This window comes from Crotalus tigris, unplaced genomic scaffold (genome assembly GCF_016545835.1).
Source record: "Crotalus tigris isolate CLP2741 ecotype Arizona unplaced genomic scaffold, ASM1654583v1 scf7180000017973.899353, whole genome shotgun sequence".
Taxonomy (NCBI): domain Eukaryota; kingdom Metazoa; phylum Chordata; class Lepidosauria; order Squamata; family Viperidae; genus Crotalus; species Crotalus tigris.
In genome coordinates this window covers 205,541-349,719 of record NW_024096753.1, presented here as the reverse complement: position 1 = coordinate 349,719, position 144,179 = coordinate 205,541, and the positions used below count along the sequence as shown (strand labels likewise).

Here is a 144,179-nt window from a genome sequence, read left to right as displayed (position 1 = left end):
TAATACATCATATGAATGGGTAATTAGCATATTTTTGTTCTGGCTTCTTTCCTTTGTGGGAAAGAATACCTTTCAAAAGCAATTTTTAGGCTGTGGGCTCCAAAATTGACAATGCATGGAGGCATCTCCTATTTCTTTTATAATCAAAATCAACTGTCAGAATTTAGAAATGTAAATAGCATCACCACACTACTTTTACTTGTCCCCTTGAGGGCACAGTAACAGAAATATATGCTGACTAACTGAATGCCTGATTGGAAAATTTCACTCTACACCCGTACAGCTTTGAAACTTTTTGGAACTGTAATAATGATAAGTGTAGTGTTCAGTGTTTCCACTGTAGCTGTAATGGAAGAAGTTTTTTTTCCCAAAAAAATAAAAGCAAGACCTTCATGCCACTGAATAAACAAAAGATGTTTCCTTGTCTTCATAGCTGAAAACCCCTTTACTACAGAAGCAGGAAGACTGAGCATTCTTCATTTGAGGAAGTATCAGTGCTAATGCCAAGTAAATGACAACTATTTCCTGTTGCAGGAAAAAGTAGCAAGTATGGAGTCTGCAATTTGGAGCTTAATATTTTCCAAGTCTGTTTTTAATGCTGAAATCCAGATATTATGGAAGTCATCAGTGTGGGAATATTTAAGAATCTAGGAAACTAAGTTACACTGAATCCTATTATTGGTCCATTAGATCCAGGGCTTAGATTTAACCAAGGTATGGTTCAAAAATACAGCCAGCAGTTATAGTGTTTTGTAGCAGTCATATATATCAGGGTTGTTCAAACTTGGTTTTGCAGAATCTGAGGGTTCCATGATAACTAAGGGCAAAATCCCCAAAAATGTATTCAGATGCCTCCAAGAGCATCCATAACATTTTTAATAGGAAAAGTAGTTTCCAAGCACTGAACATCAATTTGTTTGGTTAACCTAATTTTCTCAACTTTGGAAACTTAAAGATATATACTTTATCTATATCTATATTTGCCTAAATAAATTATAACAAATGCAAGTTTTATTTTATTGCCAATTTGCTGTCATGACAGCTTTGCCTCTTCATAAGAGCTCCAGGGTTGATGTCTTTTTTAACCTAGATATTTCTGCAGGCTGAAAAAAACACTGAAAGTCCTTAATGTAAATTTGATAGTTCTAAGCAATTGCCCAGAATTTAATGCAAAAGTCTAACCTTAGTCTTAACTGCTTATTTGTTTTTCTTAAACTTTTTTTTGTACATAATTAGTAAAAGCAAAAACATTATTTATTTTTAATCATACTAATCCCAAAATGTTTTACCAAGATAAAATTCACAATAAAAATGCATTTAAACTTCCACAACCCAATTAAATAAGCATAAACATTGCAAAATCCTATAATAAAGTGGACATATCGGTGGCATAAAATGTCAAGCCATTTTTTGTTTGTTTTTATTCAGCAGCATGAAATGTCAATTAACATGACAGTAGATTGGGATGACTGAGAAGATATAAGGAACTGTTTATTGATTAGCCAGACACATCCAAAACATAGGAAATTAATGGAAGTAGAATTCTTTAAATTAATGAAAGGGAAGCTTTGCTTTGCAACTCTTGTAACCATGAGCCAGCCTAGACTGCTTTGCTCTTTCCAACCTCTTTCTCACTATATCATTTAAAAAAATCAATAAAAAATTTTAGTTTTAGTTTTTGTTGCAGTGAAAATATATTTAAAAGATACAATTCTTCTCATTATTTTTCTTTAATCAGTGCAGGAAAGACATTTAAATGGCACAACACATAATTGTTAATATGCAAGGTAAAGATACCCTTTGAGATAAGTTTGATGCTTACTGACTATGTCACTGTAATTTTCTTGGCTAGACTCTAATACAGAAGTGGTTTGTCCTTGCCTTTTCCCCAGGCATTTGGAATTCTATACCCCTAGGATTTCCAAGTTGCCCTCTGTCAAAGAATTAACCAAGTTAAACACCACTGTTTCCTGATCTAGACTGGGTCAACTAGTCTGTCTGTAAGCAAAGGATATAACTCAGTGGTTCTCCACCTGTGGGTCGGGACCCCATTTGGGGTCAAATGACCATTTCACGGAGGTCGCCAAACAACGCAGTCTGCCATTTTTTCCCCCTTTTCCTTAGCTCCCTTTTATTCTATTGGCTTTTGAAAGCCAATAGAATAGACTCTCTTTAATAGAGTCTAATTCTATTGGCTTTCAAAAGCCAATAGGAATTGTCCAGGCTGTCTCTGCCCTGCTGAGCCCACCAAAAGTCCCATTCTGCAAACAGTGCTGCACCAGTTGAATAGTCCTCGACTTACGACTGGTTGAGTAGTCCTTGACTTACGACCGGTTGGGGGGTCACGGCATTAAAAAGGTTGGGAACCACTGATATAACTGAATATAACACTGATAGCACTGTTCCAATATCTAAGGGGTGCCACAAAGAAGCTATGTGGCAACTGATTCTCCAAAGCACCTAAAGACAGAATAAGAAGCAATGGAGGGGAACTAATCAAGGAGAGAAGCAACCTAGAACTAATTAGTGGAACCACTTGCCTCCAGACGTTGTGGGTGCTCCAACACTAAAGGTTTTTAAGAAGAGATTGGACAACCATTTATCTGAAATGATATAGGACTTCTTGCCTGAGCAGAGGGTTGGACTAGAAGAACTCATAGGTCCCTTCCAATTCTATTACTTTGCTAACTATTTGAAATTGTATGTATCAATCTAGTTATTGGTTTCCACATACTTCATGAAGAACCTTTTGGTACAGTAGATTAAATGCCTGGACATCTCATGGAAAAATATGTGTTTGAAATGATCAGCTGGATCAATATTTTTAATTCAAGATAGCAAAATCAATCTGTTAAGAGATCATCTCATTCTTTTTTTTAAGTATTTTGAGTTTCCACACAATCTTTTGTTCACTATAAAAATTATAAAGAAAACAAAAAATTAGCTCTTGGAGGACCACCTGTTCCCTGTTTTCTGTTTCATTGGTATTACATGTAAGTTTACTAGGCTGTATCTGTCTCCAAATGGTAACACTTGGTAAAGAAATCATCCCAGCAAATTCATATAGGTAATTAAATTGTGGAACACCAAATAATGGGACCCTGATGAATCTCCATCGGAAAATTGCAACAAAATCAAGCAAGGATCCCATAATATCATTTTTAAGAAGGAAGGAAGAATTGTTGGTTTGTAGTGCCTCACAACTCATAGAATCAACCTAACAGGATACAGAGGGCTGTTAATAGTAATTCCCTGTGTACAGAATTATGATTAGAGCCATGTAGAAAAATTCTGCTTCCTTCCTTTTGACTCAATTTCATTCAAAAAGATGAAAGGGAATATACTTTTATACTTCATTTCAAAGGGAAAAAGTACTGAGAGAACTTCGCCTGCATGCAATGTGATACTCTTGAACAAATCTTAGTGCAGGTGCTTTGTTTTTCACTGGATCATCTAGTCTACTGCTTCTATGGCTTCCCACACTTCTATTCAGTCTGAAAGAGAGACATCATGAGGGGTCAGGGCTGTCCATTATATCAAAATGACAAAATGCTCACAATGACATCATGACACAAGTCCCACCTTTATGAATCTGAAGTCTGACACACATTCATAGACATGGCATTTATGACATGATATGATGGTGCAAGTCAAATCACTTGTTCTCCAATAAAGATGGGCATGGAAGGAATTCCTCCTAGTGAACTTTTTCAGATGGAGAATTGTTGATCAGGAGGCTTCAGAATCATGTAAATAATTATGCAATTATAAGTATTTAATAGTATTATGTATATAATAGAAAGTAACTCTATCCCTCCACCACCTTCAATAATAAAGAAAGCTTAAAAACACCTCCAATAAAAAATCAAAACATATTCTTAAGCACCCTGAGAAATATTAAAGTAGTGGTGGGGACAAAGAGTAGAGTTTCACTGCAGAAGGCTTTTGATAATGTGCAATCAGATATTAGCTCATAATTAATTATATTAATTAAGATATTATATAATTAATTGTATAATATCTTAATATAATTAATTATATGAGCTGTGGTGGTGCAGTGGTTAGAATGCAGTACTGCAGTTCAGCAGTTCGATTCTCACAGCTCAAGCTTGACTCAGCCTTCCATCCTTCCGAGGTTGGTAAAATGAGGACTCCAGATTGTTGGGGGCAATATGCTGACTCTGTAAACTGCTTAGAGAGGACTGTAAAAGCACTGTGAAGCAATGTATATAAGTTTAAGCAGTGCTTTTTTTCTAAAAAAAAAAAAAAAAAAAGTGCCGGAATTCACACACATCATACAATCCGCCTTGCCTACCCTACAAAGTTCCATCCAAAAAAGGTGCCGGAACTCCGTTCTGGGCATTCTACGAGAAAAAAAGCCCTGAGTTTAAGTGCTATTGCTATAGTTAAATAAATAAATAAATAAATAAATAAATAAATAAATAAATAAATAAATAGTATAATATAATATAATATAGCACAAGACTATTATCAATCTTATTTTCCAATGAAATTTGAATAAGGACCTGAAGCCAATACCTGCCCACTCAAAAGCAATATCAAAAGGAGAAATAAATGTAGGTGGAGTATATTGTCTTCCTGGCCAGGGTATTTTGGCAAACTAAATACAAAGGCATTGTGCATAACAAGACCATAGAGGTCAGGAGGGCCCTGTTTTCCCCTGTGATCAGGAAGACATTATCTGTTACAGAGGCCAGTGCTATCTAATGCTGGCCAAGATCCCAAAAAACTGTCAGACTAATTTTTTGAGATTAAGAGGTCTTGACATCAGGTTTCATTTTCTCAGAAACAGTTGCCTTTGTGTCATTATGGCACACTGCTTTTTCAAATGGAAGGAAATGTCAAAATCAGTTTGTGATATGAAATTAGAAGGGTGGCATTTCCTGAATCTGTTCAAAGGAGAATAAGAACATTCCACTAGGTGAGTTCAGGAAGCTGCTGCTACCATCAGGTCAGATGACCACCTAGCCCAGGGTCATCCCTCTGAGTAAGGAGGACTCACTAGGATCTCAGGAAAAATGTTACATAACATTTGGATCTTTTCCTCGTTCATAACAACCAGGGTACTCTTTTATATATGTTTACATAAAATTGCAATCTATACTGTAATATGAGTGTAAAATCCATTTTCTGAATGACAGATTATTTTTTTGTTGTTTTAACCTAAGTATTGTCAGCTGCTCTAGACAACTCACTTCTTACTCCTAAAGCCAAATTAAGTTCAATCCTGATAAAACTAAGTAGCTATGGATATTTGGACACTCACCTTACATCTAGAGCAGACATGTCAAACACAAGGCCCGGGGGCTAGATGCGGCCTGCAAAGTGGTTTCATGTGGCCCGCGAAGCCATCCTGGAAACAGTAAGGGAACGGCCCCCTCTGCCTTGGCCCTAGCCCAGGCCGGCCGGGAGCCAATGTACAATTTTGTGGTGGCCATCTATGCTGAAATGCATTCAGTCTTAGCTCCACAAGCCCGTCTGGAAACAGCGAGGAACCAGCCCCTGCTGTGTCGGCCTGCCTCCTGGCTGCATGCTGGGGAGGTGTCACCCTTTGTGAGGAATGAAGAAATGCTTCATTGGCTGGAAGTTGCCAGCAAATGGCCCTCACCTACTTCACCTATCCGGCTTGATGGGCTCCGGGGGAGGGGTTTCAGCAGACAGCAGGGTGCTCTCCTCACAGCGCTGAGAGGCTGAACCAGGTGGCGTGAATCCAAAAAGAAGCACCATGATGCCCAGCCTGCCCAATTTTGGCAGGCAGCAGGGTGCTCTCCTCACAGCACCAAGAGGCTAAGCTGGGCGGCGCGAATCCAAAAAGAAGTGGGGCTGGGCTTGGTGCCATGGGTGCTCGAAGGCCAGGCTGGGTGTTTGACCTCTGCTACCTAGAGCTCTGGGCAGCTTGCACCACCATCCAGCCCCCTCTGCATGGCCTGAGAGGATCAGGGAGGCTTCTCCAGTGGACCATGCCTTGACACTTGCTCTGGTCCCATCCCCTTCTGCCAGAGACCCTCAGATCTGTCCCACTCCTGCCCAGGCCCCCACAGGCACCCTTGACGCGAATGATGTAGAGCTGGCCATGCCCACCCAGTAGACCACACCCACTCCATCCACGCCCACCCAGTAGGCCACATCCACCCTGGCCACACCCACCTGCCCCCCCCAAGGGCAACCGGAATGCTGATGCGGCCCTCAATGAAATTGAGTTTGACACCCCCGATCTAGAGACTTTCATCTTTAGTCTTAGATGGAGCTGCACTTCCCCATTCAAGACCAATATGCAATCTGAGGATCATCCTGGACTCACAACTCCTGTTTGAGAAATAGATGGTTATTGTGGCCAGAAGGAACAAGTTCCTAGACTGAGAGACCCTCCAGTTAGTCACTCATGCCCTAGTTCCTTCATGAAGTATTGCTCTACATGTACCTGCCCTTGAAGATCACAGCTGGTCCAGAATGTGGCAGCATGGGCAGTGACACATGTCACAAGATGCCTATGTGTCATGCCTGCTGCACAAGTTGCACTGGCTGCCAGTTTGTTTCCAGGTGCAATTCAAGGTCCTGGTTATTTTTTTATAACAACTACCTATAGCCTCTAATATGATAATTTGCTTATTTTCTAAGAAGACTTCTAAGGCCTTTCATATGTGATTTTAAGTAGCTTACTTGGAAATAAGTATGTAGTTTGAGACTGATGGTATGCTTTGTAGGGTAGAATGCTAGTTATTATTTCACAAGAACTTACTAATAAGTTATATCTTAGGACATGGAACCTCTCTGGGTATTCCACTAATAGCAGAGTACATAACCATGAGTGTTGCTGTTCTCTGTTTTGTATCTGTTCACTGGACTGGGAAGTAGAAAAGTCACCCAGAAGAACAGAGTGGGTAAACTACTCTTACAACACTGCCAAGAAAATTGCCTGGGAACAGTCTCTGGGTATCAAGCTCTTTAATACATAACAGAAACATAAGATTTGCTTACAATTTTTTTGAAAATCCAGGTATTTAGTGCTTTCTGAATGATTCTTACTCACTTGCTTTTGGCGAGACAAGACTTATTTTGCAAAAGCTGCCAGGCCTTCACCTTATGTGTTTCTGATAATTTTATCTTTGATGACACTTTTCACAATTTATATACAGCTGAGCCAGAAAATCTGGTGTTACGTTGGCAGGTTCCCAATCTGCCCAACTTAGGAAATATGCTAAGATTTTTTTTTTTTTTTGTTATAAAAGCAAAAAAACCACCATAATGGTGTATCTTCTAGAACTGGAGATTTAATACTTCTCTTAGCATAGCTCCAGGTAGTCCTCGACTTACGACCACAACTGAGCCCCACATTTCTTTTGCTAAGTGAGACAGTTGTTAAGTGAATTTTGCCCCATTTTATGACCTTTTTTGCTACAGTTGTTAAGCGAATCACTGCATTTGTTAAATTAGTAACATGGTTGTTAAGCGAATCTGGCTTCCCTCACTGATTTTGCTTGTCAGAAAGTCACAAAAGACACTGCAGATGACATAAGTTCAATTGCCAAGCATCTTTAATTTTGATCATGTGACCATCTGGATGTTGCAATGGTTGTAAGTGTGAAAAATGGTCATAAATCACTTATTTTAATGCCGTTGTAACATCAAATAATCACCTAATTCAGGGGTAGGCAACCTCGGCTCTTTTATCACTCATGGACTTCTGGGAGTTGGGAGTCCATGAGTCATAAAAGAGCCGAGGTTGCCTACCCCTGACCTAATTGAACTGTGGTATGTCAAGGATTACCTGTGTTTGACTTAGTAAATCAAGCTGTCCCCTGTCCCTGGGCCTTTTCAAGAATTGTTCTGGTAGTAGAAGCTGCCATAAAGCATGTGACTGTAATAAAAGCAAATGATATTCTCCAATATGGCACACCTTTTCTATAGGTTCCTATCAAATGCCATGATTGAAACATATACATAATTTTTTGAACATATTGAATTTTTAACTTGAAACAGTTTTATCACAATGTTGACCACTTGATCTGTCGCAAGCAGCATAGGAAGCTGTGTTACAGCAAATTCACCTAATGACACATTGCTCTATTTATCTGCTTTCTAGGGCTTCATGCTGAACACTTTCCTTCACAGTGTGGAGCAACCAATGATTTAACCAGAGATTTTCTGTTTGAAAAACATAGACTCAATCATTGAGCTGCAGCCCTATCCTCCACCTTCAAACATAGGCAAGATTCTCTCTCTCAACAGTGTGTCTGTCTTATAGCTTTTCTGGCCTAAAGCACGCACATTGTTTCCAAATCCTGATCAACCTCAGCCAAGACTGACATATGCAGTGTACGTGAGAACCCCACAAGAGCACTTTACAAGCATTTGTCTCCCCCCCACTCAATACCTAGAGGAACACATGATGCAGCATCTACATTTCTTGTATAGTCGCGTGGATCTTAAACAGTAAATTAGATCTTTTCTGTTTTGTTTCTTGATCATGGCAAGGTAAGGCAGAATAACTGAACAGGTAATCCTGTACAGACTTATGGACTTATCACAACAACAACAACAATAATAGTAAAGTTGGCCAGAATTTCCATTGATAAGTAAATCATATCCAATTTTACAACCTTTTTTGTTGCAGTCATTAAGTGAATGACTGCAGTCGTTAAGTGAATCACCTGGTTGTTAAGCAAGTATGGCTTTCCCCATTGACTTTGCTTATTGGAAGCCAATTGGGATGGTTGCAAATGGCAGTCACCTGACCCTGGGATGTGGCGAGGACATGCTGTTGCCAAATGCCCGTATTTTGATCATGTGACCTGGGGGATGCTGCAACAGTTGTAAGAGTGAGGACCAGTCATAAGAAACTTTTTCCAGTGCTGTTATGATTTTGAATGGTCACTAAATGGATGGCTGTAAGTCGAGGACTATCTGTAATTCTTTCTAGATAATTACAGTAAAATAGTGAATCTCCTTTAAAAGTAATATTGTGCCAAAATCTTTCCTACAAATACTAAAAATGTTCTTCCCATATTTTTTTTAAAAAAGTGTCTGTATTTCTCTCTTTTTCTCATGGTATTTTTGATTTTCTGTTGAATCTCACTTAGTGGTATATTTGATTCCTGTTATTGTTTTGACTCCCACCATTGTTTCATGTGGCTTGAGAGTATTCCTCCTTTTTCACTTACACTACTGCTCTGGAGCCTCTTTAAAAAAAAGTTGTGCAAGTAGAATTCATGAAATTTTCTTGAAGAAGCCAGAAAGGCTGCCAGCTGCTGAAGAAATTATTGAATAAGTGACAGGATTCAGAACTGATGCCACGAAGGACATTTTCCCTACATTGTTTGTACTATTTCCTACCGTTTTTCATTTAATTCACTGGGGGAAAAAACAATTTGTTTTTTAAACATCTTTCAAAGAGAAGGAAAAAAAACAGTGAATTTCACACAAGTGCACTGCAAAGTTCTTGCATTATGCAATGGACCCGCAGGATAGTTATACAGTCTTCCGTTTAGTGGTCTGCAGTCTTCTTATAATGGTAAAGAAAATTAGCTATTGTGTCCATTGTCCTCTCCATAAATAAATTCCAAAGCACCATAAAGAAATTTGAAAGAAATGTTCAAGAGTGGAGGTGAAAAAAGAACTTTTGATAAACCGCCATGATTCTGTTTGAATCTTCTATAATGGTTGGTTCCAAATGGGTAAAGATGCTGCAGACCATTTTGTAAACAAACACTTGCAAGCTTCTTTGGGATCAATAAAAATATCCATCTCTTTACTAGATCATAGGAAAGCTGCCTGAAAGAAAATCAAGAAGTACCTGCCCTGTCAATTGGGACAAATTGGTTCCAAATGGGGAGTGGTTTAGTTGTTGGAATTCCCATATGTCCACTTTATACTTCTTAATAAATCTTGCTAATGTCAACTCAATGAGAATCAACCTTTGAAAGTATCACTTTTGGTTTTAAGCAGCACCCAAAGACCCCTCAGCCATTTTTAAATAATTGCACGAAAATGTCTGAATTTCAAGGAAGTTTTTGTAGGAGGGGACCATAATATCTTCCACCAAACTGAATGAGAATTGTGAAAATAAGACAGAATTTTGACATGCCACTGTTTAATATATATATATTACACGAATTATGTGTCAAAGTATATTAATTTCATATGACAAACTAACAACATATGAAACTCTTGTGCAATATCTAAACACAGGTATCTACAGCTCTATAGAGAAAACTCCTAAGAATCCCATACATAAAGAAAACTAACATCAGACATATCAATCCAGTGTTCACACTTGAGGCAAAAATGACCAGGCTCGAATTATTCCACTTCAAACTAACTCTGAGAAAAATATTCTGATGCTGGGAAAGGGGGTGGGGGAAAGAGGCAAAAACCAGCAGGATATGGATAGACTTAATTGTAGCAATGATGGATACACTGCTGCAAGAGCAGAAGGACCAGATGAGGGACATATTGGCATTGGCACAGAAAATCTATTTCTGTGATCACTAAGAATTGACAATGACTTGGTGGTACATAATTAAGCAACCAATCAAATATGGGTTACAACCAAAATTTCCTGTGAACTTCCATGTGGAATATTCCACTTCTCTCTTCAGTTTTTTTCTTCACATCAAGTTTTCATGGCAGAAACCAAATCTGGGTCTTCCTAGTCTTAATTTAATACCTTAATTGTGCTGACATAAAAACATTAAGTGAATAATAATCCAAATAGTTGCTTGGAGTAGTTTGATACTGGAACATTTCAAAACTTCCAGCTATGAATCTCCACCTTTTTTTCCTTTTGCAAATAAACTGTAATCTTAACTCCATTCTGCTTTCCCCTGGATGAAGGTTTGGAGAAGCTTTCAGGGACTGAGATGCTAATCTAAAAAACACCATCCACACTGGCTAGTCGGAAAGTAGAAGGGATCATCCATTATCAGATTTCCCCTCCAAGTTAGAGCTATTCATCTGATTTACTTGAAGAATCCAAGCAATCCTGGTGGGTAAACTCAAACTTCTTAATTTTATTCTTAACACTAAATTTTATACTTAAACATTGTAATTGTGCAGAGTAGGATGTACTATCATTCATAATGTTTTCATAATCTTCTCCCATATGAGTCCTACTACTCTTTAGACATAAATATAAGTTTGACATGAATCCTAATGTGAGTTGATATGATTTGTTTTACCTTCTCCAACTAATGCTTGGCATATTATTATGACAATATTTTATGAGCTGTTTTGAGACCCTATTGGAGTTGTAAAATAGAATGTCAATTATAAAATTAGATACATCACATTGTCATGTGATGAAATAGAAAATTGGGAATGAGGAAAATGAATATAATTTATATTTCTCCTTTTGATGAGTTCCACTGGACCTTTTTTGCTCTTGAGTATCCTTCCCTTGAGTAGATTGAGAAATTGTTTGCCCTTTATTGGGGATAACGCAGGGGCACAATTTTGGGGTAGTAACTTTGAGCAATTTATAAAGCTCATATACATATACATGTAAATGGAGAGAGAGAGGGGGGGGGACTTCTCCAACTCTTTGCTTGTCAAATGATAGCCTCCTCTGTTCCCACCTGGATTCTAAGAGAATATTCAGAATCAAGCAATAAGTCCTTGTTGGCTTATTAGTCTCTTTTTTCAGGAACCAAGTTTCTGGCTTCTGGCAGCACAAGGCAGATCTAGGAGCCTAGTAAAATACATGATATTCCAATAACCTTTTGTTTCAAATACTTTTTGTAAACCAAAATAAAAGTGATGGTGTGCAAAAATAAAGGGCAAAGCAGAGGAGTGTACATGTTCTAGGCAAGAAAAGGAAACAGAGATATTTCCTTTATTATTTTTTCCTGAGCCCAACCAATTTCAATGTGATATGTTTGACCCCATTTCGGGAAGGTGGTGAGAATGAGCCCACTTTTGTAAGCAGTATCCTAAACATTCACTAAAGGGAAAAGGGCCTTGTCTCCTTGACAGGCTGACTTGACTATAACAGCCTGCTGACAATTCTATTTTGCAGACCCTAAAAAAGAACCCCTTGTGGTTTTCTAATGTGGGGGGTCTTATTCAAAAAGTAATTGGTTTGGTTATGGGGGGGTTGTTTTGTTACTTTTTAGAATGCAAAGGCAACATAAGATGCACAATTGTGTAGTTTGCAGTGAGACAAGGTGCACATGAAACCTAATGGCACATTCAAAGACCTAGATTTCAGATCTTCCCATGAGGCTGCAGACGTTTGGGGTCTGTGTGGCCAATTTATCAAACATTTCCAAGATGGAAAGCCTACACTTCAGAAGGTTTTGTTAAATCTTTAACATGCTGGATGAATTTGAAATAATGCTCGAAAGAAGATACCGTATTATTAAGCTTTGCTCATGCGCTCTGATGTTTGCAAGAGCCTAAGCAATTTGCTAATAACTCTAAATCCTGACTCATTTCAGTATTTGGAGGTTTTTATTCAACCTGACATTTCCCACAATTTAATTAGATTATAGCCAGAGCAAACTTCTAAAATTATGGTCCATCCCAAGCCATATGGCCTACAGCAGTGGTGGATAATTAAGCTTCACATGGCTACAAAGAATAAAGATATCCGTTCTGGGAGGTGAGCAGTGGCTTTTATATATATCTCAGCCTTCTCCAAATTACAGATGGTTCAGCCATCCAGAAAACAAGGACCTACCCTGATGGCCAACTGCCCACCAACAGTTTCTGAGAAATCAAGATCCTCTATTTCATCAGCTTTCTTTCAAATCAGCAACCAGATACCTCTTAGCAGTTTCCAGGTACTACTATTCCATGAGGATTCAAGGTAGCATGATTATGATTTATAATAACATGGGCTTTGGGTGGAGCACTACCTAATCCAGACATGGCTTTGAGTCAGGTGAAGTGAAGGAAGAATGTTGAACAAAGCAATTGCTAAATAAGCAACTATCCTTTCTTACTTTTCTCTTGCCAATATAGCTTCGGTATATCCTATACCATACACTGTATGGAACACTGCATTGAATTATATTGCATTGTATTGGGATATATTATATGGCCCTAGCATTGTGTTATACCTGAAATTATATTATAAATATTATATTATGACAATTTACTTCTGATATTTATACTCCATTAAGTCTAGATAAGAACTACAGTATGCTTGTAGCACACATAAAAATGATAATTGTAAAATAGACATACACATAAATAATTCAGATGATGTCCAAGCAAAGTTGTTAAGCACAAATGAATCCAAAGCAGTCATAAAAGTGCCAAAAGTGCCACTTTCAAATCAGAATGGGTTACAGTGCTTTTGAGGAGGAAAGAGAAGGTAATGATTTATAGCAGAAAAGAAGAGGGAGTCAACTTATTTTCCACACCACCGGAAGGCAAGACAGGAAACAATGGATAGAAACTAATCAAGGAGAGAAGCAACCTGGAGAAACTTCCTAACAATGAGGACAATTAACTAGTGAAACAACTTGCCTTCAGAAGTTGTAGTTGCTTCATCACTGGAGGTTTTTAAGAAAACACTGGACAACCACCTCTCTAAAATGGTATAGGGGGTTGGACTAGAACAGGGCTTTTCAACCTTTTCACCCACTGTACCACTTTTAGGATATGGCAACATCCGAGTACCACCAGTCACCTAGCAAGGTGTCAAAAACTTGATGACCAAAAAAAAAAAAAAGGAAAAAAGTGATAAAGTACAGGTAGTCCTCGACTTACAAAGTTCGCTTAGTGACTGTTCGAAGTTACAATGGCACTGAAAAAAGTGTCCCCCAAGCCACAGCTGAGCAAGACACCTGCCTACCTGCCTGGCGGCACTCTTCCTCCTATCCAAGGTTTTCAATGTTGTGAGCATTTCTGTTGAGGGTTGGCGGCGGGGATGGGATGGGGAGATGTTTGGTTTTTATTCCCCCCATCTGCTGGGTGGTTGCAGCAGGTTTTGGTCACTTTACATGATCCTGGGACACTGTGACCGTCATAAATATGAATCAGCTGCCAAGCATCTGAATGTAAATCACAAGACCCTGGAGATGCTACAACATTCCAGCTGATCGGTGCTTCTTCTGGGCTCAGCAGAAGCACCAGGATCAGTGCTGCTTTCCAGCTGATTGGTGCTTCTTCAGGGCTCAGCAGTAGCACCAGGATCAATGCGAGCTCCAGCTGGAGCCTGGCGCTGATCCTGGCGCTTCCGCTGAGCCCTGACAGCCCTGCAACTCCAGCCATCTCTCGCTCAGGTTTGGATGGTGCTGCCACCAGTTCAGCTCATTCCCTCCCACACTATCACTTTTCTAGGATGGTCGCGTACCACCTGCCAGATGCAATGTACCACAGGTGGTACCCATACCACTGGTTGAAAAGCCCTGGACTAGAAGATCTCCAAGGTCCATTCCAGTTCTATTCTGATTGATTGAGAATGGCAGCTCAGTAATACAATACACTGTGCTTAAAAGATTTATGCTTTAACTTCTGATATATATAATAGAGATAAAGCTCTTATTTGAAATTTTGGAAATGTTCACAGTCAATAGATACAATATTTTTTTTAATGTAAATATTTATTAAGTTTTTTTAAAATTTTACAGAAACAAAACAACCCATCCCCAAACCTCCCCAACCCTCCCATTCCCTCCCCCGAGCTCCCCAGAGCTGAACATAGGCTTAATTAAGATTTCTTCGAATAATCTAAAAAAATGTATAAACCATAATTAAATCTAAATACTAAAAACATTAATTAAACAAATTATAAGATAATTAACAATAATATATATATAAGAAAATATAACTATCAAAAAATAATACTTAAAAGAAAAAAGAATAAAAAAAAATAAAATCTAAAAAATATTTTAAATTTTAAATATAAGTTATTGAAAAGCTAAATAATATTTTTTAACATCCAACTTATATTGTATAAAATCTATCCATTTTTTCCATACCGCAAAATACTTCTCCTGCGATTGATCCTTCAAGAAAGCCGAAATCTTTGCCATTTCCGCCAAATAAGAAACTTTAAAAAGCCACTCTTGAAAAGTAGGCAGAGATTCCTTCTTCCAACATTGCCCTACTAACAGCCTTGCAGCTGTAATTAAATTTAACATCAATGTTGTCTCTTTAATATCACAGTCAGTAACAATACCTAATAAAAACAATTGTGGGGTAAATTTTACCCTCCTTCTAAAAATTCTTTGAATATTCCACCATATCTTAATCCAAAAGGCTTTTATATTTTTATACAACCACCAAATATGATAGTAAGTAGCATCCAAACAACCACATCTCCAACATTTAGGCTGTAAGTCAGGATACATACGAGACATTTTTTGTGGATCAAGGTGCCATCTGTAAAACATTTTATAAAAATTCTCCCTTAAATTCTGGGCTTGTGTAAATTTAACATTCCTCACCCAAATAATTTCCCAGGTATCTAGTAGAACTGGTTCACCAAAATTTTGTGCCCATTTGATCATACATTCTTTAATTAATTCTGCCTCTGAATCCAATTCTACTAGCACCCCATAAATTCTCTTAATATGAGTTCGTCTTTGATCTTTTACTTGTTTAAGAAAATTTTCATCTTCTCTAAGTAAACCCACATTACAGTCTCACTTCCATCTATCCACTATTTGTCTATACTGAAACCATGAATATATAATATTTTCTTGTGCTAGGTTTTCCAAAGATTTTAACTGCCAGTTTTTACCATCCCATCTAAGTAATTGTGCATAAGAAACACCATCCATCTTAACTCCTCTCCTTATCCCCTCTATTGCATGCCAGGGTACAGCCCATAATGGAATTTTAAAATCACTTCTGTAATATTTCCTCCAAACCCGAAATAGAGAAATTCTTATAATATGAGATTTAAAAACCCTATCAACTTTTTTATTAAAAATTAAATAGGCATGCCATCCAAAAAGTAAATCCCAACCCTCCAAAAGGAGTATTTCTACATTTGTTAAATTAACCCAATCACTAATTAATGTTAAAACCACCGCATCGTAGTACAATTTCAAATTCGGTACCTTAAGTCCACCTCTCTCGCGAATGTCTTGTATTATTTTAAGTTTTACTCTTGGTTTTTCCCCCACCCAAATAAACTTATTGATACCTTTCTGCCATTCATTTAAATTAATCTCATTCTTTAAAATAGGTATCATTTGAAACAAGAAAAGAAACTTTGGCAGGACATTCATTTTAATCACCGCAATTCTTCCCAAAAGGGATAATTGCAATTTCTCCCAATTTTTCAAGTCTCTTTGTATCCTGACCCATAACCTTTCATAATTATTTTTGTAAATTTTGCATTGGAAACAGATAAAGTAACCCCCAAATATTTTACCTTGTCAACAACCTCAAAATCTGTCAACTTAACCAAAGTCTGCTTATCCAAAATGGTCAGATTTTTAGGTAATATTTTAGTCTTATTGTTATTCATTTTAAAACCCGAAACCCGTCTATATTGGTATATCAATTGTAATAACTCTACTACAGAATAAGTGGGTTGGGACAGGGTGACCACTAAGTCATCTGCAAAAGCTCTTAACTTATATTCTTTTTTATTAACTTCTATTCCTTTTATTTCCTGTGATTCTCGAATTTTAATCAACAATATTTCCAAAGTTAAAACAAATAACAGTGGTGACAATGGACATCCCTGTCTAGTCCCCTTTTCAATTGTAAAGACCTCTGATAAACCCCCATTAACAATAAGTTGTGCCGTTTGTTTTTGATAAATAAGACCAAAAGCTTGTAAAAAATTTTCTCCAAAATTCATTTTCTCAATTAATCTTAACATAAATTGCCAATTCAATTGATCAAAAGCTTTTTCAGCATCTAAAAATATCAGTCCTGCAGGAACTTCATTATTTTTGTCTAAGTATTCTAATAAATTAATAATTTGTCTGACATTATTCTTCATGTACCTTCCAGTTATAAAACCCGTTTGATCCTTATGTATAACCTGATGCAAAACCCTCATAAGCCTATTAGCCAAAATTTTTGCAAAAATCTTATAATCTACATTTAAAAGAGATATAGATCTGTAATTCTTTGGTAAAGTAAGATCCTGATCTTCTTTTGGGATTAAAGATATAAAAGCTCTACCCCATGACGGGGGAATTTCTAAACCCTGTAATATATTGTTAAAAAGTTCTCTTAAAGGTTGAATCATCTCTTGCACCAAGGTTTTATAATAAATAGATGTCAAACCATCCGTACCCGGTGCTTTACCTAATTTTAATTCTTTAATCACTGTCTCAATTTCCTCACTAGTAACTAAACCATTAATTTCTTGTTTCTGATCTTCTGTTAATTTAGGGAAGTTGGCTTCATTTAAATAATTTTCTATATCTAAAACCTGTATTTTAGTACTCTTATATAATTTTTGATAATAATCTAAAAAAGATTTCTTAATCAAATCCTTATGATATACTAATTTACCATTATAATTTATTTTATCTATAATTCTCTGTCTCTGTTTCTTTCTTAATTGATAAGCCAACCATCTCCCTGGTTTGTTAGCATTGCAAAATGTATTTTGTTTCATATACAGTAAGTTAGTTGCAGTTTGATCAGCCATCAACATATTGAATTGTGTTTTAAGCAATTTTATAGATTCTTTAACCTTTTCATCTGTGGGATTTGAAATCAAATTTTTTTCTTTTGATTTAATCTCATCTTCCAATTCCTTACGTTTCTGAATCTGCTTTTGTCTATGAGCGTTATTCATTTGTATCAAAATCCCACGCATAAAGGCTTTCCCTGCATCCCATACCATTGACATTGAAGTTCCCTTATACATGTTTAAAACAAAATAATCCTTTAAGTGCTCCTTTAATTTTTGAACATTCTTTTCTTGTCTAAATAAATTTTCATTCATCCTCCACGATCTCTTCTCCTCTCTTTCATCAACCAACTCCATCCAGACTGGACTATGATCCATCAATGTCCTAGGAAAAATTTTAACATTCTTTACCCTAAAATATAAATCAATTGTAATAAAAAAAAGTCAATTCTTGAAAAGGATTGATGTCTATCTGAAAAGAAAGTAAAGTCTCTCTCCTCCTGATTGCGTTCATGCCAGTAGTCACATAGTTCCCAGTCCTCTTTCAAATCAAAAAAAGCTTTAGGTAATTTAGCCTGTTTAAAAAAAGTAGAAGATCCTTTTTTGTCTCTTTGTGTATCTAACACACCATTCCAATCACCCATTAATATCACAGATCTGTAGTCCAACAAAGTTAATTTCTGATGTAATAATCTATAAAATTGTTCCTGTTGTTGGTTTGGTGCGTACAATCCCACTATAAGTATTTTCTTACCATATAAACCAACTTCAATCATAACATATCTCCCTTGAAGATCAGATTCTACCAAACAGGCTGATAAGTTTTGCTTGACGTAAATAACTACACCCCCTTTTTTCCCAGGAGCAGAAGATACAAAATGAGATCCCAAACGAGAATTGACTAAATATTTTTGATCTTTAGGTATAATATGTGTTTCCTGCAAACAAATAATATCATTATTATGTTGCTTTAAATAATGAAAGATTTTCTTTCTCTTCTGGGGGGAATTAAGGCCGTTAACATTCCAAGTCAGGAGCTTTACCATCTCCCTTAACCAGAAGCCTGGAGAAGACTGCTTGAAGATCTGCCATTGAAGAATGTGCCGCAGAACTCTTAGGTCTTGCTCCTCCCACCAGCAATGAAGCACTTTCTTGAAGAGATTCTTTAGCCTCTTTCCTCTGTTGTTCCTTTTCCTTGCGTCTATGCACTGCACGGGTCATTCTTTGCTCTTTAATCTCTGCTTGTCGGGACCACTCCAACTGTAACTCTCCAGCCACCATCACACCTGGTCCTTCAGACTGCTGTTCAACCTCTTTACCATCCAGAACTTTCGCATCATAGATGATGGTGAGCCTGCTCCCAGGACCGAGCTGTAAAACTCCTTTGCTTTAGTGACTGTATTAAGTCTATAACGCGTCCCCGCATGGCTCAGAACAATACCCATCAGAATCTCCCATCTGAATGGCATCATTCATTTTTACGTTCATTAGATAAGAAAGCAAAGTCTTTTCTCTTTCTTAGAATTTTAGATGGGATCTCCTTTAAAATAATAACATCTTGAGCAGCAATCTGGAATCTCTTATTATAAAAGGCTTGTATGATTTCATTGCGCAGAGATCTCTTTCCAGAATAAACCACCACATCTCTTGGTAAATTTCTCTGTTTTGCAATCCAGGAGTTAACTCTGAATAATTTTTCAACCTCTCTGCGTATTTCCTCTTTCTCCCTATTCAAAATAACAGCAAAGTCATTTACCACAATCTCTCTCAGGTCTTGCTGCATATCTTCTTTGAGACCCCTAATTCTTAAGGCATATTCCATTTCTCTGTACTGAGACATAACAATGTCATCCTGTGAAATTTCCATCTTTTTTTCCATGCCTTCAAATCTATCTTCCAAGATATCAACCTTGTCTGCAACCTCTTCAACTCTAGAATCAAGCTTCTCAACCACAGAAGCAAGACCTGATAGAGCCATAACTATATCTTGCCTCAAAATGGTGTTATTCTGCTCCAACAGATTCTTCACTTCCCCTCTAATTTCAGTTTTATTCTGATCTAGAAGCTCCTTCATTTCCCCTCTGATCTGAGTTACTGCATTTCCCATTATATCTTTCATATCTTGTACAGATATTATTGGCAGAGGAGGAGAAGATGGTGGTGTAGCTTTAGGTTGTTGTACCGGTAAAGTCGCAGGAGAAGAAGCCACCTTAGGAACTGTAGAAGCTGCTTGCCTTTTTGAAGCCATTTTAAAAAAAAATTTTTTTTTTCTTATTTCCACTTTGTAAAAAAAAATGCTCAAAAAGTTAAAAAAAAAACAAAGGAGAGTTTAAAAGATATTTCAAAAACACAGGACCACTTTCAAAAAAAGAGGAAAAAGCTTAAAAAGAAAAAAGAAAAAACTATATAGTCCATAGCATTCCGTTTGACTCACTTTCTTTTTCCTCCGAAAAAAAACTTTCAAATCTCCATTTGACTTTCACTCTCCACACGAACAAAAAAAACAAAAAGAAAAAGATCAACCTAAACTAAAAAGCAAATAAAACTCAATAAACCAAATCCTTTATCCAGCTCTGTCCGCTTTATATATAAAAAAAATCACTCACCCTGTCTCTTTAAACGCGGAGATGGTAGCGGCATTTCACTTTGTTTCCCAGAGGAAACAAAGACAGCTGGGAGGCGGAGGCAACCCGAACTTCGAGGGAGCTCTCTTTCTACCCCCAAAAAAAAATCCCTGGGGGGTTTGAGATGCTCTACCTCTATTTGGGTGGTTCTCTCCCCCCTCCCTTCGCCCGGGAGGGAGATTTCGAGCCGCGGAACAGCTGGTGACTGCTGTATTCCGCGGTTCTCACGCTGTCCCAGGAGGACGGCTACAATGTAGCTGCCATCATCGATGCTAACCACCGGAAGCTCCTGTCAATAGATACAATATTGAATAAGATGGCTAATGTGTTTCCAATTGCTAAAATTCCATGAGATGTATATAAATTCACTGAATCTCAAACTTCATTGGAAGTACAAAGATGATGCTCTCAGTGAAATCACTACTGTACAAATGTGAGGATTATCATTCAACGATGCACATACTTATCCCCCCCCCACAAACACACACACACACACACACACTTCAGGTATTTGCAAATATAGCTGTTATGATGGGAATGGCTTATTAGATAAAATCATTTTGCTGTCAAACAATAGAACAGTTGATTATCTACAATAGCCATTTCTTTCTTCTTTTTTGAGATTATATTATTAGCTCATTGCAATAAGCAAGCCTTTTAAATGTTTGTAAAATGCGCGACATGCAGATTTTTGGCCATCTTGGACAAGGAGAAAGGGAGAGAGAAAGACACACAGTGTAGATGTATTCTTGTAGCCTAGGCCTTAGTCTGAAGATAGATTTCTTTCAAATCTAGCAGGGGAACAATTAATAAAGGAACCCATTAAGGTCTGATTGTTGCTGCTAAAAAGGAAGGTTGAATTTCAGTCCTTTGAAGTAACTGAGAATGATTCAGGCTTCATTATAGAGATATAATCTACATTCATACATTTATGTTAGTGATTCAGATCTATTGGGACAGATTGAATTCCGTTAAATAGTGCATCTTTCCTCTGGAACTTTTCTCAGGCTTTTTCAAACTACCCTAAGAGGGAACCTAACAATACAAAATAGTACGGTACTTAGAGATTCAACAGTGTTTTAAAAGAAAAGACTATACAGAGAGCAGAAAAAAGGAATGAGATAGAATCTAAAAAGCTACGTCAGCTTTTCATTGGGCCTCTGTTTTGTAAGTGCTCATCTTGTCATCACTCGGTCGAGAGAAAAAAGAGGTGTATGAATGTTTCTTCAACTGCTCAAACTGAATTTTATATGACAATATTTACCTTATTTTAAAGGAAAATGTTTTGTTTGTGACAACAGTTCAATCTGATTGATTGGTTCTGCTTATATTCTTTTATGTGAAAAATAAAATCAGTTGCTTATTTTTAAAAGAAAAAGATTACTATATCTATCTCTCCCCATGCAAATGCACATTTAAAGAGAGTATATAAAGCAATGTGTGACAGCACTTTGCTTAGTCAGGAATGCTACAATGGTTTGGAGAAAGAACTCAAATAAAATGTAATGCTTGCAAATTAAGTGCTAGGAATAGATGGACCTGTCTATTTATAATGTTTTCCACTTACATATTCTGTTATTTAAATGAAGGCCACAGGCAGATTTACTCATTTGCCGTAAATTACATGCAACAGAATATCATTAAGATGTTGTCTCATGAATCAGACTTTGGATCTACCTAGGCTAATGTTATCATTATTGGAACAACTTTTCAAGTTTTTAAGCAAATATTTTTCCCCAGGCCAGCCGGAAGGCAATGAAGAACCTGGAGCTTTTTGTACCGAAAGAATGATTGTTTCTGAAGAACTTTGGAAATACTATATCCATAGCTTTTACATGCTCTTCCATTGCCAGATCTAAGTATCTTAATGGAATGGATGAACACTGCAATAAAGAACTTCATCTTGTTAGGTTATTTATCCCAAAGCATCTTTGTCTTGGATGACTAAATGTGGTGAAAGCATATTGTAACCTAATGCTTCTCCATTCTGCCTGGGAATTTTGGGAATTGCAATTCCAGTATTTTTGGAGAAGTGCACCACATTGAGACAAGGCAACTACTGGAAGTAGATATTTTGTGCCACTGAATGAAATGACTGGTGGCTCACAAATAATGGCCTAATTCTAATTCCACACTAATAATACCTTTACTTGACAACTGAAGGCACAGCACTATTTATTGATCCCAAGGTCAGAAGACAGAAGGAGAAAGGAGAGGCAAAAGCTACTGATTGATGTTCAAGTCATGTTGACCAGGTTGCATTTAAATTAGATCAAATAGCAGAGAATCGCTAAATATGTAACTTAAACTTCATCAGACACAGAAGTGGTCTTTAAGCTGACATAAAGATGCTGTTGTTGATAAATGAACATATACATAAATTGCATATCTATAACAAATGACGCTACATTAACACATGTGCATATACAACAAATGCATTTTCTGTATGTCAAAAAAAATCCTTCAAATCAGATGCAACCTTGGTACTTTACAAAGGATGCAGCACATGCTTCAAATATGAAGACCAACTATTTCAAAGGAGCATAAATAATGTAATAAAGCACATGGATTCCAAAGCAGTCTTCTTTTTTTTTTCTCTTCTTCTTCTTCTTCATTCTGAGGGATGTATAAATGTTTCCTCTTGAACTGAAGTCCATAAATTTTAGAAATGAGTCTTCAGTAATCAAGTCCACATTGTAATTGGAGAAAATCATTTCTAATTTTCTACTGCATTACCAATATACTCAAAAGCCCAGGCTAATGAATCAATCCAATCTGAGAACTATTTGTTCTGTGTGTATGTTCTGCTAGTCAAGGAAAGATTGATTCCAAATGCAGACAGTATTATGCCCTGGCTGTTTTTCCATTGCATTCCATTGATCAGCATTTTCTTTAACTTGCACTTTATTCCAAGAAGTCCTCTGTTTATATATGATAGAATCCAATTGTGCTGTGTGTTTTTTAATTTTGTTTTATTTACAAGCTATTTTTTCCTCTGTAGCATTTCCATAGAACATGAAAAAGAAGTCCACATTTTACATTTTGCAATATTTATTTTAGGCTGATGAATGCCAACCCACATTTTTATGGCCACCGCTGATTTAGAGTGCTTGCACCCATCCCTAAACTGGAGAAAACTATATTGCATAAAATGCGTTGTTCTCATTCCCATTTCCTATCATGCCTCCTCTACCTGTTTCAAGTCTCTGTAGGCACCTGGCTTCCTTCAGAAGTAATGCATGACAAACTCAAGAGATTTTACATACCTTGAGGCTGGGCTTAAATGGTATCAGAATAAAGGAGAAATACTACCTTAACACGTCTACAATTGGCTTAAGCTAGTTTTTATTGTGGAATGGAGATGAGATGAAGGGGACATAACAGAAAAACACTGTTGCTCAGAAAGGTTACTGTGTTAAAAGGCCCTAATTACCTACTGCAAGGTAATTTAATCATCACTGGAAAAGGACAGTCTCACTGTCTCTAGTCTTTTCTTTTAGCCAAGTGAGTAGGGATACAAATCTGGCAGGCTCCAATCTGGAAGAGTATTAAGTGCTGGCAGAAGTAGGGGCCATCACAGGAAAAACATAGTATATCTGTCATGAGGAACATGACAAACTTGCTAGGAAGGGTGAATAACAGCAGCACCTTCTGTGGAAAATAAATCACTATCCACCCTTCAAAAACAATAGATGTTAGATGTGCAAACCAAGAACAACAATAAGCCAAAAGCAAAAGGCAGAATGAAGGAAGAAAAATCAAAACAAAAATGTGTCCCTTTCTGGTAAAGGAAACCACATTAATAAAAAAAAAAGGAAAAGAAAAAAACCACCAGATTTTTATGGGCCAAAGCTTTGCCATGCCAATAAAGCTCCCTTCTCCTAACTCCCCCCTCCTCCTTTTGAAGTCATAGGCGAGATTCAGTAAGTTGAACCATGTTAGCAATTAGAAATTTGGCCATTGCAGGGACCTTATTCTGCAGAGTTAGGGGGTGATAAATCCTGAAAGCTCAAAAGAAAGAGAAAAAGTGTGATTTCCCCCTCTGTGTTTTGCTTTTAATTTCAGCAACAGAAGCCAGAAATCGTGATTAATTAAATCCAAGGGGAGAAGGGAGGCCAGGGCAGGCAAAAGAACTCCTTGGAGGCAAAGTGAGCTGCTTCCCTCCCCTTCTTTCCTTTTTTCTATCCACATCTTCTCCTGTCCAACTACCTTGATTCTTAGCTAGACGGACACCCCCCATGCCCCCCCAAGCCCTCCTGTCCTGCACTATATTGTTCTTTCTCCGTTCTTAACCCCCCCCTTTCTTTTCTTTAAAGGGAGAAGGCAGGAGGGGGAGTCAGCAAGCAACATGCACCAGGTGGCTCTCAACTGCTGCCTGCCAAAAAAATGAAAATAAAAATCCTTCTCTAGAAAACAAGTTTTTTAAAAAAGGAGGAGGGCTCCCTAGAGGGGATTGGCTGAGCCTGGAAGACAGGGAAATTAGGAAGGCATGAGTCTCCCAGCCCTGCTGGTGGCCAGAACGGTTTGAGGAGCAATTAGCAGAAGGCGGCGGCTGCGGTGGCTCCTACAAAGAAGGAAGGAAGGGAAAGAGAGAGAGACAGACAGAGAGAGAGAGAGAGAGAGAGAGAGAGAGCGCTCAGGAGAGAGAAAAAGGGGGCAGATCTTGGGGAGTCGTTTTTCTCTGTGTGGGTCTCTTTCTCTCTCTCCCCCAGCAAGCGCTTGCTCTCCGCAACTTGCGAAAGGGTTTCAGATGTCCCAGCACCGCCGCTTGACCCCCCCTTCCCCCCCGCAAATAAAACTTGACCACCAGAGGCACGTCTCACCTCTCAGCTTTGTAATCTTTAGCATTTAAGATGCAGCCTCCAACCTGCCGGCAACCCAAGGAGAGAAAGGCGAGCAGACACGTCTGAAGCCTGGTTCGATCGTCCCTATTTCCTTAGAGAAATAGAGCGCGGCGTGTACAGATTGCATCTCGCTCTCGGGAGGATTCCAGAGAGGGAAGAAAAAGTGTACCGACAAAAAAAAGAAAAAAAGAAAAACCGGCAAAGGCGATGCCTATCCCGCTTAGTTTTCACTAAGAAGACCGGCGCTTGAGCGAAGATTTCTGGGGTGCAGAAGGTGCAGAAGCCAGCCGGGGGCGGGAGGTTGGGGAGGGGTGGACAGGGCGACTTCTCCACCCCCACTCCCACCCACCCCGGATTTGCTAACCCGTTTTATTTGGATTTTTAAACGATTCGATTAGAGAGCCATTCTTTGCCTCTGGTTGCTGACTCGCCTGTCATCTCTCCCTCCCTCTCTCTCTCTCCCTCTCTCTCTTTCAGAGCTTCGCCTGCCTCCCTGGGAAGATGGTGCAGAGACCCCCGAGGACCCAGCCCCGTTAGCCCCGGCCGTGGCGCGTGGGCTCGGCGTCCGGATCGTGGCCTCCGCCTCGAGGGGCGCGCGTGGTTTTCCCTGGGCTCCCGTCTCTCCCGCTCCCTAACCCCCCCCCACCCCCCCACCCGCGAACTTGCTATCCAGTCGGTGGGTCTTCGCTTCGCCGAGAGGGACCGTAAGGCAACCCGAGCCGCCTTCCCTGCGCGGCGAGCGGCGGAACCGCCAACCGCCCGCCGCCTCCCCCTCGAGGCGGAGAAGGGCCAAGTCTCCGCAGGGCAGACGTCAGGCGCCCCCCCCCCCGAGGCAGAGGGGAGGGGGAAGGCCGCCGTTTTTCGGAGAGCTGGCCCCCTGAGGCATGGATGTCGGCGCCCTCCCTTCAGGCCAGATCAGCGCGCCGGAGGCTCTGAGCGAGAGGGCTCCCCACCAGCTGTCCGCTCGCCTCGCCCGGGAGCTCGCCCTCCCAGCATGTTTCTTTCCATGAGGCCTCTCCCAGCGCCCAGAGCTTCAGTACAATGTGCAGATGGAGACTGATACAGGGTGCCTCCGCCTCTGCCCACCTGCCTTCCTCCTCTTCCTCCGCCTCGCCTTCCTCCTCCTCCGGGCGCGGCGGCTGCGGCTTCTTGCTGCTGCTCTGCCTGATGTCTTCGCTGACCGCCTCCAGCCATGAACACGGGCGCGGTATGCTGCTTCTCAAGGCCACCAACGCCTCGTCCCCCTCTTCTTCCTCCCCTTCCTCTTCCTCTTCCTCCTCCTCCTCGGCCTCTGCTGCCGCCAGCGCGGGGAGACACGTGCGGAGCTACGATCATCTCCGAGGAGACGTGCGCTGGAGGAAACTCTACTGCTTCAACAAGTTCTTCCTCCGGATTGAGAAGAACGGGAACGTGAGCGGCACCAAGAAGGACAATTGCCCCTACAGTAAGTGCTTTGCTCTCTGCCTTGACTCTCAGGTGGTCTTCTTCGACCGCCCGGTCTCAGGCACCCCGTAGCCCCCCTTCTTAGTTAAATGCAGTTATTAAGGTGACAACTTCGAGTCATTCGCGGGGACAGGGCGGTGAACTTCTGCCTGAAGTCCACTCCGAGGGACTCGGAGCTTTCTCTCTGGTCGGTGGGGCAGATCTGTTCTCGAAGGCGGCAGGATCCTGCTCTCCCCCCCCCCCCACGGCACCTGAAGGAGCCGCTTGAGGTAGAAGGGGGGAGGGGGTGGCAGGCCCTTTGCACATGCTCAGACCTCTACACCTTGTGCGTCTTCCTCGGGTATATTCAGTATTGTTTTGTCTGCTTGATTATGGACAAGTTGAAGTCTGGCGCATCTCGGTTGGTCCGAATAAAGGTCGTTGGTCCTGATAAGGGTGCTGGGTTCCCCCCCTCTCCTTGCTTATTTTTCCTTAGATCTAGACTTTTCCTCATCACTTTCGAGCTGACACCCTTAGATGTCGGATTTTTTTGAATCGTCTCAGTGGATTAACGGGCTGGAACGTGATGGTGGGGGAGGTAAATTGGGTTGTTGAACGGAAGGGAGCCGACAGATTATACTCCAAGTTAAATTTGACTAAACCTGGCCTACCCTAGCGCTTAGTTGCCCATCTCCGTCCTCTTGGAGTTTGCTACTTTCCTGGGCAGTTTTGATCACCTCGCTTGCTGCCTGGGGTTGCTGGAATGCACAATCTATTTTATATGACCTGGAAGGCGTCAGGTTTTAATTACTTGCAAATCATCATCACCACTATCATCGCTCCGTTCCTCCCTGCTTAGTGGGACCTAAGGTGGGGATGTGGCAGAGAGAGAAAGAGAGGGAGAGGGAGAGGGAGAGGGAGAGAGAGAGAGAGAGAGAGAGAGAGAGAGAGAGAGAGAGAGAGAGAGAGAGAGAGAGAGAGAGAGAGAGAGAGAGAGAGAGAGAGAGAGAGAGAGAGAGAGAGAGAGAGAGAGAGCCTTTCTTGTTGCCCCGTCTGGTACCTGCCCGCCAAGTGTGCTCCTGCCTAGTGGCTTCCCCGAGCCGGGAACAGACGGGAACGCCAGCTGCGAAACTGTGGAATGCCTCTTTCGCGAGAAACGTTGACCGCCTTTCCTTCCACAAATCACAAAGCAGAAGGAAGGTTGCCTGATCTTCAGTAGGTTAAACGTGCAGAGAGGCTGGAGGTTGGGCAACGCCGGCGCTGTTCTTCGAATAACCGAATCTTTTGGGACACTTAGGTGACCGGTTTTCGATTTAGAATAACCTCTTGAAGAAGAATGGAAGGTGGGGGTTCTTGGCGGTTTGTTGTTGTTTAAACAGCAGGTTTAAACGGTCCTTTAACTAGCTGGACAGCGCAGATCTTTTTTTTTTTTTTCTAGAGTGTTTAATTTTTTTAAAGGATATGCTTGGGAGAAAGGCGGCTTGGAGGCATTTGACATAAGTTTTTGCCTGGGTTAAAGGGGACATTGTTTATGTGTCATGGAGTTTTGTGCATTTGGTCAGGTTTTCTCCACTGCCCCTTGTCCGTGATTAAGGGTCTCAGGCTGCAACTCTGAGAGAACCCCTTTAAACATCTGACATTGTAAGGGACCTCATACACATCTCTTAATCAAATCTATTCAGATTTAAAGTTAAGTAGGACCTGTCTTGGCCCTGGAGAAACTTCCTTCCACTTGTCTGCACAATGTCAGCAGAAGCAACTGTTGTAAATCACAGCCTGTTTTGTTATACTTTTAAGTGACTCCATGCTGCTGAAATTAAATAAATAAATAGCATGTTGGGAAAGATAGCCTCTACTAGACAAATATTTGAATAAGCTTCTTTATTGCCTCTGGATGTTGGGAAGAGCAGCTGGTGTTTCCCCTTCTGATGCCTTGGATTTCTACTTATTCCTACCCAGATCCTGCCTTTTGTCAAGAATTTCCAGATGACAACCTTGGGGTTTTCCTTTTTTATCCTTCCAGTAACTCAGTGAGGTAAACTGGGGACATCAGCATATGGCAGGGCTGGCTTTAGTGTTGGCAGCTTCAGACAATTATCTTAGGCAGCACATTCGGAAAGAGCTAGCACCGTTGCCCTGGGATTGACACTATTGGGATGTCTCTTTTATTAGAGGACAAAATTGTGTGGCCTTCAAACTTTTCCTGCACCAGACGTGCTGGCTCAGGTCTCTTAGATGCCACTATTCAATCTCCAGTGTTAGATAGCACCTTTTAATTTTATTAAAAGCATATGCAAAAGATTGTTAACACAATACACTTGTTATCTGGTAAGACGCTTGGAACCTGTCTTACATGTCATTTGCATGAGTATAATGCAAGTGCAAGCTTCCCACACTTCTCACCTCAGTTTAAATCCTATATCAGTCTAGGATGAAGTGAGTTGCAGATGATGAAAGCTTTTCAATAAAGGTGTTAGTTGGAGAAGGTGCTACCAAAGTCCTCCTGATAATTTGCCATTGACTAACACAGCTCTGCTCCTACTCTGTTAAAATGAGTGGCCATCAGGAGTCTTCTGTACCCAGAAAGAGAAGGATGACAGATTACTTGGGCTGGCCCTGATGTCATATTTATTTCAGGATGGAAGCTCTTTCCCCACTTGCCAGCAACCTTGGCACAAACCTTCCTGGACAACATTTTCTTCTGCTATCTTCATCTCTTCCCTGGTCTGTGAATTCAATTGTTGTTGGAACTGTCACCAACTGTTACTACTTTACCTTTATGTATATCTCCACTCTTATAAAGACCTTGTCCAAAGGCTGCATCCAGGAGTATAAAATCTCATAGGCATTGTTACTTCTTACTTAGAAGGAAATCAAAGGACTGCATGGTTGGGAAACAGAGTAGAGACAGGATAGGAAGCAGTGATACAACAGCATAGTTTATGCTACAGTGGTGGACAGAACTTCAGCTCATCCATGAAGAAAGATCCTGAGATGCAAATGCTGTGTTTTCCCCTATTCCAAAGCTCTACAATAAATAGCTTTGTTTTTAAACTCCTTCCAATAGAATCACCTAAAGAAAGTACCATGGCTAAACTATTATTCTGTGCATCAATTCTACCTGGACAGAGCACATCAGTGTAACCCAGTGTTTCTCAACCTTGACAATTTTAAGGCATGTGGACTTTAATTCCCAGAATTCCACAGCCAGCAATGCTGGCTGTGGAATTCTGGGAGTTGAAGTCCACATGCCTTAAAATTGTCGAGGTTGAGAAACACTGGTGTAACCCAAACAAGAAGTGCAATGAAATGGAGACAGAATCCTTTTGATTGATTGCCTGATGATTTGCCATCAAATTGGTGTCAAGCTTTAGTGACAAGCTTTCTCCAAGATGAAAGCAGAATTTTCAAAACACAGGTTTGGAAAGGGCTATTCAAACCAGTAAGCCAATCACCCGCTCAGTTTAAGGATCCAAATTAAACACAGCACCAATAAGTGACTGTCTGATATTTATCTGAACATATCCAGTGAAGGAGACCATAATCACTTCTCTGGGAAACTGGTTCCACTGTCAAGTTATACTTACAGTTCGGAAGTTTTCATTCAATTAAAATTGGCTTCTGGAAACTCAGATCCATTGTTCCAGGTCCTGTATTCAAGAACATCAAGGTCGATGTTCTTTAGTGTAGCATTCTCTCAGGCCTTTGAAGAATACTATCACATCCCCACCTCAGTCTCCACTGTGGTTGCTCCATCACTGGAGGCTTTTAAGAAGAGATTGAACAGCCACTTGTCTGAAATGGTATAGGGCTGTGGTGGCGAACCTATGGCACGCTTGCCACAGATGGCACGCAGAGCCCTCTCTGTGGGCATGCACACCATTGCCCCAGTCCTAGACCTTCTACGGGGTTTTATAAAACCTTTTCGTTTTAAGCCTCCGCCGCCATGTGCAAAAAAAAAAAAAAGTTCAATCAATCAATCAATTTCAACTTCTTGCAGGAAAAAAAAAAGATCTTGCAAAGTTGAAATTGATTGATTGAACTTTTTAGTCCCACCCAGTCTGCCATCACCACCACAGCCACACCCACCCAGTGGGCCACACCCACCTGGCACAAGACGATACATAAGTGGGTTTTGGATTGCAGTTTGGGCACTTGATCTCTAAAAGGTTCGCCATCACTGGTATAGGGTCTCTTGCTTGAGCAGGGTTTGGCTTAGAAGACCTCCAAGGTCCCTTCCAACTCTGTTATTCTGTTCTGTTGCTCTTTTTATTTCAAAGCTAAATCTACCCAGCTGCTGGAATCCTATTCCATACTAACTTGAAACAACAGGCATGATGCAAATTTGAATGACATTTATTACTGGACCTAAGTATAATATTGTGTTGACTTGCTTAAAAGTACCTAATTTTTAATTTCTTTATGCTCTAAGGCAGTGGTTCTCAACCTGTGGGTCGGGACCCCATTTGGGGTCGAACGACCATTTCACGGGGGTCGCCAAACAACGCAGTCCGCCATTTTCCCCCCTTTTCCTTAGCTGTGCTACTCCCTTTTATTCTATTGGCTTTTGAAAGCCAATAGAATAGACTCTCTTGAATAGAGTCTAATTCTATTGGCTTTCAAAAGCCAGCAGGAATTGTCCAGGCTGTCTCTGCCCTGCTGAGCCCCCCAAAATTCCCATTCTGCAAACAGTGCTGCACCAGTTGAGTAGTCCTCAACTTACGACCGGTTGAGTAGTCCCCGACTTACGACCGGTTGGGAGTCGTGGCATTAAAAAGGTTGAGAACCACTGCTCTAAGGCTTTTATGCTCTACTGGAGATTCTGTGTCATCTACTATTGGCTTTAGTTATTTACCGTGGGTGTGAGGGAATACTCAGTTTTCTGAAGAGTTAGTCCAAAGCAGGGGTCTTCAAACTTGGCCCTTTTATGACTTGTGGACTTCAACTCCCAAGGGAAAGATATTTCATGATTCATAATAATAATAGAAAAAGCAACTAAAGTAACAATAATAATCACTTCCAACTGGATTAGTGCAATGGGTACTCCATGGGGCTGTCCTTGTAGTTTCATCCCGAAAGTACAACTGGCCAGTACACTGGCTTTCCTTCCAGATGCAGGTTATCAGTTTTAAAACTCTGCATGGCATTGGGTAGTACTGCCAATTCATGAGCAAATCTGCCCACTCTGCCAGGTTGAGTATGATAGTGCCTCATTTCAAATGTTGTCATCGAGTGGGACCTTGGAAGCAGATCTTCTCAGTAATAGTCCCTATTTATTTATTTATTTATTTATTTATGAGACTTATATACCACTTTAAGTGCAAGCACTCTCTAAGCGGTGTACACCAGTAAGCAATATATATATATATATATATATATATATATATATATATATATATATATATATATATTTACATTGCCCCCAACAATCTGGGTCCTCATTTTACCTCCCCCGGAAGGATGGAAGGCTGAGTCAACCTTGAGCTGGTGAGATTGAACCGCTGACCTGCTGAACACAGTCAGCTAAAGTGGCCTGCAGTACTGCACTCTAACTGCTGTGCAGCACCCTTCCCCTGGGATCCAACAGGCCACCACTCTTTGAGTCTTCCAGAAAGCATTAAAAGTGGTCTTGTCATCAAGTATTGACATAGATTGAGATTTAAACCCAGTAATAATGACTTTTTATGTATTGGGAAGTATTATTTTAGAAAACTGAGAGGTTATTTTAGGGGGGAGGTTGGTTTTTAGTGTATATTTTCATCATTGTCATATCAGTGGCTGTTTAGCATCCTGGCATATTCTTATGACTGATGAAGTTGCAAAATTCATGCAGTTGACTTTGGATTTGTGCTCAGTCTTGCACATGTTTTACTATGTATCAAATCAGCTGACACACAAACCAAATAATCAAATTTTAGTTATCTTTATTCATGTAGTCATCTTTTCTTGCAGGGGTTATGCTTATGAAAAGCACAAAACCTGAAGTACAGTATAACCTTTCTTTGTGACATGTAAGCTTTAAAGTAGAATTGCTGTTACTGTATATCTTCTATAAGATGCTTTAGGACAGGTAATCCTCAACTTATGATGGCAATTTTCTGGCAGTCCCAATTTTCTGTCACTAAGCCACTCAGTTATAAAGTGTAACTATATAAATCTTGAAAGGTGTTCAAGGGGATATGCAAGAGACATGGCATGATTTGAGAGGACAAGGGAGCCACAGCAAGGGTTGGTGAGGGTGCATGATTGGCTAGTGCAGGGCGAGCATCAAGGAGCTGGGAGAGACTTACCATAGCAACTTGCAACTTTCCCTGCCAGCTTCTGCACTGACTTTCTGGGAAAGTCATCAGGGAAGGTTGCAAATGGCAATTACGTGATCGCAGAGTGCTCCAACTGGTTGTAAGTGCAAATTAGATGCCAAGCACTAAGATTGCAATGTGACCAAGGGGTGCTGTGACAGCTATAACTCCAAGGACTAATCATAATAACCATTTGTTCAGTGCCTTCCTAGCTTCAGTTGCTACACAAATATTCATAGGCCAAAGACCACCTGTAGGCAAATACTGAACATTGTTATAGAAAAGCCCTTTTTTAGTTGCTTTCTCAAGACATTTCAAATTAAAGTTACTTCCATGTTCTTGCTCTAGGCAGCTAAATATATTGAGCTAATGCTACAGATTAATGTACTCAGGCATATTACCCAGAAGCGAGGTAATTTTGATGGCAAGAAACCATATGATCTGGTGTCTGTTTAAATTATATTTCCCTGTTGATCAATCAGTCTCAGGAACAACAGGCACAATGGCTGAAAAACAGATTGTCAGAAGTGCAGTGTGTGGTGATTAAGATGTGCAACCTGAATCTCTTCAAGTCCATATTCAACTACTGAACTCACTGGGTGACTTTGTATCAATGATTATATCAGTCTGCACCAGGGGTCTTCAAATTTGGCAACTTTAAGACTTGTGGACTTCAATTGCCACAATTCCTTAGCCAGCCATGCTGGCTGAGGAATTCTGGGAGTTGAAGTCCACAAGTCTTAAAGTTCCCAAGTTTGAAGACCCCTGGTCTGGACACTTCATAGAGTTCTGAGTCCTGTAGGTTAAGAGATTGTTAGTTTTAAAGGCAATGACTATATAAATGCTAATACAATTGAAGTTGGAAAGAGGGAATACTCAATCAGTGACAGATTAGTAGACATATTGTTTCTATTCAGTGTCTCAAAGGAAATTGGCCCAGTTCCATTGGGCTTCTACCACTCAGGCTTATGGCAATTGTGTTATTGGACCAAAGTTCTCACTGAGGGTGCTCTCTGAGCTTGGTTGTTTTCTTGCAGATGTTTTATTATCCAAATTAGGTAACATCATCAGGGTTAGTGTTCAGGGCTAGCATCAAGATGATCAGGACTAGCACTGATGATGTTACCTAGTTTGGTAATGAAACATCTGCAAGAAAACAACCAAACTCAGAGAGCACCCTCAGTGAGAACTGTGGTCCAACACATCTTGAAGGTATTCATTTCAACCCTGAGCTACAAATATTCTCCTTTAGTAGTACAGTTTTCATTACTTGCAGCCAGCATGATACAAGAGGGAGAAAGACTAGTTTACGCCTACAGAGAAAGGGAATAAAAGACTTAGGATTGATGGAAAATATAACCCAGCTTCAACAAGATTCATTTTCAAAACAGGTTTAATGTATAAATACTTTATATGAAGCCCCTAATAAAGGTTTACTTTGGCAGATGTTTTCCAACTTGATTACACAGAGCTTACATCAGCCTTTTTCCTACCTTTAGGATAATGGGAAAGTGGGATGAATTATGGTGGTTCTGTCAAAAGTCTGGGACAGCTTGCATAATTTAGCATTGCTGGAGTATATCTGTCACTTAAAATGTGTAGGATGGCTTGAGTTTTGTTTTATGTTCTTTACTGCTAAAGCTTTATCCTGAAACTTGACCACTTGGCTCTCCTTCTTACCTCAGTGGTGCAGCTGCAGAAGTCTTCCTGGGAAACTGCTCTTGAGAAATGAATTTCTAGGGAATAAAGCAGCTGTAAGGCTCTATCTTGAAGACTGCTAACATATGCAAAGTAAATAGTCAAGAATAAGTACTACATCTACTAAAGATTGCCTAGAAGGAGAGGGAGAAGGAGAAGGAGGAGAGGAAGGAGGAGGAACATAGATATCCAGATTCTGGGAAGTTTTCAGTATGTTTCTACTCATGCTTATTCTGAAATAAACTTACTGGCTGTACTTTCAAATCAATATATATATAAAGATCCATTGGGATTATATCCTGATCTTTCAGGTGAGAAGTACTGCAAAGGGCTTAGTAGCCCTCTCTTTGCAACATCCTTTGCCCCTGTAGCCCCTTCTAACTGCTATTGTAAGTTAATTACCAACTTGGACTCAACACAATTATTAAAGACTGCAATTTTTTGATTAACAAAAATGCTCAAGAAAAGATATTAATATAGAATATATGTAAGCGAAAAGAAGAACGGTTGCAAGATTTGTGTTTGGCTAGGCTAGAGCAAAGAAGGACTAGGCAAGACATGATAGTAATATTCCAGTATTTGAGAGGTTGCTACAAAGAGAAAGGGGACAATTTATTTTCCAAAGAACCAGAATGCAAGAAACAATGGATGGAATCCAATCAAGGAGAAAAGCAACATGGAATTAAAGAGAAACTTCCTAACAGTGAGGACAATTAACCAGTGGAGCAGCTTGCTGTCAGTTGTGGGTGCTTCATCACTGGAGGTTTTTAAGAAGAGACTGAACAGTCACTTGTCTGAAATGCTATACCACAGGGGTGTCAAACTAGCGGGCCGTGGGCCAGATGTGTAGTGCAGACTACACCCACCCCAGCTCCACAAAGGCAGAAAACCTTGCAATACGTCACGATATATCATGTGACATGATCGAATTTGACACCCATGGTATAGGATCTCCTGCTTGAGCAGGGGGCTGGACTAAAAGACTTCCAAGATCCCTTCCAGCTCTATTCTGATTCTTAACAGCTACAGTACCATATTGGGGGAGAGCAATTTGGAACAGAGAAGCATAAAGAGTGAAGTGCCTAATCTTTTTCTTCTCCTCTCTTTTTCTGTGACATATAAGCCAAATGTTTAGTGATTCAAATAATTCCTTCCTGATGTTTTCTGCATCAGCAGTAGATGATAGATAGATAGATAGATAGATAGATAGATAGGTAGATAGATAGATAGATAGATAGATAGATAGATAGATAGATTTAATTTAGTCATATTTAATTTATATTTTAATTTGTTTAAATTGAGTCCAAATTTGTGAGCTTAAATTCATCACATCTGAAAGCAACTTATTAGCCAGAGGTATGATGGTTATAGTTCACAGCTTATTCTGAAATAAACTTACTGGCTATAGTTATAGTTCAGAGCTTTTCCATGTTTTTTTCCAGAATACCTTCCTTCCTTCCTTCCTTCCTTCCTTTCTTTCTTTCTTTCTTTCTTTCTTTCTTTCTTTCTTTCTTTCTTTCTTTCTCCTTCAACTTCTTCGTTGAAGTACCTCTTGCTGTTGTTCCATAACATATGCATTTCCAGAGAATTTGGATAATATTCTCTGAGCTGAAATGTGGTTGGCTAGTTTGTAGCATAGCACAACGGGTGAACCTAGCCAATGTAATGATGTTTCAATGTGTTGAAAAAACCCAGACAATTTGATTATGATCTTTTATAGCATGTTGTTTTACATTCTGCCTTTACTACTGCTCCAAACAGATACTTCCCTGTTGCTGTACAATTTAGGAAAATCAGTAATAAAGATATATTTCAAATTCTTGGCCATGCTGATTTCACTGAAAAATTTAATAACTTTTTTAACACAGTTGAGATCACCACTATGAAAAAAACAATAAAATTTCATAGAATCCCCAGCGTCTGGGTTGAAATCCTTCAAATAATGCTTTACAGATAAGATGTGTATATTGAAGATGTGTCTGTTTAGAATCTGGTTGTGAGACATTTTCTCTTGATTCTTTGCTTTCCTTATTGGAGTGTTTCACAACCTTGGTGGCTTGAAGCTGTGGCTTGAATTCTGGGAATTGAAGTCCACACAGCTTCAAGCTGTTAAGGTTGAGAAACGTTGCCTTATTGTATTATCTTTAAGAAATTTTTGAAGACAACTGTAATTAGCAAGGCTGATTTTGATTGATTGTATTAGATACTGGTTCTTGGGGATTTAAAGAATTGAATTACAAATTGATCCGTTAATTTGCTTGCTTAAAACGCTGATGTAAAAAGCCCAATTAGTTTTCTATACCAGAGTTAATGTTCTATTCCTTGGGCTCACTGCCAGTATTATACACTTCAATGACCCAGAAGTATATCACTTAGAGTTGGCTAAGTTAATACTGTCCGATGGATACCTTTAAATGTAACCTAAGAGCAATAAAAGCACTATTTAACTCAACATCTCTTCAAAACAGCACCTTATTATTGCAGTACGCCTTCAGATTAAATGATTTATATTCAGTCATGTTTAATCATATTTAAAGGCAACCTGATGGTTTGGATGATGGCTAATTCTTATTTAAGGAACATCCACTGAAATCAAGAGAATAAGTTACTGATGGTGAAAGAGTCACTGGCTTCTATAAGTGTCTATTAAAACTAAATCTGGACACTACCCATCAACTTAGAAATAGATCTTAGAATTTAGTTTTCTCGATATTGAAGCTGTAAGCTTTTTGTTATACCAAATGCTTTCTCGTTTAAGTCTGGATTGTTCCTAGATTTATAATCAGCAACTTTTGCCTGTGAATATTTGGGATTTATGAATGCAGAAAGGATTGCACTCTATACTATTTACATGACATTCCTGTTACTTTTTATTACATTCCCATAGGATAGATTCTGCACATACATCACTAGAATTATTATATATCTTTTAAAATATTCAATTGTAAGGAGCCTTTGTCTTCATAAATTTGATTTATAGCCACCTGCTAAAGATGGCTATGAAAACATTTGGTAAAAATTACCTTGACAGCCTAAGAAGAATATGACACAACAGCCAAAGAAGCTCAGTTGTCCTACAGTATTTCAACAGATTTAAGCTTATGACCCCTTACATGTATTATAAATTCATCTTTGATGAGAATTTGATCCAACTAAGGAATTTCAAAATATATGCTTGGTCTAGAGAAAACCAGCAATTTTCCATACATTTTTTCAAAAGTTAGTACCTTTCAATGATGTGGAACTTTGTCCTATGGTAGAAGTTGCATAGATGTAGAGATGCTATTTAAGAGTTGTCCCTTTGCACGGTTTAACTTAAGGTTGAATCCTTTGGTCTCCTTTCAATTTTGTGGCTGATTTTGCAAAATATGGATTTGACCAGGACTACTCTATTTGACTATCCAAAGAAGATTGGCTATCTCAAACATATTGATTACTTAAACCTAATAATGATCTTCATAACTCATTAGTTCATGAACCAGATCAACTATGTGGTGCAATGGTTAGAATACAGTATTTCAGGCTAAGTCTGCCCATTGCCAGGAGTTCAATCCTGATGGGCTCAAGGTTGACTCAGCCTTCCATCCTTCTGAGGTCCCAGATTGTTGGGGGCAATATGATGACTCTGTAAACTACTTAGTGAGGGCGGTAAAGCACTGTGAAGCAGTATAAGGGCTATTGCTATTATTAAAACAACTATGCCCTTTACTGAACTTCAAATACAAATGTTTCTTTCTAGCTTTAAGTCACCTGATTAGATGTAAATATTGATGATTGAGAAATGTAGGGTCCATACATGTATGAGCCTGCCCTAATATGCTCTTTAAGCTTACAAATAAATATTTTATACCAGTAATATAAAATAACCTTTGGGTATTCCTTACGTTTATTTGCTGGGAACTGTCTATAAGTAGTAATACCTTTGAAGCAATCAATTTAATGAATTGCTCGCAGCTGCTACCTAGAAATACGAGAATTAACATTGGGTTAGATTTCATGGAGTTCAAATAAATGCTTCAATCAATACTGCATTTGTTAAAGGTGTCATTTGATACAGTCTGTTGATATCCTTGTTGATCTATCTATTCTCCTTTGCTGCATTTTTACATTGTTTTATTGATACAGCATTTATGTCAAATGCTGAAAACTGCAGGTTTTTTGTGATAAGCTGTATACAAAAATATTACCCACAATAACTAAATTACCCCAAATAATGAAGACATGGTGAGAAACATAAATGATTCTACGGTCTCAGTCTATACCTAGTATTAATCTCCACACTTCTGCATGCCTAGATAGGGACATGATCTGTATTGTTTACCCAAAAATTTGATGCATAGGTCTCAACTCTCAGTAATTTGATTCCTATTTAGTGGCAAAAATATTGTCCACTTTTCTATTCTCTGTTCAAAGTTACAGCTAACCTTGTATGACTGATTTTTTAATCTGATAAGGTCAGAATGGTTGTTACCAGAGCATGTATATTTGTAGTTACTCTGCAATTATTTGTGCATTTCATTTCTATTTAAGTCTACCCCAAGTCTTTTTTGAAGAACTCTACTCCATATTACATGAAATTTGAAGAATAGGTGGATAGAGAATATAAACAATTTCTGATAAATCAAATCCTTCTCCTATGATTGGATTGCTTAGTTAATTCCACATGGTCCTGATTTTTACTGAGATGTGATTGAGGAAATGTGGGAACATTTATAATGTGACATGTGTCACATATTTAAAGAATGCCTTTATGGACACTTTTTCCTTTTCAGTTGGGTCATCAGCATTCTTACTTTGAACATTCTGTTCTAATTGTAGCTATAAATCACTGAAGATACAGAATAGTCTCCCTTGTAAGGTGGAAAACTGGACATCGCCTTTTGCTGCTCTGGACATATGCTGCAAATTCTGTTATTGCCTGCTAAGAGACATGGTGTCAGAAAGAAAGCATTGCCTTTTCTTTATTTGGTCATAATTCAGAAATTATCTTTGTCATTCATGGTCTTGTAATAAATGAATAGAGGCAGAGCTGTATGTAAAGACCCTGGTGCAGTAACAGCTTTATGTGCACAAGTTGATTAAATTAGACAGAAGGGAAATAAGATGTACATTCAGGTAGCATTTCAAGAAAACCTATATGGAAGAGAGTTAACAGCCACAAATAATGGTTTCCCTCATGCATTTGTAGGTCATGACCCATTCATCCAACAAATGCTTGCAAAGAATTCCCCTTAGGTAGTTGATTTCTGATGTTCTCCTTTTGTGTCCTGTACCCACAGATTTCTGCTTCTTATCTGGATGGGGAAGGGAAGGTCTGGAAACATTCCAAATTAGGAAAGAGGGGGAGGATTTTATTTTTTCAGCATCCAACATGGAAAAAGATGAAGAGGAGAGAGGAAGAGAAGGTTGTACAGAGAAAGTAAAATTAGGTTGATTCTACTTTAAGAATTTTTTTTTTTTGAAGGATTGCTTATCCAGCCAAATAATTTTCTCTGGCTTTTTCAAAACTAATGTAACAAAAATATCATTAGGGGTTTTACTTTCCTGAATTGATAATATTTTCTATATTTATTATTTTCTTATTCACAAGTGCCACAAAGTGATGGATTTAGATCTGTCAGAATGCAGCATCTTAGATCAGGCATGTCAAACTCGCGACGTGACATTGCGCGACGTATCGGAGCTTTTTCTCCATTGCCGACAATGGAGTGGGCACGGTTTTGGGATGACGCGTCCAGCCCATGGGCCGGCAGTTTGACACCCCTGTCTTAGATCATTTAGAGCAGTGGTTCTCAACCTGTGGGTCGGGACCCCATTTGGGGTCGAACAACCATTTCACGGGGGTCGCCAAACAACGCAGGGCCATTTTTTCCCCCTTTTCCTTAGCTGTGCTACTCCCTTTTATTCTATTGGCTTTTGAAAGCCAATAGAATAGACTCTCTTGAATAGAGTCTAATTCTATTGGCTTTCAAAAGCCAATAGGAATTGTCCAGGCTGTCTCTGCCCTGCTGAGCCTGCCAAAAGTCCCATTCTGCAAACGGTGCTGCAAGTTGTCTGCAGGCGAGCTGTCTGGAAGTTTCCACCCCTCCCTGCTGAGCAACTACTAAAACTGTAAGTAAAAGAGTGCCAGGGGTGGGAGGTGGGAGGCCGGCGGGCACAGGGAGGGTTGCTGGCACGCGTGGGGCCCGGCGGGTGCCTTACCTCCCTTGGGCTGGGCCAGCTGGTGGCCCAGCCGGTGGTTGGCCAGTGCAGGGGGCGGCACCACGCATGCGTGGCACTCCCGGGCAGGGAAAGTCCTCGACTTACGACCGGTTGGGTAGTCCTCGACTTAAGACCGGTTGGGTAGTCCTTGACTTATGACCGGTTGGGGGTCACGGCATTAAAAAGGTTGAGAACCACTGATTTAGAGTGTATCTTTTCATAGTAACACTAAATATTATAATTTCTTACTTACTAAATTAGATGAACAGAGCGACTTTATGTAATGCTATAGAAGTGAACATCAAAGTCTCCATCCCTGTAGTTACAGAAGTATAGCTTTGGTCACAATATCATTGAGGTTCTACAGATAATCCTCAATTTATGATCACAGATGAGACCAGAATTTCTGTCACTAAGTGATGTGATGAGTTGCACCCAAGTTTACAATCTTTTTTGCCATGGTTTGCCATGGTTAAGTGAATCACATGGTTGTTAAATGAATCCAGCTTCCCCCACTGATTGGAAGGTTGCAGATAGCAATCACATGACCCCAGGACATTGCAACCATCATAAATACATGAAGGTTGCCAAGACCCCAAATTTGGATCACATGATGTAAGTCAAGGACTATGTATTTCAGGGGTTTTCAAACATATTCAAGCCCTAGAACCTAGTAGTTTTTTTAAAAAAAAAATCCTAGGACCTCTGATCAAGATGAAAAATTTTACTGATCAAAAATTGGCTGCATTGCAGTAAACTATTTTTAATTTCCCTTTAGTGTCTCATGTAACCATCAGACTCTGCTCTATTTGAAGGAGCTTTAAAAGAATGTTTATATGTGACTAGTTATTCGAGAGTGTGTCTACAGAGAAGGAAGTGAAAATGTCTTCAAATGCCCATAGGACTTGAAAATATAACATTTTAACTGACATCTTGATATAATTTTTTAAATAGGCATTTGTTCATACTAGCATATAGTGCAAGTAATACATGGATGGAATGTAGATTTTATTGGGAAGGTCAAGTGATTAATTAATTAACCCTCAGCTTAATTTCAAAAACCCTGTAGCAATCTTTTCAGATGAGTGCCAGGTGGACAACTGTTCTTGAAATTTATTTCTATTTTTCTTTTGATGAAAAATAATTTCCTTTCAAGAGAGTGGAGAACGTTAGATAGATTCTTACGATGTGGCATTCTTGCATTTATTTTATTGTAGCATAGATGTCCAGCTGAGAATGTCTACACTTTCATTATATAAACATTTCTGTAGCAGACTCCCTTGCTTCTCACACTTCTATTAAAATCCCAAGGAAATTTCTTATCTGGCTTTTTTCTAGTAGTGACACTATTGTGACCACCAAGGGGTCATGCTCTCTAGTAACAGTGAAAATGTTTACTTTCCCTAGAGAAATTCAGTGAAATTTTCCACCCAATTTCTTTGCCCATAAACCAGTGAATAATTTTGAAATATTGTTCATATCCAACTGTAGTTCAGATTTTTAGCAAGAGCAATTTATCCAACCAACAAAAAGCAGTGTACATGTAGCATTATCCAATAGCATTCCCAAGGGGTGGATCAATGTTCAAAATAGGCAAGATGGCAACCATACTCTGATTCAGGACCTTCCCTTTTTTGTAAGCGCTTCAAGATAAACAATGCTGCAACTATCATTTTGCTTCCTCCATCTGAGAGCCAATTGGCAATGTGAAAAAGAGAGTTGAATGAAAGAAAAGATAGAGGAAAAAAGGAGAGGGACAGGGAGAGAGAAAGGGAGACGGAGAGGCAGAGGGAGGGAGGGAGGGAGGGAGGGAGGGAGGGAGGGAGAGAGAGAGAGAGAGAGAGAGAGAGAGAGAGAGAGAGAGAGAGAGAGAGAGAGAGAGAGAGAGAGCTGCACTTTTTTCTATCCTTTTCATTACCGGCCAAGTGCCTTCAAGGGAATGTAGCCTCCAGACATAAATAGTCCCCCCACACACACACACTTATTTTAAATGGATTAGGAACTTGGTCTTAGCTTTTTAAATGAAATATAATTTGATAAGTGTGTATTGTACTGTGTATAAAATGGGAATTCCCATAATGTCTGCATTTTATTCTCCAGTGGTGTCCGCAACAGAGGAAAAAGGTTCTGTTTATTGACCCCAATACACAGCAGATTTCCAGAAATTTTACACCTCTAAGCCTAATATGTACGTGTCTCAGAGTCTTGGATTCAGGCCAAGGCTGAATGCATTCAACAACTATGTTTGCTTTGCAAGCATATATTAGTAGAAAATAGCAGCCTCCTGTCTAGTCAATTAGACATTTCTATCTTTCTTCTTCTGTCATTTCTCTTTCCATTCTTCAGCATGATTGTCCATTCTATCCCAACCTATTACTCCATTTCATGAGATCATACAAATGCCCTTTGCATGACTTTGTTCCAATCATATGCCCATTAACATGGGAGTAGATCCCCCTGAAATTAATCTGAGATACACCTGAGTAAATAATGCATTGAGTTAAACTGTTCATTTGTCAGGTTTTATTTTGCACTCATCAACTGCTATCTAGACTATAACTGGGAAAAGCAGCACTTTATAAAATAATCTAATTCAAAAACTGCTTAAATACAGGTAGATTATTGCAGTTACATGCCCTAGCTGGAAATCATGTAAACTACTGCTGCTACCAGTGGCATACATGTAGTCCTTGACTTACAACCATTTGTTTAGTGACCTTGGAAGTTACAATGGCACTGAGAAAAAGTGGCTTATGACCAGTTTTCACACTTAAAACCAACATTCGAAAGCTAAGCAACTAGCTCACGTGTATGATGGTTGCACTGTCTCAGGATCACATGATCATCTTTTGCTACCTTCTGTCTATCAGGTCAATGGGGAAGCCAGATTCACTTTACAATTGTGTTACTAACTAATCAAGAGTGATTCACTTAACCATGGCAAGACAGATCATAAAATGGGGAAAAATTCACTTAATAACTATCTTGTTTCGTGACATAAAGTTTTGGCTCAATTGTGGTTGTAGGTCAAGGACTACCTGTACTTTAGCATATCTTATGTTAAAATTTTAGTGCATAGTTCTTACTAGGTTTTTGAGAAGTCATTGGACATATTTAGCTGCTGCTGATTTTACAGGTCACATGTACACGTTTCTAGCACATGTGAACACATGGAAATAGATCAAATTATTCTAATGGGAATTGAAATATGGTAAATTCACTGGCTGATATTGGACAGTTTTTATTATATACTGACAATGTTTGTGTGTGCTGATGTAAAAATGCTACATATTTGCAAAAGACATCTAAGTGGTAGATAGATAGGATTTTCCCAATACCATTGTGCCATGCTTGTGTTGCAAAGGAGGAAATAAACTGGGAATAATTCATGGAACAATGATCTGGCATATAGCCAGGAAGTGATTAGCAGCCATGAACTGTTCTGGTAGTGGCTGATAAGCCACCTTTAGTGGTGGAAGTGTGGAAGGTGTTTTCATATTTTCTCTCAGGCATTCTCATGATAGCTGCTAAGCCTGCTTAATGTTGAGACCAGGTTATATTTCCCAGCTGCAGAATCTAGATTTTAAGATTTTTACGAAACTTTGGTTTTTTGCTTTGACAATGTTTCAGGCAAATCATTCCTTTGAAGCTGCTTACTAAAGCAGCACATACTGCCTTGTAAAAGCAAAGTGGCCATATTGCTTCATTTCAGGCCTTGACTAAAATGCTTCTCACAATGCATAGGAGCTTCTATCGGCGGTTGGAACTGCTAGCAAAGGCCTGAGTTCAATACAGAGAACCTAGACAAGGCAAGTTTTATCACTTTTGTGGAATGATGGGTCTTCTCAGGGCAAAGCATAACTGCCTTGCACAAGTCTAGTGGATATATAGAGACAACATAGATACATATAGTTATGTAGCTATATACTTCATCCATAATGCAGGATGTAATTATTATAGCATCTCTAATTTATGCTTTTAAATTCTAACAAAACAGACTCTTCACGGTGTAAAGAATAGAATAGAATAGAATAGAATAGCTTTATTTGCCCAATAAATAAAGGAATTTGTCTCCAATTCAGAAGCACTCAGTATACTTGCAAAACAACAGAGATAATAATATACTAAAAGTGTACAACCAGTAATAGGGGGAAATAAGAGATAATAAAAGGATAAATAATACTACAGCCATAGTATATGGATTTTACATGAATAGATTCCAACACCACTCCATGATAGCTGCTAATTCTGAAATTCTAATTCTTGTGAGATGCCACTGCATTTTAACTGTTATTAACCTATTGCACAGAAATAGAATCAAGTCAGAACGTCTTTCTCTTACTCAAAGTGGCTGGATAGCACTGAAGTTCTTTTTGGGTATGAAGCACTAATGAGGAGCACTTTTTCAAAAAGAAAGTTTTGCTCAGGAGCCCAGTCCAGTGCAATATTCACTGGATTTTGATCATGAGAAGAAGACATAATTATGGGCAAAGTAAGAGCTGCTAGTAGATGTTTTTGGTGACAGTAACACTACAATTGGTAAGTCTAGTTGCTACAGTGCTTATTTTAATTTAATTTATGTGATAAGTAGAAACTGATTATGAACAGAAACCAGTAAATTAGCACATGGAAAAGCAAGAATTGTGGGTGTTTCTTTCTTCCCCCGTTCCATTGGTATTTCCAATAGCTGTGGACTATGCTTGACATTTTAGGGCTAAGAATAAACTGATGAAGCTAAGTGGCAGAGTGCTTCATATACATGGTGGTGGCCATGTATACAAGTTTTTGAAGAGGGTGTGTGGGGAATCTTTAATTTTCCACAACTGTACAAGTTTTGTTCTATACATTACTTGGAAATCATAATAACATATTTTGACAATGATGGTCAGAGGCTGCAAAATTAAAAAAAAATACAAAAGAGGAGCAGTTACAAGAAGTTACCAGCCTCAGTTCTCTCCAAATCCTGTGTAGTATTTGCTGCTGATACCAAGGAGAAGGCTGGCAGTTCAGACACATTTTTGGCCAGCAAGCCAAAAATACAACCAAGGCCCAGTTTGATGCTAGGCATGGTCTCCTATTAGCATTTCAAATTTAGAGATACATTTTAACAAGTATGAAATGACAAAGAACACTGTATGAAAAACTGTATAGATGAGATAAAAGCAAGGATAGTTTACAAAGATAGAACAGTACGGGGAGATACACGGAAGGGTATTGATGTAAACTAGATTTAATTAAATTTCCCTTCCTTTTTTCTTATCTCCTACCTTTGATTTCTTCTCTTACTATTTCTCAATCTTCGCTGCTTTGCATGACATTGCTTCTCACAAAGAGGTAATACATGCTGGGCTAACTATGCAGTTTATGAATGTGCCCAATTTCCCAATGCTGATGGAAAAGTATATTGCTTAATTTTTCCTGTTTAGATGAGTAAATCCACAAATTCTTTCTAATAGTATTCTACAAGTACAACTAGTGCTTTGGAACAAATTGTACCTATTGGTACATAAAAACTACAAGCATCCCAGACAACTATCATTAACGCAATAAGGAAAAATGGATTCTTGGGACAACTGATATTTAAAAGATTGTGTGGAGTGTATGTATACATTCCGAAAATGAAGCAGTCAACATTTCCCAGTGGGAAATATTGATCAAGCAGATCTATCTGTAGAATTTATGCTATGTCTACAAATAGCATCACAGGCAAGAACCCCTATTTTATTGTTCCTTAAAATGCTTTCTGTGTTTCTGGAGTTTATTATCCAAGGTGACAAACATATTAATATTCCTTCCTTCTCCTATTTTCCTCACCAAAACCACTCTGTGAGACAGAGTGACTGACCCAAGTCGCTCAGCTGGATTTCATGTCTAATTGGCATATTCTTGGTCACAACTTATTCTTGCTGTCAACTACTTGACAGTTCATGGAATGCTAAATAAAAATATTAGTCAATGTGTATTAGGGAATGTGCATTTGGTCTCTGCAAAATAGCTAGAGATAATTCTTGGATTCAAATGTATATACATTAAGACACCTTTTCAATGCCAGCTTGACTCATTCATATTGTTGTTGGTGTTAAATGTATATTAAACATATATAGTGTTAAGTGTATATTTAAGTGCATAAAGAACTATGTAATTCATAATATTTGAAAATAAGGAAAACCAGAATGTGTTTTACACTGTAAACTGTAAGTGACTCCAAATAACAGGGAGTCATTTTACTGGACTTTAATTAAAGAAAAAAACCCACACCAAAATAAATAAATAAATAATTCAACAAGTTAAAAATTTGCTTCAGACTTTCGGTAATTAAACTCATATATTTGAAACACTGAGACGAAATACTATATCTTTTCATTAATATCAGAAGGTTACATCTAGTTCTTTGTGTTTATTCTGAATTGTGTTGCATTAAAAAAAAAGGCAAGTTAAAAGAGAAAACTACAGTTTATCCTGCCAAGCACAGAAGCCTGTAAGATGCCAAAGTAACTATGTTTGACATAGTCCTATCCAGTTCTGGAACTAGGTAATGAAATTCTAGCATTGCCTGGTTGGGATTGCTTGAAAACTGGGCATCCTACAGCCTCAAATGTTTCTTTAGATTGTTTATTATGGGAAGGTACATTGCCTGAACGTTTACTATACAACCTCATTTTACAACAATTTAAATCCAAGACAAGAATGATATTCAAGATATTGTGGATAGGTTGTAACTTGGGTATTGTAGACAGTATACAATCTTTAGGTAAGACCTAAATATTAATATATTTAGCATACTATAAGCTAGGGATCACCATAAGAAAGGCTGAGCGCAAAAGAATTGAGGCCTTTGAACTATGGTGCTGGAGAAGACTCCTGCGAGTCCCTTGGACTGCAAGGCGTTCAAACCGGTCAGTCCTAGAAGAGATCAACCCCGACTGCTCTTTAGAAGGCCAGATCCTGAAGTTGAAACTCAAGTACTTTGGCCACCTAATGAGAAGGAAGGATTCACTGGAGAAGAGCCTAATGCTGGGAAAGATTGAGGGCAATAGAAGAAGGGGACGACAGAGAATGAGATGGCTGGATGGAGTCACTGAAGCAGTAGGTGCAAATTTAAATGGACTCCAGAAGATGGTAGAGGACAGGAAGACCTGGAGGAACGTTGTCCATGGGGTCGTGATGGGTCGGACACGACTTCGCAATTAACAACAACAACAAAGCTAGGGATCACCTAATCTTTGGGAACCTATTTGACCATTGTGAATATGTTGTGAGAAAAAATGGCTGCTATGGGAAGTTTGTCTGTTCACAAAATGGTTGCCCCATTTTGACAGGTGTGACCAGTCAAAAAATGCCACTTTACCAGAAGTAATCCTAATGTATATTTGGTTTGGAGTTGCCAGTAAATCCAACAATGAAATAAATAAACTTCCCCAGAGTACTCATTATCCTCACAGGTCAGGTTTGGGGAGGAGTGTTAGTCCCTTAAACTTAATAATAGGATTCAAATATTTAAACAGTTAGTGATACAATTGATCAAATGGGTTTTTAATTGACTTTTAATGGATGTTTCTGACTATTTACAAGTATGAATATATGGGTACACCAAAATAGATGCCAAAATAGGAGGAAAAACTTCATTTAAATGTTGGGTGCATTATCTGAAAATAAAGAACAGGTTTTCTTGACTGGGTACCTACAAGCTGTATTGGGAAACATGGCCTGCTGGAACTTTCAGTCCAATTCATCTGGAAGGAATCACATTGAAAAAAAGTAACAGTGAAAATAGGCTTTTTTCTTAATAAATCTTTTATCAATATGCATATTTAGTAAGTGAATCTATTGACCTACTAAAGCCCAAATAGTGGCTCATTAAAATTTATTTCATTGAGTTGCAGTACCAGAGTGGAGTTAATGACTTGTTTTGAATTAATCCTAATCCTATCCAGACCCCAAAACCTCAAACAGACTTGGTAAAGCAAGAATCTACTGTATACAAACTAACTCTTTTCCAGCCTAGTATGATTTTTGGTCATAGGTTTTTGCATTGTTTTTAAAAGGCTTAGCCCAAAACCACATGTTGAACTTCTCTTATCTGAGACAAACATATTCCTAAAGCTATATGTTGAAATTGTGTCTGGTTTCTCACTATTCATTACACTAAAATGTGATTAGCTACTTTATGATTCAGCATGTTGTGCAAATCCCATTCCTACTGTTAGCTTAATAGAGAGGAACACACTGTACAAATCTAGAATTTGTATTAATTGAGAGAAGCGTGATCTAATTAAATATAATACATGTGTGGTACAGCATAGCCATTCTGGAGGTGGCAGATGTTGGGATAAAGCAGTTTAGCGTAGCTTCTTCTCACACTTTTTGTTCTTCAGCAAATGTTTCTGCACTGATGATGTTACCTAGTTTGGGTAATGAAATGTTGTAAGAAAACAACAAGCTCAGACAGCACTAAAGACTCCTCAACATTTCCCAAGATCCTTTCCCCCAAAAAAGTAGTAGAATGGGTAAAAAAATCTATGTTGACTGGGAAATTCTGGGAGTTCATTCACAACATGTCTAAATAATTCCAAGTTGGGGAGTATGGGGTCTTGCAGAAAGATTTCCCCTACTTCTTCTCCCTCCCCATTGCAAATGTGTATCTCAAAATTTGAATTAGGATTATAACATTCTCATATCTTTGTCAGATTTCTCTGAAGAACTGGTCTATGGACATAGCTCCTGGTAACTAACTTTCTGAATAATTTAAAATCACTGCCATTCCAATAGTCTCATTCTTTTTTTTTTTTCCCCTTCTCCCTACTTTTAACCTCCCCCCTATATTTCAATGGTACATTCTGTACCATGTCCAAACTAATTAAATTCCTCTTTAAAAATGACTTTTTTCACATGTAAAGGTTCATACACACATATTATGAAAGAAAAAGTAATAATAAGATTTGTGTAATTGGTTATCTGCCTTGCAACAAGTATTGATTTCTCTTTATGCTTTAAGAGACAATGCTGCAACTGTGTTGTCAGAAAAATGCAAATTTTCACTGTAGTTTTGCTTATAGCAATTCTTTGTTTAGTTATAATTTGGAACCTCCCCTTTAGGCACAAACACATGACTTTAAGGAATTTCACTAGAAAGTAAGAAAAGTCCATTGACTAGAGAGTCAATACTAGGGATCAGTTTAGATCTGTTAAGTGTTTTCACCATTCCATGGTCCTCCTGGCTGGGTTTGACAATATACTTCCAATGCTAGTTGGAGGAAAAAGTATCCAGAAGACAAGTAGGCCTCTGTCTCCATGTTACAAGCACCTAGGGGCCTCTGGTTGACAACTGTGAGGAAACAAAATACTGGATTAAAATATACCTTGATCCAGTAATCTATTATATTCTTATAGTATATGTAGCTATTAGGTAATTGGACCTCACCCTGTCAATAACAGGAAAATTTACCATAGTTCTACATAGAGAATTTGAGCCTGAGAAAGGAAGGGGATTACAGTATAATTTTGAAGTTGTAAGCCTTTCCTTTCCTGTTATTTTTTATTTTATTTTCTGTACTTCTGTCTATGCCCACACCATTTTGTTAAATTCTAACATTAAACCTCGGGTTAATATTGATGTCTTTTCCTGATTTAATGGGAATTTCTTTGGCATTAAATGTGCTTAGCTTTAGAGTTGATATAACTTTAACTATAGTGAGATAGGATGGAAAAGGTGTAAAAAACTGGGGAAATAATGTATGATTCTTGATATCATGTAAAGTGATCTGATGGCATTCTAGGAGTGCTGATTTATTTATATAAATTAATGTACTGGATTTATTTGAATTAGTGGCTAATGTATTTATATGAACAGCTCTCATTCTATTACCCAAATGCTAAATCAGTTCCTTTCAAATAAAATCCCATAAAACAGCTTTCTCCAATTTGGTGCCCTCTGTTTATACAACTCCTAGAATTCTCGCATCTGAAGGGCAGTGGATTGAATAAAGCTGCTCAGTTATATTCTTGAGGAAAAAATTCCATTCAAATCAAGTCCCATTAGTATAGGGTCACACAACAATCAGATAGTTATTAAAGATAAAAAATTAACTTGAAACAATGTTGCCTTGAAATAGATGTGCTTTTGTTGCGAACAAACTTCCTTGATATGCTTTACTAATAATGTTTTTTGTGCAAGAAAATTAGTACTGTTCTGGTATTGTAAACATGACAAGTTTCATTATTAGTGTTTGATGATGAGCCGCATCATTTTTGCTATAAATATATAGAATAATTGTAGGATTATAGACTGAAATGATTTTGAAAGTCACGTAGTCCAATCTTTTGCTTAATTTGGAACTGATTGGTTTATGTGCCATCAAGTTGATGTTGACTCTTAATGTCCACATTTTTCTCAACAAAAATCTGTTCCCAGTGTATCTTTTCAAGTCTTCCAATAGTGCATCTATCACCAGTATAACTGAATCTATCCATCTTGTTGCTGGTTGTCCTTGTCTCTTTTCTTCACTAACCAGCATTTCTCCAGAGAGCTGGGTTTTCATATAATATGTAAACTATATGGTCATCTGAGTTTGGTCATTTATGCCTCACAAGAGTACACTGGCTTGAGTTGTTCCATGTTCAGTCAAATTTAAAGGCATCAACAGTTTTTCTATTCTGCTTCTACAATGTTCGTAACGAAGAATTTAAGTACACAAATCTGGAATGGATGACTGTAAGTTTCTACATTGAACCTAGATAGGTGGAAACTCTAAGCCAACCTTGTCTGATATTAGAAAAACAAAGCAGGGTTGAGGATGTCTAATATTTTGATGATAGATCACCAGAAAATCTTAATTCTATATATTATATTAAGAAGTTTAAAAACAAGATCAGAAGAAAGTAATGACAAACCATTTCTGTACTGTTCAAATATCTATGAAATAGTTAGAAATCAAGTGTGATTTGCAAGAATTGTTATCTTTAGAGAAATATGTTCAGAATATTTATTTATAGGTATTTATAAATAATGTATTTGTGTCCAATCATTTGAATGATTCAAGTAGTTTATATATAGTCTAAAATATATTATTTAATTATAATATTCACCTTATTCCTTTAGTGCTGATATGGGTGGGAGGGAGAGAATACTGGTTTGCTTAAAGCTTAAGGAGACCAATATAAGTTCAAAGTACAATATAAACCTTTGAATTTATGGTAGACATGTAAGTTGCCATTCTTGATCCATGCTTGAAATAATGCAGTTCAAGTCTGCCTTTGTTTACCTTTTTGGAAGCATCATTTTAATGATTGTGAAATCCTGCCTCAATCCTAAATATTTATTTACAGAAAATTTTGTTTGAGTTTTAGGGCGAAGAGTCACATCATGCAATCAGTGACCAATGAGATAATCTTAGAAGCTCTGATTATCTACATTTAGGCTTCTTAGATATTTTCTGAATTAGAAGTTTATCTTCCAGAATGGTACACTATGGCAAAATTGCAATCAGAGTTTTGGTAACAAGGTAATAGATACATGATCCTGGCTACCTGTTATGTTTTGAGGCAGGGCCGTTTCATATTTAGTACCCTTTGCAACTATAAAAATTATTGACATTTAGGCTGGGGTGTTGCATCACAGTAGAAGCTGCCTATGATCATTCTAATAAATCGCCCCATGCTACCACAAACTTTCTTGTGCCTTTTCCAAATCTTTATTTTATTATTTTATTTTACTATTTTATTTTATTATTTTATTTTACTATTTTATTGATTTTATTACGTTATTTTATTTTTTGCTTAAAATCTGCTTCTTTCTTTTTTCTTGGTGCCCAAATAAATATCAGCTATTTAGTTGGTTTGCCTGCTTGCTTATTTAGAAACCATTTTCCCTCCAGGCAAGGACCATAATAATTTCTCCCTTCAGCAGAGAAAATAAATTTAACGGCAAAGTCGAGATTTGAACTTAGCCTGAATCAGATGTTGCCCAAATTCCAACTATACCATACTGGCAGAACAATAGCGAATTCCTAACTCCTTTTATTATCATCAGCCTCACAAATACGTTTCTAATAGCTTTTGTTTTTAATGTTTCCTTTGTTTGCTTATTTTTCTCCTTCCTCCTGTCCAACATTTTATCACTCGGCATTTTTTAACGTATAATATACAATTCTATCCCTCCTATTCTACAAAGAACTCAAAGCACTAGGATCTTTGTGCCAATTTTGCTGTTGCAATACTATAAACCTGTAAGTTAAATTAAACTTAAATACAGTAATTGAACAAAGTATCTTGTCTTAGAGAATATTTGAACTACATCTCATCAATTCCAGTCTGAAATATAAAATACTGCATCACGTTGACCCACTTTATTAATAAGAGAAATAATAGATCTGGTTTTAATTTTTCCCTTAGTCCTGCAATTTGGTTTTGCTGCAAAATATCCCAGGAACACACTAAATATTGTTCAGCAGAGAGGAATGGAAAAACGAGAGACCTCTCAGAGTGAAGGGTGGAGATGTAATCTTGATTGGATAATTACCTTAAGGAATACAATAAAATATAGTGGGGAAATTTCACTCAGCACAGAGGCCCTGTAGTAAGGTTAAATAAGGTTCATTAATAAATCTAAGTTAGAAATCAAATAAAAATGGAATCATTTACTTGAAGTAGCCTTGAAAAAAATCAAAGAACCTCATTAATTTAAGAAGTGAATGTTATAAAACTTTTTGGAAGATCAATTATGTGCCAAACAGAGATACACCAGGATTGTTCATTCTGTGACCATAGAAAATGTTCAAAGTAAAGCAAAAATAATAATGGGAAGGCTAAATAAGTAACCAGAAATGGTACCATATATACTTACTACTAACTTTGGTCATTCTACAGACTGGTCACTATAATAAGAGTATTTTAGGTAAATTAATCCAATAAAACATACCAAGGGAGCAAAAGACCATTTTGCATGGACCAAACCAACAAATGCTTATTTTTCAAGTGGCTCCATGAGGTCATCTCCATTATATTATGGGAGATCCTTGAGGAGATCTATAATTTACAAATCCACATGATCTTCCATTAGCCAGCTCTAAAATATTGTTGCAACAAGTAATGGTTTGAGCTGACTAAGTAGTCAGTCTTCTCATGGCTTTAGGGTAATCTTTTTTTTTTAAGACGTGTGGACTTCTACTCCCAGAATTCCTCAGGCAGCCTTGCTGGCTGGGGAATTCTGGGAGTTGAAGTCTACATATCTTAAAGCTGCCAAGGATGAGAAACACTGCTTTAGAGCTTAAAACCAGCCACACCTACCTACCATACCCATCTGGCCATAGCAAGTCAGCTGCCCCAAGTAAACGGCATTGAGCTGGCCACGTCGAGCCACTCACTCAATGCTGCTGACTCAGTAGGGCCAGATGGGTGTGACTGGGTAGGCGTTACAGGGTAGGTGCAGCTGGCCCAGCTGTGATGATTCAGGATAGCTGGGTCAGCATGGAACAAATCACATGGGCTAACTCGAGTGGGGACAACTCAGTTCCCCACAAGCTCCTCACCTTCCAAAACTGCTGGCAGCCAAGCACACACACACACACACACATCATTCATACACAAACACACACACATTCCAAGTTTGGGGACTTTTATACAAAGAGAAAGCAGAGGTCCTTCTCTCCAAGCCCAGGCATGATTGACAGCTTGCCAGCTCAGATGTGGATAAAAGTCTCCAGCTTGGAATGGAGTGTGCATGTGTGCAGCATGCCAAAGTTCTTGGTTGAATTACAAATATCTCTGAAGAAGGAGGGGTGGCGGGGAGCTGCATGAAGAAAGGCTGCCCCAACAAGCCAGCATTCTTCTCGAAAGGATTCCCTTTCAAGGCAAAAGTTTGACTCTATGCTTCCATGCACAGCAGCATCACCCTCCACCTCCTGCTTTGCCAGGAAGGGGCACTGGCCAGCGAAACGCCAATGCTCAGATGTCTGGGATTGAGAAAAGAACATTTCCTTTGGCATGTTGTGCACATATCTGGACACACACACACACACACACACACACACACACACCTTTCCAAGTCTGGAGACTTTTATCCACATCTAAGTTGGCAAGCTGCCAATCATGCCTGGACTTGGGGAAAAGGACTTTTCCTTCCTTTGTGGATAAAAGTCCCCAAATTTGAAATGCAGTGTGTGTGTGTGTATGTGTGTGTGCATGCGTACGTGCTTGGCTGCTGGCAGTTTGGGGAAGCGAAGAGCTTGTGGGGCACCGAGTTGTCCCCATGTCAAATTAGCTGGTGTGACTTGTTCCGTGCCAACCCAGCTGTCCCGAGTCAGTGAGGCCAGGCCAGCTGCACCTACCCGACCACGCCTACCCAGCCATGCCCACCTGGCTGCTGTGAGTTGTCATAGACCCATGCCAGCCTGCCCCTGTGGCTACCTCTGCCGTACAGCTCCATGTGTTGGAGAGGTTCCGCTGCCCATCCTCTGCTAGCCCTCTGCCAGTGACAAGACACCCAAAGAAGCAAGGAAGTAACTACTCAATCACCTCCTCCTTCTAGTCTGCTTGCAGGCCAGATCTAAACATATGGCAGGCTGAATCTGGCCTGCGGGCTTTGAATTTGACACATCTGCTCTAAAGGAAGCATCCCTTTCTTTGAAATGCTGCCATCTATTGAAATATGAAGGAATAATAACAATTGTTTACCAAACCTTTATCCATTCTGAAGGGAGTTAAACATATTTCTCCGATTGTCTCTGACTTATTCTGTTCTTTCCAAAAAGTTCAGATTTTGATCCTGAACAACTCTTATAATACAGGCATCAATAAAGGTTCCTTTCTAGGAAAAAAACATGACAGATATTCATGACATTCCCAGCAGACTGCAATACAAGTTGATGGATTAAGCATAATTTTTGGCTCTCTTTATTTTTGTTATGCATTGCATAAATCCACTTTATTTCATGCAGAAATAAAACAAAGTCACATTCTTATGTATTCCATGTTATATATTTATCAACTTGGTTCTCTCCAACTATCAAGATGCTCGATTATTCCATGAACGTCTGCATGTTGATGAAAACCTCTTGATAAAGACATTTAAAAATGGGGAAAGGATTAATGGACACTACTATTAAAATTATACTGCTCTCTTCATTCTTCTCCTATTCAGTTACTTCTCCATGACTTTGGTTAGTCTGCAGACTAAACGAGAATATGCAAAATCTATTTCAACCAACAAAAAAAATCAAATAAAAAAAATTCTATGGCTTCATGCCTCAGACCACACACTAAACAGTACGGAGAGTAGCATCCAGATTTTGCACAAAATTTACCATGCTAGCTTTGCTTCTCACTTCTGCCACATACATATTTGTGGACAGAGTCCACAGCTGATTCAGCTTATGGAGCAGGAAATGTTTTGCAATGGTGAAAGGTTCATAAAGGGAACTGTAGTGAGAGAATTTTTGCAAAAGAAGTAGAAGGCAACTGAAAATATTATCTTCATTAATGCCACATGTGCCAATTTGACTTACGTAATATTTGGAGAAATGTTCAATCTTATAAGAAAGGTATAACATTCTAAGTACAGTATAATAAAAGAGGATATGTTTACTTGTCCAGAAGGAAAGATCTCAGGAGCTTGAAGGTATGTTCTAACTCAGTGACGGCGAACCTATGGCATGGGTGCCAGAGGCGGCACTCAGAGCCCTCTCTGTGGGCATGCATGCCGTTGCCCCAGTCCTAGGCCTTCAGATGGGTTTTATAAAACCTTTTTGCTTTAAGCCTCCGCTGCCGTGTACATACACAAAAAAAGGTTCAATCAATCAGTCAATTTCAACTTCTCGCGGGAAAAAAAAGATCTTGCAAAGTTGGAATTGATTGATTGAACTTTTTAGTCCCACCCAGTCTGCTGTTACCACCGCAGCCATGCCCACCCAATGGGCTACATCCAGCCAATGGGCCACACCCACCCGGCACCCGACGATGCATAAATGGTTTTGGGTTGCAGTTTGGGCACTCGGTCTCTAAAAGGTTTGCCATAACTGTTATGTCCCGAGCCTTGCAAACGGCTCAGGCGTTTGCAGGCAGTCCCGGGCAGGTGCAAAGCTGCCCGGGACCAGACAGGCTGTCGCCAGCGCCGTGCGCATGCGCGGGTGCTGGCGCGGAAAAAGTATCACATTTACCCAGGAAGCGTCTATATAAGAAGCTGGGAGGTTTTGGGAGCTGCTGAAGCCATCTACTTGTAAGCTGAACGCTGAATAAAGGAAACTGAGAACTTCAACTGCTTCTCGTGTCTGCTTCCCGCCAAGGACTCAACACTGGCGACGAGGATGGGATTGCCTTACACCGCCTGGAAAGGAAGAAGTGTAAGCTTACCCAAGTGAGTCCTGAGCGGCGGAACGGCGTCGACTCGGCAGCTACCCGCCAATCCAGTGCGCATTCGGGGGTAGGCTGGCTGATAGACCCGTCTTCTGAAGATGGCGAAAATCGGAAGGCTTTCGGAATTCGACGTCTCACATCCAGAGCGGTGGGAGTCATACGTAGCCAGGGTGGAGAACTACTTCAAGGCAAACCAAGTGAGGGAAGAGAGCTTGAAGGCTGCCACCCTGCTTTGTGTTTGCGGTCAAGACGCCTTCGACATCGCAGAAAACCTTGCAGCACCTGTTCCAGTAGAGTCTGTCAGCTACGCAGATCTGAAGAAGTTACTGAAGGAGCACTTCCACCCCAAGATGTCCGTCATCGCATGGCGCCACACCTTCGAGCAGAGGGATCAACGGCCCGGTGAGTCGGCCAAAGAATTCATCGCCGCATTACGGAAGGCCGCCAAGCACTGCGAGTTCAAAGACCTCGAAGAACGACTGAGGGACCGATTCGTGTGCGGGTTAAGGCATCGAGATCTACAACAAAGACTTTTCGCTAAAGAAGAATTGTCCTACCAAGATGCCTTAAGGGAAGTCACCGCAGAAGAAGCAGCAGGCGGCGCTGTCAAGAACATGCGGCCGATCAGAAACAGTCCAGAGGTTGCATCCGTGCACCAGGAAGACGCCCAAAGAAACTCCGAGGAGGATCCGGACGAGGAAGTCGACCGTCTCCACCCCACGACGGAAGAAAAACAGAAGGGAAGCTCTTCAGCTCCGCTCAAGTGCATCGGCTGTGGAGGTCGCCACAGGAGAACCGACTGCAAGTTCCGCTCCGCTACCTGCCGGGCATGCGGCAAACAAGGACACATTGCAGCTGTGTGTCTGGGCCGACGAAAGGTACAACCTCAGGAAGAACTGCGCCTGAAAGGTACCAGATTCCCCAGCCAGAATAGGGTAGGGTTTTGCGCTTCGCGAAGAAGCATCCTTAGGACAGGCACACACAAGCCCATTAAGAAAAAGCTGTCACTCAAGGTGAAGCTACAAGGGGTTCCATTATCTATGGAACTAGACACAGGGTCTGCCTTTTCAATTATCTCCTTGCATACATTTAGGAAGATTTGTTCCGGTAGTGGAACTCAGGCCAAGTTAAGGCCTTCTGACATTGTGTTAACAGATTTTCAAAATTCAAGAGTGTGTGTTAAGGGGGAGGCCACCCTTAACGTGCAATACAAGAGTTTTGAAGGTCCACTAGACTTATTAGTAGTAGGGGGTGAACGAACGAGTCTCATAGGACTCGATTGGTTTGAGGCCCTGGGGATACACGTCACAGGACTCAACAGTTTACAAACACTCGACCTACAGGAAGTCTGCAAAGAATTTGCAGATGTTTTCAGCCCCCAGCTGGGCACATTCAAAGGACCCCCTGTGTCCTTAAAGCTAGACCCCACTGTCACTCCCATTAGAATTAAAGCAAGAAGGGTCCCTTTTGCTTTAAAGAGTAAAATTGACACTGAGTTAGACAAACTGATTCAACAGGGAATCCTAGAACCTGTTGATTCCAGTCCTTGGGAGACCCCCATTGTCACGCCTCTAAAGGCAAATGGGGACATTCGCATTTGTGCTGACTACAAATGCACTCTGAATAAGGCATTGCAGCAACATGCCTATCCTGTTCCTGTGGTCAGTCATATTCTGGCCTCCCTCAAGGGGGGGGGGCGTTTTTGCAAAGCTTGACCTAGCTCAAGCGTATCAACAGCTGCCTGTTGATGATGATGCTGCTATAGCTCAGACTATTGTGACCCACAGGGGAGCCTTTAAGGTAAAAAGGCTGCAGTTTGGAGTGAATGTCGCTCCTGGGATTTTCCAAAGCGTAATGGAAAACACACTACGGGGTATACCAGGGGTTTGCCCCTACTTTGATGATGTCTTAATTGCAGGAGACTCCACACACATTCTAGCTGAAAGGCTAAGGGCTGTTCTGTTAAGATTCAGGAAGTCAGGCCTCAAGCTCAAAAAAGACAAATGCAAGATTGGGGTGCCTTCTACTGAATTTCTGGGGTTCAAAATTGATGCTGCTGGGATTCACCCTGCTGAATCCAAACTAACAGCTATTTTAGAAGCACCTAGGCCAAAGTCCAAGGCCGAACTTCAGGCCTTCCTGGGCCTCCTGAATTTCTACAATTCTTTTCTTCCTCATAAAGCTAGTGTAGCTGAGCCTCTTTACAGGCTACTAGACAAACAAGCAGTGTGGCAGTGGTCACAAACACATGAGGCTTGCTTTAACAAAGTCAAGGCCTTGCTCACTTCTAACAGTGTACTTGCACATTTCAACGAATCTCTTCCTGTGTGCATCGCATGTGATGCGTCCCCTTACGGGGTAGGAGCTGTCCTGAGCCACCTCAGGTCTGATGGAACTCAGGTTCCTGTTGCATATTACTCCAGAACATTGTCTTCTGCTGAGCGCAACTACGCTCAGATAGACAGGGAGGCTCTGGCTGTTGTTGCTGGAATTAAAAAATTCCACGATTTTCTATATGGCAGGCATTTCACGGTCTTTACTGACCATAAGCCTCTGCTGGGACTGTTTACCACACGTAAGCAGACTCCCCAAATCATTTCCCCTAGAATGCTTAGGTGGTCTATTTTTCTGTCTGCATATGATTTTTCTTTACTCCACAAGCCTGGGAAAGAAATGGGCCATGCTGATGGCCTCAGTAGATTGCCTCTGCCAGTAGTAGAAGCTGACCCTGCGCCAGCTGTCAACATTCTATCAATCCAAGCCTTGCCCGAGCTCCCTCTTTGTGCCAGGGATGTTGCCGCTGAAACAGGTACAGATCACACACTTTCACGTGTCCGTTCCTGGGTTTTGTCCGGTTGGCCTGAGCACTGCCCTAGTCCTGAGTTTCAGAGTTTCTGGTCCAAAAGAAATGAGTTGTCCCTTTCTCAGGGTTGTCTGCTTTGGGGAAACAGAGTTGTCATTCCCACCTCAATGAGGACTAGGGTCTTAGAATCCCTCCACGAGGGTCATCCTGGCATTGTTCGTATGAAGGCTCTTGCATGCAGCCACTTGTGGTGCCCTGCTTTAGATAAGGATATTGAGGCTAAGGTGCATGCTTGCCACCTGTGCCAACGATCTCGCCCAGAGATGTTCCAAGCTCCCGTGCATAAATGGGAGGAAACGCAGTCCCCATGGTCTAGGGTACACATTGACTACGCTGGGCCCTTTCAGGGCCAGTTCTTCTTGGTCCTTGTTGACAGCCATTCAAAATGGCTTGAGGTTGTACCTGTCTCTTCCACCACCACTGCAAAGACTATTCAGGTACTGAGGGGGATTTTTGCTGCACACGGGCTTCCAGATGTCATCGTGTCTGACAACGGCCCTCAATTCACTTCCTCCAAATTCCAAGCTTTCTTACAGGCTAACATGATTCGTCATGCCACGTCTGCACCCTTCCACCCGTCCACCAACAGTATGGCTGAACGTATGGTGTGCATCACAAAGGACGCCTTGAAAAGACTCACCTACGGGGACTGGCATCACAGGTTGGCTGACTTTCTCCTTTCTTATCGCACCACACCGTCCACTTCTACAGGGAGAAGCCCAGCTGAACTTCGCTGGGGGCGTCAACTTACTACTAAACTTGACCGGTTGCATCCGGACAGACTGCCTTCATCTACCTCACATCCTAGGGCACCTAGACAACTACTTGTGGGTGCCCCGGTTTGGGCTCGCAATTACGGGCCTGGTCATACCTGGGTCCCCACTTCTATTTCCAGGGTCACAGGTCCTCTCTCCTACGAGGTTGCCCTTCGACAACGGTCGTGTCCTGCGTCGGCACATCGACCAACTCCGCCCTAGCGGGACTTTTCAGATGAGACTCCTGGGTCTTTTCAGGGGGGGAGGGGGACCCTTTGGAGCAAAGGGAAGGGCACGAGCTGCTGCCCATCTCCACTGATGGAGCCACAAACGGCCCATCCCAGAGTTCCGCGAGAGCTCCGAACAAGAATTCTATGAGCCTACCTAACTACCAGGCATCCACGCCTACTCCAGCCAGGGAGTCACCCCGGGGGCATACTCACTTTCCACACACATCACACAGCACTCCAGTCACGGAGGATACCCGGGGGCATCCCAACAAATCATTCCCCGCAAGAGAGCTGGCACACAATTCCCAAGGTTGGCCTGACCTTACCCCAAATCCTACAGGGGGTCAAACATACACAGAGATAGTCGAGGAACCAAGTCCCGACTACAACACCTCTAGCACAAATCAGGGAACACCTGAGTTTTGGGAAAGTACAGAAACCCACACAAGCCCGAACACAGAACGGGGTTCAGGGAATGGACAGCCTCCTGACAGGTCTTGGACTGACCTAGGAGGTTCTACAGAGACGCCCAGCAGTGGCTATCACTTCAAGGGGCCCGAGGGTCTGCAGCTAGGCAGGTCAACCAGGTCACAAAGTGACAGAAGCCCTGGCCTGACGAGCCCGGTGGGCAAGCAAGCAGGCCAGGCATCGGGGCACAGTCCTTGGAAGGCACCAAGGCACAATAAGGAGAACAGGCTCACATCTCCCTCCAGTCAGGGAACTCATGCTAGTAACCCAGAGCTGAGAAGGTCACAGAGAGCAAAGAAGTCTCCTAAATACTTAGAGGATTACATAACATTGATGGCTAAACAAAAGCCAGGTAACGATAGGAGCACTGAGAAGCAGAACACTGCATAAAATAAATGATTATATGTTGGTAGTAGTTTTAGCCCGGGGGAAAGGGGTGTTATGTCCCGAGCCTTGCAAACGGCTCGGGCGTTTGCAGGCAGTCCCGGGCAGGTGCAAAGCTGCCCGGGACCAGACAGGCTGTCGCCAGCGCCGTGCGCATGCGCGGGTGCTGGCGCGGGAAAAGTATCACATTTACCCGGGAAGCGTCTATATAAGAAGCTGGGAGGTTTTGGGAGCTGCTGAAACCATCTACTTGTAAGCTGAACGCTGAATAAAGGAAACTGAGAACTTCAACTGCTTCTCGTGTCTGCTTCCCGCCAAGGACTCAACAATAACTGTTCTAACTTCTTCTACCATACCTTTATCTTTAGAGATTTGTGATTTGTTATTCAGTTAGGTTTTGGATAAAGACTTAGCAGAATTCAGATTTTTTCCCCAAATTGGAGAAATATCACATTTAAGCATACTTTAACATGAGAGAAAACACAACAGACATCCAATTCTGCCACTTTTATTCTTAGTGATATGCCATACATTTGATACAAGTCATCATATTCAGCTTTCATTGTCTTGCAGTCCTGCAATTTGTAATATTTTTTCAGTTAGCAGTATTCACTATCTATCTTGCTCAATCTTACAATCATAAGATTGTAATACTGTGGTGTGGCATCTGTTCTGAATGACCCCAATTCAGGCCTTTATGACGGATATCCATTGTGAAGGAGTCTGTCTGAGAAATCCAATGCTAAATTTGAAGCATGCTGAAATTTAGTTACTGATTTAGATTTTCAAAATGATACTTTTTCATAATAATGTTAGAAAAATACAGTGGGAAAAGGAGAGAGATGAAGGAAAGCATAGCTTATGATTGACATCTCTTTGTTGTCATGATGAATAATTTGAGTTCTCCAGCCATAGTTGGTGGATTATAATATTGTTTGATAATGTTAGATTGTTCCTCTATTCAGTAGTTTTCTTCACAAGGATCAGTTTTAAAATGGTTTGTGGAGACTGCAGTTTATAAAAATTGCATCCTTGCTTTAAAAATATGCCCTTCTCCTTCTCTTTTTCCTATTGTGTAAGTCATATTTCAAGCCATATTTACCATCTACCCTATTTAAGAATTGGTTAAGCTCAACTCTTGGTGAATCCACAGATAGATCCACCTAGTATTTTACATGCAAATGTTTTGCATTGCTTTTTCTGAGATGTTTTTTCAAGTTTCCAGTCTAACTTGCAAAAGAAAAATATATTAAAGAACAGATTAGCAGTGTTTTTCAGATATGGGCATCATGATGTGCAATTCTACAGTACATGACAATGAGGAAGTCATAATACTGTTATTACATTTCATCACACAACCAGATGTTTAGACTAGATTTGGTATTTTTAACCACTTATTGAATCCTTCCTAGGGACCTGGTATAGGCAGATGTAGTTTGATGGTGTTAAAGGTACTGCTGTGGTTGTGGTGTTGGGCTTGAAATTTTGCAAAAATATCAAATCTCTTGTAATCCTATCAATTTTAATTATACATGTATACCCAGTAAATCTGAAATATTGCAGGCAATATGGTTTCTTTTCTTCAATACCTCTGCCATTCTGAGATTTTGTGAGTTTCTTGGCCAGGGACAATTTTGTGACACTTTTTATGGATTTTATTGTAATTTCTTGGTTTAGTTGTTGTGATCTGCCTAGAATTTATGAGGCTGAGGCTACATACAGTATAGGTTTAATGAATTGTTGTTTATGCCATTTTCATACAACTTGCCAGAAAAGGAAAGGAAATGTAGAGTACGTAATAAAATTTAAAAAATTCCCCTATCACAGATTTTTTTTTAAAAAAAGTGTATGTTAATTGCCACTATCTTAAGGTAAGATGGATAACCAATAAATTAGTTAGTTAGTTAGTAAGTTAGTTAGTTGGTTGGTTGGTTGGTTGGTTGGTTGGTTGGTTGGTTGGATGGATGGATGGATGGATAGATAGATAGATAGATAGATAGATAGATAGATAGATAGATAGATAGATAGATAGATAGGCAGGCAGACAGGCAGATATATCTACTTAAACAATGGCACTGCTGAGGTTGTGTGATTCCAACCACTATCATCCCTTGCCGTGGTAGACTGATGCCACAGGTTTTTTGTGTCTGTTCTCTATAGCAAGCACACTCATGTAATTTGAGGTCACATGGAGGTGTCATCAAGCAGGGGTGAACTTCCCCTCCCTGATTTTTCCTGTCTGGATTGATTACTCTGCATTGTTTATTTTAACATGAAGAGTAAGTCACGGCAATGACAGCACATATAATTCACAAAGGGATGCAGTATCATTTCAGCTTTAGGGGAAGTGCTTTTCCCCCTTCCCCCAACAAATATTATTTTGTACAGTTCCAGTTGCGCAACAGAATTCATCAGATGTGCTTAAGAGTCTTGGCTGTTTACCGCACTTGCTATTAACTACAATCTGTAGACGATTAAGGGATGTGGAGGGCTGATCAGACTAATGAACTAAATGTGACTTGATGCATGAATAAACTCTTCTCTCTTTTTCTGGGAGGATCGTTGGGGAGAGTTATGGAGCTCGAGAAGACGATTTGTTATATCCTACTAAGTTACATCTAATGCTATAATTGGCCTAGTGCCTCTCTATGATGCCATTTTGTTTTACTTATGACATCCAGTTTACACAATTTAAAACAAATGGGATTTTTCCCCTCCGCAGGCATTCATTTCCCACAAGGGCAATTTGCATGTGTATGCAAAACCCTGGGATGTGAAATTTCTTCTCATACTTCAATCTAAACAGGTAGCTCTAAAATGATAAAAGCAAGGCATGCATCTAGAAGGCATGAATTTCCATGCCTGTGAGTGAGTGAGTCTCTCTGCTCATCCAATATCTTAAGCAAACTGGATATTGGCCCATAGTTGTGCTGGATGGCTAGGGTGATTAGAGCTGAGACCCAATTTGCTTAAGTAAAGGAGAAAGGGGGAAAAACAATTTTCAGTCAGCCTGTGCAGCAGGAGGCAGACAGCTCACTCTCTCAAGGGTAGGGCCTAACTCCAACATTTCACTGGATTGCAAGCCTGGTCAGGAATAGTTTCAAACCTGATTAACGTTTCCCATGCTCAGAAAAAAAGCTATTTAGGTACTAGCTTTGTAGAGTGAATTTACTCCCATGCTTATTGTTTCCACGTCACTTTTGTCAATATGATCTTGTATAAAACTAGCAAAGCTTCAAGCAGAAGTAGAAGGTAACTAAGCTGCTCTCCCTAAATGACACTAAATCAAATGCCTTCTATGACAAGAGGAACATTGACAGACTTGTGTGACATCAGATTTTCCTCCATCTTGGTAAAATTACACGATGCATGATGTAAGCTGGTACAAATATATACAGTATTTTGTATATTATGTGAGGTGATACTAATATTTGAAAGACATAAAGAATATCTAAAAGAACCCTAAATTTGACTTGGTTAGCCCCTTCCTATTCCAGCAAATATTCTTTCCTTATATCAGTTTATCTTGTGGAGAAATAAGAGAAGGTGTGTGGTGGTGGGGTGAAGCATTCACATTCTATGTGCAATGCATACATAATTTGTTTTCTGTGGTGTGCTAAGAAAAAGAGCTGCCACTCACAAATCGTATGTCAGAAGCCACTAAAAGTGTCAGAATCCCACAGCGGGCCTTTGGTGGCTTGTTAATATCTTCTCTGTCAAGGAAGCAGCCTAATTCATTTAGCTGTAATAAAAGCCATGCCCGTTTGGGTGAAGCCTCAAAACCGTGTCAGCCTCAACAAGCCCAACCTTTTTTCTTCACCTCCTTTTTTGGCTTTAGCCCTTAAACAAGAACTGTGATGTTTTTGTGTCTCTGGTCTCTCAGATGTCACAGATGTAAAAAAAAAGAAGAAGAATTTGTAGTTATTGCAGCAGGGAAAAATATATACATTTACAATTTTTTTTTACACTTCACACCGTTATTGTTCTCTTCTTTCCCTCAGAATGATTGTCTGCACAGTGTAAAATTGATCAGCCGAAATGTTAAATGGATAGACCAGATGTATTCCTAACCACTTGCCCTTGTCATTTGATTCAGCTTTCATTAAGTCAACCCCAAAATTGTTCCAAATAACAACTTAGCAGCAAGAAAAAAAATTAAGTGACAAAAATTATATAAGTAATTTGACCGACAGGTTGTACAGAATATAAAATAAAGCCATTGCCCATTAAGCTTACAAACAGAGAAGGCCAGATACCATCCTCATACCTAAATCCTTCTATCCAAATACTTCCCAGAACATAGCAATAAAATAGTTATCCTGAGGTGAACAACTGATATGTTATTAATCTCTCATAGTGGTAAGAAAAACATTGTAACTTTAGTACAAACTTGCAGCACTTTAATTCTATCACCACCACCACACCACTATATGCCATATCTGCAGCCTTCATATATTTTTGTACTATATTAAGTCAGACAACTGGAAGTAATTGCATAGGGTAGATGGAAAGAGAGTCTCTTAGGATCAGTCTTCAGGGGAAAAAAAATAATCCTTACCACTCAAATACTCAGAGTATTGTTTGAATGAGATGCATGTTTACAAACCACAAAAATCTTTGCTAAAGATGTGTTGTGGAACTAAATATAGATTCACAAAGCATCTGCAAATCTGGTTTTCAAGTACTGTATGTGTCAGCCCTTTATCACTAGATGATACTTTTGAAAGATAAATAGCTAGCTGCTGACAGCATCAGACAATACCTGCCCTTAAGTTGTCAGTATCTATTTTGCAACTAGAATAAAAATCACTTCAAAATTCTTTGGAATCCATAATAGCTCCAGAGCAATTATGTTTGTTCCAATAAAAAAATGTATGTAGCTCAAGTTTGAACTGTTCTTGGTACTCCCTAACTCTGAGGTTTGCTTGCAGACATTTCATTAGCCAAGGAGGTTACATCATCAGTGCTAGTGAGTATGGGTTTTGCTTGCTGTTATATACATTAGCTTACCCTGCCAGTGGGGGTGTGATTTTCTCTTGCTAAGTCCTTCAGTAGGTATTGTTTTCTGCTTGATTGTCTGGCATTAATCCCTGCTTATCTGAATGTTGGTTGTTGGAGAGGACGTATTCTGATCTTATTGTTTTCTTCTTAGTTTTTTTTTATTTCTTCTTTTAAATCGTATGTAAATGTAGTTCATTTCTATAGGTCCATTCATGGCTGATGCTCTGAATTCCAAGTTTGTTCTTTTCTTTTTCACTTATGAATTTTATTACTTTGAAGGTATTGTTAATACTGTATATGCCGGCATATTAGGTGACCCGGCGTATAAGACGACCCCCGTCTTTATCACCGAGCCACATTCCTAGAATGTTGTCTTATACACCGGAAACTACCAGTATTTCCGGCGTATAAAATGACTCGGCGTATAAGATGACCCCCATCTTTGGCGCCGAGTTTAGTGTTTCCGGAAGTCATCTTATATGCCGGCATATACGGTAGTTTCATGTGTCTTGTCTAGTTCTTTTTTTATTATGATGGTGTCATCTACTTACTAGATCCATACTTTTGCTTGCATATGTGGGAGTGCTATAATTTCTAGATGCTACATTACAGTCTTGTCTATGAGTCCTGAGAGTGGTGATTTCATGGGTGATGGCGATCCTCTGACTTGTTTGTATATTGTTCATCACAGTGAAACTAGGTAGAGAGACAGATGTTGGTGAGGTCCATGTTCTGGGTATTTCAGTCTAATGTATTTGGCTAGATCAAATGTTACAGACTCAATGCGGTCATAACCAAGGACTATTTGTACACTGTTTCCCATGATGATCAACTGCAGACTCTGAAGAAGCCACAAAGAATAGTTCTCCCTGTTTATAATTGAGAACAAATCTGAATACTGAATATTGGATTTCACTTCTAGCAAATTCTATGAGGGATGGACAGAAACATGAATTATTATTATTAATCATCGTACAGTCAGCCAGATGTTCAGACTGGGCTTAGCATTTTTGTCTACCTATCAAGTCCTTACCAAGGTGTTGATGGTGTTACAGATATCATCGCAGGATGGAAGCTGTTCCCAGTAAGGCCTCCTTTTGCAATTGACTGATGGTGAATTTGTTAATGCCAATTAAGTTCAAGTAGTGTTCCAGTTGCTTCGGGATTGCACCTGAGGCACTTTTTGTTGTTGTTGTCAACATCATCATCATCATCATCATATTTATTATTATGTTTATTATATGTATATTCTATTCCCCAAAAAATAATCTTGGGGATTTGCACTTACTTTAGTTTGCGAAGTGGTTAAATCCTTAAAAAAATCTCAGCCACTTGTAAAGTGCCACCTCATTTGTTCTCACATTAAATTGGATAAACTTCCTTAGATTTTTATTGAATAAAAGTCCAGAATTTGTTGGATTAGAAATCTGTCCATAAATACGACTATTAGAATGAACAATGTCTATCAGTATTTGACTCTGAGGCTGGAGATCAGAGCTCTTTAAAAGCTCTTTAAATTAGCAAGCATGATATCTCAGAGCAGCAGATTTCATGCGGGTGTTTCATGAGTAAGGGAGGCACATTCATTACATACTGCACTTTCCAAGATACAATTGCTCGGGTTACTTTAAAATCAAACATTTGGAAGGAATTAATCTTTGCATGCCGAGACTCAAAAATGACTCCAAAATAAAGGGTTGGGGGGGATTTTCCATGTATACAGACATTCCATAGCTTTCTACTTATTTGGTTATGGACACTGAATTACAGTTCCTTAGGCTATTACACTGACACTAGTATCAATGTTGTAATAAGTAGTTTGATGATTCTTTTTGGCATTTCCTGTTTTTCTCCAGTAATGGATAAAACAGGTATAAATTGGACCCCAGGGCTAGAAAAAAAAACTGTGTTGTGTGGCATACTCAGGTTAACAAATCCAAAGTAGTATTCCAGCTTTGAACTGAGAGGGTGGGCTTGGCCCTTGATTTTAAACTTGCAAGCCAAATTCCTGATCTTTTTTTTTATTTTTCCTTTGTACTTTGAACTTGGCAAACCATAAGAATTAAAGCGTTCATGCTGTGAGTTTTGCATCTACCCCACATATTTTTATTGGAAGGGGGGGGGAAGGATAATGATAAATTTTGCCAATTTGACAGAAATTGGGAGAGCGTGGCATATTACAATATAACAGTAAAATCGCTAGCTACAGGAGAGGAAGCTATAGGTTCTAGACTGTAAGAGAGCGCTTCCCAGATCTGATTCCTTCCAGATTCTTTGGATAATTGCATAGCTGTTGGTCATGCATATTGATATGGATAGTAATTTGAATCCAAAGGCAGCAAATTGGGAAAAGCTATTTCAGCACTACATGGGATAAAGTATAAAAGGGAATTTGAATCCACTGCTTTGGAGTAGATTATTATTCAGAATTCACTCTATATTTGCCAAAAATACGTAGGAATGGTCAATATCTGGCAGAGTGCATGCGAACTCCAAGTTTTTTAAAAAAATCCTTTCTTTGCTTTCTACTCAGTTGGAAGAGAAGGAGGAGGAGATGGAGGAGCAATTTGTAAGATTGCTTTTCCCCATATTTTTCTCATCTCCATTTCCATGTTTTTATGCAAGTGGAAATATAGCACTGTCACAGACTTAAATAACCTAAAACAAGGTAGAGAAATGATAAAAGTAGAGTGACAAAAGGCAAAAGGTAATAGATGAAGAGTGTGCATTTTTGCAGTTTGGCTAATATTTTTTGAAGCTGGAAAAATCTTGGTAAATGATTTTCTTCGTTCTGATGTAAAGTCTGATAATTTCTGAAATACCCACTACCATTTATGAATAAGCCACTGCAGTTTTATAGATAAAATATTATTGGGGAAGGGGGTAATGAATCTCTGCATGGAAATTTTCTGGTGATATTGATCAAAAGGAATGCTCTACCTGATCTTCTCTTAATGGAATTATAATTATACGATTAAAGTCAGACCAAAATACTATTGGTGGACCAAGTACTATTGGCAGGCAAGGGAACTGTGTGAGAATTAAAATCCTGATTTAAAAGCACCTCATGTGGCTTTCAGATCATAATGATTGTCTCATAGTTATACTGCATGATTTTACAAATGTTCTGGGTTACTTTAGATGCATATGAGAATGCATGGATAATGCTTGGAATTATATAAGGCATCTAGATAGGAATAATTATTAGAAAGAAAGAAATTTTTCTAAAACTACTTATTTTTATGGGAATCAGCCAGGCCAGTTTGATCTATTCAGGAAAAATGATTAGCAGTGCCCTTCTTAAGTGAAACGGTTGATTTTCAATAGCTATGCCAGTTCTTTGGCATGGTCTTTCAATAGACATCTGGTTGGCTCCTATTCTAACTGCTTTCCAGAAGAGCAAAATACTGCTCTTTCAGAGGGCATTTGGGCCTTGCTTTTGTTATACTTTGGTTTGGCTAATTTAATTTTATTCTGTATTTTTCATTAGTTTGTGGACCTTTTAGCTTTATACATTTTGCTTGTATTGCTTCTTATGTAATTTATCCGTGAACTGCTGATAGCCCTTACAGATTTAGCCATCTGTAAATAATAATACTAATTACTGTAATAGGTACCTTGGGTGCAATTCCAGAACATCTCAAGCACCACTTGAATATCATCAACATTGACACAATCACCACCAGTCAATTGTAAAAGGCGACTTTACTTGCAACAATTTATGTCCTGCAACAATACCTTTAACACCATCAAACAACAACATCTATCTATCCCAGGTCCTTCAAAAAGCTTCTAGGATGTTCCATCTTCTTACAGTATCTGACTTTATATTATAGAACACATGTGGTTAAGATGAGTCAATATCCTTCCATAGAAAATATGAAAAAGGTTCATTTCATTCTCAGTTAGAAACATAGACTCTAGAAAGAGTACAGAGAAGAGCAACAAAGATTATTATGGGACTGGAGGCTAAAACATATAAGGAATGGTTGCTGGAATTGGGTATGTCTAGTTCAACGAAGAGAAGGACGAGGGGAGACATGATAGCAGTGTTCCAATATCTCAGGGGCTGCCACAAAGAAGAGGGAGTCAAGCTATTCTTCAAAGCACCTGAAGGCAGGACAAGAAGCAACGGATAGAAACTGATCAAGGAGAGAAGCAACTTAGAACTAAGGAGAAACTTCCTGACAGTTAGAACAATTAACCAATGGAACAAGCTGCCTTCAGAAGCGGTGAAGCTCCAACACTGGAAGTTATAAGAAGAGACTGGACAGCCATTTGTCCGAAATGGTGTAGGGTTCCTGCCTGAGCAGGGGGTTGGACTCAATGACCTCCGTCCCTTCCAACATTATTATTATTATTATTATTATTATTATTATTATTATTATTATTATTATTATTGTTGTTGTTGTTGTTGTTGTTGTTGTTGTTGTTGTTGTTGTTATTATTGTCTCATATGTCTGGGTTAATCTGAGGATTCCTATCCACAGCAGGGAATTGAACTAGAAGATCTCCAATTTCTCTTTCAACCATAGGATTCTGTGATCTCCATACAAAGTCTTCCTACATTATTATCCCTAACCTACCTTTCTCTAACAATACTATAAGCATTCCATATGCCTTTATCCATAAATACATTAAACAACCAAGGGAATGCCACACATGTTTGTCTTACTTCTTGTTCAGTGTTGAAACTATTGTAAGCATTCCATTTATTCTTGTGCATGCTTTATTTCCATCGCATACCATTCTTATGGTATAAATGGCTAATTTCACACTACACTTAAAGCCAAAAAACATGGCTGGATTTATATTTTGGCCTTGTTTGGTGGGTGAACCCTGTTACATAATAGACATATTGTAATATCTAGATAAAGGTTTTAAGTTATGCAGGAGAAGCAGGACACACATTAAGGTTCCTATTGAAGAATTTAGCTCTTCCATTCCTTTAGCTTCATTGTTTCCATCTGTTAGGATAATTGCTTTGACAGTCAATTCTATATGTTCAGGATATCAGTAAGATGGGAAGAATAGTTTTAGCACATCCCACAGTGATGATGATGGGGGAGAGAAATGTGTGTATATGACCTCTTTCTAAATGAGCCAGACAGCATAAGAACTGTGCAGAATCTATGGCAGGAAAAGACCGATTGAATGAAACATCACCCAAGCATTATTTGTCTGCATATATTCTATATTAATTACAAAAATGATGAATTTAGAAAATTATCTCTTTTATCTCTTTTCCTTCCCAGATAGTCTGTGAGATGTTCCCGGGGAGGGGGGCAACCCTGAGTTTAGAAATATGATTGTATTCCAATTCAAAGTCCAGGTATTCCAACCATGTTTCTTTAGCTTTGTGTGCATCAAAGAAAAGGTGGTGATGGTGGGGGGAATGACAAATAGTAAAAAGAAATGTATATGGTACCTAAGTATGCTGCAAGATAATTTAGTTGGCTCTTCAGAATGTTTTGATTTCTGTATGAATAGTCCATCTATACAGTTTGCATCATTATTATCATTATTCCTTCCAATGAAACCCAGAGCAATTTACAAGGGAACAATAAGATTGAACAACAATCTTCAATCAACAGTAAAATCACATAGTGCTTTAAAAGAAGTCCCAAAAAAATTCAAAAATAAAAACAAAATTAATTTTTAAAAGGCCATTTAAAAAGAAATCTAAAAGATACTGATTATGCATGATTCCATGTTTATTTGTTTATTCAATTTCTATAGATTCCCAAATCAGGCAGTTGCCTCAGTTACTGTCACTCTGCTCTGCAGATTTGTTCATATACTTTATTATTTAACATTATATCTATCTATCTATCTATCTATCTATCTATCTATCTATCTATCTATCTATCTATCTATCTATCTATCTATGATCTATCTATCTATAATTAATCTAATCTATCATTTATCCTATCATGAGAGTCCATGGTAGTGGTTAAGGCATTAGACTAGAAACCTGGAGAATTTGAGTTCTAGTTCCATCCACTCTTTCACCCCTAAGAAAAAGGTATAATGGCATTTTCTTGCTAAGAAAACTGCAGGAACTGTCTCCAAGAATGGAAGAAAAAAAAAATCTGTCATAGCATTCAGGATGCAAAACCTCCCCAAATATTACTCATTTGTAAGTGACTTAAGAATTTGTACACTACAGGTGGTCCTTGACTTATGACCACAATTGACCCCAAAATTTATGTTGCTAAGTGAAACATTTGTTAAGTGAATTTTGACCCATTTTATAACCTTTCTTGCCACAGTTGTTAAGTGAATCACAGCAGTTATTAAGTTAGTAACACACGTTAAGTGAATCTGGATTCCACATTGACTTTGCTTGTCAGATGGTTGCAAAACATGACCCCAGGACACTGCAACCATCATAAATATGAGTCAGTTGCCAAGCATCTGAATTTTGATCATGTGACCTTAGGGGTGCTGCAACGGTCATGTTAAAAACAATCATAAGTCACTTTTTCAATGCTGTTGTAACTTTAAACAGTCACTAAATGAACTCTTGTAAGTCAAGGACCACTTGTACTATAAATTTCAGGGTAATCTGTGTCAGTGAAGATGCAGATAACTTAATAAAGCAATTACATTGACTAAAAGAAATACTGTACATTCTCAATCCTTCTTAAAAGCCCAAATTCCCCATTTGCAAGGGAAGTGCATTTCCAAGCTAATAGATGGTGACCAAAATGGATTTATCACCAGCTGATTAATAAAGATAGTCCTTGACTTATGACCAGTCACTTAGAGATTGTTTGGAGGTATGATATACCCCCCCCCCGAAAGAGTACTTATGAACCAGTTCCACAGTTCTGATGGTCAGATCAACCCCACAGGCCTGGGCATTCAGCAATTGGGCTGCGTTTACAGCTGTTTGTGGCATCCGTGGTCACCATGAACATGATTTATAATGTTTTTGCTGAAAACCAACATTTACTTCTAGTTATCAGTAAAACTGCCTATAGCAAGCAATGGGTTCGCTTAATGATCCGCAGTTAGAGTGCAGTACTGCATGCCACTTTAGCTGACTGTGTTCAGCAGGTCAGCGATTCAAATCTTACCGGCTCAAGATTGACTCAGCCTTCCATCCTTCCGGGGTAGGTAAAATGAGGACCCAGATTGTTGGGGGCAATGTAAATATATATATACATTGCTTACTGGTGTACACCGCTTAGAGAGTGCTTGCACTTAAAGCGGTATATAAGTCTCATAAATAAATAAATAAAAATTCACTTAAAACTATGGTGATTTGCTTAATGACCACCACAAAAAATCAGGTTGGGTTAAAATCTAGGCACATCACATACCTGTTCACATGCCTATACACACTTATACACGTCAAATATTTGCACACATTAAATTCAGCAAGGTGGCATCCATCAGAGCCCTGAGAAAACTAATTGTTCATAACCTCTTGTGAGATCTTATATCAAAATTCCAAAATCTTCTGGGAATTCAGTCCTTTTGGATAGCCGGAGATACCTGGACCTTTAAGGTTTCTAGCCATAATAAAAATTAATTAAAAGATTCTAACAGGCAATACAGAATATTCTAAGCACGTCATAATTTGATCATTTAAATCACACATGTCTCTGAGCATCTATTTCAGCTTGAGGCCTGCCAGCTTGCAAGATAGTCTAGGCAAGAAGCTCACCCAGATGTACTAGTTCTAACTTTATTGTAAAGTTACATTAACAGAATCTTGCAAGCCTGAAAGTACATCTCTGCCTCCTTCACCTTTGATGAATGATGTAGTCTGCCATGCCCCCATTCCTTCTGGGGACTCAGTTGCTGCTTGTCTAACCATTGTCTGGTTTGCAGCTCTTCCTCCTGTTTCCCAAAGTCATTTCCACATAGCATTACAATGCCCTGACAAAATAGCCACTGTTAACATGGCATATTTAATTTGCAAATATACCACATGACTTGTTTTACTGACAACCCAAAATAAAGATGCTTCCCGCCTCCTCTGTTTGCTTTTTGGGATAAGCAAAGTTTTGTCTCTAGAACAGGGTGTCGAACTGCCGCAGTCCGGATGCGTCATGCCAAAACCATGCCCACCCCATTGTGGCAATGGGAAAAAAGGCACAATACGTCACGGCAGGTCACATCATGTTGGGAGTTTGATATCCCTGCTCTAGAAGAAAGCAGGCTCTTTGACAGTTAACCAAAGTTATTTTTTCCCAAACATAATACTCAGAGTTCTCATTAGAATGATTTATCGGGATGAAAGAGACAGGATTACATGAATTCCAGCAACTGAACTTAAAACATTGTATACTTTCTGTTTTTCTTTCTAATAGTCTTCTGTGACCCAGTAATTTATTAATAATGGAAAAGATCACAGCCAGTTGTTTATTTAACAGTCTCCTGAATATTTATTAGTTTGAAAACCAATGATTACATCTAAGAAGGTAATGAGGAGTGACTAAGAAACTTTGCTGCCATAATTAACCCATACAGCTGCTGAGGCAATTACTCATTTTATTTAATGGTAGTGTGTCTATCTTTCCATTCCTAAAAGACCATCTTGTCTCTAGATAAAGTGTAAAAATGCTGATGTTCAGCAATATATGAAATGTATTCAATTACCAATCTCTATTTTGCACCATTAATTCAATCCAATTAAAATATAAATTACATATTTATATCTTTTGATATATATTATATTGAATTACCAATCCTAGGGGAAGAATTACACTTTTACAAATGGATATATATGAAAGATACATAATATTCTTTTGCTTAGTATCTTGTTTCCATTATAAGACTTTATGGATAATTTGAAATGTATGACATATAATCTAATTTGGATTAAAGTTAAAATTATGGTATATAAATAAACCAATAATACACCATAGCAAAACTACATCTTCGTGTTACCATGTTATGCAATTCTTGCAGTCTCTAAAGCAAAAGGAATCAGGCCACTCCCCAAGCAATTAAGATGAAACTGCAAATGGACTTTTTCCCCTCACTTACAAAATCTGATCCTGAAGGCCTCCCAAAATCCACAACATGTTTTGAAGGCACAAGGGGGAAAGAGTTTACAAAGGGATGGAGAATTACCTTTCCCTCAATCTGGTTCTGCTGAGGGAAACAGATTTGTCAGCAGAAAAACTGCACTGGCATTTCACCTTCTATCTATAGGCACCTAAACTTCTGTTATAGAAGTAAAGTTGATAGATGTGTTTTCCTATTGTGACAGATCATTCTAATATAATATTTCCTGAGGCCAGTCTGTGCAATTTTATCTGTTCATCACTTTTCCTGACAGATATATCAACAGGGAATATTCTCAGCAAACTGGCTTTTAAAATATGTCATGAGTAGAGTGTTCACCATTACAAGCAATGTATACAGATAATGTACACCACATGGACATAATTCCATCTTTGTGTCTGGCTTTAATCATTGACTAATCCATGAAATGTTGCAATCTTGAATTGGAGGAGCCATTACACTCTTCTGTAGAATATAACAGTGGATTGATTATAGGTGAATTGCATAAACAGGCTACAGAAGTTAATTTTGCCTGAAGGTTTCCAGGGCTATCTGCTTCAGCTGACACTCTCAGAAAGCTGTAGAAGCAACCTAGTGACCGTTATTATACTGTAAGAAATTAGCTATTTTTCTCTAGTCTGCAATATGGTTGGGAAGTTGCCCTGCCATTGAATTAATAAAATCTCACTCTCCAGCCTTTGGCACGTACCCATTATAGAGGTCCCTCATTGTATGCTCCCTCATTTACCAGATCTTTGTCTTATAGATCTTGCCAAAAATTAGTGTCCTCAGATGTATTAAGATTACAAGTTCCAAAAATCTCTTCCAGGAGCCATCAGAGGAAATAGGATGAAAAACACTTGTTCTAATCAGCATGAATCTAATGTTCTTCTTACGTAGGCCTGCATCCAAGTCAACCACTGATCCAACCTAATCTTTTCACTATTGGTTATTAAAGCATAGATTCTGTAAAAAAGAAAAAGAAAAACATTATTTGTGCAATATAGTACAGAGAAGTGTCTGCTTTCCCATGAGATTTCATGGTCCTTTGTTTCTGTAAAGCCAAGTAATTTTATAGCCCACTTTTCATAGAAGTCAAAATATTTGATGCTTTGGACTCTGACCTAAACAATGTAAAGGCTATCTTGGCTCTTGAACAAAATTCTTATTCTACTCTTCATTTTTTCTGCTCAGAGGGCAGTTAAAGCAACAAAAGATTACTCATCATTTACTAAAACAAATGGTTGTAAATTAAGGACTACCTGTCATAATAATGAACATATTATTGCTAAGGTTTATAAATTGTTATTGAATTTGAATATGGAAAATGAATATGTAAAGCATTGCATGATTCAGTGGACAAGGAACTTTGGATGTAATGTAATGCTTGAACAATGGGAGAATATGTGGACAAAAGGTTTAAAAGTTACACTAAATTATAATTTAAGAGAAAACTTCTATAAAATGATGTATTGTTGGTATTTAACACCAGACAAGTTGTCAAAAATGTATAAAGGTATTTCAAATGAATGTTGGAAATGTAAAAGTAAAAACGGGACCTTTTATCACTTATGGTGGACATGTGAAAAAGCAAAGAAATATTGGATTAGGATTCACTTCCTATATAGAAGATTCTCAGAGTGAATGTAAAGATAAAAGCTGAAACTTTTGGGGGTGGGGTTTTAATGAAAAAAGACTTGGGGAAAAAATTGGAACTTTGATGTTATGTATATTAACGGCAGCAAGATTACTTTGTGCACAAAAAGGGAAGGACACTTTGATTCCCACAATAGCTGCAAATGTTGATGGAGTTAGCAGAGATGGCTAAACTGACTGCTTTGATTAAAGAAAAAAAAAACACAGGTGTTTGGAAACCACTTCTGGACTTTGTGCTTGAGGTGGAAAAAAAGTGAAATTTTGATTTTGGGTTTTACCAATTAGACAGGTTGTTATAGAAATGGCTAGTTTACACTATTATGTAACAGTAAAAAGTTGAGGTTTGATGTTATTATCTTATTCTACTGAACCAAAGGAAGTCGGAAATCAACGCCTTTTCTTCCTTCTTCCCCCCTTTCTGACACTTTTCCCTTCCCTTTTCCCTCCCCTATCTTTCCTATTATTTTCTTTTGTATTTTATATTATAAATTAATAAAAAGGGGAAATGAGTAAATTAAGGACTACCTGTATAACATAGTGTTAGAACTATTATACCGTATATTCCGGCGTATAAGACGACTTTTGAGAGCGATGAAACAGCCTCCGAACTCGGGGGTCGTCTTATACGTCGAGTCATAATGTTTATTTATTTATTTATTATTTCTGGCGTATAAGATGACGTTCTAGGCATGCGACTCGGTGTCGATCATCTTATACGCCGGAAATGACGTCATTTCCGGCGTATAAGATGATCGACACCGAGTCGCATGCCTAGAAAGTCATCTTATACGCCGGAAATAACGTTATAAACTACGTTTATTTCCGGCGTATAAGATGACTTTCTAGGCATGCGACTAGGTGTCGATCATCTTATACGCCGGAAATGACGTTATTTCCGGCGTATAAGATGATCGACACCGAGTCGCATGCCTAGAAAGTCATCTTATACGCCGGAAATGACGTCATTTCCGGCGTATAAGATGATCGACGCCGAGTCGCATGCCTAGAAAGTCGTCTTATATGCGACTCAGCGTCGATCGTCTTGCGACCCGGCGTCGAACTCGGGGGTCGTCTTATACGCCGGGTCGCCTAATACGCCGGCATATACGGTAATCTTTCATATACAAACCAAACTGTCTCCTGAAAAACTGATGTAATTCTTTTTTTTTGAATTAGTGATATTTAAATGAAGGCAAAATATAATGAGCTGAAAATACACACAATCACTGCATAATCCCTAATGAAATGGCAATAAATCACATCAAGAAGAGCCACAGTGTTCAATCCCAATATGGCTTCCCACTTTTAAATCTTTATTTTATGTCTCAAGGCCCAGGATAATTTCTCTATGTAAAAGAACCAATTGAATAGGTCGTACAATAGGGCAGACACTGTATTAAAAGCTGTTATAAAGAATAACATTAGATATACCTAGTTCCTGCAACTATTCATCACATGTTTTAGCCTCCAGCCCTCTAGTCATGTTTGTTGTTCTTTTCTGCACTCTTTCCAGAGCCTTAATATCTATTTTATATCACAGTGACCAAAACTGAATACAATATTCTAAGTGTAGCCTTATTAAAGTAATATATGGGTACTAAACATCATACAGTATGATCTTAATACTATTCCTCGGTTAATGCAGCATTGGCTTCTTTAGCAGCTGTAGCACACTGCTGGCTCATACTTAAGCAGTTGACGGCTAGGACTCCTAGATCCCTCTCACAGTTACTGCTTTTGAGCCAGATACCACCTATTCCATACCTGTGAATTTGGTTTTTCTTGCATGAGTATAAAACCTTACTTTTCTCACCACTGAATTGGATTTGGTTGGAGGCTAAAACATATAAGGAACGGTTGCTGGAATTGGGTATGTCTAGTTTAATGAAGAGAAGGATGAGGGGGGACATGATAGCAGTGCTCCAATATCTCAGGGGCTACCACAAAAAAGAGGGAGTCAAGCTATTCTCCAAAGTGCCTGAAGGCAGGACAAAAAACAATGGATGGGAACTAATCAAGGAGAGAAGCAACCTAGAACTAAGGAGAAACTTCCGGACAGTTAGAACAATTAACCAGTGGAACAACCTGCCTCCAGAAGCTGTGAATGCTCCAACACTGGAAGTTTTTAAGAAGAGACTGGACAGCCATTTGTCTGAAATGGTATAGGGTTTCCACCTGAGCAGGGGGTTGGGCTAGATGACCTCCAACTTTATTATTATTATTATTATTATTATTATTATTATTATTATTATTATTATTATTAAGGATCATCGCACAGTCAGCCAGATGTTCAGACTGGATTTGGCATTTTTGTGTACCTATCGAGTCCTTACCAAGGACCTGGGATAGGCAGATGTGGATGTTTGATGTTATTACAGATATCGTCGCAGGATGGAAGCAGTTCCTAGTAAGGCCGCCTTTTGCAATTGAGTAATGGTGAATTTGTCAATGCCAATGGTGTTCAAGTGGTGCTCCAGTTGTTTTGGGATTGCATCCAAGGCGCGTATGACTATTGGTACTACCCTTGCTTGCTTTTGCCACAGTCTTTCTATTTCTATTTGTAGGTCTTTGTATTTTGTTTTATTATTAGTATTAGTATTATTTGGGATAGGGCCCAATCTATCTAGATCCTTCTAGATATTGAGCCTATCTTCTAAAGTGTTAACTATTCCTCCTAGCTTGGTGTCCTCTGAAAATTTATGATTTAAATTTAAAGAAATCACTTATGAAGATTTGAAGAGTACTGGGGCTAAATAGAGACTTGGGGTACCCACTGCATTTTTCTCTCCATGTAGATATAGTTGCATGTTTTTCAGTCAGTTATGAATCTATCTGGTGATGATGCTATGTATCCCACATTGTTTTATCTTACCAAGAAGTAGGTTGTGGTCTACTTTGTCAAGTGCCTTACCAAAGTCCTAATATATTATGTCTACAGCATTTCCTGTGTCCACTAAGTTAGTCACTTTGTCAAAGAATGCAATAAGATTTGTTTGGCATTATCTGTTTTTAACAAGCCCATGTTGACTTCTTCTAATAGCTATGCTTTATTCTGGGTGTTTGTAGATCTGTTGCTTGGTTATCTTTTCTAGGATCTTCCCAGAAGTGCTAAATTGTACTGCCTTAATGTTTTAAAAAAGTAGCATTTTAAGTAATAGGGCATATAAAGAAACACGTTTTTTAAAACTTTCTTTGATACAAGTACAAATGTATGTTAAAAATTAAAAATAAAGCTGGCAGTGATAATTACAGTATATTAAAAAGACTATGCAACACCTCCCAATGTCAAAATATGATTAGAAAGAACAGCAAATGCTAGAAGTATGTTATTTAAAAGGAAGGTATAAATCTTGTGACTGATTAGTGCTTGTTTTATATTTGTTTATGTATTAATTCTGCATTCAAAATCTAACATGGATATGCTGTGCTGTGCTGTGCTGTGCTGTGCTGTGCTGTGCTGTGCTACTTGGTCCTTGTACTGAAATCTCCCACGCCAAAAATCATGTACTATATACAACATTTTAATGTTATGTGTAAGACGAGAGTTGGGTAATTCTGCTAATTAAATGATTAATCTTTAATTTTGGCATGTAAAGTTCAGTTTATATCTTCTACTATTTGTAGAAATGGTTTAATGTGAAAGTAGCAAACAGTCTTGGCTATTGAAATGAAAAGCACTTCGAATGTCATTTTAAGAAATTATTTTACTAACAAAACAACATAATAACTCTTAGCACTGATAACCTCTCCCAATTAGTTAATGCCCTTTCCCATTTTAAAAATAGAAGTCTTAGTGTTGTCTTAAATTCTATTGGCTGAAAGAGGATGGCACATATAAACACTTTTCTTTCTCCTTCTGCCTCTTCACAAATAATGCCAATATTCAGTCCCAAAAGGGCATGGCAGTTTCAGCCTATTTGAAAGTGAAGAGCGTGAATTTCATTTTATAATGTAATTTGAGATTACATTTTTGTTATATTTGTATTTCCCCCTTTTTTATTAAATGAGGAAAGTTCTGAATAGTACAATTATGCTATTCAAACTCTGATGCCTTACAATCCGGGTAAGTGGGGGAACTTGAGCAGCTCTGCATACTCTATCAGGAGAAAGAATTCCAAAATATTATTAGTTTCCTAGGTTCAAGATGCATGTATACATCTGCTTGCAGCCCTCAAGTGGTACATTATAGTTATTTATCCCTTCATTTGTGGTGTGCATATCAAACTTTACAATTATAAAAAGTGGTATTATGAAGACTGTTTTCGTCCTCTGATTGACTATGCATCTCCAACATGGACCAGAGTTCAATATATTCAAACTGAAAAATACACAATGTTTGCACAAAGAGTTTCCTGTGAAACCAAGGTAGTGAGTTTAGTTGGAAGAGAATTTAACTATGATATAATTCAGCCTCTCCCTCACCATCCTGTTTCTTCTTCCATTTTTCTGGTTCCCTTGTTGGCAGATATGTTGGCAGACCTTTTACTAAAGCTCGCAATTAATTAGACAGTAGAGTGGCTTTTGCTTCAGCCCGATCTCTTTCAGCAGTACATCTTTGAGACTGTATGGTCTATTCAAAGTTATGATGAAATGTTCCTCCCCCCCAAAAAAAATTACAACCTTGTTCTGATAGCTGCATCCCCATGGCCACATTTTGGCCTGCTTTTTCAGCTACTTGCAGCATCCAACAGTCACTTGACCATGATTTATGGAAATCTGCATATTATTACTATTTTTGAAACCAGCATTTGCTTCAGATTTCCAGTAAAAAAAACTCCCATGCTGAACAATTCACTTAACAACCACTGCAAAAAAGGTCACAAAAACATGTCCAATCAAATAGTGACCTGCTTTACAACCATCATGGTTTACAATTGTAATTGCCAGTCTTGATTACAATCATACATTGAGTCAGAATGGGGTATGAGTTTTCCTGTTGCCATAGAACTAGTGTTTCTAATAACTAGTATTATTAAGGAATTTTATCTTAGTGTCAATCTGTGAGAGAATATGATGAATAGCTATAAAGATGTGATATTACAAAGCTTGATGCATCATCAAAGGTAATGAAATCCAGATTAGACCCAAGTAGTATCTGAAAGTGGCCTTCTTAACAGCAGATCAAAAGTGAGCTAATTATTGGATTAGAGCAGGGGTATCACACCAAAATCGCACCCACCCCATTGCCGACAATGGGAAAAAAATCACGATACATCATGACACGTCACTTGACGTCGTGAGTTTGATACCCATGGATTAAAGTCTTTTGAATGGATACTACTGTATATAACATAACTAAGAGAAAGTAATGGAACATCCATTGTTTATCTATTATAAACTCAGACCTGAATTTTAGTTGCTTTGCATGTTATAAAAAACTATTTGTATCAAGTGAATATCATATTCATCCTTTTACTCCATGTTTGCAGAATCATCAAAAATGCTTAGGCATCAATCTGAGCATTTTGATGAGTTTAGATAAAAGGATACGCTTGTAATGTTTTCTTAAATATTTTCTTAAATATTACTATATATTACTTAAATATTACTAAATATTTAAGTATTAAATATTGCCTTTGTTGGATTTGTTAAAGTTTTCATGTGCTTTATTGTTTAATGAATTGTATAAATGTCTTTTTTAAAATCTTAGGTCACTTTCCCGCTGCCTGAGACATTTTGTCAGAAATATTTTTATGCCATTCAAAATGCCTTGAAAGCTTTTCAGAGCAAATTACCTAGGCTTGCTCTGAAGTTTCAGTTTATGCCAAATTTAGTGACCAACTTCCCCCATTAATATTGCTTGTCAAAAGCCAGTTGGGAAGGTTACAAATGGTGATCACATGATCCCAGACACTAAAACTGTCATAAATACATGACAGTTGCCTAGTGCCTGAATTTTGATCATGTGACCATGCAGATGGTGCAACAGTTGAAAGTGTGAAAATACAGTCATAATCAAGGCTTTTTTTGTCATAGAATGCCCAGAACAGAGTTCTGGCACCTTTTTGGGATGGAACCTTATAGGGTAGGCAAGGTGGGGTGTATGATGTATGTGAGTTCCAGCACCTTTTTTTTTTTTTTACAAAAAAAAACCACTGGTCATAATTGACTTTTGTCAGTGACATTGTAACTTTGAATGGTCACTAAATGAATGGTTGTAAGTCAACTACCTGTAATTCCAGAGACTGGCTTAAAACATAAAGATTTTGTTGCTAGATATCCACTTTATACTGAAATAATAAAATAAAATAAAATAATAAAATAAAATAATAAAATAAAATAAAATAATAAAATAAAATAAAATAATAAAATAATAAAATAAAAATAATAAAAGTTGGAAGGGACCTTGGAGGTCATCTAGTCCAATCCCTGCTCAGGCAAGAAACCCTATACCATTTCAGACAAATGGCTGTCCAGTCTCTTCTTAAAAACTTCCAGTACTGGAGCATTCACCACTTCTGGAGGCAGGTTGTTCCACTGATTAATTGTTCTAATTGTCAGGAAATTTCTCCTTAGTTCTAAGTTGCTTCTCTCCTTGATTAGTTTCCATCCGTTGCTTCTTGTCTTGCCCTCAGGCACTTTGGAGAATAGGTTGACTCCCTCTTCTTTGTGGCATAACTAATATAACTATAATATAACTAATGATGCCTTTGCTAAGGGGTTTGGGGAACAGAGTCACCTTAAGAAGACTATAAAATGACAATATAATTTTGAGAACATGATTCTGTTATTCCTAAATGTTCTTAGTAAAGAGGGTTATGGAGATAACCTGGGCTGGGAAAAACAAATATGGTTTTCTGCTGTCTATTAAGGACTCAAACTATTTATTTGTGGGTGTATCCCACTTAGTTATGGTATCTCCAGTGGTGCGATTTAGCTTGCACCAGTTCAGCAGAACCAGTAGCTAATTTTTTGTTGCCCAGGCCCAGAATGGACTTCCGGAAGCGGCATCCATACAGAGAACCGGTTGTTCACATATTTGAATCCCACCACTATGTATCTCCCCTTCTTCTTTCTTTGAATCTGTTGGTAGGTCAGTACTTTTAGCCACAATAAAATATATTTACATGAGATATATAAAGTATAGTTTTTGTAAAAAAAGATATCATTATTTTTCTCCTTTAAAATATATAAATTAGAAATCTAAGCATGTAATAAAAGTGAAACAAAAGCTATATTTCTTCCTTTCCACTGTTGTATTGTTTGGATCAGTTTTCATATTATAAGAATGGATCTATTAGGGCAAAAGGACATTTTGAACTTTCAGATTTTGTATTAGATTCTGGCCCATTAGTAGATTAATAAATGTATTAGCAATACAAAAATTCAAAGAATCACAGCATTTGTCTGTGCAAGAAATTTTAATTATAATGCAGTACTTAACATATTTAAAGATAACCTTACACCCCATCTGAATGTCACATTTAAATATATTGATATTTAAACATATCATGTAACACTTATCTAATAAGCTTTTAAGAATGTATGATTTTCTGGCAAGGCATAGCCATTCATCAGGCTAATTATATCAAGCATTTACACTTTATATTTATAAAGGCTTTCAAAATATAAACTAATTAATGTTGCAGGAGCACAGGAAGCAATAAACCTTTAATAGAAGTTTAGTATGGGACAGAGCAGTGCAACTTTTATCAGTGTATTTGTCTAAGTGGAAAACTGGCTTAACTGAATGCCATGGTATGATATTCATTTGCTTTTACAACTGAAGCAAAAAAATGCTGTGAACCCTTGTCTGAACAGTTTGCTCAGTGATAGTGGCAATATTTTTTTTAAAAAAGGAGGGGGAGGGAGGCACATAAAGGTAACATGTGAATGTACCATTACTTTTTTTAAAAAAACACAATAATAGTATATTTCACATCAACCTCAAAGTATAAGGGAGAAGGCATTGAAGAAAATTTGTTGTTGTTAGTTGTGAAGTCATGTCAGACCCATTGCGACCCCATGGACAACATTCTTCCAGGCCTTCTTCTCCTCTACCATTTTCTGGAGTCCATTTAAGCTCACACCTACTGCTTCAGTGACTCCATCCAGCCATCTCATTCTCTGTCGTCCCTTTCTTCTATTGCCCTCAATCTTTCCCAGCATTAGGCTCTTCTCCAGTGAGTCCTTCCTTCTCATTAGGTGGCCAAAGTACTTGAGTTTCAAATTCAGGATCTGGCCTTCTAAAGAGCAGTCAGGGTTGATCTCCTCTAGGACTGACCTGTTTGATCACCTTGCAGTCCAGGGGACTCACAAGAGTCTTCTCCAGCACCATAGTTCAAAGGCCTCAATTCTTTTGCACTCAGCCTTTCTTATAGTCCAACTTTGACAGCCATACATTGCATTGCAACTGGGAAAACTATGGCCTTGACTATATGTACTTTTGTTGGCAGGGTGATGTCTTTGCTTTTTAGTATGCTGTCTAGATTTGTCATAGCTTTCCTCCCCAGGAGCAAGCGTCTTTTAATTTCTTGGCTGAAGTCCCCATCTGTGGTGATCTTGGAGCCCAGAAAGATAAAATCTGTCACTACCTCCATTTCTTCCCCGTCTATTTGCCAGGAATTGAGAGGGATAGATGCCATGAACTTGGTTTTCTTGATGTTGAATTTCAAGCCAACTTTTGCTCTCTCCTTCTTCACCTGCATCAAGAGGCTCTTTAGTTCCTCTTCACTTTCTGCCATTAGAGTGGTATTACTTGCACATATTCTGCTATGCCTTGTATTCTTCAGAATCAATTGAACTAATTGATTTACAGAGTAAAGAATTAGTATGTGTCTCAGGCAATAATTTAAAAGATGCTCAGAATTACAACACTAATTCATTTTATTAAAGCAGAGTACACATATTCAGGAAAAGGCACATAAATTGGTAATCCTTTGGTGAAAAAGGGAACTCCTGGCTTAGCATAAGGAAAATACAGGTTCCTAGATTAGGAAAAGCCACAGTTTTGCATTTGAAAACTAGGAATGTATGAATCTATAAAATTCAGCCCTTTTAAAAAAAAACTTATAGTTGGTTTTATCTTACTTTTGCCTGCAGGTCTGTCTGTCTGTCTGTCTGTCTGTCTGTCTGTCTGTCTGTCTGTCTCTCTCTCTCTCTCTCTCTCTCTCTCTCTCTCTCACTCACACACACACACACACACACACACACACACATTCACACACACCAGGGCAATAACGATTTTGAGAAATGAAGCAAACAACTTTCCCTCCCAAGTATATTCCTTTTATCCATGAAAGCATCCGCAGCTGCCTTTAATTGTTACAGGCTGATTTTTATGTATTCACTTATTCATGGATTCACTTAGGATGAGGCTGTTTTGGCTTTTTAATTCTGCTAAGTTTGTCCAGGATGCGACCCATCAAGTTGAAAATAGCATGTGAGTCATGGATGATCATCCAACTATATAGGTTAAGAAAAGTTTTAGTTTCTTTTGCCTCTTAGCAGGTGGGGGTGTGAGGGAGGAAGAGAGAGCAGATGACAAAATTAGTGCAGAAATATGCAAACTTTGATGACAAAAATATGTACACTTATTACATGGTGAATTCTCATAAAAATTTAATTGAAGAATTTAATGGGATGTTGAATTTGTATTAGTTAAATCAGTCATTGCTAAGTGTGCGGATTTCATTTTTATAGAATGAATGAATGAATGAATGAATGAATGAATGAATGAATGAATGAATGACACAATTGTTGATAAGCTGTTGTACCCACATAGGAATGTGCCAAAATAAAAATCAATTTTTAGCAGTGGGAAGGGATTTTCAAGTAAAAAGGAGTCATTATTTTTCAGGGTTCTCTGACTGGAATCCTCATATCTTTGAACTGTAAAATTATTTGGTTGTACCCAATCACAGTAAACTTTTATTTCGCATATTCTTTGATAGCATTTATTATCTATCCATACTAAGAGAATTCTAGGTAGTTGACAACAAAACTCAAAATTAAAACCTTAATAATGCAGACACACTGTAGAGCGATGACTGAAATTTCTTCATTTTATTCTTGCATATTTTTATATTTCATTTTCTATTAATGAGTTACTCAAATAATTTAATAAACGTTTATGATTTCCCATGTTTTATACATGACTAATCACATAATGACAGGATAAAACAAACAAATAACATTTTGAAAAACTGCATCAATAACTCAGAATACTTGCCAAGACCATTCAACATCTCACATTCCAATCAACTATGAAACAGGCTCATCAATACTGTCAGCACCCCTGGCTAGATGGCAAAACCAAGTTTTTAATTCTTCGTGAAAGGCCAGTCACAAAGCCCCCCCCACCTCAGGGGGGATGGCACAAGACTAAATGACACTGGATTTTGGAGCCCACTGATTCTAGAACTATATCAGATCTGGTGCTGAATTGGATTGCACTGCTCCTAACAGACCCTGTGAAAAAATTGGAGGCCCTCCTGGATTTATGAATCCTGTTTAAGGAGCAGGTGGCAAGCATAGCTAGAAGACCCTTTGCACAACTTTGTATTGTGTGTCAACTGTACTTGTTCTTGGATCAAAGGGCCATGTTCATGGTCATTCATGCCTTTTGTAAGCAGAAAAAAAAATCTCATGTTTTTTTAGTGCAGGTGTAGGAATCCTTGTTTGCAGTCATGGATCTTGCTTTGTTTAAAAATATATAGTGGGGCTAGTGAGGACCTCAGGAGATGTGGAATAACTTTTAAAATATTTGACCTAGTTATTTGTTTTTGCCTTGTTTTGTTTTTGAAGAATTCAAGAGCGATAGGGTGCTAAATAGCTTTTGTTTGATTTTACGATATTATTTCATTAAAAACAAATTGGGAAAAACCATTATGCCACTGTGTTGCCAAAAATAGGTGTGTTGGACACCAAAATCTAGTAGAATAATCTAACAGAAATGGAGTTAGGGGCTGTATTGGGTCCAAATGTTGTGGTTTATACATCCTGGTTTACTGGATCACAAATAATATAGGCCTATAAAATGTAACTCTTAGATTCAAAATGCTGAGCATTTTGTCTCATGACCCTGAACTTGCCACTGACAATTCAGAAGGTTTGTTTCTTTGAGCACATCTTTATCTCAACAAAAGCCCTCTTGGATCCTGTTAGCTATTAAGTTTTTACTGATAATTTAAGGGCAGGTCACTGAAATGACCCTTCTTTAACCCCTTCATCCACAGTTTTTAATTCTTTCTCAGTCTGTAATGAATTGTGTCTGAAGATGATAGAATGGAGTAGATTATCTGGGACTTATTTTTTTTTCTTCCCTAGTGTTTTCCTGCAAGTGCAGAGTCCACTTTTTTTTAGATCAACCAAGTATTGATCCATTTGGTTGCAACTGGAATTGACTGACCAGCTTGTTGCCTGGGCCTGGCATTGTGGGTTGAGAAACAATGATTAGTCCAAAGTCACCCAACCAGCTTTCTTTCTTAAAACAGGGCCAGAACTCATATCTTCCTAGTTTCTAGCCCTGTTCCTTAACACTGGACCAATTTGGCTCTCTGTCTGGGTGTCAATCTTTCCATTATTTAAACTAATTCCATGAAGATAAATGCTATGACATGTTGGTCTCAACTACAAATCTGCCAAAAATAGTGGGTTTCTTTGTTGATTCATGCTTTCAAACCCAAGAAAGATGATATTGTATAACGACAATTTATGACTTTTGAAAAAAAAAACCTCTGGTATAATTTTGATTTCTGTAACTCAGCTGAAGAATGCTGAAGCCTAAGCAGATATATACTGCTCAAAAAAATAAAGGGAACACAAACATATAGGATCCTATACGTTTGTGTTCCCTTTATTTTTTTGAGCAGTATATATATATATTCTGAGGTTTTCGCGGGTGTTTGTATGCAGGTCTTTGGTTATTCGGGTTTTCTCCCGCGTAAAATTGGAAGTGTCTTGGCGACGTTTCAATGAAGTCCCATTCGTCATCTTCAAGCTGGTGTTTTCAGCTTCATGCTTCAAGGAGCATGAAGCTGAAAACACCAGCCTGAAGATGACGAATGGGACTTCATCGAAACGTCGCCAAGACAATTCCAATTTTACGCGGGAGAAAACCCGAATAACCAAAGACCTACATATATATATGTGTGTGTGTGTGTGTAAAATATGTATGTATGTATGTAAAATTATATATTATCTGTAGGTGATATCCTCACAAAATTGTTTACTTAAGAGCAGTCATCAATAAAACTAATCAAAGCAGTAAGACAAAGCAAAGCCAGAATAAAACTATTAATCACATTTAAAATATACCAAAATTTGAATGACTAAAAAATGTGTCTGCTGGTCTTCAGAAAATAAGGAACAATGAAAATGACCTTTCCTGGTAACATAACTCAATATTCTTGGTGTTCATGAAAACACCATACAGCATGCTTTATTTAACCATGTGCCAACTGTTGAGGGAAACAGAATTATTGCAACATATTACATAAACACAGTAGTCTGAATGGTTTGTTTTAGAGAAGCATATTTAACTTTTTTTTCTTTTACTATATATGTAATCATCTCCTTTTCCTCTGTACATGAGCAAAACCTTTACTGTACCAGAACTATGGTACCTATGTCTATTTTAATGCAGACACAAGAACTTTATTGTTTTTCATGTGCAATGCAGTTGGCAACCTATTGTTTGCAAATGTTCAGGCATTACTTATTTACTTATTTATTCAATTTATATGCTGCTCTTCTATTCAAATTGGCCAGTGGCAAGGGATTATGGGACTTGTTACATAAAATAAAACATCTGGAAAGCACAGGGTTGCCTGCTCCTGTTCTTTAGGAATAGAATTAGATTTGCTTATATTAGAAATTGCACTTCCTTTGATAGTTGGCAACCTATCAACAATATTCACTACCTTCCTGACAACTTAGTAACTGAAAAGTACTGAACATCTATTCTCCCATTAATTTGGAGACAAAAGTATCATAATTTTATGGTGATCAATTACTAATCCTTTTCAAATAATATTGTATGTTTTAATAAGCAGGGGCGCTTTCTGACTCCTCTAACTTGAAATTATTTTGGGCAGGGACTAAATCTAAGACCTGCATATAACCAGCAGTTATAGCACTATACTTCCTTCTTACACCATTTTTAGATTTCAGTAGTTGATTGAGGGGTTATGAGTTCAAATAAGCTCAATCAAAAGAGATGAGAAATTTGGTTTACATTTCAGTGTGAGCTTTCCTAATTTTTCCATTTCAGACCAAAGCATGAAGCAAAACTTGGATATCCTTTGAACTTTGCTCCAAATCTTGTGATGCAGTTTTGTAGTCAAAACATGCATGGATTGTAAAGTACAAACATTAAGCCAAAATACTTACAAAAATGTATCTATTAGGATAAAATTATAAAGGCATATGTACACATTTATATATAGGTACACATTTGAAAAAGTACTCACAAATTGTGGAAGTAGATAAAAATCAATTCTTAAGACTAGAGAATTAGAAACTGAGAAAAGCAAATGCATTAATGGTATTAGAGTATGCATGGATTTTTTAAAAAACATGCATTCTTTAAATTTAGCTTTCAGATCTCTGATTTATATGCATACAGAATACAGAATAACAGAAATGGAAAGGATCTTGGAGGTCTTCTAGCTGAACCTAGTTCAATGCATGATGAAGATGAGACTTCTGGCTCCCTATAGGTAAATGTTTAGAAATAGATTAAGGGATTAGATGTCAAGAAGACACATCTGCGGAAAAACAAATCCCATCTTCTGGATCCCTACTGAAATGGGTGACACTGTAGAAGCTATTTTGTCTGGCTCGCTCTGCTGAAGAAGAAATTGTCTCTCTTAACCTGCACAATTGTACTTTGCAGTGCAGCTACAAATACTGTGACTCATATTATCATACATTTTTTCATTTTGTCTCTTGACACCAGAAGTCCATTGCATCTGAGTTACCCTTTGGAGTTGATGTAGTACCTGGCAGGCCACATAACCCTGACAGGTAAAGAAGGTGTCAAAAGCTCCAAAGCACTTGAGAGCAGAGGCACTTTAATCTGTCAGCGCGCAATCATTAGGCTTATGGTGTGTGGCATACTTGTGATCACAGCCCTTGCTTTAGAGCTGATTCCTTGGCCTGCAGTCAGCTATTTATAATTTGCTTGCAGAGTTGCAAATCAAATATTGTTGAATTAAGCCAACCCAAGGCTTACAGCTAGGTATAGGACTTGAACTGAGATTTTTTTAAAATATATATATATATTTATTTTTGGTCAGGGTTGCTTTGTTGAAACCTTCCCTTGGGAGCTAAAATTATTCATTGCAAGTGGGAAGATTTGTTATGACTGGAGCTGAATTGAGCTTCTGGCTTATATTTAGTCTTCCAAGCCACTTTGCCATTGATGGGGCTTAGAATAGGAAGCAGCAGCTGAACCTCTTTCCTCTTCAGAGGTTTTACCTTTTTTTAAAGCAGGGCTTAGAGCAGGGGTCTGCAATCTTGACAACTTTAAGACTTGTGGACTTCAGCTCAGCTGAATTCCTCAGCCAGCTATGCCTATCTCCAACACCTGGCTTAGAACAACCTTTCTAAAGTATAGGAGTAATGTGTGTGCATGGATATGATTCCATTTGGACAAAAAAATATCAGTTGGACCTTTTCTGTATTTTACTACTGCTTTTCTCATGTGTTTCAGTTTATAATTGCATTCAATAGAAACAACTACAAATAGTCCTCAACGTATAACCAAAATTGAGCCCAAAATTTATTTGGTTAAGTGAGACATTTGTTAAGTGAGTTTTGCCCCATTTTACAATCTTTCTTGCACAGTTAAGTGAATCACGACAGTTGATAAGTTAGTAACTCAGTTGTTAAGTTAATCTGGCTTCCCCATTGACTTTGCTTGTGAAAAGGTTGTAAAAGATGATCACATGACCTTGGAACACAACAACAGTCATAAGTATGAACCAGTTGCCAAGCAACTGAATTTTGATCACATGATCATGGGGATGCTACAATGGTTGTAACTGTGAAAAATGGTCATAAGTCATTTTTCAGTAACTTTGAACAGTCACTAAATGAACTGTTGTAAATTGAGGGCAATAGCATTTCCAAATAAGCCTTTTTTGTTTCTGTAATGGTGGTATGGAATTGCTTGTCTCCCCCTCCCCAAATATTCAGATGGCCTCAATCCTACTGGTTTTTGAAAAGATTCTGAAGGCTTGACTTTACTCTTGAGTGTTGGGACAGAATGTTGAATGAGTTCATCTCTAGGGAGTGTCTTTAGTTGTCAGTTTGTTTTGTTTGACTTGATATGCATTGTTTGTTGTGATTAATTTTGTTTGTAAGCTGTCTGGAGTCAGCATGACTTGGACTGCCATACAAGTTGAAGGAGGAAATAAATAAACCATTCCCCTCAATGCTTCCATTAATGACTATATTCCTTGCTTGTATTAACTTTCGGAAACATTTAGATGTAGCCTATTTGGCTGTCTAATATGAATTCCAAATGTATTCCCAAATACTTAGTTTCTAATCCTTCACCTTGTCTCATTCTTCCAATAATAACATTAAGTAACATTATCCTTCTTCCTCCATTTTGCATGGGCCATGTAATAGATATTCATTAACAGTTCCTTTCCAAATCTAGAGTATCCCCAACTGAACTTTATGCCTTTTAGTGTTTAGTCTTTCTTTTTAGTTTCATAGAGCTGGTAAAATACTGGTTTAAATCATGTCCTTTTGATATAACATAATGGATTTCTTCACCTGGGGTTTGGTAGAGAAAATTATATTATTTTCAGAAAACTTAATAGATTACTTTCTATTACATTCTTGCTTGTAAAAAGTGATAAATTCTATGGATCACACCATTTAAATCTAGTGGCTTTATTTTTATCTTCATTGTAATTTCTTCTTGGCAGCATGTATAAAGATAGTACATTTGAAATATTTGGAACCAAGTGGTAAATGATTGTGTGGTATCAAATAAAACTTTTCAGATCTTTCAAGTAATAAAATTGCTCATAAATATGACATTATATCAGTAATCCTTAAATCCATTCGGTAAATTAATACTGCTGCCTTATTGTAAAAGAGACAAGGAATACTGCCTAGAGTTAGAATTAATTGTAAAGATGAAAATCTGACTGTGGTTTCCTTCATACTTCAAGCAGTTTTTTACATCAATTTTTCATATTAGTACCGGGACTTTATAGCTCAATCTCTGATCAATCCTGAACACTAGAGACATGCTACTCTTTTGATAATGATAGTGTCTAGGTTTTTATTTCTCCCCTAATATTTTAAATCTGTAGAAGCCATAGAACCTTAATTGCATTTCCTTTGTTCTTATAATTCCAGCTATAATGTCTTAAAACTTCTTCCCACATTCAAAAGTTAGGTGGAGAAGGACATATATTATTGATTTAGACATCCTCATAGACGTGCACATCAGACTTTTATAATTATCCATCTCATCCCACCCTGAGGGATGAAGGAATGAATGCTAGATGAAACAAAACAGTCTAATCATTACCCTGCTAAAATTAATATACTAGACTGCTTTGGCTTTGATGTGAAGGTATTTCAGACACTTTCTATTGCAATAGTTCAAGGCAATAAGGAAGTGTTGGTTACAACTAGCCTCCTCATACTTCTTTGAACTTCTACCTCAGTGAGGGAGAAAGACAAGAAAGTGCTAAGTACATCAAAGATTTAAGAAACTAAACACTTTGTGCGGATGCATTTGTCAACCTGAAGCATATTTCCTCTTCCTACCTTCTCATAGAAGGAGGAGGATGACTTATACAGCATGAAGATAACAGAGAATTTGGGCAAAGACTAATCACTGGATCTGCCAGTTCAAGTCATGCCATGCATTCAGTGCTTAGTGAGACTATGTTGAAGCAGCATGTTCTGGTAGAACTTTCCTGTAGGTGGGAGTGTCTTCTCTCTTGGCCTTCTTGCACATATTCCAGAGCAAAACAAAAGAATTGGGAAAATAGAAATAAACTTTATGCAATAGGCTATGGCTCAGTTTATTTCAGAAGAAATAAGAATTGGCACTAGAATTGTGCCTGATAAACACAGGCTATTTTCCTAGAGCACTGCAATCCCGGTACTCCTGGTTTTGATGCTCTTTTCCCTAGTTAATATGGTGACTTTTCTGAGCCATGCGTAAAATAATCCTCCCCACCACAAACAAATAACATTTCATGCTTGAGAGTTTGCAGCTAGCTGTGCCGGCATGAAGGCTTAGGAGATTTAATTTAGAGAGTGAAAGTGATTATCTAAGGTGTTCTGCTCCTAGAAGCTGTCATGACTTTTATAAAACTCTATTTGAAACTAGAATTCCTTGACCCAAGTAACTATTTAAAAAAATAAGTTGGAGGGAGAAGCTAATTCAATCTAGTGGTTAAGACCTCAGGCTAGAAACAGGAGGCTATGAGTTCTGATCCTGCCTTAGGCATGAAAGCCAACTGGGTGATTTTGGACCAGTTACTCTCACTCTCTCAGCCTGACTCACTTTACAGGGTTCTTGTTGTGGAGAAAATAGGAGGAAGAATAAATAATAGATATATCTTCTGCCTTGAGTTCTTTATAAAAATAATAAAGGCGGCTTAGAAAAAATTAAAATTAAAAAAAAAGAACTTTGAATTGGTAGGTCGACTATTTATTGGTTTCTTTAAAGCCATATTTTATGCTGGCTGGGGAATATTGAGAGTGTCTCTTAAAGTTGTCAGGGTTGAGAAACCCTGCTTTAAGTATATTTACCTCATTCTTTAATATCCAGAACACCTCACCTGGTCACAATTTTCTACACTACAATTTCTATTTCTACTTGAATTAAAGTCTTTTTTTTTCTAAATTGTGTATTCTAGAGGTCAACAGAATGGCATTCACAAATGCTAGGGTAACTGTTACCACCAGAATTGAGTTCTCAAACCTCTAAAATCAAATTAAAATAACTTTAAAAGTGGTTGAAATATTCCATATACTTTGTGATCTTCTGAGGCTTCAAATTATTTTGTAAATTATGTAAAAGTTACATGTCAAAAGTTACAACTCAAAAGTCCCTTTGTCTTTTTTTCTTCTTCTGATGCTATATGTTGTCTGTTCTGGTAAAGCCAGTTGCCATTCTAATAAAAGTATTTGTTTGAGGCTTGCTTGTGGGAGGATGAGGAGGCAGAAAAATCTTCTATTTCAGAAATGCTCATCCATAAAATATAATACTGCTCTGTTTCTTGGCCACAGTTCTACACACAAGCAGTTCATAAATAACTGCTTTTTAAATTGCAGCTTCCAAATATCTCTCATTTTCCACAATGGGGCCTAGATTGCCCTCTCTTAATGGAGAAGAACAGACAATCCCAAATAAATATTTTTATGTGGAAAATAGTCTAAAATCCATGTGTTCTTGGGGAGAAGACAGAGCTGACGGATTCAATTAAAAATCGAAAATAAAGATTCTCCATTCCAAATCGTCCATTTTCAAGACCAGGATTCCTAAGACCATCCAGTCTCAAAAAACAAATCTGTTACATGGCCACATAGATTATAACCATGTGTCAGCCATATGTGGACCTCTGATTTGAATTAAAGCCGCCCTCTGTACCATGTTCTTGGGAATGTTTGACTCTTGTTCCAACTGAGGCATTGATTTCCTGTTCATTTCCAAGCCCAACACAAACTACCACAAACTTGGTAGCTTTTAAATGGCATAGCAGCATGGTGCTAGCATCAGTGGTGGGTTTCAGCCAGTTCGTACCAGTTCGGCAAAACTGGTAGCTAATTTTTTGTTGCCCAGACCCAGAATGGACTTTTGGAGGCGGCATGCACACAGAGAACCATTTGTTCACATATATGAATCCCACCACTGGCTAGCATGTGGCATTTTGGGGAGTGACAGCTAATCAATTAGCCCAGCTCATCAGGACTATGGAACATCTTTTTAATTTCCCACAATATCTCAGAAGAATGTTAGGTACAATGAATATTTGTGAGAAATGTAAATTGTATCTTCTAGCTGAGAACGGGAGGGTCCTTGCCCAGTAGGCAAAACCTTCCGCCAATGCAGAGTTAGCCTTTTGACTGAGTATTCAAATACCTATAGGACATCCTCTTGTCATAAAATCTTTTTCATTGAGAAAAAAGAGCAGAGCTTTCTGAAGCAAAGAAATGAAATCCAGATTGGTATACATGTAGTATAACCAGAATTAGGCCTGCAATTTCTGTCATAAGTTGGGGCAATCTTAAAATGCATCATCATGTGTTGCTAAGTGAATCACATGATTGTTAAACAAATACAGCTTCCCCAGTTAATTTTTTTTGTTGTGGTTGGAAACTGGCTGGGAATGTCGCCAAATTTCAATCGCCACAGGATGCTGCAACTGGTCATAAATACAAGCTAGTTGCAAATTGCCGTCATGTGACCATGGGAATGATGTAATGGTCTTAAGTATGAGGACAGATCATAAATTATTTTTTCCCAAGGCCATCATAACTTTCAACCATCTTTAAATGAATGGTCATGTGTCTAGGACTGGGATGATTAAAGGTTCTAGACTAGAAGCCTAGATCACAAATTAAAGTCCTCATGAGGCATGAAGCCAACAGGGTGATTATGGACCAGTCATTCTCTCTTAACTTTTAAAAGAAGACAAAGGCAAACCATTCTTTTAAAAATTGTCAAGGAAACTGCAAGGGTTTCTAGCAGAGACTTTTCAGTATTTGTATCCAACTTGTGAACTTTCTCAGTTAGAAAGTTGCTGATTGATAGTCAGATACCTAACATCAGATCTTCAAAGAGGCATTGGTCTGTACTCCTTGACATGTCCAGCCTTTGTTCTGCTTCTCTCTACCAATTATTATTTACTAGATGAGGTGGTATTTGTCATTCAGAAAGCACTTACAACATCAAGAGATACTTTTCCATAGATAGCTATAAGGAGGAGAGGACATACTTTTGGAGTGAACATAAGGGACCAACATGTGCTGGAGTTCTGTTTCACCATTGCCCCATTTTATGTGTTCTGCTTTGATTTGATTTGTGTGGTTTTTGCTATGAAGAGGGGATTATACACAGCTCAGAGTCCATTATGACTGGAGCAACCTGTAAATCCCATAAAATAATTTAAAAAATGAGGATCTAGCAAAATGCTTTCCATTTCATTGTACTCTCTTGTATCCATTCTGGTTTGTTTTCTCCTGTAAACACTCATTTCTTATATCATTTCACTTTTTTCATATTCAGGATTGCATTTTAATGACCTTGTTTTCCAAAGGCTAGCAGTTGCATTCTCCCACCATTTTAAAATGTAATATTTCAGTCCCCATCCTTTTGTATGCATGCATGGACCTTAGAATAAACCTTGCTTTAACCAGACATGAACTAAGAATGTCAACTTTGCTTTATTCTCCTATAATAAAAATCACAGCCTTTAATGATTACAGCAATATTAATGGCACACCGGTGTTTACATCCGGAATATGCTTCCAATTTTCACAGTCAAAGGCAAGTTGTTGGCGATATCTTAGTGTTTTGTTCTCTCTAGGCAGTTAATGCCAAACCTCAAGGTTATGATCTTGAACTGAATATTTCCCAGATGTGTGGAAAAGTGAAAGGTGGCACGCCTAACAGAACCTGACTTTCTATCTGCGTTGGTCTAACTTAGGTAAATTTTAAGTCAGGCTTAATTAAAGAATGAGCCTGACAAGCTTTCACCTTTGCATGGCTTCAGATGAAAGGTTCCTGGAGCTTGTATGCTTGGTAACATAAGCCACATGTTGGGCAGTGGGAAAAAAAAGAAACCTAAGAATTAGTTGTTGGTCCTGCTTGGTTTATGGAGACCCCATAGTCATTTTCCTGCCAAAAATAAATGGATTCGAAAAAACGTGTTGTACTTGTATCTTCTCAATTCTAGAATCTTTCCTTCTTTGCATAAACAAGTCTTGCAAACTCTGATGGTTTGCCATGATCTGTGGAATTCTGAATTATAGTCATTTTAGTTTCTTTCAAGAAGTACCTGAATATGACCCTGTCTGCTCTCCTATAGATTTGGAGCTACTACTACCAACAATTTCAGTGACTTTATACCTCACAGGACAAACATTTGTTTTATAAAGACTGACTGTGTTGGCAGTTACTAAGATTGGCAACTGCCAACTTTTAAAAGAAAATATCATTCTTAAAGATCTTCATGGCTACTGTGTTAAAAAATAAATCATTCCTGAAATGTGTTTTAGGGTGTGCAGAGGCAGGCAGATGTTGGCATGTAAACTAGGCAAACCTTTGAAATTGATGAATACAATTGGAATTTAGAAATAATTTTTGTGGGCGTCATCATAGAATTTGCTTTCATGCTTGCTTCCTGGTGACAGTCTCCAGTAGGTCTATAATCATCCAGACAAAGATTAACTTTGTCTTTTATTTTTATGCAGAAGTAGATAAAAATCAAGACTATTTTTTTGGCCCTCATGGATGCCCACTGAGCACAGAAGCATTCTTGGAAATAACAGTAATGCGAGAGATTGGCACTGTGCTTCCTAGCATGATACATCTAATTTGTTTTTAATTTAAACAATGTTTAGAAAGGCAATAGTTATGGAAATAGCCTGATAGATGTCAAAGAAAGGTGATCTCCATACCATTCAGTGCTGAGATAATTTATATTTTGAGCTAGATTATAGGAAAAAAATCCATTTCCATGGGACTTTTCTTTTTTGAAGATCAGTTACATTGAGCAAATGTAATTTTGTGAAATGTAAGGAATCTGAGTTGGGATGATCCATTCATTTGCCCTTGGTTTGAAGCAGAATTTTAATTGAATGGGATCATGCAACATCACATCATGTTGTAATGATGCCTTAGGATTATCCAATGCATCACATCATATTAGAAATTGGAAAAGGAAGACAGGAGCAGGGGGGCAGGAGGAAGAGCCACTGCCAAGACAATGCTTAGGTAAAAGAAACCTGAATCCAATACAGAAATGTAACCTGGGAAAACAAAACACTCCCTAGTTCTCATGAAGACAAAGGAGAAATGCATTCAGACTTGCAAGATTCTGTTACTATAACTTTACAATAAAATTACTATTATCCTACATGATTTTAGTCTTCTTTGTTGGTCTACCTTGAAGAGCTGATTGAAATCTACAAAATGAATTTGCCATGGCCTCATCTAAAGCAATAAAAGAAAATGGCTGACTAACTCAAACATCCCCATGTTAAATTTATATTAACAATAATAATTGTTTTTGTGGTTGTTCATTATTATAGATGCATTTTCATTTCAGCCTAGAGGTCAGAAAAGTATCAGACTTTAATAGGCAATAATTAGGCAATGTTAAATTCTTGGGATCTGTGCCAAAAATCTGTGACTATATGGAAAAAGTGTACATTTAACAGAGGGAACAGAAATAACAAGCATAATCAAAACATGAGAATACCTCTTCTGTGTTGTGTCTGCCTGAACTCATTAGTCATCTTTAGACTGTCAGTTTCAGATATCTCCATCAAGCAAAGGGAGCTAGATGGCTAAAAGGGAGAGGGCCTTTGGGATCCTTGGTGTGCATCAAGGACTTGTCTTCTCCCAGATTTTCTCTATCTTTCTCCTCAATTTCATTTTAAGTTCCTGCTATTTGCTTAAATAATGAACTTTATCTAGTGTATTTGTTTCTGTGATATTTATGTATTAATTGCCTGTTATTGTTTTATGGCGAAGTTTTTCTTTACATTTGGAATGGAATGGAATGGAATGGAAAGGAAAGGTATAGAATAGAATAGAATAGAATAGAATAGAATAGAATAGAATAGAATAGAATAGAATAGAATAGAATAGAATAGAATAGAATCTGGAAGGGACCTTGGAGATCTTCTAGTCCAGCCCCCCATTCAAGCAGGAGAACCTATACCACCTCAGACAGGTGACTGTCCAGTCTCTTCTTAAAAACCTCCAGTGATGGAGCCTCCATGATTTCTGAAGGCAAGCTGTTCCACTGGTTAGTTGTCCTCACTGTTAGGAAGTTTCTCCCTAATTCCAGGTTGCTTCTCTCTTTGATCAGTTTCCAACCATTGTTTCTTGTCCTGCCCTCTGGTTCTTTGAAAAATAAGTTGCCTCCTCTTCTTTGTGGCAGCCTCTCAAATACTGGTATACTGCTATCATATCTATTTCTTCTTTTCTTTAGACTAGCCAAACTCAAGTCCTGCAGCCATTCTTCATATGTTTTAGTCTTTGATCATCTTAGTTGCTCTTCTCTGAACTTTTTCCAAGATCTCAATATCTTTTTTGTAGTATGGTGACCAAAATTGATTGCAGTATTCCAGGTGTGGAATACTAGGATTTTATAAAGCAGTACTAATACTTCGCATGATCTTGATTCTATTCCTCTGTTTATGCAACTCAGGATTGTATTAGCTTTTCTCCAGCAGGATGGCTGTAGAGTCCAAATGGATGGGTTCTATGACGGCCTTCCTGCCTGGCAGACTGGGTAAAAACTTCGGCCACACCCCTTCCTTTGGGCGTGACCCCAGTTTTGACTCAGTCTCGAAGCCTGGTAGAAGTGCGAGAAGCAGCTCTTAGGAAAGAAGAGTTTTCACAAAGAAAAGAATATCCTCTTCCAGTTTTTTTTTTTTTTTCCTCCCCTTTTTGCAGCAGGCAGGGATCCCGGGCAGAGGAATAGAACACCGACGCCTCCCAGCCAGGATCGTCGGAGTGGTGAGAGGATCGCCAGGGCGGTTAGCCAGGGGGGCTCGGGCCGGTCAGTGGATCTTCCGCGGATCCCGCCAAACAGCTGTTTGGCGCGGGGACATTTCCCGGACCACCCGCCGGGCAGCTGAGTGGCACGGAGGCCACTCGGTCCGGCGGAGGAGCTGAGGCGCCGTTCAGCGCCAAACAGCTGAGCGGCGCGGGAAAACAGAGCGCTGATCAGCTGAGCGGCGCGAGAAGCGCAGCGCGCCCAAACCGACCGGCAGAGCCTCAGCGCCGTTTTTTCTCCCCCAGCGGAGAGGCACAGCCCCCTTAAGGACAAAAGAGCCATTCAAGCCGGTTAATTACCCTATTGCTGGCTATTAAAGACCCGCCATTGTTGGAGCCTCGTGGCTCATCCGGCTACTATTGGGAGGCGGGGCTTCCTCCCATTCGCCATTTTAAACAAGCAGTTTAGCCGCCGCTTTTTTCCTTTACATTAAGACACTTGGGCAAGAGGAAGGAAGAGGAATAAAAGATTAGAACCTCTATCAGTTCTGAGCGTGGTCTGCTACCACAGCCACAGACCGGGGGAGAGAGAGATATAAACTGTACTTTTGTCTGGACTAGGTGAGGAGGTGAGGAGGAATATTTTTTCTTTTCCTAACTGTTCCTATAGTGACCTTTAGTCACTGCCTTGCAGGATCTTCTGTCCAAAGATTCCTGTCTGTCCGGCCATTGTTTGTATAGGCAGAAGAGGGCACAGCCCCAAGCATCTGCATCTGATCTGCGTATCTCATTCCCCCTTTCCAGGCATTGCCTACTCGGGGTGTCTGGCACAATGGCAGACAATGTCTCGTATTCAGTCACACAGGTCCCTCAATTGTCCCCCCCACAGCAACAACAAAAACGCAGATCTTCTGAATCAGAGGTGGGGGGGAAGAAGAAAGCTAAAACAAAGCACCTTTCTCAGAAGGGACAGTCCAAAACGGCTGAGCGAGAGGCTTTGAGGAGACATTTGGCTTTAGAAAGGCAAATTAGCAGAGCACAGAGAACCAATGTCAATGGGACAAATTTGGTTTCCCCTGTCCCAGGGGTGGCACCCAGCACAGAACCTACTGCCGAGGAAGTGCTCAAGACTTGGTCTCCTCCTGGGGAAACTGAACAGTTAGATTCCTCCAATCCCTCCTCACCAGCTTCTTCACCCGACCACACTCCAGCGCCTCACCCCAACGACAAGGCGCAGGAGAACATATGGTCGGCACAATTTCATGCATTCATGCAGGATGCATTCTCCCAGTTCATGGCTTCTAAGGGGCAAGTGGCCTTTCACACACCCCGTAAGGGACGGGCTAGGCCGCCCCCTACCAGCATCTCTGAAACTTCCTCTCAATTGGGAGAGGGTGACTCAGTAGACCTGGACATGTCAGACATGCCCCTCTCGGAGGACGAGGAGACCGCACCTGAGCAGGCGACAAGCTCTGGCCTCTTTAACCCAGCGCTCCTAAAATCACTCCTGATAAAGGCAGTTTCCACAGTCAACCTAACATCAGTACAGGATGAGAAGCCCTCAACAAGCAAGGAGGCCAATCCTCTATTTGCCAAAAAGGTTCCACAGGATAAGTACATCCCATGTGCGGAGGTCTTTATGACCACGCTGGAGGAACAATGGTCCTCACTTGCGAGCCCACCGGCACCTAACAGCGCGGAAAGAAAGCTTTTCAACCTATCTCCCTCCTTCTCTAACATGTTAGAGGTTCCCACTGTAGATAACCCCTTGATCTCATTATTTTCTACCTCCGCGATTCCAGGAGACATGGCGGAGGTCTTGAGACCTGAGGAGAAGAAATTTGAACACTCCCTCCGGCGTTCCCATATGGCCGCAGCCTGGGCGGCCAGAGCAGCCACTTCATCATCATTCTTCGCGAGGGCCAGTATCATGTGGCTGAGGGAACTGCAAGGCACGGTGCCTCCAGACCAGGTCAGAGTACACCAAACATTGGCCAAGCTCCTCGCGGCCTCTCAATTCGTGTCTGACGCTTCACTGTACGCAACAAAGTATGCGGCAAGGTCCATTGCGGCCACAGTGGCCTCGCGAAGGCTACTGTGGCTCAAAAATTGGAAGACAGACCTGAGGTCCAAATGGCGTCTTTCGACGTCCAAATACAGTGGAGAAGCCCTGTTTGGTTCCATTCTGGACCCACACGTCAGCGAAGGCAGAGACAAGAAAAAAATCCTAGTGCATCCATCAAAGAAGTTAGACAGGAGAGGCAGTCAGGACTTCCGGAGACAGGGCTCCCGCCCAGGAAGCCCCTGGGAATGGAGACAGCCCTTTCGATCAGGGCAATCCTGGGACTGGCCCAGAGGCTCACGATCCTTCTATCCGAGACAGGATCGAACCCAGGATCGCCAAAGCCCGGGAGCCAGAGGCCAGTTCCAGTCCAGACGCCCATATAGGGGAGCGGGAGGCAGATCCTTTAAGCGTACCAAGTGACGCCAAACAGGACACTCCCATCGGGGGTCGGTTAGGAAACTTCATCGAGGTCTGGGAGCAGACCACCACCGACGCCTGGGTCTTGGAAACGATCAGGCATGGCCTGACCTTAGACTTTTGTTCTCCCCCACCAAGCCGGTTCATCAGATGCCCCATCTCCAGAAAGGTACACAAGACGAGGCTGATAACTTCGGCCATAGCTCACCTCCTGTCAATTCAAGCCATAGAGAGGGTACCAAAGGAAGAGGAGGGAAGAGGATTTTATTCCATCCTCTTCGTTATTCCAAAGACATCAGGAGGGTGGAGAGCAATATTGGACCTGAAGGGCCTGAATCATTTCATAAAGTACAGGAAGTTCAAGATGCACTCATTGAAGTCCATCCTAGCCAGCGTCAGGGAAGACGATCTATTATCCTCAATAGATCTCACAGAGGCGTACCTACACATTCCCATCCATCCCAGCTACCGGAAATTCCTCAGATTTACCTACGCGGGCCGGCATTACCAATACAGGGCCTTACCCTTCGGACTATCTTCAGCACCAAGGGTATTTACCAAAATCCTAGCTGTAATAGCAGCCCATCTCAGGCTGATGCCGGTTCGCGTACAGTTTTATCTGGACGACATCTTGATTCAGTCCAGATCTCAGGAACAAGCAAGGGCAGATCTCAAGACCACGATCCGAACCCTACAGGGGCACGGATTCTCGGTCAATCTAAACAAGAGCCACCTCATTCCCTCAAGGAGACTGCAACACCTGGGCGCGGTGATAGACACGTCACAGTGCAGGGTATTCCTTTCCCAGGAGCGACTGATCAGCATATCCAAGCTAATCCACCAAATTCAAAAGATCAGGAGAGTACCCTTGCTACAACTCTCGAAGCTCCTGGGGAAGATGATATCTTGCATGGGCATCATCCCATGGGCAAGGCTCCACTCGAGGGAGTTGCAGTGGTTCCTCCTACCCTACCAGAGGAGGAACCTCAGCACCTCCAGCAGGAGAGTGCCGGTACCAGCACAGGTGATGAAATCACTAAAATGGTGGCTATCCCCCATGACACTCAAGGGGAGCATATTCAGGGAACCGAACAGGGTCACGCTCACGACAGATGCGAGCCTGTTCGGATGGGGAGCCCATCTGGGGACCCAGATAGCACAGGGCCAGTGGGGTCAGAAGGACCTGTCACACAGCATCAACTGGCTAGAGCTCCGGGCCATACACCTGGCCCTCCGTCATTTCTCACACCTAGTAACGAGGAGGCACGTCCTCGTGCTTACAGACAATGTAGCAGCCAAGGCGCATGTAAACAAGGAGGGAGGAACGAAATCAGTGGAACTAATGAAGGAAGCATTGGCTCTGTCTCGGTGGGCAGAAGCCAATGTGAGTTCCATCAGAGCGGAACACATCTCAGGGGAGACAAACACCCAGGCAGACTCCCTGAGCAGAGCCAAGGTGGACCAGTCGGAATGGCGTCTGGACCCGGCTCTCTTCGAGGAGATCTCCCGGAGGTTCGGACAACCGCACCTAGATCTATTTGCCAACCACAAGAACACACAGCTCCCCAGGTTCTTCTCCAGATTCCCGTCCCCGGGATCGGAGGGAACGGATGCTCTCAGGTGCCGGTGGCCGGCGCAACTCCTGTACGCCTTCCCACCACTGCCATTAATACCGGCAACCATACGCAAGATGATCCTGGAGGGCGCAGAAATGGTCTGCATTGCCCCTCACTGGCCACGGCGCCCGTGGTTTGCCGACCTCGTGGACCTTTCGATATCACCTCCGTGGAGGATCCCCCCGGACAAGGTAAAACTCAGTCAGGGCAAGCTTGTACACCCAGATCCCCAGTGGCTACAACTAGCCGCTTGGCATTTGAGCGGCAAAGCTTAACTAAACAATCTTATTCTGCAGGGGTGATATCGATCATACAGGCATCACGAAGAGCGTCCACTAATAGGATTTATGACGCTACGTGGAAGGGATTTTGTAGGTGGTGCGCTTCGCTTCACCTAGACCCGACCGCAGTATCTATTCCCAATATCCTAGATTACCTACTGGAGGGTCTTAATAAGGGCCTGTCAGTCAATACTATCCGCAGACAGATATCGGCCCTCTCAACTGTACTCTCCTGCGACAACTTAACTTCCCTAGCACAGCATCCAGCTATTAATGCCTTTTTAAAAGGGGCATCTAACACAAAGCCCCCAGTCATACACAGGTACCCGTCCTGGAACCTGCCTAAGGTCCTTCTAGCCTTGACATCAGCACCCTTCGAACCTCTTGAAACATGCTCACTCCATCACCTATCACTGAAGGTAGCTTTCCTTGTGGCAATTACTTCAGCAAGAAGAATCTCAGAACTAGCAGCACTGTCAGTAAGGAAGGATCTGTGTACCTTTTTCAAAGACAGGGTCGTTCTTAGACCAGACCCGACCTTCATTCCGAAGGTAAATAGCATCTTTCACAGATCTCAGGAACTTTCGCTTCCTGATTTCTGTCCAAGACCCAAACATAGACTAGAACACAGATGGCACAAGCTGGACGTGCGGAGAGCGCTGTGTTTCTACGTGAAACGCACCTCGGCTTTCCGAAAGACTGAAGCATTATTTGTGTCCTTTCAACCAGCAACTATGGGAAAGAAGGTATCTCCTTCCACCATAGGCAGGTGGATCAGAGCCTGCATAGCGCAGGCCTACGTCTCACAGGATTTGCCAGCACCCACTCAGGTGACTGCTCACTCAACTCGGAGCGCAGCTACATCTGCGGCGTGGCTAACGCAAGCTCCGGTGGAAGAGATTTGCAGGGCCGCAACCTGGTCCTCACCTTCGGTTTTTATTCGACATTACCGTTTAGACTCCCTAGCAGCAGCAGACGCGGCTTTTGGCAGAAGAGTTCTTCAACAAGTCGTATCTGCTCAGAGTTCGGTAGCCTAGACATTCCCTCCCAGGGGGACATGAGGGCTTTGGTATGTCCCATCCATTTGGACTCTACAGCCATCCTGCTGGAGAAGGGGCGTTGTCTTACCTGAACGCCTTTTCTCAGCAGGATGATGTAGAGTCCAAGCCCACCCAGAGGATAGGTCTAGGCAGGGTTATAATAAAGATATAATAAAGAGCTGCAAGGTTAATTCCAACAAAGTTTCTCGCCTAAGTCAAAACTGGGGTCACGCCCAAAGGAAGGGGTGTGGCCGAAGTTTTTACCCAGTCTGCCAGGCAGGAAGGCCGTCATAGAACCCATCCATTTGGACTCTACATCATCCTGCTGAGAAAAGGCGTTCAGGTAAGACAACGCCCCTTTTGGCTGCTGCTGCACATTGCTGGCTCATAGTCAAGTGATCGTTTTAAGGCGCTCTTGTCATCTACAAGAGGACTTTGAACTGTTGGCCAAATTTGAAAATACATTCATAAATGCTTGCATCCAATTCTACAGAAAGGAATGGCAGGCCATTACCTGGCTCAATGTCAGTGGAGTAAAACAATTTCAGGATCAATTTATGTGTTTTGATTGCTGAAGAACTTTATAACTATTGGGCTTCTCATCCCCACCTTCCAGAGTATTCAGAAAAGCTAAGACTTTACTTTCTGATTTTTTTTTTTAATGAAGTGTTGAAAGAATGTTTAGGGAAATGGTGCTTATTGTTATTACAATGGAGAGAATGTAAAGTGCTTTCTCCAGAGAGATAGGCAGCATAATCCAGACAAAGAGGAGCATATTGAGTATTCAAAGATAAAAATACTGTAAAAGGCATGTGCCTGATCTATGCAATGTAGGTATACCTGGAAGATATTGCAGGTTTGGTCTCGGACCACAGCAATAAAGTGGATATGGCAATAAAGCAAATTTTATTATACAATTATTTTTAGTTTCACAGTGCATATAAAAGTTACACTTTACATGATTTATTAAGTGTGGAATAGCATTTTGTCTAAATAAACAACATATATGCCTTAACTAAAAATACTTCATTGCAGTAAATGCCAGTCATCATCTTAGCCTTCAGTAAGTTGTTGTAATTTTTTGGCTGGTGGAGGATCTTGTAAAAAAAAGTGCATAAGATGAGGCTTGAATTATGGGCAACTGTTTACATAGATACACAGGAGAGCTAGCCTTGAGTTGCTTTGAATGCTATTACATAGGGAGGTCAAAAAAGAACCATTCAAAGTTGCCATCAGGGTACCAAGGTACAGATAACACAACAGAGCTGAAAATCAAATGACATTTTTATCAAGATGCAATTTTGTCATTGTACCTTCTCTCATGCTGTGGTGTTAGAGAAAGCTTCTTATTTATCTATTAAATTTATGTAGGATATTCTTCATTTTTGCACATCCCTATTTAGATTTAGAGCATTTCCCAGCATTGTTTGCAATTATACAGTAACCAATAATGCAAAATATATTTGCATGGCTATATGGAGTATTTCACTCCAATCATTTCTATACCTTATTATCAAATATGCTAGCTAAGGTTATAGAAAATTTCAAACTTTCCTACCATGTCTTCACATTCTTAATTAGACAAGCAACATATGATAACAGTAACCAGAACCAATTAGATTTCCAGAATCTGATATTCATCATTTTGGTGACTGATAGCAATTTTGATAATTGTTTTGGTAGCAGAGTTTTTTAAGTACCTTTGTTAGCCTTTGTAAGGCATTAAAATTGGGGACAGAGTATACATTCTGGTATTTTTCTACTACAGCAATCCACAAATGACAGAGGTGGTCCCATCCTGCAGAAGTCTTAATGATCACCCAGAGGTGTAGAATGATTTTTGCAGCATCCAATATTTTGGTGAGAAACAGTCAAAGCATTGTTAATACAACCAACTAAAGGGCCTCCATTCTCGATGTTTCAGAGTTCTTAAAATATTTAACTGGTAGGTGACCATCTGGAGAGATAACAGGAGTTTTGATGAAATACTTTATGTAGTGATCTAAGACAGCTGATAACAAGGCCTCCCTGAAGTAGCTCTGCTACAGGAAAACCTGTATCTTCTCAAATCTTTGCCTGTCTTTTGACTTAATACAACAGCTGCTTTATCAGTGGTGCTTGTCACCCAGTTGCTTTGAAAGAAGGGAGGAAAGGAAAGTTTCTGGTCAGACTCTTAACTGAATTACTATTTAGCTACATTAACCACCAAATGAATGACTTATAAGGAGCATTTCAGGAATTTATGTGCAGTTTAATGAACAAAATATAAATGGTTGGCTAAGCTTGCTTATGTTTACAATTGTTTCAGGATTAAGATGAGAAGGGAGAAAAACAATTCAGAGTAAATTAGTAGTAGCCATGGATGGATAGAGATGGGAGAAGCCTTTACTACATATATACACCCATATCAAATCTGCTGAATTGTGCTTGGTCAAGGAATAAGGGATAGCTGAAACACCAGTAGCTGTTGCAGCTGAAACACAAGTAGTCCCAATCAGATTATTAGTATGTCTAACACTTATTGATTCTGACTGGAAGTAGCTGACTAAAATTTAAGACCTTTTTCTTTTCTGGTCTGTGTTTTATTACTATCAGCCCTTTGAGTTAGGTAACATCAAGAAATAGAATTCCAGGAATGTGCTTTATTTTTATAGGGTAGAATAAAATCTTGAAAACTGTCCAAGTTTCAATCTGCCATATTTTATTCCAAGCAAAATCAAGATAGGATTATTTTGAGGTTTTTTTTTTCTCATGTGTTCTACTTTCTCAGGACTTGAATTACTGTTTCCTCTTTCCTTAATGGTTCATTGCTCTCTTCCCTCTTTCCAAGGGCAGTGCCACATTATTTTACAAATATTAAACCAAAAATAGTAGAAGTCAGACAACTTAATATGACACAGAATTAGGCCATTATTGCTGTATCTTGCTTTTTAGTACAATTGATGTGGCCATTTGACTCAGAAGAATTGAAATAAAAGCACATTAAGACATTACTGGTTTGAACATATACAATGTTGTACACTAGGTGGCACTTTCTCATATTCTTGACTAGACTGGAGGCAAAAAAAAATAAAAAGGGTGACTAAACCAGAGTAACTAGTTCTGTGTGGGAGTTAGAGGACTTTAACAGACAATTCACAGTATCATAAGCAAACTGTAATTTCCAGATGTTTTATAAGGAAACATCACTCAATTGGAAACAGGCTTCAAAGTGATTTGTGTTTGCAATACAGATGTCTCCTTTATTCATGTGAAGAATATAATTCTTCAGGTGATGTCACTTGCATCTACTATTATTTTTAACAAGAGCAAACTTCATTGGTTACACCACAATAATATTTTTGCTACTGTGTAAAGGAAAACAAAGCAAAGCAAAGCAAAAAAAAATCCACACAAGATAGAAAATTGGTTCAAAAATAAGTCTTTTTCAACCTGTCATACTGTTCCAACTAAAGACAACATTCAGATCTCTTCCTGTAACTGTCATTCCAGTTGGGATGAATTAATCCCTTAGAAAATATTCACTCATATATTCGAAGAGCCCACCCATGAGAGCAACTGTGAAGAATTCATACATTGCTCATTTAATTTTAAACCTTAATACGTCCTTCTTGGGTTTTTTTTTTTTTTTACTACAAAAAAGAAAATATATTCTCCAGTTATGTTTGATTATGTCTCCTGGTTCTCTTGCCTCATTCTGAAAATTTAACAGTTTATTTTAAAGATACTACAGCACAGCCATTGACAATTAAAAGAGATCTGAATTTTCAGCCTTAGTCAATAAATGAGATAGATGAGAAAATAAAATATTTTCCGAAGAGTATCACTTGCAGGCTTCAATCTAAATCTTCAGAAGAATCAGAAGCATCCTAGCAATCTCAAATGGGCAAACAGGTGAGAATAACACCATTTCCAGATGTGTGCTTTGCACTGCTCTAGAATCAGTTCCAGAATTGATTTTGAAGTTAAAAAAGTATAAAGCTCTGCATAGCTTTTGGGCTTTTCCTGTTGATGGAAACTTTTACCTCCTGAAAACTAGGCTTCAGTTGAGGCCATATTCTGTTTTCTTAAAGCAGAATCAGGCGTTCACGGAGTTCCTGTTTATAACAAAGTTTCTCCCCAACTCCATGCTGCTTTCACTCCTTTTTTAATCCAAGTGCGCATGACTGTAGGGCAGTGTTTCCCAAACTTGACAATTTTAAGGCATGTGGACTTCAACTCCCAGAATTCCACAGCCTGCTTGTTCCTCCAACATAGCAGCCCAGCCAAGGGAGCTCAGGTGCAACTCATATAAATTCTATCCCTTCTGTACCTGGAAATTTGTCTTCATTTAATACAACTTTGTATAATATTGTGAGATATGAACTCTATAATGAAAGTTTTAAAAGGACAGATTTTGGCATATATCTCAGTTCAAATTAGCTTATGTGCTTAGAAAATACTATATGGTCTTTTTGTTACAAAAAACATCAAATGTCAAGGGTCTTACCATCTCATTTATTTTCAAAGGTAAGTTTTTTTTTTAAAAAAAAAAATCTTTGTCCCTAAACAAACCAGAAAACATATGTCAAAATCTGGACATATTCCTTCTAAATCTAAAGCAAAATTTATCCTTCAAGCCAAAAAGTATAAAGAATCAGATTTACCCTGATTCACACATGCCAAGTAGGGGAAGCCAAGGAAAATGATCAAGAGATTTCAAGAAACAAAAACTACTGATACAGAGCCCATTCCCCTGAGCATCAGTTTGGGAGAAATTGTTTGGAAATCCATATGTGGATTCCATAAGCAAGCCGAAGTTTCAAATTTCAGTGCACAAAAGCACAATCTGCTACACTATGTAGACTTTAGACATGTTGAAAAATATATATTCCACTTCAAAGGTAGATTATTTGATGCTTAAAGATTAGACTTAAATTAATGGCCAGTTAGGAATATTATACGGATTTAGTTAGTGCACACCATGTAGAGACAGCCAATATTATATGAAGTTGAACATTTGTTGGACCACAGAGGCTGAGAATGTGCATACAGAATATTCTGATTATGGTTTTCCATGGGCATTTTTGGAAATCTGAAGCCTACAGCTAGCTCTCATGCAGATCCTCATCAGAAGTCAACAATCTGTAAATATTTTCTAAGCATATAGTTCTGCAATCAAAGCAAAGCATTCCTTCCCCAAGTTTATTCATATTCATTTAATATGATATTTGGGCATTTGTACCTGTCAATCAGTCATATTCCAGGCCCATTTAGTGAAACGCATAAAACTCAATAATCTTGTATCCATTCCAAGTGTTTAATCCTTTTTCTTTTAAGGATAAATTTAGAGACTGGAGGATAATGAATAGTGTTACAGTCAAGAATACAATCAAGTAGCTGAACCTTAGAACTAGTATTATCTAACTAGTCATTTGTCTTAATAAGAATTAACTAGACTTCTACCATAGCCTGTGATTTTCTAAAAGTGTCTTTCATTTCTCTCACATTGTTTAATAAGAATATAAAGAAGTGTGGAAACAATGTATAAAATCACAGAGAACATATGATAAGGAGTCCTCTGTATGCAGCACCTTAGGCAACCATTCTTCAGTTTTTTGTTTTTTGTTTTGTCATTTTGGTTAAAAAGAATTTGTTTTAATTCCAAAGGGACAGTTGATTTTAACTAGCATATTTGGTTGTTCTGGAAAGTATGGTCCTAAGTGATAGATCTATAAAGCAAGCATTTTGCAACGTCTACAGGACACATCTCATATTGATATTTAAAATGTTTCTAACTAACATAAGTTGGAATGGTTCCAAAACTGAGAAACCTGCTTTTATAGTGGATGTAGGCAAGTAGGATTAGCTATAATAGTTGCCATTTTCTGATGTTAAAAAAGGATGAAAAAATAGTATATTTGCCTGAAAACAATTAATATGAGGATTGCAAATGTGTATTTCAAGATAGTACAAGCTTGAATTGTGTATGTACTACTGAGAAATACCAAAGCTGTTTTCCTCCTTTTTTTCTTTGTTGTTAATCTTCTATGGTGATTCTCAATCATCCAGGTCATGGTTGTTCCAAAAGTGCTTTTTCAAAAAGAATGGTAATGAGCAGATAACTGCAAGGAATATAAGTCCTTCCAAACTCCACCATTTCGTCAGAGCTGAAAAAGCTTCTTGAATGAAAAGTGAAATGTCTTCAAGGAAAAAAACCAAAGTCCAGTTACCTTGAAAAAGGGTTTGCTGTTAACAGTAAAGTCATCTGGTAACACATTTTTCAGAAACAAATACTTTGAAGCAGCAAAGAGGGTTTTTTTTTGGGGGGGGGGAATTGATTTACTCTTAAAAATCTTTATCCATAGAAACATCCCTTCACAAAATAAAGGGAAAACACAACCTCAATGAAACCATACTTGTTCATGACAAAACTTACACAAAGTATTTCCTTTTTGCTGATTTGCATACTTAGTCAAACAAGAAGACAAACTGATAATTCATAAGTAAGTAGTAAAGATAATATTTGGTCCACATTTGTAAAATTGGCACACAATGGACTATGGAAATATATGCTCCTATTTCACTTTTTAGCTGTTCATCAAAATATTTTGCTTGTTTATCCCAACTATAATAAATCCCAAGAACAGGGTACAAAGAGAAAACCCATTTTATACACAAAAAAAACACTTCTCAATACTGAGAAGAGATTTGAAACCAGGAGTAGCTAAATTCATGGTCTTCCCACATGCCATTCTGGTTGAGAGACTTCTAGAAGCAGCATAAAATATTTCAGACATCACATCATTTGAATTAAGCAAGTTCAGGATTCTTTCAAATTTCTCTGTTCCATTGTACATCTGGAAATATTCATAAGGAAAATTACACTAAACGGGATGATAGATTATGATAGTAGAATATTAGATTATGCTATTACATTTGAAGAGAGGGAACATATTTTAAATATTTCCTGGGTTTTTCTTGGTTCTGGTAAATATTTTCAAGATAGGAAGGAATACATCAGATTTTCACCAATCTACCCACTGTGCTTGTTTACAAAATAAAAGCATGTCATTACATGGGGATATATACATCCGTGTGTGTGTGTGTGTGTGTGTGTGTGTTTATGCACTAACATGTATTGTTAATGTTACACCCAGCTTTGTGTCTGTTAAAAATTGTCAGTAGATTATCTCAAAAAACATGGTGTCAATAAACTTTCCTGATTTATTCCTTTCTTACCAGTTCATCTAGAAATCAGATTTAGTCTAGCAATGGGATTAGACGGCATCACCACCAGATGGATCTGTAGCTGGTTGACCAGCCGTACTTAGCGTGTGGTCCTCAATGGAACCGCATCTACATGGAGGGAAGTCTGTAGTGGGGTGCCCCAGGGCTCTCTTTTGGGCGCAGTGCTCTTCAACATCTTCATCAACGATCTGGATGAGGGGATAGGTGGGAAACTCATCAAATTTGCAGATGACACCAAGCTGGCAGGAATAGCCAACGCTCCAGAAGACAGGCTTAAGATACAGGAGGATATGGACAGACTTGAACACTGGGAGATATCTAACAAAATGAAATTCAATGGTAAAAAAAGTAAGGTTTTACATTTAGGCAAGAAAAACCAAATGTACAGGTATAATATAGGGGGTATCTTGCTCAATAGTAGTAACTGTGAGAGGGATCTCGGAGTCCTAGTAGACAATCATTTAAATATGAGCCAGCAGTGTGCTGCAGCTGCCAAAAAAGCCAATACAGTGCTAGGCTGCATTAACAGAGGGATAGAATCAAGATCACGTGAAGTATTAATACCACTCTTCAATGCCTTGGTAAGGCCACCCTTGGAATACTGCATCCAGTTTTGGTCACCACGATGTAAAAAAGATGTTGAGACTCTAGAAAGAGTACAGAGAAGAGCAACAAAGATGATTAGGGGACTGGAGGCTAAAACATATAAGGAATGGTTGCTGGAATTGGTTATGTCTAGTTTAACGAGGAGAAGGACGAGGGGGGACATGATAGCAGTGTTCCAATATCTCAGGGGCTGCCACAAAGAAGAGGGAGTCAAGCTATTCTCCAAAGCGCCTGAAGGCAGGACAAGAAGCAACGGATGGAAACTAATCAAGGAGAGAAGCAACCTAGAACTAAGGAGAAACTTCCTGACAGTTAGAACAATTAACCAGTGGAACAACCTGCCTCTAGAAGCGGTGAATGCTCCAACACTGGAAGTTTTTAAGAAGAAACTGGACAGCCATTTGTCCGAAATGGTATAGGGTTTCCTGCCTGAGTAGGGAGTTGGACTTGATGACCTCCAAGGTCCCTTCCAACTTTATCATCATCATCATCATTATTATTATTAGCAACTCTGAACCACAACTACAACCCACCACCAGTTTTTCTACTTTTTTTTTCTTTTGTTTTTGCCACTGCCCTTGTAGGACAACAGGTTTGCAGGATTACAAATTAATAAATGGAGACCGGATCCCCAGAATTGGAGTTGAGGCCACCTGTGGATAGGAAAATCAATTCCAATTCATCTTTTACATTACAAAATCCAGAATTCATCCAAGTTCAATCAAAATTCCCACTATTATTAAATCTAGCTTAATTTAGACAAACATAAGGGGGGGATCCAAATTTCATTCTATCACTATGTGGGACAAAGGTCATAAATTCTGATCAGAACTACATAAATATGAATATAATTGATTCATTTGATTAAATGGTCCAACTAGCCACAGTATTAGTTGGTTAAATATTGGGTCAAAGCAAAATAAGTTGCTGGATCCATTTGAACTGCTCTACTTGCCAGCTTCATGTGAACATGTTATCCAGCTCAAAAGTTGAACAGATGTCTAGTGCTGCAAAATGATACTTATTAGTTAATAGAAGTGCAGTTTATTGTAAAATGTTGCAATCCTTATAAGCAAAATAAGATAAAAAAAATTAGACAATTGGCACATAAACTAATACAATTCCATGAAAATGTTAATGCAACAAGAAATTAATTCAGTCTGGCATTACTACAGAGGCCAGAGCAAACAAACATATCCTTATGAAATAATTGTCTACGTTCCCTATTGCTGTCTGACAAGCAGCAGAGTATTGATCACAAAAAGGAAAATGAGCCAGTTCAAGCTGCAGTGAGACATAAATACTCTTTTGATGAAAAGAAAACTGTATTGCTTGGATTACAACAGGGGTTCTTAATGCAAATCATCAAACTGGCCATTTTATACCTCTTGCTAAACAAAGATAGATTAAGGTGGACAGGACCATTTTCCCTCCTTGTTTTAAAGCTGGAATGACAGTTACTACAATCCTTATGTGTCAGAAATCAAATGGCACCAGACTGTCTGTAAGAATTTAATATATGATGGACTCTACAATCCATACAAATATATGATGGACTCTACAATCCATACAAATCACCAATAATGTGGCATTTCCAGGAGAAGAAAGCAATAGCTTTATAGTCGATTTTGCATGAGATTCTTTCTGAAAAAAAAAATAGTTCCGATTGATTCCAACTAGAAAACTCAGAGCAGATTCTATTTAGTTTGTTCTCACTTCCGTATCTTGCCCTTTCTCCAAGAATTTAATGGTCAACAATTATTGGACAAAAGAAAATATTTCACATGATTACTTCCTGGAGTTCACTGTCACCAGATGTGGAAATGATCATTAGCTTAAATAGACTTAAAGAAGAAAAATTCATGAACAATGGATCTTTATGTGGATTATGGGACTTACACAATGAGCTAGCAATCTGTCACTGAGTATCAGTTACTACAGAACAGCAGAAGATAACCTGTGCATAAACAGCTTTCAGTTCTTTCCATCTGAAAGGCAGCTATGGGAATAGAAAAATCAGGAGCCTGATACATCTGTTGCCATTATCAAGTTGGAAGATGGTATAGCAACTGTTATAGGAGAAGTTTGTTCCATTAATGAGTATATTTTTTAAAAAGGAAAAACAAATTGCCCCAGATTCAGAGCTGGTTCTAACAATATAGAGAACAAGAAACACAATGTTGACTCGGAATGACAATGTCACATTAGATGACCAATAAAGTTTTGAAGCAAATAAAACATTATTTATGAGTGTTTTATTGCTTATATTGTAACCTATTATATATGATAGACTAATCAGATGCTAGTCATGGTAAAGAATTCACAAATCTTGTGGCAGAAAGGAAAAGAAAATTGTTTTTCCTGGCCCCATTCATGTGGATTGCATTAATTGCTTATGTCTGATAAAATGGATGATTTATTATTGGAGAAGAGAACTGTGCCCCACACAAAATGTTACTAAAAACAAAACTCAGTTCTGATTTTTGTTTACTTCCTTTCATCTCATTATATTACAATATTAGGGTAATATATTACTGGGCCCTGAATGGATGCAACCAGGACTTTTTTTGTCATAGAACGCCCAGAACGGAGTTCCGGCACCTCTTTTGGATGGAACCTTGTAGGGTAGGCAAGGCAGGTTGTATGATGTGTGTGAGTTCCGGCACCTTTTTTTTTTTTTTTTTTTTTTACAAAAAAAGCACTGGATGCAACTGAAGAAGTAAGTGATATTAGAATTAATTTCTATGCTAATTACTATGAGTGAATTGCATAAAATTAATACTGTAACATAATAATAGCCCCAACAAGTTTCCAGATTTATACAACAGAGAAAGCATCACTTTTGACTTGTATATTCTGAAGCTAGACAACCCTGAACCTCAGGATTTTTCTAAAAATCATCAATTATAACTGTTTTATTATGACTTTACTCAAATGCTACTAAGTGAAAGGCATGTGTTCTCATTACATATTGTATATTCTCTTCCATCACTACATTTCCCATCATGCATTAAAAGTGCACAGATGGAGAGAGAAGAGTTTGAATAGCAATGGTCATTGTTGGCATTTTTCTTCCAACTGCTTGTCTTTCTAATTTCTAATATCTCTTTCTTCTCAGTTTCCTTTTTCTTCCTACACCAGAACTAAAAAATTTAAGAAAACAAAATCCAAGGTGGAACAATTTAAATCTGTAACATAGCTGTCCTCAAAATCCCTATTTTTTTATTTGTATGACCAATATAGATTAACCGTAATTAATGCTAAAGCCCTGGTTTGAAATATTAAACTATTATACACAACAATTCAAACAGCCTGTAGAAGAGTCTGAGCCCATGGGAGGGGGTCAAATACATCATCAGTCATGAGTCCCTGCACGCCCACAAGAGATCTAAGACTATAAGTCCAGTCTACCTTGAATTTCTTGTTAAATCCCACTAATTTCCCTTGATTGTTAGTAGTTCAGATTCTGGAGAAACCTTAACCTTGCAATAAATCCTTATACTCACTTGAACTGCTTGAATCTCCTGATTTCCCTGGTGCTTGACAGCCATAATGAACCAAATAAATGATATATCTGTAAATAGGTGCTTAGATTGGACAGTTAATCTGATATTGCAAAGCTATATTTGGCTCCCAGTAACTTTGGATGGGGCCTCAAGAATCTCTCCAAAAGTTAGCATTGAATTGCAGTTTTCAATATGAATAGAGAGTAATCCATTTAACTGAATATAATTAATGTGATTTATGTTCAATTAAAATTAATCAAAAATCCATTTCTTTGACCTCTCTCCATCTATTTTTTGAAATATGATTGGCAGGTGCCAGTGAACTGCTGAGTATAAACCTCAACCTGCAAATATATTATGTACTCCTGTGACAATAATTTTCCAGGATATCTGCTTATAATAAGGCATTCCATAGACGGGGACGGAGAGTCAATCTGCCTTTTCAGTTTAATGTTTATTGCAGGCAATGACTGGTTAATACAACAAAACAAAAATTACACAAACTACCTGACAAATTAAAATATGCAGCATGCTATCATGCTAGAAGAAATGGGATGGAATATAAGCAATTTTAAATATATCACCTGGCCATGATTTGAAGTTAAGTTGTTAATATTATCATTAAATAAAAATAATATTGCTTACCTAGTTTGGGGAGACGGGGGGGGGGATAGAGAAAGAGCCAAAGACATCCACACTCCACAGAGAGGAAACTCTATGGATTACTCTTCTCAAAGAAAAAAGGTAAAACATATTTTACTGAAAACGAAATCGAATTTTATGGTATTTGAGAAGACAAGACAATGTGAACCATCAGATTTAGCTTAGCCATATTCTAAAATATAGTTGCAAAAAACATAAAGTACAGCCAAGAAATTTAATTTTATCTAAATATCCTATAAGGAATAAAGTGCTTACCACTGTTTCTGCCTATCATAATGAATCTGCTATTCTATTGACATATGCTATAAATTTAATGCAATATTGTGGTTTAGATGTCTCTTTTGATAAATTTCAGTGAAAATCTGTGCTAAGAAGAGTTGAGCTGTTTCACTAGTTAAGGAGTTTGAAAGGCAGAGAGAGGAAAGGAAAGATGATAATTAAAACAATGTTCATGCAAATCCATGCCATAAAAGTTTCTGGGGCTCATTGCCTGGTTGTTTTGGACGTTAAAAGAATTTGAGTAGTTCTTGATCCTATTATACAAAAAAAAAGTTTATCTTGGTTTCTCTCAATCTTTTCTTTGTTAACTCCAATGTCTTAGATCTTGATCTGTGCTTGTCTGACTTTCTATCTGTTCTTGTATTGTAGGCATATTGGAAATAACATCTGTGGAAATTGGAGTGGTGGCTGTTAAATCCATTAACAGCAATTATTATCTTGCCATGAATAAGAATGGCAAAGTCTATGGATCTGTAAGTATATTTCACTTGAGTTCAAATTCACCCAGTGAGCTTCTATACCTACAGGACTTGCAAGACAAGCAGGGAGCAAACCCTACTAATGATGTTACTATAGTTCCATTGTCAGACAATGCTCTTCAGACTGATTGGAAGAAGCTCATGAGTGAAACATAGATCTTCCACATCCAAAGAAAATGCTTTTCAATTACTTATATGCCGTTACTTCAAACTGTTGTTACCCCTTTCCCTAACGGACTGGGAATAACTCTCTATAGCTCAGAAACATAGAACATTTTTTTATAGGTTGCTTTTACCTGGGGTAGCATTAAACTAATGTTTATAGTTCCAATAAATGTTTTTCATTTTTTCTTGGATTAAATGGCCCCAAATAGCAGTATTTAAACTTTACTCTGTCCATAAAAATAAATTCTGCTCTGACAGCCATGTTTCAAAGTTATAAATATTGTGGATATGCAGCTATGTCTATCTATCTATATATTACTAAAACCTGTAATCTTTAACTGGTTGAAATAGGGCAACAATTTTTGAACCAAGGTTCCTTAAGTGGATAACTTACAGAATGTATCCAAAATCCAGGAGTCATGACTCCCATGAAATGGAAATTTGGCAAATTTTATAAAACATTTTATGAATAAAAATTATCAAAAAGAGTTTATAACATAATAAAAAAATGTCATAAAACATTTCCTCTGCTAATGTTTGTGCTATGCAGTTCAACATGGGCTACTTTCAAGACAGGTACATCTCTGGAGAATGGGACAACTTACCGTAGCCAACTTCCCACGGCCAATTTGCCATGACCAACTCACCACAGAACAAGTCCCTGTGGGACAATTCAACAATTCAATTTAATTATTTAAAATAATTTAAAAAATATTTTAATTTTTGTCATTCACATTTTATTCTTCCCTCCTTTGGCATTTCTTCAATGATGTTATTGGACTATTTCTTTGATATATTAGTGTAACTCTTGTTCTGTGGTGAGTTGTTCCACAGAAAGTTGGCAGTGGTGAATTGGCTGTGGCGAATTGTCCGTGGGAGTTGTCATAGACCCACGTCTCCGAATGTATCCCAACTTTTCCAGGAAAAGCAGTACATTGTCACTGTTGAAGACATTGAGGAATCTGATAAGGAAATATCTCTGAAAAGATGACACAAGAATGACAGGTTGTCTAGGTTAATAATAAAAAAATGTTAAAACCCATAAAAGAAAATTCAAGTACATATTTAGCTTTTCTCTATCTAATTTTTTATCCTTTTATCAAGCTTACCCTGATATTGATAATGATATTGATTATATGATTGATGCAACATTTGGATTTAGAGACAGTTATATAGCTTACAAATGTCTGTTATCCTGGGAAATGTTTAAAAAGGTAAACGAACAAATCAGATTCACAGATCTATTATTTTATCCCCTTCTATATTAGAATATATTTAATTGAAACCCACAATACCCCAAAATTCATTCCATTCCAATTTTATCAGACATTTTTCTTCTGGGAATTTGTCAAATCATCTGATTTTTATAGGCTTTGAAATCCAATAAATCCAGAGGATGCCAGAGTGGAGAAAAAACTAATATACAATGTATAAAATATTTGTTCATATTTAGTTTAGATCTTCTAATAAAAGCAGAGTCACTGATTTTTCTGCAACTTTATAAATATGAATAATGTCTTAACTGATGTTGCACATGTACAACTTTCACAATGACAGGATCCAATAAATCATGTTTAGCATTTATATAATTCATTATATTAATAGTCCTTAGCAGCCTTTATAAATTAATTTGCATTATTATGCTCATCTGCCAAACTCGGTACAGCAGATTTGAGGCTAAAAGATAATTTTCTAAAGCTACTTGCTAAATTTATGGCAGAAGCAATATATTTATAAAGCAGAGTAGACTGATGACTTTTATTTTTGCATTTTATTTTATCTATGATATAAAAATTGAAAATGTCCCAAAGATGGGAAGTATCACATGATTAATTTAATTAATTTGTTGCTGCAGTAGTCAACATCTACCTGATGAGTCTAAGGAACTCCAAAATTATTTTTTTAAAAAATGAAATCTCTTAAGATCATTCAGTGTTATAGAAATGTTGGTGATTTTGCATGAAGTCTTGCAAGATTTCTGAATTCTCATATGATATCAAATTATATAAATATTATGGGAAATGAGCAAAAAAATAAAAATGACAGGAGAAATTGCATGGTGAAACTGTTTTGTATGCATGAGATATATATTAAAAGGGAATGAGGCCTACCATCTTGACTTTTCTTAACTTCACCCCAAAAAAACTCCATCATATAAAATATTATAAGTGAGATTAGCAAGCTTCTTAAGATTTGACTGTCCATAAGATTTTGACCATTTTAATTTGTGTGGAGGAAATGGACCTGTACAGATAAATCTGAATATATTTGTAGAAATTAAACATTCTAAGAAAAACAATTTTCATTTGGAAGGGGTAGCTATGTCACATTTATAAATCTTCTAAATAAATAATAATTTACTTCTTTTGGTTTAATTTTAATTTACATTCAAAGATAAATAATGTTTCATATTTATTTAAAATAACTTTTAGTATTCTAACTATATGGTTTGAGCCATTTAAAAAGACTATGTACCATCACAAAAATAGTGATTCATTTATGCAGCAACTTGGTTACAGAATTTCTACACAAAGGGAGTGTTTTATGGGTTTGGTTTTTCTTTGAAAGTAGGTTCCTTAGTTAAACCACTTCAGCAAGTCTTTCTGGGAGTGATAAGCAGCATGACAATACTTTTATAAGTGAAACAATAAATGTAATAGATTAATCTGATTACTTGACTAGTCTGAAATTCTAGAAGGAAGGCTGTGTCCCATAACAGTCAAAGCCCCTTAATATAGAAGTCAAAAATATTATACTTGAAATGTTATTGCATTCCCCTAGTGTTCTTATAAACTTACCAGAGATTTAATTATTCTTTTTCCACAACCAAACAAGGAAATGCTGCTAAAAATATTTGTTTTTTTCCAGAGGTCATCATGATTGCTTAGATCCACCCTGATCTCATCTGCTATGATTGTCTAGAACTGAAATCAAAATACAGCTTTAGTTTGTAAACTACTTTCCTACTTAGGATTCTGGTTTACATAATATTCTGTATAAAATCAATAATTATGTCAGAAAGACTTCTGCAAAAGTTAAGATTCCTACTAAGACTTTCTAGGGTGGTTACAGAGTGATATGATAGAGCACTCTGGCTTTTAAAAGCTGATAGATACTCAAAATAGCGTCAATAATTTTTTCTTTAATTATTTTTCAACACAGCTTTTTTTTAAAGAAGGAGTATATGCACTAGTATTCATGATAAATACAGTCAAAGTTGTGTTTCCGATATTTATCATCTTTTCTCTTGAGAAGGAAGATAGAGATAGAGTAATGCCATTTCTAGAGATGAAAACAAGAATAGCAAAAACAACAAAACTACTTTTGAAAAATGAAATTAAATTTGTTTTAAATCCATACATACAGTAGTTCATGGTAGAACTTGTTTCCTAGATAATTGAATCAATTACCAAAACTTCTGAAATATATTTCAGAGCCAAGCTTTAAACTAAACATGATGCCAAATGAATCAATAGAAAGCCCTTGTGTTTGTTTGTTTATTTGTTTTTAAAGTAATAAGAAATAAAGAGGAAATTTTAATTAGAATTGCAAGGGATGGAATTTTAGTTGAAATCGACCAGATATACATCCCCCATATATTAATGCATAACTGTAAGAGATAGTTGTAAATCAGATTATGGATTCTGGAATTTGGAAACCAGATAATTCCAGGATTGTACTCTTAAACATAATTTAAAAGTGCTTAATGCTTTAGAGCAGACATGTCAAACTTGCGACGTCACGTGATGTCGTGTGATGTATCAGAACTTTTTCCCCATTGCCAGCAATGGGGTGGGCACGGTTTCCTCGTGATGCTTCCAGCCCGTGGACTGGCAGTTTGACACCCTTGTTTTAGAGAAACATTGTATTTGATTTGTCCTTCACTAGGTCATCTCACAAGTCAATCAGTTCACTAATTCTATATACTATTTCTCTTATTTGGAAAATTGCTAATTCAGACTTACCTCAATGTCGTTAGAACCCTTCTTTTTTCTTTCTCAGTTCTTCCATCCTTTCCGTCCATAATCAACAACCACTTTTATTCCTAATTTCCAGATTCCCAATTATTTGAAAAAGTATAAAGCATAACTTTAATAAATGTAGGGTCTAAATGGATATTAAACCCTATGATAAAAGTAAGGTTCAGATTGAGAACAATCTGAAGAACAATCACACCTGTGCTTTTTTCATTATTTTTGAAGAGTTTTAACTTGCCTACTTTTAAAAGTGGCTTAAGAGCTTAGTATGTTTATTGTGCATGCTAAAAAGCAAGCATAAAATATGTGAAGAGAGAGAAAGAGATTAGTGATGTTTCTCATTACAAAAATAAAAGCATTTCCATATTTGTTATTCAAGGAGCACAGTTTGGGATTAACCTTGCACGTCACCTTCTCTCTCTCTCTCTCTCTCTCTCTCTCTCTCTCTCTCTCTCTCTCTCTCTCTCTCTCTCTCTCTCTCCCTCTCCCTCTCCCTCTCCCTCTCCCTCTCCTTCCCTCTCTGAATGCTATCCATTTTGCATGTTCATCTGCTACAGGTCTTAGTCCACCTATCTACAGTGATGTTAATTGTGATCAACAGACATTTAAGGTTGCCTGATCTTGCTCTAAATCAAGCAAAACATTCAAGCTAAATACTGAACATGTCGAAGAACTAGATCTATGAAATTCTGCCTCTACATTCCAGGCAAATGTGCCATGAGTTTGCATACATTTTACTTTGATCTTCTTTGGCACATAGATGATATGGTTGCTGCTGCTGTTTCTGCAGCACAATGAGGCTGTATGCTGCAACACTAATGTTTGAAACTAAGTGGCTAGGCAAATAATCCTATTCTAACATGTGCACTGCTTATTTGTCATATCTGTTTATCAAGCAAGAATTATACAAACAAGGGAGAAGAGGAAATGTCCAAGAAATGTTTATTGTAAGTTTTGAAAGTTGGGTCTGAAGATCCCTTTTCAGAGGCAAAAAAAATTACCATTTATGGGCAATAGCCACTCTGGCAAACAGGATATTTGACCTTTAAAGTGGACCTTTTGGTCTGAAGCATGTTGGGCCATAAAATAAATGTTTGCTTGGATACTTTGATGACCATCTCTATCTCTGTGCTTTTGGCATCTACCCTGTGGTTCAAGCCTTAATGGTGCCTGGAGGGACACAATCCTACAGAAAGGATAGCCTCCCTATGTATAAAAATCAGTTCTAAACTGATTCTCAGGCTTGAGCAGGGGCTGGATCAGAAGACCTCCAAGGTCCTATTCTATTCTGTTCTGTTCTATTCTATTCTTACCCTGAAGTTATACATTTCTTTTGATTGTACTTAGTGGTCTTCACTCCTCACCTTCTGATATTGTCTGTGTTTTTGTCTGCTGTGTTTTTTTCTCTTTTCATACAGAAAGAGTTTAACAACGATTGCAAACTAAAGGAGAGGATAGAAGAAAATGGATACAATACATATGCCTCATTCTCCTGGAAAAATAATGGAAAGCAAATGTTTGTGGCTTTGAATGGAAAAGGCGGGACAAGGAAAGGACAGAGGACCAGGAGGAAAAACACTACTGCTCATTTTCTTCCCATGGTAGTTGACACACAGATAAAGGACCTCTTCTACTGATAGCAGCTGAACCAAAGATTTTGTCACAAATACTTTGTACTCCTCTCAAAAGGCAAAGGCAAAAACAGAGCAGATGTCTGCTTGACAGAAAAGGGGAAGTTTCTCTGCTCTGTTGAATTATGAGTACCTCTAATTAGTTACGTGTCATATCCTATAATCAAGACACAAGCTGGATCAAATGAGAACAGAGCTTTTTCCAGTGCAAGGAAATTATGATTATTATTTTTTATCTTGCCGATAGAACTGAAAGGATATGAGACAATATATGGGGAAAGTTGGGGAAAGTTATTTATGGAATACTAACTCAAATCAAAGAACTTCATTCAAGCCTAATGATCCAATGAACAGTTAAGCATTTACTGTAAGCACATGGGTCATATGCAGAAAAAAGAAAAGATTTTGGAATGGTCTCATATGGAAGAGATGAATAGGATTAAGAAATATAAGCATATTAAAATTGTTCTAACAAAATAAATAATATTTTCCCCATCTCTTTGTATGCTAATGCCATGCCTTTGTATTTCTCCCTAAGTTATTTATTTAATAGGATGTTAAATATCTTTCTTCTCTTTTTTTTTTTTTTGATTGTTTGAAGGATTTTCTTAGTTGCTTCCTCTTGCATAATGGCTCTTTTCCTGCTGTCTATATTCTTTGCAAGATTGACAAAGTCAAACCTTGAAACCTTGCCCAAATTTCCATAAATACAGAACAACACAAAAGAAAAACATAGGATTATAAATTGTGTTCAGTTGCGTTTTCCCCTTTTTCCCCTCTTGAAACTTATTTTTTAAGATTTGCACTTAAAATCAACAGGATCAGAAATGAATGGAAATGACAACAGGATCTGTGTGTATTTTAGCAGTATCCTTGATTACTGCTTCCCTCACGGATCCAAAACTTCCTATACTACATCATCAGAAGAGTTTTGCTGCTGTTTTGAAATGGGCAGAATTTATTTGGATACTCAAATGTCATTTAATGCCTGACCTCAAAGGTATTGAAACTGAATCATAATTATTCTCTTTTTTAATTGAGGCATAACTATGACCATATGTTATACCAGTGTTTTTTAACCTCAGCCACTTTAAAATGTGTGGACCTTAATTCCCAGAATTCAACTCTGGGAGTTGAAGTCCACACATCTTAAATGTGGATGAGGATGAGAAAGGCTCTCTATACTAATGCAATGTCTTTTCAGAAAGACATTGAATTAAGTCTATTGAGCTGATAACATCTGAGCAGATATTCCTTTACATCGCCACATCCAAAAAAGTAAAAAGAAAAAGCCATTCCTTTGACTGCAGCCTACTTCAGAAAATAGCCCTGAAATACTTGGTGTTGAAAATTGCATCTTCAATCTAAATAAAAGTCAATTCAGGATAGTTTCAATATTACATAAGAATTGCAGAAGAGAAAGAAAATTGCATTTCATTTACGCTATCAAACCCAATGCAAAAGCATATTCCATAAACTCTTGAAGAGATGTCTTTCTTTCAGAATGTGCCACCTCTTTGCAGGAAAATGTACACTTTCCTGTAATGACTGGAACCATGTGCTATCCATGCTGCTCCTCTGTAGCTGTTTAATGTTTTTGAGCATATCAGTTTAAGATCCCTATACTTGGTTCTCTTAAAATCTTACTGTTACAAATGGGAATAATACCTTAATTGAAGAATAAAGAATTGGCTGAGCATTGGATATGAGCATCCACCTTTACTTAGGTGTGCTGTATTCCTGGGAACCTTGATTTTAAAAGTTTTAGAAGTAGTATCTCAATTGATGACACTGAAAAACTTTCCACGCAAAATGTAAAAGACTAATGGAAGAATATCAGGATCATATTGATCAAAACAAGTGATTGTTCCCTTTTTATTTGGGTCATTATTTGTTGTTAATTTCTAATGCAAGGGTGGATAATCCATGAATCACATATTCCTATGCTCCATGTTCCTTTTGTACAATTTCTGGAGCTTTTAGGGCAAAACTACCAAACAATTGCAATGTAGTTACCACCACAATCCTGCGACATAAACTCTCAGCCATGGACCACCAATAAAAGTGGGTTCAAAAACAAAAGAAAGGTCCAAATCTCGCTCCAACTCTTCTGCGACATCATTTCAATCTTGGCCTACCCACTGCATCCCTTGGCCACTAGGAGAACAATAATTAGGCATGGCTTCCTAAGCTAAGAAAGTGACCACTCCTACTTTAATGTTTAGAGGCTAGGGTTTTTTTTGTTTTTGTTTTTTTGTTTTTGCATTATATATTCAAATAAGTAATCCTAGCTCCAACTCCTGTGGATTGAGGGTGTATGATCTAGAAAAGGCTTCACAATGTGATATGTTGTCAATGTGAGCCCCAGAGGGAAAGAAATGCCTTGTCATCTTGGGGTGAATATTTAAGTTCCAAAATGGACAGTGATGATCATATAGCCATTTCTGGCCATTTTAGCATAGTCTGCTATAACTATATTGATGAAAATGGATCTGGTATAAATTATTTGAGGATTGCAGCCACTATTTTTCTTATGTGTGTATATAACTCTTAAGAGCCAATCTACAAGCAACATCTTTCTTCATCTATCAAAATATATGCAATGGTTCTAAGGTGTAATATTGGACATAACTTTAATGGAGGTTTTTTTTTCTTCATAGCTTACACTGAGTAATGCAGTCTTCAGTTAAACATAATATCAACTTCTTTCAGTCTGAAAAAACCTGTATGAGTTTTGTCTGTTTGTTTTATTTTTTTCTCTTTAACATTAGAGAACTATGGATCAATATAACCATAACAAGATTCATTTTTATTAGAGCAAGTTAAGTAGAAACTGTACATCCAACCAGCATGTAGCACTCTCTTCACAGTGTATCCCACTAAATAAATGAAGAAATGCTTATGTCTTTTTTGCAGTGTCTATAGTGAAGAGCAAATGTAGTTTGTTATTTAATTAATATTAATATTCAAAATACATTAAGGGACTAAGTGTATTGATACTGCAGCGTTTTTTTCTTTAGTATTTTTTTTCTCACAAAAAGAATGGGTTTAAATTGTAGTTTGGTACAGATGCTTTACAAATAGGGTCCTTTTTGAAATAATCATAACTGTACAGTGTTGATCATGTTGGTGATCTTTACTGTGCTCCTCTCCATTCTCCAATTCCCTGGAAAATCAGCTAGAACTATCCAGTGGGGAAGTTATTCCAGAGTATAATTTAGATTGGTATAAAGTTTATATAGGTAGTCCTTAAGTTATGACCATAATGTAGCCTGCCCATCATGATGGTAATTCATGATGGTTGTAAAATGTGACTGACCTGATTTTATTACATTTCTTATGGATGTCGATAAGCAAATCTGTGATTGTTAAGTGAATACTGCAGGTGCTATGGGCGTGGTTTTGCCAGAAACTGAAAGTAAATGCTAGTTTTTGCAAAAAAAGTTGTAAAATGCAGTGATGTGACTGCAAATAGACAAAAATGCAGCCTGGTTGCCAAATGCCCATAGTGAGGTCACGTGACTGGGGATGAAGGGACCACTGTCAGAGCTTCAAATCCAATAAGAACCCCCAGTTAGATCCATCAGAATTTCAAATGGTCACTAAGTCTTCAAATGGTCTACTACTACCTGTAGAACAAGGAAAATTCATCCATAATAAATATAATATATAATACAATATAATAAACACAGTACAATACATTTCCTGTGATCTGGCATAGTACAGCGCCTGTACTATATCATATTATTCTCATCTCAACCTCATCTTTTATCTATTATACAATATTATTTGAAGGATTTTTTTTTTTTAAAAAAATTGTTCTGTGGAGCCCATTTGCCAGCTTTCCCCAACCTAAGTGCATTCTGGAAAAATAGATTTCAAATCCCAGGATTCTTCACCAGCCTGTTTGTGTCTGGGAAATCTCAAAATCGAATCTGACTAGAGATCACTGTGTGTGGGGAGGGGTGGGGGTGGGGGAAAGATTGCCCTATGTCAATCATCCTTATTTAGACATGACACCTACCCTCATGTATTTGGCCTTGCAAAATGTTCAGACTGCAGTTGCTTAGCCTTAAATACAGCGTGCTTTGCCTGGGTGTTCCCTTATGCAAGCCCCCCAAGAAACATGAGATGGTGGAATAATTGTCTTGCACAGCTCCCCCTGCTTTTCACTAGATGTTGCCGACTGACTTCTGCTTCAAATCACGTGGGCAAAACAGTATTTGGCACAAGGCACCTTTTCCTGCCTGATATAGTGAAATGCAGCTCTCAGAAGACTGAGAGTTACACCAGACTGGGAAAGGCTGGGCTAAAGTATCTCTTTTTTTTCTTGTGGTTGAACAAAAATGCTATATGTAAAACTACCAATACGTAGTTCAATTTGGAGATGATGCATAATGAAAGGCTTGTCCTATTAGGAAAAAGCTTTCCTTGTGTTACCTTTGTTGTTTTGTTTTCAAAGTGATAATTGCAACTGACAAGGCATGATGGACCACCCACAACAAAAAAATGTTTGGTTGACAAAGAAAGGATTGGATGACCACTCTTCAGAAGAGTCGATATGGTACAAACAAGGTTTTCATGTCACAGAACGATTAGCATTGGTTTGGGGTCTTGGGGAAGGGAAGAAGTGTAAACATTCATAATTACAGGACTTCAAAACTTTGTAGAAAAGCTTCTTTTGGAAAAAAAGATTGGATATAAAAATATTTATTAATAAAACATAAAAGTTAAGGTGAACAGATGTAAAGATATATAAAGTGGGAGGTTAGCAATGTTGCTCTCCTTATAATAATGTCTATACTTTTCTTTCCAAATGTCTTTGATGTTTATTAGAGAAAAAAAAAGAATCATTTTTTTCTGGTTTCAATTTGCTTTTACTGTGCAGAATATAACAAAGTCCCTAATAAATTGAGCTATTGATATATTTTTCTGAAAGGAAAATATTTTTTTTTCCTCTCTCTTAAATCATTTGCCTCTAAAATGAGAATTACGTGTGCTGAAAATACAGTACATTAACGAAAGCAGATTTTTAGAACTTGGGAGTTTGAATTCAGAGTCATCCTTCTTTTGAACAGGTAAAGTAATTGAAAAGGTTGAAAATAAGGTAATTTGGTGGGGGAAAACTGAGAAGGAATGACTACATGTATTCACAGTCTACTTAGGTAGGTTTTTGAAAGACCTCTCAGCAGAGGTTCACAGCTGTTTCACTGATCATTGAGCTTAAAAAAAAATTTTAAAAAATCCTGCAGAGGTAATGTGCTTTGGTGCCCACTGTAGCAGTTCTTTGCTGAAACTGGGTTTTTCAGGAGTAATATTGTTCTACCAGAAATGGTACTTGTACAAGGAACTTCTCAATGTGAAATATTGTTTGAAATGAATCCAAGCACTGATATGATTTCCATCCATTTTAAAGGGACTTGTGCTAGAGAATTCTTGGGTAGATGTAAAGTATCTTTCTGTATCCATCATAAACCTGAGACAATCTGATCATAATTTTTAAAAAGGATGTGCACGGTATGTGTGTTATTGTGGTTATTGTTGTTTTTTTAAAAAAATAGGTTGAACATGTACAGTATATTTAATTAATAAAAGTAAAAAATAACTACAGTTCTGAGAATAAAGACTGATTTCTTCTTTGTTCAATTATCCTCAAAATATGAAGTGAGAAATGATTTTTTTAAAAAAATTGACACTGAAATTTTGAAGAAAAATGGCAAATTTGATAACCTCTATGTGACTTTTAAAAAATCAAATCATCAAAATACCTGGCTGTTATTAGCGTATTAGCACCAACAAATGGTATCCATCTATATCTGTCTTCCACACTTGACCTGGCAGATGGACATAAATAAGGCCGCCTTTTTTCATCATACAGATAGTCCTCGACTTACAACCACAATTGATGCTAAGTAAGTTGCTAAGTGAGAAATTTGTTAAGTGAGTTTTGCCCCATTTTACAACTTTTCTTACCACATTTGTTAAATTGGTAACCTCGTTGTTAAGTGAATCTGGTTTTCCCATTGACTTTGTTTATCAGAAGGTCACAAAAAGGCATCACATGACCCCAAGACAATACAACCGTCAGAAAGATGAACCAATTATCAAGTATTCAAATGTAAATCATGTGACCACAGGGATGCTGCAATGGTTATAAATGTGAAAAATAGTCATAAGTCACTTTTTTCAGTGCTGTTGTAACTTTGAACAGTCACTAAACAAATTGCGCTAAGTCGAGGACTACCTGTAGCTTAGAACAATGCTCTCAACCTTAGCAATTTTAAGCTGTGTGGACTTCAACTTTCAGAATTCTCCAGCCAGCATTGTGGCAGCATGCATGAAATACTAAGAGTTGCAGCCCACACATCTTAAAGTTGCCCAGGTTAAGAAACTCTAGAAGAGGCATGTCAAACCTGCAATGTCACGTGACGTTACATGACATATCGTGACTTTTGCCCCGTTGCTGGCAATGGAATGGGTGCGGTTTTGGCATGACACATCCGGCCTGTGGGTGGGCAGTTTGACATCCCTGCTCTAGAACAAATCAAATTGGGTAACACATGATGTAATTCAGCTCTTACACCTGAATCAACTAGGGTTCTGGGCATGTAGGCTCTCTTCTGAAGAGTTTTGTGTCATGATCACAAAACAGATACACCATCAGTTCAAAGTAGTGTTTTCAAGACTGAGAATTTGATAGGGTTTCATGAGAAACTAAGAGGGAAAAAGTTCAACCATATTCTGTCACTAGAATTTGCGTAGACCTATTCAAATACCTATCTTTCCACAATGCAGTAGTGCAGTTACATTATGACACTGTAATATTCTAAATTGTAGAGCCATTCAGCAACTATATATGAAAAACAAATAATGTGCTGCAGTGCAAAAGAAAGGTATTTCCTGGTTCCTTTAGAAACAAGATTCACCTGTGAATCAACCAAATGATGGTTTGCATTAAGAAACAGGAATGAAAAGAACATGCTCCCACCTGACAATGGAACTCTTTCTTCCATTTGTGAAAGTGCTACAATTTAATATCCTGGAAAGTCTTTGCACAGAGAGAGAACCTTGAAAAATGTTCAATAGGACACTACTTGGACATCTGCCCTTGCTTCCTTCCTATACGGATGAGATCAAATAGTATATAAACCAGCTCACTTTGCCTCTGATGATAACATTAGTGCTGCTTGTAAGAAAGAGCAGAATAAATGTGGTTCAACTGGATGTGAGAAATGAAGCAGAGAGATAGTAATTGGGTTCATGTGTGTATGTGCATGTCCATATAGCCCAGGAGCTGTTCCAATGGGTCCTAGCTTCAGATCACTGCAATAACTTCAATAAATGCAACCCATAAAAGATTTGCTAATAAAATGGCCTCATAAGGTCTATGCCAGAGAATCCATGGCTTTCCAGCTGCTGTTGAACCACAATTAGTAGCATTTTGAAAGAGGCTATTGGAAACTGTCATTCATAAAAAGTAGAGAACAACAAATAGATGAGCTCTAATCCACACTATATGAGGCTGAGTCAACTGGATTTAGTCAGGTGTTCCTCTATCTTCTTAACTGGTTCATTCATGCAAACTATGTGATCTTTCAGTAAATGCTTGACTTTTCCTCAGAAGTCAACTGAGTTCATCAAGAACAGGCCTTCTAGTGGCCATGATTGATTAGTAAATCAGCCTAATCTTGAGAGTATTATCTCATCCATCCTTATTTATCTTGGTGAAGTAAGACTTCATCAATTCTTGTGGATGGGATTCTGTGCTCTCCTTTGGCCAAAAGTTAGGGTTTAATAAGCTGGCTAAATGCCTATTACCGTATGTTGTATTACTGAGTTCATTAATTTCAAACAAGAGGCAGGCCAAAATCCTGACAATAGCTATTGGTTCTCCACCCAATGTAACGAATATCAATGATAATATATAGCTTTGTCACATGATTTTGAAGATTTAAATATGGATTGCTTACTATACTGTCCCAATTTAGTGTTACAGACCCTACATTCACATACAAACTGATGCTCCCCAGATGATAAAAATGCAGTTTTATTTCCCCGCAAACTACTTAGAGGATTCTTTCTCTCGATAAACTTATTTCCAAGGAATTTAACTTAAATCTTTAGTATTACATTATAAATGGATTCTTGTTAAATCTGAATCCCATAAGTAGGGAAAGGGGCAAAATGTTACATTTTAATATATCATGCACTGGGTTCAGAGGCTATGAAATAATAAAAGAACCAGATGTTTGTAAGAAAGAGCTCATGCAGTAGAAGGTAGGATGTTAAATCTTTCACGGTGCTTTATTTCTCCACTGAGACAAGATCTTTGGCACGCTTATTAAGTATGACTCATATCTGACAGTTATCTTGAAAAGACACTCAAGGTGAAACACAATCACTAAGACAAAGACCACTTTATTATTTTCTAACTGTTCCAGTTAGCAAATGTGATTTTTGTTGTCTGCTTATTCAGTTTTTTGTACTGATTTGATTTTGACTTGTTTGACATCTCTTGCCTTGACATTAGAATGTTTGATCAAAAATGGAAGATATGATAGTTTTGGCAATAGTTTCTCAGAAGTGGGTAATTCTTCTGCAGTTCTCTTCATTAACTTCCATTTCAATTGTGGCATTTCCTTCTTTTTCTTCTTTCTTTTCCTAGTGCTCATTTTGGTAGGAAAGTTCCCTGTCTGTGTTTCTTATCTAGAGTGAAAAAAATCTGAACAAATATCAAACTCAATTGGGTCAATCTGGAGATTGCATTTTCTGATCCATCTTGCCAAACTTTAATCAATTTTCTGTTTGTCAATTATCTGTCTTTCCTAATATATAGTAGAACCATCAGGTGGCATAGAATTTAAGTACTCAAGGAACTGCAAGCTAAGACTTGTTTTGAAAAATAAATAATGTTATACCTATTTTTAAGGAAACACAGGCCATTCATATTTCATGGATTATTCAGAAAATATAATCTCTAAGATATGTTCCTCAAATAATTTGGTAAAATTCTAATAGAATTCTGATCTTTCTTCTTGCTACTCGCATATTATATTCACCAAATAGGCTGCAGAATTTCTTCTATTTTTAGAAAATGAGACAGTCTGCTATATATTTGTAGAATCATCAAATGTCTTGTTCTTTTTGTTCTTTTGCAATAATATGAGTCAAGGTGAGATAGCAAATTCTTGCCTTTTGACTTCTTCAGTTGAGAAGTACAGCAAGTAGGAGGTATCATCAAGATAAATGTAATATACCATCCACCAAGCTTAGATACCACCAAAAGAACTTCAGAAGAAACTCTTAAATGGCTTAAATATAAAATTAAAGTTCCCCCCCCCCAAATAAGACTTTTTTTCACAGACAAAGGTTTTGTTTTGTTTTGTTTTGTGAAATCTTGAGAAAGATTTCAGCACAACAATATTGTTATCATTCACATCAAATAATGATTTTCAGTGGCTGACAGCAGCTTTTCCACTATGCTTCTTGATAAATAAAGCTATTGGCAGTTTATTATCTGTTGGATGGATGGCAAAGAAGAAAATTTAGATTCTATGCCTATGTAGCCCTCAACATCTATTGAGACTACTAGTCAAATTCAATAGTTGTGTCTATTTTATGATATGATATGATATGAAGTAGGCTACCTGTCTACAGGGATTAAGACTGAGACCACCAAGCATGTAGTCCTATGTAAAAACTGCTACACAGTCAGTATTGATAATAGTTTTTATCATTACCAACATGAGGTCAAATAGAAGGCAGCAACTTCAGAGAGGAAGTGTGCTATATCCCATTACAAATCTCTTGAGCCTTCCAGTCTCCCAGAATTAAGTGTACAAAAGTGCTTAGAGAACCAAAAGCTTGGGAAACGAAAGCAGCTATGGTTTTAGAAACTTAAAAGGAATGAAAGCAATTCACTACCAGTTATATTCAAGGGGTGTGTGGGGATGGGGAGGTTGGGGATGAGTTGCTTCTGGAATTCAGAAAAAAATACCTCAAGAGAGTAAACCCAAGACCTTCTATTGCTATTAAGCTACAGTCCCATCCTAATGAAGTCTACACTTCCGAAATAAAATATACTGTCAACACAGTTATAAGAGCATTTCCTTATTACCTATCCATTCAGTGTTCAAAAGTTCTCTCCCTGCCTCACAAAAAAATTAATATAAAATGGTTAGAAGAATAGTAATTGGCCAAAGTAAGCATCATGGCCGACCGGGGAACGGATTCTAGATCAGGGGTCTTCAAACTTGGCAACTTTAAGACTTGTGGATTTCAACTTCTAGAATTCCTCAGCCAGACAAGGCTGGTTAAGGAATACTGGGAGTTGAAGTCCACAAGTCTTAAAGTTGCCAAATTTGAAGACCCCTATTCTAGATCTTTTTAGTCCTATCCCATACTCTGCACCAAGATAGATAAGAGAAGAGTGATCTCTGTTCACTGCTCACATACCCAAAGGCCAACATCTGTTCCCTTCTAGACCAAAGCATTGAATTGTGGATTCCATTAAAGAAAGATACATTTCAATTGAATATTATAAAAAAACACCCTAATGGTGGGTACAAATAATGAAAACAACTGCTATGCCTATGCAGATCATCAAGGGCCAATTTGTTTGAAGAGGTATACAAAGCATCTCTTTGAAACTGATTTATGAAATAGCATTCATGCTATTAAAAGAAAAGGAAAACTGTTCCATTGCTTTTCTTTGGTTGCATCACTCTGAGTCTCTCATTCAGCGGATACAGATTTTCTACTGGAAATACAACCCACATCTCACAGAGTCTACCCTAATTATCAAATGTAGTAGGTTTCCTTTATTATTAAAGAAAAGGCTAGACAGTTATCTGTCAAAAATACACTCCTACAAAAGCAGGAAATTGGATTCAATTCCTATCCTTGCGATTTATTATTTTATTTCTGAAGACTCCTTAGAAGTAGCTGAACTCTGAAAAGCATTATAATGGTAGTTTCTATTACTAATATCTTAATCAAAAATCCTAAGATCAAGAGACCTTGAAAGAGTGTGGCAAACGGTATGAACTTGAAATATAAAGTGGGTCTACCTGTTCTCATTAGATTCCCATAAGGAAGTTTGTTATGGATAGAGAAGTAAAGATTTATTCTGTGTCCCTTCTCTTTTTATTACTCTTCTGACTCTGTATCTGATAAATTGCTTATCTAAGGTAACTTCTTGCTGACTTTCTTCCCGGGAACTTATGCACAGACCACATAATATTGGATTACCCCACCCCACCCCAGTATGACAAAACTAGCTAGGATTGTATGTTCATTTCTGCAAACAAATATTTTTTCTGCTACATTTGTAAAGCATGATTCACTCATCTTTTTTCATGTTAGGTTCTCTTAGGAACACATACATATACATACACAGAATATTCAATTTCCATCACATGGCCCTTTCAGTTGGACAAAGAAGGAATCTATAAAAAATCTGTTTCACTCTTACCTCCCAGAAAGTCCCTCAGCATAGTTATCTCCTCAAGTAGCAGGTGGCAGTTGTGGCCAGGAAGGCTTTGCGCAACTGTGGGTTATGCACAGTGATGGGATTCGGCCAGTTCGCACCAGTTCAGCAAAACTGGTAGCTAAATTTTGCTGCATTCAGAGAACTAGCTGGCTTCCAGAAGTCCAGTCTAGGCCTCAGAGGCCTGGAGGAGGCTTCCCAGGCCTAGAACGGCCCACCAGAAGTGCATGGATGCCACTTCTGGAAGTCCGTTCTAGGCCTCAGAGGCCCAGGCCTGCATCGAATAAGAAACCAGGTATTTGAATTCCACCACTGGTTATGCGTCAGTTACACCCATTCCTGGACCAACAATCCATGCTCACAGTTACCCACATCCTGGTCGCCTCTTTTCTTGACTATTGCAAGGTGTTCTCCGTGGGGCTGCCTTTGAAAAATATTCTTTTTTGGTTCAGAAAGTAGGAGCCCGCTTGGTTTTGTGCAAGCCTAGATTTTCACATGTATCAGCTAACTTGCAAAAGCTGTATTGGATACCAATTTGTTTCTGGGTACAATTCAAGGTGTTAATTTTTCAAAGCCCTGTATGGCTTGGACCATCTTTTCCCAGTCATATCTATCCAACCAACCAAAGTGGAAAAGTAGGGAATGCTACGAGTCCCTTTTCTTAAGAGGGCCATCTAGTGGGACCAAGAAGAAAGGGTTTTTCTGTAGTGGCTCCCTTCCTGTGGAACATCGTCTAAGATAAGATTGGGCCCCATTATAACACTCTTTCACAAGGCCCTATAAATGTGGTTCTTTCAATGGGTCTGGTGACCTCAGAATGATATAAAGCCCATCAAGTGGCTCATCTGATTGTTATCACTAGGGAGTGAGGGGTTATTGTTTTTTGTAATGGGGTTTTATTAATAATAATAATAATAATAATAAAGTTGGAAGGGACCTTGGAGGTCATCTAGTCCAACTCCCTGCTCAGGCAGGAAACCCTACACCATTTTGGACAAATGGTTGTCCAGTCTCTTCTTAAAAACTTCCAGTGTTGGAGCATTCACTGCTTCTGGAGACAGGTTGTTCCACTGGTTAATTGTTCTAATTGTCAGGAAGTTTCTCCTTAGTTCTAGGTTGCTTCTCTCTTTGGTTAGTTTCCACCTGTTGCTTCTTGTCCTGCCTTCAGGCACTTTGGAAAATAGCTTGACTCCCTCTTCTTTATGGCAGCCCCTGACATATTGGAATACTGCTATCATGTCTCCCCTCATCCTTCTCTTCATTAAACTAGACATACCCAATTCCAGCAGTCGTTCCTTATATGATTCTTGATCAGAATCACTGAGAAAAAGTTAGGCAGCCATATAAATTTTCTTAATAAATAATAAATAAAACATGATCCTGGAGAACTGAAGGGCAACCTATCCTAACTTCCTCCACAAGTCATAAAGGGAGAGATTGTGAAGGACTTCTTTTCATTCTCTTTTTAGATTGGGCCGAGTAAATTTACAATGTAAAGGAAAGTGATAATACGGAAATCACTAGCAGTTGTAGCTTCTAACACTTCCAAGAAAAAAGATCAAGACACCACCAAGGTAGATTTGAAAAAAAAAATCTTAAATATCCTAAGATAGAAAAACAGAAGTGTCTTTCATAGGAAAAGAAATATTTAAGGAACTGTAAAGCAGATTTTCAGCACATCATTAATTCTGGCTTCCTCCATTAGCCAAACGAACAACAGCTATAATTTCTATTTGGGCAGGAGTGCCAAGAAGAGATCAGCCCAGTCTAACTGCATTTAATTGCCTGCATATTGCTCATCGCTGCTTTCCAACCCTGAAAAACTATCTCTTCCTTTCTTTGAGAGAAAATAAAGGTCTAAAAAGTAAGATTAAAAACAAAGTCAACGCATGCATTCTGAAGTTATAACTTCAACAGTTAAAAAAAAAAGACAAACCAGGGGTAGTGTTTACTAGAGAATTTGATCAGAAAACCTGTAGATCACTAAAGTGTAAGAAGCATAATTGGTATACTGTTTTCTTACCTGTTGGCTAAAACTCAGAATTATGAGATGAGAAGGGAGTTAAGAGTTAACATTCCCAATACTTCCATATACCCTGCTATTCTTGTTAAAGTTCACAAAGTTTGGGTCAAAATTCTGTGCTATCTACACTGCTTCTTCTCTCAGCAACAAGCATCAAACTATTTGGTTTTAATTATTGATGTTGTCTTTGTTTGTTTGAGGCCTTCCCAGTTTCTCTATGTTGTTAACATTTCTTCAGCAACATTGCTCTGCTTTGTGTAAATACAAAGAATTTTTCAAGCTGAGCCAGATCACATTTAATACTCCATCATACAACTAGTGCAGCCCTAATTAAATAGAGGACAGATGGCAGTCCTTGTGTAATAAATAGAAATCTTGTGAGGTTTGCTTTTTTTTTATTGAGCATAAAATACATAACAGATTTCTTGCCACCTAGGTAGAATTGAATGAGATACAACTTTCCTCCACCCTCCGTCAAGTCTTCATAACAGCAGAAAGCAGCTTTGCAGAACTTCACACACACTAGAAATGGCAGACTACACTTCACATAATCCCCAGCCAACATAGTTGGGATTATGAGTTACATTCCAACATCTGGAAGGAACCCATACTGAGTCCTTTGGAAACCTGTCAGGCAAGGCAAATTCACATTAATTTAAAGGGAAGATTAGGAGATATTAATTTTTAAAGATCTCTGATTAAAGAAAAAAAGAATGAGAGTTAAGATATCACTCTGGAAAAAATTCAGCTGGGACTATTTAGAGGGAAAATAGATACAGCATGATATAGATAGATAGATTAGATAGGTAGGTAGGTAGGTAGGTAGGTAGGTAGGTAGGTAGGTAGGTAGGTAGGTGATAGATAGTAGAGAGTAGATAAACAGATAGAAAATAGTCAGGTAGACAGAGACAGATAGGAAAGAGACAGAGACAGAGCACAACTGCTAACAAAAAACAAACACATGGATTTTCTTTATCTAAACATGGGCATCCAGGAAAGAAATTTTACACGTCTTATGTGCAAAGTATTGAGCTCATGGATCTTATGTAAAGATTACACTACAACTTTCCTGCAACCAAAGGGCATAATCCACATCTGACAAGAGGCCCCACATATAACAATATCAGAAAATTTCCTTGTCTAAATCATAATTACAGAAAGTGAACAGAACCCAGCTGTCTTTGACCTATATGCCTTCCATATATGTGGCCAACCTCCAGAATTCCACTGTCTGCGTGGCCATTGCTGGACTTTGGGGGAATGAAAGCCCATACTTCAAATGAGGAGATGGGGAAGTCTCAGAATGGAAATGGTTGTAATAGAAAATAAGAACTCCAGAGGTAACATATCCTCTATGACCTCGGGCCATAAAAACTACATCAGAAAAAAACAGAAAGAAATTCTCAGTAATCCTGAGAAGTAGATATAAAAACAGAAATCTCATTGCCAGGAAAAGAAAATATTTGAGAAATTGCAAAACAAACTTCAGCATAGAATTTCCTCCAGGACCAGAGGCTATTGAATCCAACTCCTGGGTCAAGTAAGGAATCCAAATTAAAATATCTCCAGTAAATTGAGCCTCTGCTAGAACAGATTCAAGTTTCCACCTCTCCAGGTAATTAGCTTTAATATTGTTCTTATTGTTAGGAAGTTTTTCTTGGGGAAAATGGTTTTCCTGTAACTTAGATCTCATTTTTTGTCAGGCATTCTATTCCCCCATAAATAGGATTGGGGCACAATTGGGCCACAATTCTCAACATTGATATCCTCCAAATATCTAACTCCATTGCTGAGCATTTAATGAGTTGAAGTCCACACGTTTGTAGGGTGCCCAAAAGTAACTTCCTGAAAACAATATTGGTTTCACTTATTTTTGGATCTGTCCCTTCTCTCTTCTTTTAGTTTTGGTCTCGCCATTACATACATTTCTAAGTACAGGGAGGAATTACACACTATGTTGTTACCAGTCACCTAATCTGGAAAAAAAATCTTTTGAAGATCTTCACACTCCACTTCAGTTTTCTTCATCCTGAACTATTTGACTGAAGAGATCTATGGGACCCTCAATAAACTACCACTCCAAACTGCAATTAATATGCTGCTTAAGCTTCTAACAACAACACATTCTCAACCCTGGTATCCATGAGTTGAAGTGAGTAGGTCAAATGTCAACCTGGTGGCCATAAGCACATGATCAAAACCCTGTCCTTTGTACATGCATGTGACATTATATAGTCACAGCTGCCTTTTTGACTTTTTGAACTCCCCTCTCCCTCAGGCAGATATCTCAGTGTAGTGATTAAGAAAAAACTTCTGCATCCCTACAGCAGGATGTGGAATTGACTTTGTATATGATATCAGCTGCAAATATACTTTATGTATCCCGTTTGAAATAATACATAATTCCTTCTCTAGAAAATGGCAGACCAAACTGACAGTATACATCAATGACAAAAATAACTTCATGTTTGAAAAACAAGTCTTAACTGAACTGCATTTAATATGGAGCATTTATAGATTATAATCTGTATAGAGGTTTATCACATGTAAAGTTGGGGTTCTTTTAACATAAGGATTTTAAATACTAGATTGTGCCTGCCTTTTTAAATTAGATAGAAACTCTTGTTAAAATGTTTATTCTGATTAGTTATTCTTATTCTATTGCCTGTATTTGTTAGTTATTGAATACTAATCTGATTTTAATAATGGCCTTGTGATGCCAAATTGATATATGATCACTTTATATATAGTATTAATTTAATGTTACTCCAAAGATCCTTATTCAATTGGATATAGCTTATAAATCTCTATTTTCTGTTGTTATTTTTTTAATTCCTTTTTCTGATCTTTTCCTTGGTTGTGTTTTCAAATATCTCTATCATCCATCTATCTAGATAGATAGATAGATAGATAGATAGATAGATAGATAGATAGATAGATAGATAGATAGATAGATAGATAGATAGACAGATAGATAGATATCATATATATATATAATCTCTATCATCTATCTATATCACCTATCTGTCTGTATGTCTGTCTCTATCTATCTATCTATCTATCTATCTCTATCTGCTTTATTTATAAAATTTTAGATATGATATGATACAATGATATTATATGATGATATGAGAAAGTCTCAGAGAACAAATATTGCAGATAAAATGACTGGAAATATTTAAATAGGTTACTTCTATCATAGGCCAGTGCTAATAATAATCCACAAATACAGTTCAGACTGGAGGGAAGCAGGTAATGTAAATATCAATAAAACAATCAGAACCCAAAAGCTTATTAATTATGATTGTTTTTCCTTAAACTCCTTTGAAGGATGATGTTGAAAAAAATAGCTGTTCCCACTTTTAATACAGAAGTTTTACTGATCAACTCAATCTTCCGAGAAGTCTATTCATTCCATAAAGATTAGGAGAAATAATGCTAGACTAAGCCAATGAAAAACAGAGGGGAATCAGGAAATAATAACTTCTCACTCTCCTTTGCTGTAGCTTGGAGAACTTATTTAAATGGCTGCTCCATGGTTGACTCCATGGTCACCAGAGAGTGTATGCAATTGGTAACCAAAGATAAGAAGCAGCTAGTTGTCCCAAATGTGCTCTTTTCAAGAGACAGCTGGACTTCCTTTGTTTTTCCTTGAAGACATTTCTCTTCTCATCAAGAACCTTCTTGGATAAGAAGTGAAATGTCTTCAAGGAAAAACAAAGAAAATTTAATTGCCTCTTGAAAAAAGCAGCTTTGGGACAACCATGACTTGGATGGCTAAGAATCTCCATTGGCAAGCAGCTAGTTGTACCTACTATTTTTTTTAAAATGTGGTTTTTCTTTTTCTTGAGAAAAGAATTAATATGCTCTGTAAAGCAAAGCTGCAGTCTTTCCCCCCCCCCCTTTTTTTTTTTTTTTTCCTTTTTTCCGGCCAGCCTCTAAGGGAAGGAGATGTGGAGAAGAGCTTTAATTTCAGCCTACTTCTAAATCCAACAGCCCTAGAACTGAGACAAAAACTCTATCCTTAATAGCATTATTGCTTGCCTGTGCAGGGACATTAGCATGTCTAAGTCACAAACTTCTAAACAGACATCAAGGAGATGTTACCCTAGGAAGCCATAGATCTGTCTTCACCCTGTTTTTTACATTAGATAATGAGAAATGCGTATTCAGGCTTTCCTTCCCCCTCTTCAGGAACAAAGGATCAAGTTCCCTTAGAGCTTCTGTTTAGTTCCCAGTGTCTCTCTGCACCTGTGCTGTTCAGGATAGATCACATCTGCACTTTGAGCAAAAGCCTCTGTTGTTACACACATTGCTAAATCTTTTATGAGAACTGATCATTCAAAAAAGAACAACCAAGTGATGGTGTGTTTGCAATGGTCTCTTCTTCCACTTTTGTTTTGTTTCCATCATTTTCCAGTGCTTAAGGTTTTTTAATTAACACAAAATCAAAATGAACCCCCTGTCCACGGTTATCAGAATTAAAGCAGCATGGGAAACTTTAGGACAGTTGTGCATTTGAAACATGAGCCAAACTTTGTTTGCTCAGACAGAGGCCACAGCAGATTCAATGGGACCTACTTTTTTGTAATTGCACTACAAACTACTGGCTTAATTCTAATTGGCACAACATTAGGCATGGGAGTCCCTCAGTTTGTGTACTGATGTATGTGGCATGTATCAACCTTTTTGAAATATCTTATGTTGAAAGGTCACTATTAATGATATCATTTCTTGGATGCTCATGTATCCCATTGTTTCCATAGAGTCAGAACCAGTGCACACATGTTGCATAACATTCAAGATTCTTGGAAAATTGGAATTCTTGGAAAAATCTTCAGCTTTTCTCAAGCATAGTTTGACCTCACTTAAGCGAAGAAGAGCTTACTTGGACTAAATCAGTGCCTGTACAGTCCACCCATAATGGTAATATTTTAAGTATTAAACTACTAGGACCATCAAATTGAAAAGGTTTTGGGAAATGAGCAGGTTAAGGTCTTATGGGACCTTAAGATCCAAACAGAAAGTATCTTATTCATAACATGACCTGAAGAAGAGTTATTGTAAAGAAGAAAGTCTGCTTAATTGATGTTGCTATAGCAACTGATGCCAGGACTGAGGAAAACCAATTTGAAAAATTATGAAAATAATGGGACCTGCAGATCAAAACCAAACACACTTGCAGATCAAAATTGAATATTTATGGGAGGGGGATCCATTGTTATACAAATTGTGATTGGAGCCATTGGAATGATACCTAAAGGACATCCTTGATATTTGGAAATAATGAATTTATGAGATTGAACACCTTCATTTTACAAAAAGAAAACCCCATCCTGTTTATAATAGTGCAACCCTATCCAGGACCAAAGACAATAAACAACTGGACACAGAAGGCCAAGCCATTCTGTTTTACTATGATTCAGTTGAAGTCCCCATCCAGAGCCCTATAGCCTCCAGCATCTCGAAAAAGTATCCACTGCATCACTCACTTTACTTGGGATGAAGATATATAACTGGGTAATCAGCATTTTAATGATACCTCATCCCATGGTTATGATTTATTGGACAGAGCAAGATACTAACAATTGCCCTAAATATTCTAATACATCAGGGACTTCCTATTGAATCAACTGTGTCTTTGCAGGCTAAATATTGTAACA

At 38.3% G+C, this 144,179-nt stretch overlaps 1 protein-coding gene across 1 annotated transcript; it reads left to right on the top strand.

The window, feature by feature from the left end:
• Positions 1-24,620: 24,620 nt before the first annotated feature.
• FGF10 (fibroblast growth factor 10) lies at positions 24,621-128,953 on the top strand. Its single transcript, XM_039345683.1, has 4 exons — positions 24,621-25,317; positions 25,521-26,487; positions 119,123-119,226; positions 124,793-128,953. Exons 2-4 carry the CDS (start codon positions 26,085-26,087, stop codon positions 125,009-125,011), a joined length of 726 nt encoding a protein of 241 aa, XP_039201617.1. The 5' UTR covers positions 24,621-25,317; positions 25,521-26,084; the 3' UTR covers positions 125,012-128,953.
• The last annotated feature ends 15,226 nt before the right edge of the window (positions 128,954-144,179 follow it).

Bases quoted from the DNA above. Each gene is read 5' to 3' on its own strand.
- FGF10 (XM_039345683.1), top strand. From the start codon at position 26,085: ATGTGCAGATGGAGACTGATACAGGGTGCCTCCGCCTCTGCCCACCTG. The intron at 26,488-119,122 runs GTAAGTGCTTTG...CTTGTATTGTAG, and splicing joins GAAGGACAATTGCCCCTACA to GCATATTGGAAATAACATCT. The intron at 119,227-124,792 runs GTAAGTATATTT...CTTTTCATACAG, and splicing joins ATGGCAAAGTCTATGGATCT to AAAGAGTTTAACAACGATTG.